This window comes from Mus musculus, chromosome 16 (assembly GCF_000001635.26).
Source record: "Mus musculus strain C57BL/6J chromosome 16, GRCm38.p6 C57BL/6J".
NCBI lineage: Eukaryota > Metazoa > Chordata > Mammalia > Rodentia > Muridae > Mus > Mus musculus.
Genome location: NC_000082.6, coordinates 32,799,227 through 32,909,415, shown reverse-complemented (window position 1 = coordinate 32,909,415; position 110,189 = coordinate 32,799,227). Strand labels below are relative to the sequence as shown.

Genomic DNA, 110,189 nt, shown 5'->3' with positions numbered 1-110,189 from the left:
ACATCTGACCTTCATGGGCACCAGCACACACAGTGACTATACATACATGCAGGTACACACACAAATATATAAACCAATCTTTGAAAAGTGATAAAACTAGGTATTGTGGCACATTCCTATAAACTCAGCAGTCTGAAAGCTGAAGCATAGCAATGTGACTCAGTCTGGAGAGGAAGGGGGACATCAGGGAGAGATGGAGAGAGAGGCAGGGGAGAGAGACTGATTGCACCACCACCACATGCCTGGCAGTGGTGGCACACGCCTTTAATCCCAAAGGCAGAGGCAGGCAGATTTCTGAGTTCGAGGCCAGCCTGGTCTACAGAGTGAGTTCCAGGACAGCCAGGGCTACACAGAGAAACCCTGTCTTGGGGGAGAAAAAAAAAAAAGGCACCACCAGCACCAGACCTGCCCCTAGCTCCAAAAAGAACCACCATCTTCATGGGAAGCTTAATCAATGTAAGAGGCCTTCTCTTCAGAAAGGAGGAAGCTCTTTTTTGCTTTAATATTGCTTGCATTTGGAATATATGGAATTCTTTGTATGACAAGTAAATTTTTTAATCTCTTCATACCCCCAAATTGCATATATTTTATGAATTACATTACAGGCAGTAACATTTAATATGCACCTCTAACAAAACTAAAATGTTGACAATTATACCCATGTTTCTTAAACATAAATGCTTTATAATTTGATTATAATTAATATAGTGAAAAGTGAGTGTATATTTAAAAATACACGACAGATTCGACCACCAGTCTTTCTCCTCTGTGTGTAAGTTTTTCGACATGGGGTCTGGAATTAGCAATCATCTTCCCGGTGTATACTGAAAACATTGGCCTTTTGTAATGAGTTTCAGTAACTTCCATATCAAAGTAATTAAATAGGAATTATTGGAAGAGTAGATTTACTGAGCACACCACAAATGCTGATATAGGGATATTACTAATTCTTAGACACCTGACACATTAAATACCACAAAACTACTGCCTATGTGTGAAGTCGTTTATTGTCCACTGAGAATTATAAGACATGAGGCTCAAAACATGACCCATGTTCCATGTACGTCTTAGAAAATGTCGGGTGTCACTTAACTACGATGTAAGAGGAGGGGCTGACGCAGATCATCTCTAAAGGCTCATCTACTTCTGTGCTCTGCGTTATAACAATGTGACTATCTTTAATTCGCCTTGGTGGCCTCATGTTGGAACCTCAGGTCACCCATGCATGAAATGGTCAAAAGTCAGAGGAACACCAAGAGTGGAGATTTAGCTGATCAGCAACTTCAAATCCCAGAAATCATATATAAAACCACTATAAGATGCTTTGTAACACACAACAATCTAAAAAACCACAACTCAATCTTTATAGCTCAGAATAACTCATGTGAAACCTGTTACATTTTATTTGTCAAAAATGAACAGCTTCAGAACAAATCTAATGTAACTTTTCCAAAAAACACCAAAAAGTACAGTGTAAAGCACCTCCTCGTTAAATACAAACGCTCACGTCGTGATGCACTGCATCAATGTTCTGCATACACCTTGATGCAAAGGAAATTTTACGTTGCACCCTGTTTAAATAAAATTAAAAAAAAAGGGGGGGGGGGCTTCAAGAACTGAACAAGGATGACTACAATCACATTCCAAGAGAGGGAATTTTTCTCCAACAAAGCAGATTGTTTTGTGTATATACAACAGGTCAGCACTCAAGAGTTTTAACTTAGTTGTATCAAAGGCAAAATTTGAACAAATATTAAGTTACAGATGAATGAAGAACAAACATTTACTATACCAAAGACACTGTTTTTCAATGTACTTAGTGTCAACATTTGGGCGATTTTTAAGATTTTCCAAAAATGGAATTACTAATACCTCTGTATAGTAATATTTAAAACAACAAGAAACAAAAACTTTTATATCATATTTTAAAAATTGTTCCAAAGATAGTGTTCATGCTCAATTGTTTTTCCTTTGCTTTAAAATAAGCTACCAGCAAACCACTCTAAAATGTTTTGTTTCTGAACCAAATATAAATATTCATATTGGCAAAAATGTTTTATGAGTCCTTGGCCTCAATGAAAAGCATTACAGCTAAGGAGAACTGGAGCTTACTTTCAAATTCTGTGATTAGCCTCTAAACCCCTCTCAAGTCCAAGTCCTGGCAGATTAACAGATGCTGAGGAAAGATTTAGATCTTTGGTATAAGCATGACATTGTTGCTGTTTTTCCCACAACTAGCACAAGCCAGTAAGAACTTGAAGAACATCAAAGACAATGAAGTCTAGGACACAATGAAGGCGGGCAGGAGTATAATGCTCTGTCTTTACAGGAGAAATCAACAGCAGAGACTTAAACACCCACTCAAACTTGAAATCACAGCAAAACAAAAGGTCAGGTTTCAAAATGACCACACTTGGTAATCTGTAGCTGGGACACGCCGCTGCATTTTGGCATCTCACTGTAATTTATGACCTATGACCATGTGAGCACTCTCAGCACTGATAATCTGTAGCTGGGACACGCCGCTGCATTTTGGCATCTCATTGTAATTTATGACCTATGACTGAGCAATCTCAGCACTATCTCGGCACAGCAGACCGTCCTCCAGTGTAAGAAAAAACAAAACAAAACAAAAAAACCCTTTTTCCTATAATGCCTGAACTTTGAGCAATAGAAGAAACGGAGTGAGTGTGTATAGTTAAATGTAACTTCATTATAATTTACTTTTTTTTCTCTCCTTTGTGACATATATAAGTAGATTTTTGTTTGGGGAGTTATAAATTATTGAACTTACTGAGTTTAAGAGCTTTACAAAAAAAACTTTTGAATATGAAACATAGGACTTTATATATCTAGTAAGTATATTGTCAAAATACCCAAGATTCAACTCATTTTAAAAATTGTAATTCTTGTAAGCATCATTTATAGAAGAATCTACAGACACTAGACTCAGGACAGAAGTCAACCCAGATGGCAGAGCTATGACTCAGGCTTTATTGTTCCCATGTCCAATCTGTCCGTTGGCCAATGCCTTTCATGTCTTCTCCATTTATACTGAACACAGACCATCAGGTTCCACACCAGGCGTCTCCTCCAAGGACCTAGCAGATAACTTTGTAAATAAGCATTTACAGCCCTAACACATTTTGGCCTGAGACTAATCCTGAGAGCCACATTTTTTTTTTTATTAAAAGTTTAATACTAAGTTCTTAGAACTTAGGGAGTTTAAGCTAACAATAACTGAAAAATGAACCAAGTTCTAAATATTTCCATAAGCCTCAAAAGTCAAAACCAAAATTCTCCTACAGTTTAGAAAACACCAGTAATGACAGAAAGGCAGCTGTCCTTGTCACGCCAACACATACATAAATGGGTAAGTGACAACACAGAGGTGTACTCTTATTTCTCAAGTTTAAGATTTACCATGGCAAATCCTAAAAACTGGATAAAAGTGATGAGATCCTAAATCCCACGCTCATAAAAATAATCAATGTCTGTCTTTCTGTCTTCCTTCTGCTTCAGGAGGAGTCAAAGAAGTCAACAGAGAATTGCTTTGTATGGGCCAACCATGAAATCTTTAAGAACAGATAGGTATATTCCCTGCTATTCTTTCAGGGCATTATTTATACATTAAAAAAACCAAACCAAAACAAAATAACCTTCAAAAATAAAGTTATTTAGGCTTGTGAATATTCTGAAGGAAAGTTTCTTGAACTTCTCCGATGAACTCTTCAAGCAAATCAACTTTTCAAACAGTCAACACTTAAAGTTCCTTGGACACGGATCTATCCCACAGTCACAAAGCGGCTTCCTCCTTTGCTGAACGTGAGGTTGGCTCTTTGCTCTTTCAGTATCCCAAATCGTTCATTCAAAGTCATCCCTGTCTATAGAAAAGGAGAAAAACATTAACTTAACTGAAAAAAAATTCCTTTATATGTGATTTTAAAAAGAAAAAAAAGATTTATTTATTTTATTTCATTTATGCGACTACACTGTTGCTGTCTTCAGACACACCAGAAGAGGGCATCGGATCCCATTACGGATGGTTGTGAGCCACCATGTGGTTGCTGGGAATTGAACTCAGGACCTCCGGAAGAGCAGTCAGTGCTCATAACCACTGAGCCATCTCTCCAGACCATGAACTTAAAATTAATAGTAATTAGTAGTAACAGTAAGCAACATCTTAAATTTGTGTATAATTTCAATTGACTCTAACAAAAAGAAGCTATACATGAAGTTGCCTATCAGGTTTAGAACTTAAAAGTAGGTATCCAAGAATCCTAGTCCTCTAATCATTAGATATCTATACTGCATTATACAAGCATATACACACTACTACTACTGTCTATATAAAATATATCCAAAATACCTCAATCTGAATTAATTTGAAGCTCTGCAAACACTGTTAAAAATTCCAGTGATACCTTTGGCAAAAAGTGTTATTTCAACTGATGTTGGCACACACAGTTGATGACATCACTCAGGAAGCAAAGGCAGGTGAATCTATGAATTTAATTCCAGAATGACCTACAGGGTTTCAGGCTTACTAAGAATATACTGTAAGACTCTGTCTCCAAAAAAAAAAAAAAAAAAAAAAAAAAAAAAGAAGAAGAGGGAAAGAAAAATACCAAACAACAAAAAAAGCAAAAAGCTATTTTATAGAAAAATGGTGGCCTACTCCTACTATCTATCCCAAGAGTTGGAGGAAGAAAAATCATGTGTTAAACCAACCTCAGCTACAGTATGAGACTATGACTTAAAAAAAAAATAGAAGCACAGTTATTTCAACTTCTGAGTATTTTTAAAACAAAGCTCTAAACTGAGTGCCCCATAAAAATTTAAGTAAAACTCTGGCCTCTGATTAACAAATAACAAAGTGTTTCCAAACAGAAAAGAAATTAAGAATAGGATCAAAATAAAATAGAACAAAATTCTCTCCCCTCCTCCCTGTTTTTTTTTTTTTCCTATTTTGAATGGAAAATTATACCAAGAACTTTGTCTATGCTAAACATGTACTCTCTAACTAAACAAAACCAAGTTTTCGCCCCATACTTCTAATCTTAAATTCCAGGACCTTATTTCTACCAAACTGTTTCCCAAAGAAGTATATGATAATATTCAACATAAATTCATAGTAAAAAAATCTCAGCAAATTAGAAAGACAGGAACTCCCTTAACCTGACAATCTACAGTAAACGTAAAGCCAGCAGTCTGTCTGTCTGTCTGTCTAGTTATCTATCTAATTTTTTTTTCTGTTTTTTTTTTTTTTTTGGTTTTTCAAGACAGGGTGTCTCTGTGTAGCCCTGGCTGTCCTGGAACTCACTCTGTAGACCAGGCTGGCCTCGAACTCAGAAATCCGCCTGCCTCTGCCACCCAAGTGCTGGGATCAAAGGCGTGCAACACCACTGCCTGGCTTCTAATTTTTTTTTTTTTAACTCAAAAACTGTTTCTTAGCTGGGTGGTGGTGGCACATGCCTTTAATCCCAGTACTCAGGCGGCTGGTGGATCTCTGTGAGTCTGAGGCCAGCCTGGCCTACGTAGTGAGTTGCAGGATAGCCAGGGCTGTTACACAAAGAATCTGTCTGGAAAAACAACAACAAAAAGAACTATTTCTTAGAGTTTGAGAGGAAAAACTGCAGGGTAGACAAGCTGTAACTCTCAGCATGTGACAAAGAAGGGAAATGGAAAACAGCTATAGAATAGGGGTGGGCTGTTCTCAGAGCAGAGTGAGCGGGCCCAGAGTATCAGGGCAAGCATGATTGGGACTGGGCAGTACCGGAAGAAATAGAAAGGGCAGAAAGCAAGTTTTACTTCAAGTTCAAACTCAGAAAAGTGGGCAAGTTTAGCTATAAAACATGGTCAAACTTCTAATACTTTATGTCAGGCAGAACACAGCAAGCACACTAGTTTTATTAATTCTATCAAACCCTTTAGTGGATGTGCTAGCCCTTAGAGCAAAACAAGAAAAAGTGTTTAAACACTGGAAAAGAAGTCAGAAAATGAAGAAGTATTTATATAGAAAAAAACCTAAACAATTTAGATTTGCTATAAAATTAAGCAATTAAATAAATTAGTTGACCAAGGTGTTTTACTTTTCTCTTTGTATTTTATGTATGTGGCCACTTTGCATGTACATCTACACACTAGAAGAGGGCATCAGATCCTATTGTAGATGGTTGTAAGCTGCCATGTTGATGCTGGGATTTGAACTCAGGACCTCTGGGAGAGCAGCCAGTGCTCTTAACCACTGAGCCAGCTCTCCAGCCTAAAGTTAAGTAAATTTAACAAGATCAACTAGTACAACAATACACGAACTGTCAAAATCATAGTGAAATGTTACTTTACACTAACTTGTCAGCATACAGATAAAGTGACAGATAATAACAAATGTTGACAAAAATGTGGAGAAGTTTAGAAACCCCATATATGTTGTAGGAATATAAAAGAATATAATCATCTTTTTGGGAAATAGCTTGATAGTTTCTAAAAAGGTTAAATGTTAAGTTAACATACAGTCTACCAAAATCTATCAAATATATCCATTGGCATTGACTTCCTCCCCCAAAAGAAAATATGCTAACAGCCAAAGAACACAAAAACTTTCAGCAGAATATATAATGTGATATATACATGTGATGAATATCATTCAAGTAATACAAAGAAAATACCAATACGGATGAAACTTTAAATAAATCATGGTAAATATAATAAGATCTGATTTAAATAAAATGTCAAACAGGTAATCTATGAGAGTGCCTGGGGAGTGGGGAAGGAGCTAGACCACACTGTTTAATGTGATTACAATATTTTTGGTTATCACAAGACTGTCAGTGAATGATCCAAAGAAACACGGGAAAATTTTTTTTTTACCTGTTTTCCCACACTATTTATGTCAAACTGTAGAGGGACGCCTTTAGGAACTTTCTTAACATCAGACTGTTCTCTTTTTGTCAAGAATGAGGGCACAGCAGTACGAGTTAATCGTGGTTTCTGAGTTCTAGCAAAGAAAAAAAGTTTAAATTAGCTTACCAGATAAAGTACTCAAAATTTCCTCACACGTTTTAAATGAATTGGGGCCATTACAATGTTCTCTCAAAAAATAAAAACAACAGTACCAGCTCCTGATGCACTGCTCTCAGCTACCAAATGTACAGCTGCTCTCGGTTCCTTTTCCAGGGTAAGCACATCTTTCTACCCCCACCCCCACCCCCAGGCTGGAGAGAGGGCTCAGAGCTTAAGAGCACTGGCTGCTTGTCCTTCCAGAGGTCCTAAGTTCAATTCCAAAATTCACGTGGTGGCTCACAACCATCTGTAATGGGATCTGATGCCCTCTTCTGGTGTGTCTGAAGACAGCTACAGTGTGCTCACATACATGAAATCTTTAAAAAAAAAAAGATTTTTTTGTATTTCATGTGTATGAGTGTCTGCCTCCATGTGTACATGTTCAGCACACATATGCAGAGACCATGAAGCTGAAGATAGGGGCTGGAGCCCTTGGGAGTCAAGTTACAGATGATTGTGATCTGCCTTATGGGTGCTGGGACTGAAACTCAGATACTACACAGGAATAGTAAGTTCCCTCTCATGCCCCACATGTAAAACATTTTAACAAGTCAAATAACTGGTGATTTCTAAATCATGATCTTTAAATTAAAGTAACCTGGATTTTTATTACAATACATACAGTGAAATAGTTAACTATATAAATTCACCTTGATAAGATTACACTATAAAACCTTTAAAGAGAAAGTAGCTCTGTCCGATCTCAAGGTAATGACATTCAAATTACCCAGTGGGAGGAGGGAGAGCAGTAAGCACAGGTGTCACCTCCCTCACTGTCACACACATCTACAAGGACACATCTGTCCTACAGACACAAAGCTGTGTGTTTTCTCAGGTGTTTCCCTATCCCTCGCCACCTTATTTACTTGTGTACTTTTTGATAGACTCTCTCACCAAGCCTGATGCTCAGTACCTGGCTAGACTGGCTTGCCAGTGAGCTCCAAGGATCCACCAGTACAACCTGTCTCTGCTCCTGCCCCTCCACCCCCATGCTGGGATTACAGGTTCATGCTGCCACACCTGGTTTTATATGTGAGGCCTGGGGATACAAACCCAGTTCAATGTGCTTGTAGCAAGCACTTTACTACTAAGCCATCTCCCCAACTCCAAGAACAGAATTTTTGAAAGCAAAAATACACAATAATGCATGGTGGCACGTATTTGTTTCCTCAGCACCCAGGAGCTTGAGACAAGATGTTCAAAAGTTCAAGGCTGATCTGGGCTACATAGAAGGATTGTCTGACACAAAATTGGTACCATTTGTATTACATATACAGATACATACGAGTGGGTGTTCTTTTAGGGGATGTAGAACCAGGACTCAAGGGAGCTTTTTCTCACTTGATCCTCTATGATTTCCATTTTCGTTTGAGACATGGCCTCAGTCTATACTTGAGCTAACCCTGAACTCACTATATATCTAAACCTGGTCTTAGAATTCATAGCAATCCTCCTGCCTTAGCTTCCCCAAGTACTGGGAATATAGGCCTGGTTAATGTTAACAATTCTTTACCCTTGCATCTCATTTTATCCTGACTTATACAGTATACTCTGAGCACAAGTCCAATACTTTTTACTTTCCTATCATATATCAAGAGGTTACAATTTTTCAAGAAAGGGGAGAAAAAGGGAAGGAAAAAACTTACACCGGACACTGTACAGCTCCAGGATTGTCAATGGATACAGTCAAAATTCCTCCATTTGTGGTGGAAGTACGCCATCTAGGTTTGAAATTTTTTTCTTAAAAGCTTATAAATCTTACAGTTTATCCCACTGAAAGATATTTATTCTGTCTCTCTGCCCATCTATCTATCTTAGTTCACCAACCAAGTGTTCCACTACCAAGATAAAATCTCAGCCCTGAACTATACATTTCAAAGTAGCCATTCATTTTTCAGTTTAAAACACACACAGAGATGCTGGATCGCAACAGGATCTTAGGTATAAGAACTGAAAATATGAATTTGTTAGGTGTTTATCAAAGTAATGACTATAAAGACATTTTTAAAAGCCTAAATGCAGAGGAGCATCTAATGAAACCAGACAGTTTTCTTTTCTCATCTACAGGCAGCATTTCTGAGCTTTCCTATTTTCAGTGATAGTTGGTGACTTTTAAACAGGGTGTCTACATAGAAAGTTCTTCCTGGGATGAAACAAGGCCTTCAGCTTTCCTACCTATTGCCTATCTCTATTTTCACGGTTGTTGTTATTATTTTCCTTTTCATTGTAACTTAAAACTACAGTCCTTCCGATGGTGTCTGAATTCTGTCTGCTCTGTAGGAAAGTCTAGTAGCCTCTGTAATCCTTTCTACTTTTCCCCACTTGTTATTTTCCACTCCTCCCCTTCTTCCTCCTCACTGGTTTCCCTGTGTAGTGTAGGACTTGTCTTTCTGTGTCAGCTGTCTAAACACTGAAATTACAGGTGAATACCACCATTACTATCAGCTCTACCTTATATTTATGTTACCTAAAATCTGGCACTTCCATTATAATTTCCCAAATTAACTGTCCTTTTCTTTACCTATGTTTTACTCTCAAAGCCCAAAACAAACAAATATTGGCAGGCATGCTGGCATACCATGTAACCCCAGCACTTGAGAGGTGGAGGCAAGAAAAGAAGGAGTTTATGGCTAAGCTCGGATGCATGTTGAATCTGAGGTATGAGACCTTCCCCCAGGATAAATAAACAGTGTGTGTGTGTATATACATATATATAAACATCATTATGATGTTAATGTTTGTTGGAGAAGCAAACAGACTTATTATTATTTTCTTCTTATAGTTTTTGTCTCCTGTGCTAAAGGTCACTGCCAGCATCAGGTTCAGATAATTTCCTACACTCCTCAAAATTACACTTAACTATACTTATCATTGTATCTAGACTGTGACCTTTTTTTTTTTTACATTTTATTTTACAAAAAGTAACAGCTATTTTAAAGAAATTACAAATTCTGATCCCTTTGTTAGAAACAAAGCACTATACAATTCATACTTGGGAAGAACAATGGACAAAAACTTACTTTTGAAAAACTCTATGGACTTTATTCTAGTCATTCCCTAAACAGGTTCACTTACATAAAAGAAGGAGCAGAGGAAGAAAAAAGAAAGGAAGGGAGGCGCAGGAGAGAAGGTAGGTGAAGAAGGCAACTCTTCCATTCAAATGGAATAAGTAATGGAGAGGCAGTTCAGTAACTCAGTAGAGACTAAACTGACACCTGAAGCCTGGGTCACTTGGGAACTACAGATGTGGCTCAGTGGTTATCTAGCATCTGAGGGCTAAGGTTCCATTTACCTACTGCAGAAAGAATTTCATTTTGGGTTTTATTTCTTTCACACTGGGACAGGTGGCAATTCAAGTAGCTAGTATCTTGTAAATTCAGAAGCAACATCTTAAAGAAACAAATTGAAACTTACTGACGCGTTCTCTTTGCTACCACATCATCTATCAGTTGTTCTGTGTTCAACTGGGTCTGAACCTAAAAGGAAAAGAAAAACAACGAAAACCCCAGCAGATCTCACAGAAAGCAGAATATTTAAGTCTATTATTTAAGGGCTATCATGCAGTGAAGACCTACAACCCAGGGTGAGCATGAGTATGAACTTGGGAAGGGCGTTGCCATGCTGGCAATGCTCTCTGCTAGGGATCACTGGATTACAAGAAGCACCAACACAAGCTTATTAGTAAATAACCAAGCTAAATTATGATAAGATACCAGCAAGAAAAGACAAGAAATAGAAAAAGAACATGTATTAACAGAAAGAATTCATCTAGTGTCTTGTTTTTCACACTAACCCTAACCTCCCTCCCTCACCAACAGACCCAGCCTATGATTACTAAGGGACCCATGTGAGTGGAAACAGCACAACCAGGGCTTTCTAATACCTTCAGGCCTCTTCGGAAAAGAAAGGTTGCCTGACGAGTGTCTTTCTGATGACTTAATTTATTTCCATTCCTGGTAAAATTAGCTGGAATGTTATTTCTGCAACAAAAAAGCATGTCTGAGTGATCTCAGCCACTTTGTTTTTAAATACCTTGAGGAAAAATAAGCAAAAACAGTTAAACTCATAAGCTTAAAATGATAAGCATGTAATATGGACTCCAATTTGCTTTCTTATTTATACAAAGCTGTCAAATTATATTTACAAAATTCCCTCTATAGTATACCATCTAACAACTTGGTTTTGAACTAGTGTAGTTCCCAACTATTCTACTCTCTAATATTTCATATCTTATGAAGACATTTACAAAATTAATTTTAGTTCTATTATTTCCTATATTTGTTTTAAAAATTATAATTTAGTAAATGGAAATCATACCTAGATGCATTCAGAGCCAGAGTGAAAACCATAAATAAAGAGTTGTGGCTGGAGAGAGGTATCAGAAGATAAAAACACTGGCTGCTCTTTCTAGGGGACCTGGATTCAATTTCCAGCACCCACATAGTGGCTCACAACAATCTGTAATTCTAGGGGGATCTGATATCCGTTCCTGACCTCTATGCACTGCAAGCATGTGATGCACAGACATACATGAAGGCATAACACTCATACACACCAAACAAAAATAAATAAATCTTTTTAAAGGGGGGGGGGCTGAAAAGCAATTTCTAGTGCTCTTGCTTTGTCTCCATTCATAAACTATGTGGTAAGGGACAGAATTAAACGGTAGAGCACTGCTGAGTGCATGTGAGGCCTTGGGGTCAATCATAAGTATGGCAAGGGGAAGACCCCACCACACACGAATATATAAAACCCAGAGGTGCACACGTATATGGATGTATAATAGCTATGTTCGTTAACCCAGCAGGAAAATGCACTTGCTGTGCCCCACTGAGAACACGAGTTCCACCCTAAAACTCACAGAGGTGAAGGCAAACCCCACTTGTCAAAGTTGTCTTCTGACCTCCACACACACTGTGACAATTGTAACGAATAAATAATAACTGAAGTTACACTCTACTTTTTAATCCTTTCATACATGAAACAGCACATACTTATAAATTATAATTACTATTACATAATAAAGTACTTAAAACCCTACCTAAATCTCATTTCCAACCTTCAGAGGTTCATTAGCTAACACAATTAATACAGAAATCTCATGCAATAAGTAACATTTTTATTTGCAAAGTATCCCTTTTCACAAAAGATACAACCAAATGATTTCCAAAATAATCATTAGGTAAAACTGCAATTTGATACTACATGTCTATACAGCAACGAAAAGACCTCAATCCAAGTTGTATTAATCTTGTCATTTTCTGTAAGAGATAAATAATAGCACTTGAAATAATAATAATTAATTCAAATAATAATATTAATAATAGTAATAATGTAACTTCACAAATTATCAGAAGGAATGTCCTAACAATTCATAAATTTTAGGGTTTTTTTTTTTTTTTTCCCCGAGACAGGGTTTCTCTGTGTAGCCCTGGTAGCCCTGGCTGTCCTGGAATTCACTTTGTAGACCAGGCTGGCCTTGAACTCAGATATCTGCCTGCCTTTGCCTCCCAAGTGCTGGGATTAAAGGCGTACGCCACCACTGCCCAGCAATTTTAGGGGTTTTTATTCTCTTAAATTTAGTCTAAAAGCAGTTTCAAGTTAAGAAACATCCACGTAGCCCACGCTGATGGCACTGCCTAAAGCCTAGCACTTGAATGTCAAGGCAGGAGGGATCCCTACACATTTGAGGACAGTTTGGTCTACAGAGATAAAGAGTAACACAATATTATCAAGGAGGGGTGGAACAAAACAACAAAACCCAGAAACATTTATATAGCTTTGTAGCTTTCCTGTCCCCAAAATAATCTATATTATGCCTCGGTATTTTAGTAAGAGTCAAGGCTCAAAGGAAAAAAAATCAATTCAGCTTTCAGAATTGACTGAAAGACTCTGACCCAAGTGCTATGATTGTCACCACAATGATCACTTTTACAACTTTATTTCTATGCTAAAAGAGGTAAAGAAGCAGTTAAAGTTCACTTGGCCCCAAGCCAGATGACCCAATCTAGATCCCAGCAGCCATAGGGTAGAAAAAAACCTAGTTCCCTCAAGTTGTCCTTTGACCACCACATAGACATCATGGTATACACACACACACACACACACACACACACACACTTAAAAAGTAATACTTTTTTTTAAGTTTACATTAATGAAATTCCTTAATATTACTGTGTTTAAGAAATAAGACAGTTATTACTGATTGCTTCCCATGTTACCTTTTGGAGAGATATTTCAAATAGCTCTCTTTTCTTTATTCCCCACAGTGTTAGGGATAAAACTCTGGGCCACATGCTAGCTAAGTGCACTGAGTCACACCTCCAGCAAGGAAGAAACTGTACTGTAATGACCAGATAACTTTAAGAATCATTGTAAATCCACTCTTCTGAACATGTCAAAGAAAGTATTTTGTACACTGTGATGGTTAATCTCAAATGGCAAATTGGTAGGATTTATAATCATTATGGAAAGAAATCTCTGGACATGTCTGGGAAGGATTATTTAGGTTAAATTAAAGTGAAGTAGGAAATGCATCCACCACAGGGAGAGGAACCCTTCTAGAGCAGTGTGATTATGAATGGTCCCCAAAGGCTCCCGTATTTGAATCCTTGGTTTCCAGTTGGTGAAGCTGTTTGAGAAGTATTAGGGGGCATGGAGGCACTCCCCCTTGTTGGAGGGACATGCCATTATTGGTGGGCTTTGAGGTCTCAAAGACTCATGCAACCCCCAGTGCTTGCTCGCTCTCTCTGCCTCCTACTATTGTTCAAGATGAAAGCTTTCAGCCACTGCTCCAGAGCCACATCTGCCCACTGCCATGCTCCCTGCCACGGTGGGCATGGACTCTGAAATCATAAGCCCCAAATAAAGTTGCTTTAATCATGGTGTATTATCATAGCAATAGACAAGTAAGTCGGTCGCAGTCTGAATAGAGAGAGTGAGCTGAGCACAAGTCTCACCATTTGTCTCATGCCTGTGGACACTGTAACCAGCCTGTTCTTGCTGCCATACTTCCCCTGCCATGATCAACTACAACCTAAAATAAGCTCTTCCTTCCTTAAGTTGTTTTTGTCAGATACTCTGGCACAGCAACAAGTCAAGTGGCTACCACAGGTACGTTCCAACAGTACATCCTTCTCTCCGCTTGGGTACTTACTTTCTGTTTAACTGATTAGGTCTTTTGAGAACAGCAACTTGTTTCCTTTGTACTTCATTCTGTCTCAGAAGGCTTGTCTTCCTTTTCAATGCTGGAAAATATCGTTCTATATTCTTTTAAAAGGGAAGACAACTATGTTAATCAGACTGACATTTGTTATATACCTTACTACAATAAAACCCTTTTTTGGTTGCTTTTGTTTTTGGTTTTTTTTTTGAGGCAGGGTCTCTTTCTAAAGCCCTGGCTGCCCTGGAACTCATTATGTAGACAGGCTGGCCTTGAACTCACAGAGATCCACATGCTTCTGTCTCGTGAGTGTTGAGGATAAGATGTGTGCCAACATGCCTAACATGTCTTAATGCATGATGGCAGAGCCCCAAAACTGCTCCAACACAGTAAGGAAGATGGAGAAAATAAAATTATTTGAAATTTTCATAAATGACTGAAAAGATGACAATCATACTACATGTAAAATACAGATATAGTGGTGTGGGAAGGTGAGCTGGTGACAGGGAATTGTTACTCGTCACTCAAGAAAAGAATCACAGGCACACTGAAGTTGGGTGACTGGGGAGGAGAAATGCCTTGAAGGGAACTCTGCCCTTCTCTCCACTTTCTGGCCCTGAGATGAGCATTTTACTCCAGTAGTCTCCTGCCAGGACCTATTTCATGGAGCCCAAAGCTATGTGCTCGGCTGCTCCTCCACTCAGCAGTACAACCCTAAAAGTATGGTGAAAACAAGCCCTGCTCCTTAATTATTTCAAGTGTTTTATTACAACAATAAACAGTTGACTAACACATTATGTAAAAAGATAAAGGCCAATTTCCAAAACAAGTACATAAAAAGGAGGTTTTAATAACCAAGATATTAAAGTCTAATTGATTGGGGTGGATTTTAATAAAAATCAAACATGTGAAATGTCTTTTCATTCCTTCACATATATAAGCTATATCAATCATAAAAACCTAATTCAAGCTTCTACATTTTCTACAAAGATATCTCCAAACTGTATACATTATTTATACATTATCTGCATTTTCCTATTGCTTTAATCATGAGCAGTATTTAATAAACTTGACAATGATTTACAAATCACAGTACTTAAATATTTTCTTGCATATTTAACTTGGATTGATTTGCTGTTTTTCCTCCCCTGCCCCTCTTCTTTTTGACAGGGTCCCTTTACACTTTCCTGGCTATCCTGGTACCCACTATGTAACTCACAGATCCCTGCCTCTGCCTCCTGACTGCTGAGTTTAAAGGCATGCACTAGAACACCTAGACTATATATTTGTTTTCTTGAGACAGGATTATACTATGGAGCCCAAGCTACTCTGACGGCCTCACATTTACAATCTTCCAACTTCCAAAGTCTTTAAGTGTAGGATTATGATGGGACTCATAACTGACTCCATTTCTGTTTTAAACAGATCTTTACTCATTCACTTATGTGTGTGGTATGCACATGTGCGGATGCACATATGTGTGTATGTGTGTGTGTGTGTGTGTGTGTGTGTGTGTGTGTGTGTAACAGAGGCCAGTGTCAGGTATGAGCTTCTTCAACAGCTCTCGACTTCTCCATTTCTCAGATTACAGGCTGCTTTATGTGGAATGAACAAAGGCCTACATGCTTGCATACCAAGTGCCACCTTGAACCGTCTCCTTAGCACTGCCCCACTGATTTTTAGAGATTATTTAGAAAAGAAGGAAATATAGAAACAAGGAAAACGGTTATCAAAAACATAACCCTCCACAAAATTAGACTAATATCCCAATCCAAGCATTTTACTTATTTATGACTATTGTGTCTGGTGTGAATATGTGCATATGCATACATGTGCTTCCAGAGAGCACAGAGGCTGTCAGAGTCCTGGAGCTGAAGTTACAGGACATCATAAATCCGATGTAGGTGCTGGGAACTGAACTCAGGTCCTCTGCAAGAGCAGTGTGTTCTCTCAACCCAGGAGCAATCTCTCCGGCTCCTATTCCAAGCTTCTTTATTTGATCTTAAGCGATAACACCAAGGATTATTTTATAGATAAATGTGAAGTGCTCCTCTATGAAACCTAAGTTTTCCTTTAAAGTACTTGGCATGCTATAATTACTTGTTATAAACTAATTTTTAAATTTACTTATGCCAAGTATGATGGTGAAGTCCTATAATCCAAGCTTCCCTTGGTAAGTAAAGGCAGGAGAGATCAGGACACAGTGGCGACACAGTGAACAATCCCCCTCTCAGAGACAGGAGAAACTACATTTACTAAATGTGTATAGATTTTTCTTGCCATTGTTTCTTAAACACAGTAAAACAATTACTTATACAGTATTTATACTGTAATTGAAATTATAGGTAATTGAAAGTGACTTAAAGTACATAGGAGAATGGGCATATTTTATATGCAACTACTATACTACGTAAAAGACTTTGAGTTACATGTATTGAGTCTCTTAGTATTAGAGAAGTGTCCTGGAACCAATTCCCATAGATATGGAAGAACTGTATTTGAGAATGAGGTATATTTATGAATGGCAAAATTTTTTACTTAGCTATTAAAATGTTTATGTAAGTCCCAAGGTACTTCATCTATAAAATAAAAATCAATCTGGGCATGGTGTCATACACCTTTAACCTCAACACTTGGGAGGAAGAGGCAGGCCAGTCTTTGTGAGTTTGAAGTTAGCCTGATCTACATATTGAGTTCCAATACAAGCAGGGCTACATAACAGAGACCCTGTCTTAAACAAACAAACAAACAAACAAATAAATAAATAAATAATTTTAAATATAAAAATCAGGAGAGCATGAACATGAAGAAGCTTGCCTGTAATTACAGCATTTGGGAGGCAGAGGCAGGAGTCTAATGCTAACCTTGGCTACATGAGATGCTGATTCAAAAAGATAAATTAAAAAAAAAATCAAGGCTGGGGATATATTTCAATAATATAATGGCTGGGGATATATTTCAATAATATAATGGCTGTCTAGTTCTAAGTTTATTCTCCATCATCCAAAAGGATAAATACATAAATAAGAATCAAAACTCACCAGGCAGTGGTGGCGCACGCCTTTAAATCCCAGCACTCGGGAGGCAGAGGCAGGCAGATTTCTGAGTTCGAGGCCAGCCTGGTCTACAGAGTGAGTTTCAGGACTGCCAGGGCTATACAGAGAAACCCTGTCTCAAAAAACAAAAAACAAAAAATTTCAAAATTCCCTGAAACTGGCAAGATGGCCCTGTGAGTAAAAGAACCCGGAGAGTACAGACTCCCAGACTTGTCCTCTGACCACACACACACACACACACACACACACACACGCACACACACACACACACACACACGCACACACACACACTAGGTGCTATGTGCCTGCACACAGAGTATTAATTTCTAATATATTAAAGGGGGTAAGAGGCTAGAGACAACTCCGCAAATAACAGGACTAGATGTTCTTGCAGAGGTAGCGGGAATCTGACAGCCAAGGCCACCTGCACTCACGCAAGTGTGGACGCACACTTACAAATAAAACCCTACATCTATCAAAATACGCTCTAAAGCTTATTCATAAAAACCTTAGGATAGCCAGGTGTGGTGGTACATGTCTTTAATTCCAACATTTAAAAGGCACAGACCTCTGTGAATTCAAGGCCAGCATGGTCTATACAATAAGTTCTGTAGGCCAGAAAGGACTGTCTATCTTAAAATTCAGTAATAAACGTGTGACAGACACAGTATAAATGGAAAATGGTATCAGGGTCAGGACTAAGTCATCATATGACATCCTACCTTGTCACTTAGAGGTGGACGATTCATAGGACTTATTCCTTTTCGAATCCCAGTTGCTTTCCTGGCTGCAAGGCCGGTGATAACTCCATAAGGACGTCTTTTTCCAGGCAATACTCTTCCTCTACGGCTCAAACTAGTTTTACCAAAACCTACAGAAGGAAAGGATATTAAAAATTTAGAAATGCCAAGATACTTTCCTTTTTAACTAAGGTGGTGCATATGGTGATGATTAAACTCAGGGTCTTACCGTGCTACATAAACACTCTACTACTGAAATGTATCTCAAACCCCTAACATTAATTTCTCAACAGGACAATCTAAACTGTACTTGTGCAATACAGTAGCCACTATTTTATTTGTTTTTGAAACGGGTCTCACTACATAGTCCTGTATGGTCTTGAAAATACTGTGAAGATGGGTGCTAGCCTTGATTTCACAGAAATCTTCCTGCTTTCCTCCCAAATGCTATGATTATAGGTGTGTTCCATTATGTTCAGCAGTGGCCAGTAATTATGTGTGGCTAGTGAATATCGAAGTCTGACTAGTCTGAACTGAGATAATGCATGTAAAGTGTTCCATGATGAAATGGTAACATACTGCATATGCTTGGCGAAAGTGATTCCTTGAGCATGGTCACACTTCTGTTAGTGTAGAGCCACACTGCAGTCATTAGCTCATCTTCCATTCACTTACGAATTACAACTTGGCTTCTCTCTTGCAGCCCTACTTTACTCAAATTGCTTTGCTGAGATCTTCACTGCACCTTATTTTACACTCTACGCCATATAACAATCCTGAGTTTGCTTTTCTGTTATATGGTGCTCCAATTTAAATACTTTTTCTAAATATTAAAAAAATGTCCATTCTATACATATGATATCAAAGAACAAAATCAATTTTAAAAGCCTAAAAAAAGTGTAATGCAGATATTCCAAAAACCTAATTTGAGCTTTAACTATATTAAGTTATAAATATTACAGTTAAGCATTATCACAGGGCACTTGCTAAATACAGAAAAAGCGAGCTGAATTAATGTTTTACATCAGCTAAATTCATACTCTTGTATACTATTTTATAGGCTACATTAATAATATTTGGTGAATATTATTTCATGTTTTTGGGTTTTTTTACTATATTACTTTTAAATATGCTACAGTCAATCTAACCAACTTAGCAATCATCTCAGTTATGTTTTGTTTTTGACACAGGGTTTCTCTAAGGTAGTTCAGGCCGACTTCTAGCTTATTAAGTAACAAGATAACCTTTGGGCTGGAGAGATGGCTCAGCAGTTAAGAGCACTGACTGCTCTTCCAGAGGTCCCAAGTTCAATTCTCAGCAGCCACATGGTGGCTCACAGCCATCACTGTACTGGGATCTGATGCCCTCCTCTGACGTGTCTGAAGACAGCTGCAGTGCATTATGCTTTGTTTGTAATTTGATTACCAATGAGAATAAACCTGTATCTCTTGGGGTTTTTTTTTTTTTTTTAGCTATTTATATTTTCATTATCAATGTTCATGAAACAGATTTTGTTGTTTTAATAAAATAAAGTGCCATAAACTTGATTTACTAAAGGAAAACTCCGAATCCAAACACGGTTGTGAAAGCCTGCTAGCTCAGCAAGGCAGAGCTGACCTTCCTACGCCACAGACATCCCAGGAGCAAACAACTCTTTCCTTCTCCTTCTCCAACTGTCTTAAACACCCTTCAACTCAAAGACCCTCCTTCTCTTTCCTGGGTTTCCTTATGTTCACTCCCTGTCAACTGGCTGCTTCATCTGCCTCTTGTCCTACAGTTGCTTTTATTTAGCTCTTGCTTACAGAAAAGCTCTTGGGTTAAAGGTGTGTGCTAGAGCAGAACCACACCACAACAAGAAACAGGTTTTTCCAGTGCACAGTCTCAGGGTTCACAATGTGATCAACTATCCTACAAACAAGATTTCTGTGACTAAGTTATGTCTTTCAGGGCTTTAAAAGGGAAACTGGCAGGTATCACACACCATTAATCCCAGCACAAGAAAACAGAGGCAAGTGGATCTCTGTAAGTTCTAGGCTGGCCTGGTCTACATAATGAGTTCCAGTACAGCCAGAGTTATGTTGAAAGACCCTGTCTCAAGAAAAATAACTATAAACAAATAAACAAACAAGCAAATGGGGAATTACATTTATTTATAATTAACTTTAAGCATTGTCACATCACTTTACTATCCAGGAATCTGGTATATTATTTCATCATACAAATATTTTTGTGTCACTAGCTAAATGGTAGCTAAGTGACATTTTGTTTTACCCATTTCTTTATCATACTTATCACTAGATATACTATATACTTTTTTACCACTCACATAAAAAATTCATTTCTCCTAATAATTGTTAAGCTGTCACTCATAGCATCATAGAAAGGTATTATGGTCTTAATAACTTCTCCTCCTCTGGTTGTGCTGAGGGTTAAACCTGGAGTGGCCTGCATGCCAGGCCAGAGCTCTATCAGGAAGCGACACTCACAGTCCCTAATTACTACTTTCTTTTTCTGGTGCTGGGGATTCAATTCAGTGTCTTACAGATGCTAGACAGATGCTGAGCTACACCCCAAAAGTCTTCTTCCTTCACTTAAATAGTCCTCCACTGCTTTCATGTTATATGCACATGAACATACATGTTGTACCTACATGAACATACATAAGATTCTGCATATGAGAGAAAACATGCAGTGTTTATCTTCCTTTTTAATAAACTATTACATGGAACTCAGTTATATAACCTTTTGCATTATTTTTCTGGAGACTTTTGTTTTCCCCTTGGTACTAGAGATTGAATTCAAAATCTTATAAATATTATGCACCAACTCTACCACTGAGCTTTACCTGCAGCAGCAAATTCTGGGATTTTTGTTTTTGTTTTTTTGGTTTTTCGAGACAGGGTTTCTCTGTGTAGCCCTGGCTGTCCTGGAACTCACTCTGTAGACCAGGCTGGCCTCGAACTCAGAAATCCGCCTGCTCTGCTTCCCGAGTGCTGAGATTAAAGGCGTGCGCCACCACGCCCGACAGAAATTCTGTATTCTTTAACCTTAGGATTTCTAGGTGACAATTATGTCATTTCCAAATGACATCATATTCTTACTTTCTCAACTTTTTAAAATTTATTTTTATTTTTTAAATACTTAAAAAAAAAAGATGTAGGAGTACCCTGTGTGCTTGTACACCTGCACGCCAGAAGAGGGCATCGGATTCCATCACAGGTGGCTGTGAGTCACCATGTAGCTGCTGGGAATTGAACTCAAGATCTCTGCAAGAGTAAGTCAGGTGCTTAACCACTAAGCCATGTCACCAGCCCTTAAAATTTCTTAATGCAACAGTCGGAATTTTAGAGAATTAGCTAAAAAACTATGGTAATGGTGGGAAGTCTCATCTTAACTCTGATTTTGGGGAGAATGTATGTGATAATGAGAAGTCTGAATTTCATTCTGATTTTCAATGGGGAAAGTCTTTAGGATGACATCTGCAACATATAACAGATTTTACAACAAAAATCTCATTGCAAAAACTAAGATTAAAATTAAAATAATTTTCTTTACTGTAGAATTTCTCAGGACTAATATGTACTGTGGATCTCAAAGAGAGAATAGCATATGTCATTCCCAAGTTTATTTAACTCTTGAACCTTTTTGTGTGATGCCCCTTACCAGTAATTTTTAGACCGGAGTATGATAGGAAAGCCTGTTATGCTATGAAGGTGTATTAATCACTACTAATTTATTATCTCTCGGCCCCCACAGTGCATCCTTTACTACCTGCCTCTTAAGAGAACAGTACTATTCTATCAGTGAACATGACACTTTGTCAGTAAAGGGTGCTTGGAGATTCTAGAAAATGGAAGAGCTTTCCTCCCAGGTGCCAGTAGGCTCCTCATGGTTGTTCCTGTGGCAGAGGACACTGAAGGACACTCACCAGCCAGACTTCTTAAGCCCAGGCTGATACTATTTGGCTATGAAGGCTGATGATACAAAATTTGTGAGTGATATCTAACCTTTTGTATGCTTAATAATTATGAAGGTTGTCTCTGTATATTCAACTGTTGATTACCAAGCCAGCAGAGAGCTGAGTGCTGGCTAGATCTTAGTTTTGTTATTCCTACTGTCCTCGCTGGCCTCATACTCTTTAAACATTCCTTCTTATTTGTTCATTGGCTTTAATATAAAGACCTGATGGCCAATAGCTGAACAGGAAATGGAAAGCAGAGCTGTGCAGAGAAAGGGATGCTGGAAGATAATTTAGAGGAGGGAAATTTGCCAACAGGCATGGAAGCAACAGGATAAACTACAAAGGAGCAGAGAGGTACAGACATGCACATGCTGGATGTAGGCAAGAAGATGAACTAGCTGGGAGAAAGCCCAAGTCAAAGCTTCTCAATACAAGTCAAGCCTTAAAAATATATGCGTCTCTGTGTCTTTATCTATATAGCTGGCTCAGAAAGCATCTATGTTCCAGAATGACAATGCCTTGCCATAAACGCACTTTTTATCTCACAGACCCCTTCAGTCTTTAGGATTCTCAAAATGGTGCCCAGACAACATTTTGGCCACCTCTATTATTTGGTCTGGTTGTCTACCACAAGACATTAAAGTTGTTGTTGTTACTTTAAAAAAACAAAACAAGACAAGTGTTTATTGAGTTTCTAATTTTTCTAAGTTAATATTTCAGGCAAAGGGTTAAGAAGATTCAATTTACTTATTTCTTTCAGCCATCATCATCATACTGAGTATTTGCCAGTAGTTATCTGCTTTGTTAGTTAATTATTCTCGTCCCCCAAATTAACATCACTGATATCACAAGGTGGAAATGTAAGCCCTTCCCAGATAGTAACAATAATCCTCCCTCCCTGTTTCTCTCTGCTTTCTTTTCTCCTGTCTGTCTGTCTGCCTGCCTGCCTGTCTTTCTGTGTGTGTGTGTGTGTGTGTGTGTGTGTGTGTGTGTGTGTATTCAATAGTAGCATTTGCTGTTCTACTTTACCCTGGCACATCAGTAGAAAGCCAAACCAAGTGCAACCTTAACCTCAGGAATTGCTCAGCTTCTAGATATCACTGACCTCAGACTCAGATCAGAACCCCATAAAAGGACAACTTTTCTGATACCTCATAAAGCAAAGCAAATCTAATTTTATTCATTATATTAGGCTTGCTGTTGGCACAAAATCCTTATGTGGAGTCTATAAACCTGTAAATTCAAAGCTTTATGTTGTGTATGAGTGCTTTGCCCTGAATGTGTGTATGTGTGTGCACTGAAGGAGTAGCGCCTGTGCTCTTGACAGCTGAGCCAGACATACTGTATATTTCTTCCTCTCCTCCCTTTTCTTCCTTTCCTTTATCTTGCCTCAAATTTGATTGTTGAATTTGGGTTTTTTTGTTTTTTTTTTTGTTGTTTGTTTGTTTGTCTGAGTCTCACTAATCGAGACCACGCTGGACTCCTATCTCTGCCTCCCAATGCTGAGCTTACAGGCATGCATTACCAGGCCTACCTCTGACATTTTTTAAACACCATCTTCTCTCTCTAAGTTATTAGAAATTAGCTCTTTAAAGTAAAAGATTGTATTCTTATGCATTCTCCAAATCAGGCAGTTCAAAACCACTTACCAAATATGTAAAATATTAATAAATACTATTTCTGGCTATTCTGAACTCTAAACAATTACTTCAAGACAAAATATACAAACATTTACAATGATACATTAAGTATAGTGTGTTGAATAACAATTGTAAAGATATCTTTAATATAAATCAATAGAATTACACATTTATTTCTAACAGCTAAATACCTGTCACAAAATGTATTAACTAGATCCAGCTATTTAAAAAATTCTTAGAGGCTGAAGGTATGGTTCAGCTGTTAAGAGCACCTGCCACTCTTCCAGATTACCAAGTTTAGTTTCCAGAAGCCACGGCTCACAGCCACGTGAGCCACATGGACCTCCAGGTCTCTAATGCTTACTCCCTTCAGCAACTACACTCCCATGCATGCATCCTACATACAGGTAAGAGGAAAATCATTCTTTAGAGAACACTGAGTCTCTTGTAAGATCCAGTCTCAGTAATGTATTTTTAAGAACATGCTGGTATATTACTGTTAAAACATGTAAGTTATACTAGAGATTAATTTTTGCTTTTCAAAATACAGAATAAAAATTTAAGTTGGTTAATTTGGCAAAGTTATTTTTATTCATGTGAAAAAAATATTTATTTGAACAAAGGTTTACTCTAAGATGCTGGCATAGTTGCTAAAAAGTTCACTTATAATATATGTGTTGAATTATTTATTGTTCCCAATCTATCTTAAGAACAAAATGATTATAGGTAAAGCAACTATCAGAGTATCAGAAAATAACTATATATATATATATATATATGTATATATGTATATATGTATATATATAAAATATCTAATTACACCTACAACAGTCAATTTAGAGTGCCACCTTTAGAAAATTTACAAATAAAGTTCTTGGATGGTAAGACAGAGTTTGGAGGAAAGCTGGGCAAGGTTGTATATGCCTTTACGCTCAGTACTTGGGAGGCAGAGGCAGCCAGACCTCTTTTGAGTTTGAGACCAGCCTAGTCTACATAGCTAGTTATGGCTATACAGTGAGACGCTGCCTACAAATAAATAAATAAATAAATAAATCTGCCTATAGTAATTTTCTTTGCAGAACAGCAGTCTTCACATAGTAAAGGATTCTTGTTTAAGAAGTGAGTTTGCTTTCTGTAATACTCAGACATGCTTTTATTCAAATAGAGAATTTTCTGGTAAATAGAGCAGTTGGACAATAGAGTAAATTATCTCATGGTGCAGTATGCTCTTCCACAGAACACATTCAAGCTGGAGTCAGTTATCATCAGACTATCACTGGGGAAGGAAAACAGGACCACAGGCTACATAAGACCTTTGGCAAATCTAAACTCTAAAAATAATTTAAACTATTTATAAACTGGGATTCTTAAACAACTTAGAATCTTAAGGAACAATCAATTAACAGCTATTTTAGAAAATAATGTCTTTCCAGGTTTTCAGAATTAAACAAAAGTCTGAAAGTACTGGTGCATTCCCTCCAGGTGTTAAGTCTATGGCTGAACATATTACGAGTCCATAAACAACGGCATTTTAGACCTTACCAGAATTCTGCTGGATTCCCCACCGTACTCTCATCCTGAATTGCCGGGTACCACTTTGCTGGAGTCTTCTATTTAGTCTTGGAAAGTTTTGCTTCTTTCCCTCCTTTCTATTCAGTTTGATAATATCATCTACAAAAAAAGTAATGTCATAATTATTTTCATTTTAACACAATGAATAAAATTGCTTAGTTTCAATGTATAGTCAATAGATTTCTCCTAGGCCCCTAACTTAGTCCCCATTATTATTATCGTAGCTGTCTCAGACACTGTGTAGCCAAGGCTGGTTAAGAACCTTCTGTAGAGCTTAGCTACCTGGATTCCCAGGACTCCCACGCCCTTTCCCTCATCCTAAGCGTCAATCGGCCATTTTGCCTGATGAAATGCTTAGGGAAAAAAAGGTTCTCTAGTAAAAGTTCCAACCAATAGACAAAACTAGATCTACCAACTGATCAATTCTACCAGGGAGAGGACAGTAGGCAGACTCAGCTCAGCAGTAGTGCTTACCTACAACATACAAGGTCTTGGGTTCAAACCCAGGACTGCAAACAACAACAAGATGTCTATCTACTCTTGCTGTTGTGCATAATGGCACATGGCTGTAGTTGCAGCAAAAGGAGGCAGAGGTAGGAGAGTCAGAAGTTCAAAGCCAGCTTTGACTGCAGATTGAGTTTGAAGTGAGCGCAACAAAACTCAACCAAGCAACAATAACAATAAAAACCTCAAAAGCCCAATGCTCTAAAGTCACCTGAATTTAGAAACATTTATTGGATGTACAGTTTACGCAATTAATTCATGTGTTTAAGGGAACAAGTGTAAGACAGTCCCCATTTCAGTAAGTTTACGTTTATGAAAACAGGCATGCAAATAGAAAGCAAATGAGCAAGTATCAAAATAAAGGAACATGGTTCTGTTCTTCTCTAGCAAAGTCACTGATAATCCTTTCTGACCTCTCCAACTCTGTAAGCTTCATTATTTCCAAAACCACCTTCAAACAGCCTCAAATTAATTCATAAAGATCATACTGTGTTAACACCACAATGAACAATGTAAGTATGAGAAAACTAAACATATATCAAATTCTTATTAAGTGTCAAAGGTTACTAGAAACCAATACTATACTCATTCAAAAAATATCTGGCACCAGGGAGATGGATACACAAATAAAAGTACCTGCCACCAGGCCAGATGGCCCAAGTGTATTACCAGGACCCATATGGTAAAAGAAGAGGACTGATTCTCCACAAGCTTTCCTGACTTCCACCCCCATACTGTGGACACACACACAAAGAAGTGTTTTTAAAAAGAAGTATCTAAACTCAGCTGGGTGTAGTGGCATACACTTGTAATCCCAGCTTGACAGAAAAAGGCAGGAGGGCTGCTGTAACTTTAAGGCCAGCCTTGGCTACATAATGCCACTCTATCTCAAGAAAGACAGAGGATGAAAGGAGGGAAGGAAAGTTCTCTAGTTCCCAATATCCAGTGTTAATTGTGGTGACTGACAAAGCAAACAAGCAAAGAGACTGCACTGTTAACAACTTCCTACTAAAGCTAATTCCAATCATTTCACCAAATCACTTTAACCATAACTCTATCAATATAATTAGTTTTTCCGAAATCAGTGAAGGAAATACGAGAGATTATTAAGGTTGGTTAGTTGGTTTCTTTCTTTCTTTCTTTTTGTTTTTTTGTTTTTTTTCCAAGATGTGGTTTCTCTGTGTAGCACTGGCTGTCCTGGAACTCTGAAGACCAAGCTGCCCTTGAAATCACAGAGATCCAACTGCCTCTGCTACCCACGTGCTGGAATGAAAGGCCTGTGCTAGCACGCATGGCTTAAGGGTCATTTTTTACATGATTTGTATTATTTCTCCCATAAGTTGTCCTCTGGCCTAAATGCACAAAGCAACATGCATCCACACATATACAAAACCAAATATATGTAATTTAAAGTACTTCAAAGTACTGTTTTCCTCTTGAGACTCATCTCCAACTGCAAACTAGCTCACTAAATATAAAAGCACAAAGGCTTTGGGTGGAGCTCTCTCATGGTAGAGCGCTCCCTAGCATTCATAAGACCCTAGGTTTGATTCTCAATACCAATTAATAAGATAAAAGACACTAAAAATTGTTTGTGTTAGTCATGCTCCCTCAGTGAAGAAAAATACCAACACCCCCCTCCCCCCCGAAAAAATACCATTAGAAAGGTTTTGGGGAGAGGAAGAGGGGGGGAGCTCACCCTCTCAGAGGTTTCGTGCAGCCTGTGGCCATCTGACCCCACTGTTCCTAAGTCTGTACTGACAAATGGCATCCTGATGAAAGGGCGTTGCGGGAAAGCCGACTGCCTCCTGACATCCAGGCAAAGAAGTGCGTGCTACCCTTTAAAGGCGCACCTTTAGTAACTGTGTCCTCCAACGAGGCCCCACCTCACCTAAATAGCCTATTCAGTTATGAATTTATCAATGGCTAACCCAGTGATGGCATTATTGCCTTCATGATTCAATCACTTCTCAACAGCTCCACCAGCTGGCAAAACCACACCTTCAATATAGGAGCCTTTTGGGAGACATTATATTTAAACCATCATACTAGGATTAAAACAAAAGGTTTCATAAATATCAGACATATAAACTTACTACTAAGTTCTCATTGAGAACAAAATGAGAAAAATATCGTTTTCCCTTAACCTACTTTCCAGCAGATATTTACAACCTCAAAACTTTGAGAATATAATCAATGAATTTGGTCAAAAGATTTGGGGCAAAAGAGGCGTTGATTTTTGACTACTGGGGTAATTTCATTGTTGTTTCTGAAAACAGGTTCCACTCACTATGTATCCCTGGCTGGCCCAGAACTCAGAGTAGTCTGGCTTGAGACTCAGAGTTCTACCTCCCTCTACCTTGAAACTGCTGGGATCAAAAGCATATGCTACAATGTCCAACATACCAAAGTAACTTTTACACACAGTAATTTTTAATATAGCTGAAATTAATTTAAGATGAAGTCTCACTACTCTGAAACTCATGATTCTCCTACCTTATCTTCTAGAGTGTTGATTACTAGTATATAATACAATTCTTGCCACAACTAAAAATAAAAATAGGAAGACATCTTATTATCTAAGTCCTCCAAGTTTTTTTAATATGAAAGGAGAACATGGCCACTCTCACCCATTGAGTAGATAGGGTAAACATTAGAAGAAAAAAAGATCCATTACAACGAACTACATTATAATGATCTACATTATATTCTCTGTCGCTAGAGGATGGATCAGCAGTTAAGAGCACTTGCTGCAACCAGTGGTGGTAATGCAAGCCTTTAATCCAAGCACTCCAGTGGCAGAGGCAGGTGGATATCTGAGTTCAAGGCCTACCTGGTCTACAGAGCAAGCTCCAGGATAGCCAGGGCTACACAGGAACCCTGTCTCAAAAAAACAAAACAAAACAAAACAAAAACAACAAAAAAAGAGCACTTGCTGCTCTTCCAGAAGACACAGGGTTAATTCCCTGTGGTCACAACTCAGTTCCAGGGGATCTGACACCCTCTTCTGCTTTCTACAGGCCTTTAATTCCAGCACTCAGGAGGCAGTGTTAGGTGATTCTCTTATGAGTTTGAGGTCACCCTGGTCTACAGGACATCCTGGTTTCAGGCCAGCCAGGGGTACATAGTGAGACCCTGTCTCAATAAGTAGATACATAGCATTTGTTGTCCACCAAATATTGTTCCAAGCAGTTTTCATTTGCCTACTGACCCATTTAATATAGCAATTCCATGAGATAGCTGTTATCACCTTTTTTAGGCTTTTATTTTAATTATGTGTGTATGGTTGTGAATCTGTGCATGTAAGCACAGGATCTCTGGAACTGGAGTTACGTTCTGGGCCAAGCTGCCTAAAGTAGGCACTGGGAACTAAACTTTGGGTCTCTGCAAGAACAGAATATGTTCTCAGCCACTAAGCAATCTCTCTAGCCCCTACTGTCATCACCTTTTTAGACAATTTGTCCATAGTCACAGGGCTAGTAAATGTCAGAAGCAGGGTGCTCATGAAATAGTATGGCTCTACATACTTATCACTAGGAGTACAACCCTTGTGAGGTTATTAGGACATTAAATTATATTAAATGTTTAGTTTATAGCCTAGCATCCAATAAACATGTTATACAAATTCATGGCTTTCAATCAAAAGCTGTCTTTTTTTTTTTTTATTTTTTGGAGTTCATTACTGATCAGCCAATGTGGTCAGACTAAACAAAGGCCAAACATATTCCTGTTAATTTACTAGTTCAAATATTAGGTTTTGACTTAAGGCAACCCCAGAAACCAAGGAAGAGTTCTTAACTGCTGATCAAAAGCTTTCCAAGTAACAGAAGAGATAACACGAATGTAAAGAAATATCATGAGTGTTTCCAGGCCCAGGATTACCCTAAACAACATCCTCAGAATAGGTTACATCTAAGTTCTGTAGTCCCTAAGCAGCCAGTTCCTCCTTCCTACCTCAGCCTAGGGCCATTTTAAGATGTCCCCACAGGAGCAGACAAAATGGAGGCATCTTGTCACCTCCTCAGCCTAGAACTGTCACAGGAGTCATCGCTGTGGTGCATCTCCTTTTCCACCTCAGCCTAAAGCCTAGAGGTGGAAAAGGAAACGTGCCACCCCGAAATACTGCTGCAGAAGCTGTCCCACCGTGGCAGTCCACAGCTCCTTTCCAGCCTCTCCGTGATGGCATCTCAGCCAAAGGGGCCTGTGGTCGATTGGTCGGTCGGAAAGGACTTCCTATCCTAACCCATGGGCCCCAAGGCAGAGAAAAAGGTTGAAAATCTACCAATCCCTGAGCAGGAAAAACCCACCAATCGCTGAGCTTCCCACAAAACCTAACCAATCCCTGAGTAGGAAAACTCACCAATACTTATTCTGGAAATCTGTCCGGAAAAGCTCTATCCCCCTAAGAAACCCTATATAAGCCCTTGCCTTTTGTCCAATTCCCTGTTGTCCTATAGTGGGAGCAGAGGGCAGCCATTACTGGATTCGTCCCTCTTCTCTCTGGATCTACCAATAAATCTCTTTTATGCGATTTGCTGCCTGGTGTGACTGATAAGAAGCCAAGAAGCAATGAAGAGAAGCAAACAAGTGGAGTAGGTCTGAGACTCTTGAGCTCCTCAGCTCAGCTGGGAATACCCTCCCCTGGGAGCTGCGAAGGTTTCCTTTCAGAGCTGTGTGGTTCCTGGGCACCAGTGTCTCAGGATGCCCTTCCACTGGGACACCTGCTCCCCTCTTCAGCTGTATGGTCCCTGGGCTTCTGAGGCCCAGGATAGCCTTCCATTAGAAAAGAAACACAAGTTCAGTATTCAGGTATTTTAAAATATCCAAGAGGGGCAGTGTGGTGAGAAGAGACCCGGAAAGAGGAAAAAGAAAGAGAGCACTGATTCTATCCAGTACCATACATAACTTGACTCTACAAAAGAAAAAAAAAGAAAAGAAAAGAAGGAATTACTTTTGGATTTGCTAAGCCAAACCAAACAGAAGCCCTCATACTGTTGGATTGGAATTATTTTTTTTTTCGAAAATAAAAAACAATCCTCATGCTTTTCTTACATAATCATCAGCAAACCACGGCATCCTTTTTATGTACACGGGACCCCATGTTCTACCTGACATTTTATCAATCTGCGTACATCTCTCCCTCCCCACCCCCAACTGGCTAACTTTGAAACCGTGCTAGAGAACACGCTTCAGTAAACACCTAATCAAACTCAGTAATACGGTTCACGCTTAACGACCCCTCCGAGCGGCCGTTCAGGGACCGCGTCCGGGACCCCCGGCGTTCCCAGGGGAGGCGCCGGTTGGAAATCGCCCGTGCCCAGCGCACTTCTGGGCATTCACACCAGACAAGCTATTCTCGCGGTTGCTGGCTTTAGTCAGTTGCAGCCCCAGGCTGGTTCTAAGACCCTTTAAAAGGAAAAGCCCCGGGTGGGTGAGCACACGCCGGCCCGGGTAGCCCAAGAGACTCCGTCCTGCGGGGAAAGAAGACAGCAGCTACGGACCCTGCGGACCGCCGGGCCCGGCCAGTCCTTGTTACGACCCCTCCCTACCCCCGGGGGTGGGACACACCGGGGTCGCTCCCGTCCCATCGGGGGGGGGGGGTCCTCGCCGGTTCCGCCCACGCGCGACCAAACCGGACAGGCAACCGCGGTCAACCGCCCCTTCCCCCACCGTGCCTCCCGCCCCCTCCCCCCACCACGACGCGGCCACCCTGGTCTCTCACCCAGGGACATATCGATTTTGTCCAGGTTCTCATTGCTTCGTGCTTTCGGTGGCGGCGGCGGGGTCGCCGTGGCTCCTACCAACCGGGTGCCAAACCGGTTCATGACTGGGGTTGCGGCGTCGGAGCAGTCAGCCGGGAAGGCCAGAGTCGCAGGCCCGCCGCCTCCCACTCACGCACGCAGACTAGCTGCAGCGCAGAGCGCGCACGCGCGCCGGCGGCGTCCTCGCCCTCCCACCTCCCAGCAGCGGGCGGGGGAGAGGGACTACCGAGACGAGCTGCGGGCGGCTAGAGCGGCCCACGCGAAACTGGCGCCTAGCGGCCCTTACCGGTGCGGGGCGCCGTCCTGGAGCCTCAGCCCAGGGCGCCGGGAATAGCGGCTGTCCTAGCGCCTCGACGGTCCACACCATTGGCAGCGCCTCCGAAACCGAGTCTGAACGACTAGCCTGGCCCTGCTGTTCCGGCCCGTCCTGCTGCGGAAAGGCCCGGCACGCCCCTCTGCAGTGCAGCCTACGGAGGCTGGACAGACCCCTGCGAGCCGAGATTGCAGCGATGGGTCCCAGCTCCCCTGTCCCTGAGTTGCCACGTCTGATAGCAAAGGCTGCAGTGACAGTTCTTGAGTCACCTTAACAATAAAAGTAAATGCTAATGTATCTGTGCCTTGTCTCAGTTGGCACTCTATAAACATTTGGCACGGTACTAGCTACCTTAGTAAGACCTCATCTTCCCTTGGGAGGGTAAGTACTTCTGTTTATTTGGTTGCGTTTTTCTATTACTCAATTGAGTGGCGAAATATATATATTTTCCTTAATCGTCTTTATAGAAAAACTTAATGTTTCCATTCCAGCTTAATAATTCGTTTCCCCTTTACGAAATGTTATTCCCCCCCCCCCTTTTTTTTTTACTTTATTTTCTACAACGCACCTGCGTGGAAGCATGCCTGTTATTCCATCCCCCACATAACAGCTCAAAACCATCTCAGGCATTTTCATCTAAGGAAAAAAAAACAGCGTCAAGTGTTCTGTTCGTGTAGAAATCTCTGCCACCGTTTTCTTCACTTCCTAAAATTTCTTTAGTAGAGACCTGAGCTAGCTTTGTAGTGACCCAAGAAATCTGAAAACCACACTATCCTATATTTAATTTAGTAATGTCACAATCCATGTGATTTGCAAATTCAACAGCCGTGACACATTTTACTATTTTTTGCTTGGAGCTTCCATACTTTAAAACACTTCATATCATGTACAATTGCATCTATTAATAACATATTTTCTAACTTTTACCAGCTGAGACCTGGTTATATTGTATCTACCCTTTTTAGTAAAGATTGTGACAGCTATTGATCCATCTTAAAACTACATACTAATGCTTCTTACGATATGGTTAAAAGAAAAGGCCACTCTTAATTCGTGATTCCATCCAAAAGCATGATGTTTTGGGGTGTTTGATGAATCATAGTAGTCTTATCTTGAGGAAATGTATAATTTTCTATTGAGAATTTGAGAAATACAATCCCTTATTCTCAAAAGTCAAGTTGGGCCAGGTGTGTTTTGCAGTGCCTTTAATTGCAATACTCGGGAGGCAAAGAATAGTGAGTGAATTTCTGTAAGCTGTAAACAAGCCAGGTCATAGTTCCAGGACAATCAGGGCTATGTAAAGATTACCTGTCTCAAAACAACAGCAAAAGTCAAGTTGGTTTTCTTTCCCATGGCAAAACTGTAACTGTATATAGTCAGTTAACATAGCACACACCTATGAGGGCATACAAGAAACTAATGGTAAAAAGTTTGAATTCAGCAAGATTCAACAGTAAAATCTGGCACGTAGAATAGTAGAATAGCTGATGCTTTTGCCACAAGGTCCTTGGGTTTGCTATTTTACTCTCCAACCCCAACCCCTTGAACTGCTAGCAACTGGGGAAGCTAGATTGTAAAGAAGAGTGTGGATGAGGCCAGGCACCTTTGGACTTAGTACTGAGAGGCAGGCAGATCTCAGAGCTCCAGACCAGCCAGAGCTCCACAGTGAGGCTGTCTCAAAACAACCAAACCAAAACCAAACCACCCAACAAGAAAGCTTCTACCGTTCCTGGGTTTATTGAGTACAGCATTTATCATTCTCTTCCGTCACTTGTTATATTACCTTATGGAATGCTATAGGCCTTAGTCTGCATAAGTTATCCTAAGAGTCTTTACAACCCTGAGTTGGGTGGTGGTGGTGGTGCACAACTTTAATCCCAGCAGAGGCAGGCAGATCTCTGAGTTTGAGGCCAGAAACCCTATCTTTACATTTCTGAGATGCTCTAAGCACAAGATGTTTCTCCCTGCATTAGCCCTCTGCCATTAGTTATAACTTCTGCACTCTCTGCTCATTTGTAGAAGTAAACTACAGAAAAGAATTGTAGATTGGTTCTTTTTTTTTTTTTTAAGATTTATTTATTTATTTATTTATTTAATGTAAGTACACTGTAGCTGTTTTCAGGCACACCAGAAGAGGGCATCCGATCTCATTGCAGATGGATCTCATTACAGAGCTACCATATGGTTGCTGGGATTTGAATTCAGGACCTTTGGAAGAACAGTCAGTGCTCTTAATTGCTGAGCCAACTCTCCAGCCCAGCTTTTTTTTTTTTTTTTTTTTTTTGGTTTTTTGAGACAGGGTTTCTCTGTACAGCCCTGGCTGTCCTGGAACTCACTCTGTAGACCAGGCTGGCCTTGGACTCAGAAATCTGCCTGCCTCTGCCTCCCGAGTGCTGGGATTAAAGGCGTGCGTCACACGCCCAGCTCACCTCTGCCTTCTTAGTGCCAATTGTACACTACCATACCCAGCTTGGAAAGTCTGTTTACATTTATTATTGATTGATTGATTGACTGTATATGTGTGTGTGGTGTGCATGTATGTGAGCACATGTAACATGGCACGTGTGGAATCAGAGGACCACTTGTGGGAGTCCATTCTCTCTTTCTACCATGTAGGGATCACACTCTTATTGTCAGACTTAGCAGCAAGCACCCTCACTCACTGAGCCATCTTACCAGCCCATCTTGTTTCTAATCTTCTTTCTAATCTACATGAAAAAGTTAAGGCATTTAGATTTTGAAAGCATGCATTTGATATAACAAAACAGGTGTGTTTAGATTTTGAAATTTTGTTTGTTTTTTTTAACTTTAGGTCTGTATAGAACAAATAACAAATATTCCAATATATAAAAACTTTTTTGTACCAATATAATAAGTACTACCTTTTGTCCCTGTCTCTTCTCAAAACTGAAGCCTGATTCCAAATCTTTTAGTTTTGTAGAATGTTCCTTGGTATCTCATCCTTCTTGTTTTATCTGGAATTTCACGTTCCCAAGGGCTAAGGCCTCAGAGATTCATAGACTCTCTGGATTTCAAAAGATACAAGAATAAAGCACTGTGGTAATACTATACCAGCATATAGGTCACACACAAAGCAAAACAAACATAGCAACCATACCTCTCCTGTCTGTCTCTGTAGATTGCTCATTCTGGACATTTCGTACAAACAGGATCATACAGTATACAATCTGTTGTGTCTAGCTTCTTTCACTAAACAAGGTCTTCTAGGATTGCTCATATTTTAACACTAAGTCCAACCTTCACTCCTGTTGATACTTGAATAGTATTCCATTGCATGGATGTAGTGTTTTCTTTATCAGTTAATAGACAGTTGTCTGTTTTCACTTTTTGGTTATTATAAATAGTGTGCTATGAACTTTCATATATGAGTTTGGTGTGGATATAAGTCCTCACTTCTTAGAAACATACTGGATATAGATTGCTGGACCATATGACAGTGCTTTTTTAACTTTGTAAGGAACTGGCAGATTGATTTTCACAAGCCCACACTATATTGTCATCAACAACATATGAGGGCACCAGTATTTGCACATGTTCTATCACTCATTAATTATCACTAGTATTTTTGTGAAGAGATTTGACTTTGTACTAGTGCATCAATTAAAGTTTAAATACAAACTTGTGATCAGAGCTGTGGTCTCAGTACAAACATTACCATAAACACTAGACTTGGAAGTAATCAATGTAAATTAATTAGATGGTATAGTCAAACTGACTTTGGAGTTACAGATCTGAATTTGATTCTCAGAAGCTCTGTCACTCGAGGTAAATGGTTAGTCTATGAATTTCAATTATCTCTCCCTCATATCTTATTAATAAATTGTAATTCCAGGATCATAGCCAGGACTTAACTAGGTTTACATTGAGAGAAAAGAATAAAAAGTTATGACTACAATACCTATATTAGTAATGTCTCAGTCAGCTCTGGCTATGTGAGAGTTAATATTAATTTTCAACTTAGCAGGACCTAGAATCTCCTAGGAGACACCCCTTCAAGCGTGGTTATGAGGAAGTTTCTAGGCTGAGTTGCCTGAGGTAGAAGGCTCACACTACATGTGGGCAACACCAGTCTACGAGCTGAACTTGCCCTTTCATCTCTCTGCCTCCTGGCTGTGGATGTGACCAGCTGCTTCATTGCTTCTGCCTCTGTGCCTTCCCTGTACACACACACACACACACACACACACACACACACACACTTTCAAGCACAGAGTCACCACTCACAACGGACTGAAATGTTGATCAGCCATGTTAACAAAAGCTGGAGTTAAAGACTGACTCTGCATTTTCTAGGTGCGTGAGCAATTGCTCTTCAGTTAATCATATAGTCACTGTGCACCAGGTGTGGTAATAGGCCTTCGGGGATAAGCAGCAAACAATATGGTTACCGTGCTTCACAACTTCACACAACTTGCAGAGTAAAAGGCACTTTCTGAGCACCTACATCATCAATGGGGCGCTGTGCTGGGTGGAGCACATACCTTTGCCTGGCGTGGAGCAGTTCAGAATCCTCATCTAATTCAAAAGAAACAGAATTCAAGCAGCCCCCACCCTTTGTAGAGGTTTGATTTCATACAGTATAAATAAGACAACATCTAGTATAGTCAGAGGAAATTGAGAGCCAATTAATATGGATTCCAGGTAAGCAAGGGCATGATATGTCACATGTTGCATGTAAACAGCAATTTTTACTATTTTTATCTGATGTAGTATTTAAGATTATATATTACATGTGGGTGGATGTTTAGTGTGGTGTGCTTGTGTGCACACACATGTTCAGGTAGGAGTTGAGAGCCAGGCATTGTACTAGGCTCAGAGGATCAGCAGTAAACAATATGGAAATGGTATCTCTTACCTTTGCTCAGCTTAAAGAGTAATGGTATTTTTTTTTCAGCACCTTAGAGGCTTTCTACAGTTCATTGCACACAGGTGTGTAAAGGCCAGAGATCAACTTCTGGTCTACCAGAAGTTCAACCTCTTGAGCTGTCCAACTTGGTTTTATATTATTATTGATTTGAGAATCTCATCCATGGGTATCCACGTCTGTCTGTAGCATTCCCATGCCCCTTTCTTCCTCCTTGAAATGTAGGCTCTCTCCTGGGACCCTGAACTCACCTGGCTCTTTAGGCAAGCGCTGAAGATGGAACTTGGGTTTTCTAAGGGCCTCATTGATGCTGTTGCTTTGCCAACTGAGCTTTGATTCCATGCCCCACCCTTGGGCCAGAGTCTTACTATAGCTCAGGCACAATCCTCACAGCTTTCTTACACTTAGCCCCTTTACTACGTTTGTTTAATGTACCTTGTAGGTTTTCTTTCCCCCTCCATTTTATTGAGATATAATTGATAGGCAATAAAAGATGTTCATTTAAAGTCTACAGTTTATATAGGTACACAGAACAGATACCTGTGACAATACCACCATATCCTGAATAATACATATATCAATGTCTTGTAAAGATTGTCTTGTGCTCTTTTGTGATTCTTCCCCCCACCTAGTGCCTAGAAGGCACTGATATGTTTTCTTCCACTGTTGATAAGTGTGCAGGTTTTAGCTTTTATAGGAATGGGCTCAGACAGTATGTTAAGACTGGATGGTTTCACTTAGTGTAATTGTTTCAAATCCGTGTGTCTTTTACCTGTTGTCCATACTGTACCAGGGACCCCAGGGACTCTAGGGACTCCAGGGACCCCAGGGCCATGCTTTGATTAGTAGGGCAACATCTTTACCTTGTTCTCAACCCCAGAGGGAAAACATTTTGATTTTGGAGGGCCTTTTGTCTTTCCTCTTCCCTTCCCTTCTTTCTTCTTAAACTGACTGTTAGGTCAGTTGATGTTACATGTGGAGGGGAGAGTAAGTCGCAGGAGCTGATTCTCTCTTTCCACCATGGAGGTCCCGGAGAGCAAACCTAGGTCAGGCTTGGTAGCAAGCATCTACATTTGCTAAGTCATCTCACTGTCCCAAGCGTTCTGTTTTTAGCCGTTAGGCAAAACAGATAGATTTTTTAAAAATGCTTTTTATTAATTATCACAATTTTAAAAGATGTTCTTTATTAGAATGAGGAAGTTCCCATCCTGGTTTGTTGAATTTTAATTATGAACGTTAAACTCTATTTAATGTTTTTTGCTGTATCAAGTGAGATAATCAAGTGGTTATTTAAAATTTTATTAACATGGTAGATAGACTTTCATATCCTTTTTGTTTTGTTTTTCTTTTTATTTGATGTACATTGGTGTTTTGCCTGCATTTGTCTGTGTACAGGTGTCAGATCCCCTGGAACTGGATTACAGAAAGTTGTGAACTACTATGTGGTGCTGGAAATTGAACCACAGTCTTTGGAAGAGCAGTCAGTGCTCTTAACCACTGAGCCATCTCTCCAGCCCCTTTATTTTTATTTTCTGATGCTCAATAAAATGCATTTTTATTTTTAATTATGTGTACATACACGTGTGTCTCTGTGTGTGAATGTAGTGCCTAACAAGGCCAGAAGACTGTGTTAGATGTGTTGGTGCTGGAGTTGGACGGAGTTTGTGAGTCATCTATGTGGGTGTTAGGAACCAAACTCATGTCCTCTGAACCATCTCTCCATCCCTGGATATTGCATTTCTTAGATAAATGTATATGACCATGTTGTATCATCTTTCTGTCGTTTGTTTTGTTGTGACAGGGTTTCTCTGTGTAGCTCTGGCTGTCTTGGAACTCTCTTTGTAAACTAGGCTAGCCTAGAACTCACAGAGATCCACCTGCCTCTGCCTCCTGAGTGCTGGGATTAAAGGTGTGCGCCACCACTGCCCAGCTTCATCTTTTTAGAATATGTTATTGTATTTAATTTGAAATGTTTTGTAAAGGATTTTCTTTTCTTTTCTCTTCTTTTCTTTTCTTTTCTTTTCTTTTCTTTTCTTTTCTTTTTGGAGACAAGGTCTTACTCCTGTGGAGCTCAGCTCACAATCCTTCTGCTTCAGCCCTTGGCTGATAGAATTATAGGCATCTGATACCACACCTGGCTTGGACTTTGTCTTTTCTTGAATGAAACTAGTGTTTGTTTGTTTGTTTGTTTGTTTGTTTGTTTTTGACACAGTGTCTCACATAGCCCAGGCCAGCCTTGAACTCAGCATGGGGTCAGGGATTCGCTTGAGCTTCTGACCTCTGCCTCTCCAGTCCAGAGGTCACAGATGTGCGCCACAGTGTCCAGCCCAGAGGTCACAGACGTGCACCACTGTGTCCAGCCCAGAGGTCACAGATGTGCGACTGTGTCCAGCCCAGAGGTCACAGACATCCACCACTATGTCCCCTTTACCTAGTGCTGAAGATTGAACTTAGGGGCTCCCAACCTGGAGCTACAGCCCAGCCCAGATAGAAAACCTTTAGAAGCCGAGACCTTTTTAACATTCATTAGTTTTAATGGAGTTATTTTCACCCTCTTCCTCCCTCTCACTTGCTGTATCCAGCCCTTCACAAAATAATGCTGATTCTCATGCCTTCATATTGTTGTAATCAACCTTGTTCTTCCAGCCCCTGCTCTAGCTTAGGCCTGGGCTTGCAAATTAGCAACCACAGGGCCACCTTCAGCCTAGAGTCAAGCTTTCCTTGGTCTGAACAATAGTCTGGCAGAATTTAGAAGTGTAGTTAATTATACCTTTAGGGGCAGATTCTAGCTTTTTTTGGGAAACAAAGCAATACTGTATTAGCTGGCAACCAAAAGTCCCAGTGTTCATTTGACAACACTCAGTTACAGCTAAGGTGAGACTCCCTTCTTGGAAAAAGACTGAAACAGTCCAGCTCAGAATTTCTGCCATTCTCTCCTTTCTTTCTTTTCTTTTCTTTTTTCAAATAAAGATTTAATGTATGAGTACACTGTTGCTGTCTTCAAACACACCAGAAAAGGGCATCTGATCCCATTACAGATGGTTGTGAGCCACCCATGTGGTTGCTGGGAATTGAACTCAGGACTTTCAGAAGAGCAGTCAGTGCTCTTAACCACTGAGCCATCTCTCCAGCCCCATTCTCTCTTGTTTCTTGCAGCTGATTTGTCTTACTCTTGACTATCATGCACAGACTAGTCTAGGGATCACCAGTCTATCTACTTCGCTCTTACCTCTAATGAGATACCTACTCTATCTCCTTTCCACATTGTAAACTTAGCTTTGTAAGCACATTTGCCATACCCTCTCATTTGATAAAACTCACTGTTCTATGGCTGATTCCAACTCCTTAACATGTCATTTCATAACCTGGTCTTGCTTGCATGAGAATGCCCACATCATTGTGTCCCACTCCTTTGCTTTAAAAAAACTTTATATATGTGTATATATACTGGGTGTGTATACACATTTAGTGCATGCATGCATGTACATTCATGGGGAGAGAATAACTCTCAGGAGTTGGTTCTCTCCTTCCACCATGGAGGTCTGGGGTTTGACCTCTGGTGGTTAGTTTCGGTAGCAAGCTTCTTTACTTACTGAACCATCTTGCCCTTTCTCAGTTTTGATTACTAAGAAGCAACGATTTTCAAAACTGCTATTTTCTTAATACCTGTGAGAGCTGTTTTGTCCATCTTCCTGCCTCTCCTCCCCTCCTTGTTAAACTCTTATCCTAGAAACTGCTCTGCATGGCTTTGGTGGTGTATGCTTATAATCTCAGCATTCTGGAGGCTGAGGGTCTTGACTTTGAGCCCAACCTGTGCTACAGTACCAAAACAGGGTGGAGAATTGACTCAAGGGTTAACTATCTGTTCTTGTAGAGGGTCCCTGTTCCGGTGCCTTCACGGGCACCTTACAAGCATGTGATGCACATACACTCAGGCACACGCATATACATTTAAGAATATTTAGAAAAAGAAAACAGTAACCTGTACCCCGACATCACTCCTGCAAGAGACCTTCCCTCAAAGTCTTCCTAGCCTTTCTACTGCCCTTTTCTGGTTCAGTTTGTGATCTCTTGGTGTAAATGCTTGGAGTCTTCCAACACCAAGAAGTATTAAATCAGGAATGGACTGAAGTGAAGTTAATCGAGTTAGGATTATATCAGTTTTATTGTCTATTTTAACCTCCGACAGAGTCTGATTTCCTGAGTAAAGTGTGACAGGAGTTCGCCCTCGAATTCCTGACTGTCGTTAGTTACATGGAGCTTTTAATCAAGGTTCCCTGCCCAGGGAAACTCGCCTAGCACATCACGTGTACCCAGGTTAGGGGAGCCTGGGATTGGATGGGGCAGTGCATGCCGGGAGAAGGATGGCCTTCGAAGGGCTTTTTGGGAATTGTAGTTCTTGGAGCCGGAAGTGGGGGTGGCAGGGGTAGAGCGGCAGCTGAGGCAGCAGTCCTTGACTCTGTCGCTGTCAGGGTGTAGTGCATGGTTCTAAGCTCACCAGCCATGGTGCCTCCCCTCTCTTGAGGGTGCTCCGGGTACCCTGGCGGTCGAAGCGGCCTGGAGCCTCTCTCTGGCCCCGAGACGGCCTTATAGTCCGGATGCGTCCGGAGGGCGCGGGAATGGATCTTGGCGGCGGCGATGGGGAGCGTCTGCTAGAGAAGAGCAGGTGGGCTGGGAGCGGCTGGCAGTCGGGGCTGCTTGCGTGCGCGGGAGCACAGGGAGACTTGGCTGGCATGACACGCAGTGCGGGGCGCGGCATCCTGTAGAGCTACTGTTCAAGTGACTTGTTTGGGAAGAATTTCCAAGAGGAGGGACTGGTGGGGCGTGTATAAGGACAAGGGAGGAGATGAATTTAGGGACGGTGAGCAACTGTGGGTATGATTCTTTGAGGGCCAGGGAAGACAGTGAAGAAACTAAGATACAAGACTGCCAGAGGAGAGGTGGACATTGAGAGTCTGGGAGAAAGGACTGAGGTGCTGTAGTGAGATTTTTATAGGCCAAAGTCTATAGATAAGAGCAGAAACAAGATTGGTGCCCTGCGTTAAAACTTGTGATAACCCAGACCGATTTTAAAAGGGTGCTAAGATATTCTGGGAGCTACGGTTTTAGATTACAATGGCTCAGCAAGGTTAGGAAGAGATGAATGTGGGTGAGGAGGAGAGGTAGGCCCGTGGGTTAAAAGAAACTGATTGCACTGGGTGTGGGCTCGCTGAAGGGACAGAAATCATGTGCATGTCCTTTGTCAGTGAGATGCTGCTGCCCTGAGAGGACCTCTGTTTCTTTTTTCTTCAGCCCCTTTGCTGCTTCTCCACAATGCAAACTAAATAAGCTCAAGTTTTTGTGGAATTATTGTCAGAAAACCTTAGCTTCTAGAAATAGGGGGATTATTTTCTTTTTAAATTTAAACAACTACACTTATGTGTGTGTGTGTGTGTGTGTGTCCTACTTAGGATTGCTTCATTAACAACTGGTCTTAGGTTGGGAGTGTAATTCAGGGTAGAGTGCTTGCCTAGCATGCAGGCAGCCCTGGGCTCCATCCTCAGCACCACAAGAACAACAGAAGCAGGGTCTCAACATCTTAAGAGGATGCAGGAGCAGAGGCACAGTAGAAATATGGCGTGAGGGAGTTTTTCTTGACACTTAAAATAGGTTTAGTACAATGATGGTCTCCAGAGCAGGTGAAGTCCCACGACTAGAAGCAAAATAATTTACCTTAAAATATTCCTAGGGGAGAGCTGAAAAGTGTCTGGGTGAAAATATTTCTGCTATGATATAGCCTGTGGCCTACTGAATTAGTAGAGCTTGGCGTTCTTGACCGAGGTCTATGAATGGTGCATACTAAATGAAACTAGATGTCTTACTTCTCCTTTCAACATTTTAGTTTCTGCTTTTTTATACTTGGCTATTTATTTTTCTCCAGATGTCTGTGAAGCGTTTTATGTAAATGGTACCCTGCAGCTGGTAAGCAAGCTTTAGGGCTATTTGGATTTTCCTGTACTGTTTCATGTGGAGCGGACTGGGTCAGATATTTAAGTTTGCTTGGTTTGTTTTTTCTCATTTAACTGGACCTGCATTAGTTAGTTAATTATCCATTACTTCTTTATTATACACCAGATGCTGTCTTGACAGCATTGTGAAGGTTAACTTATTGAACATCTTAACAGTTGTGTGAGGTAGCTACTATACCTATGACCACTGCCCAGGTGCGGAAGCAGAGACATTGACAGGATAAGTAACTTGCCATCGTCACGCAGTGAATCTCTGGTAGAACTGAGACTCACACCTTTAACCTCTACACTCTGCTGCTGCCCCACATGATAATAGTGACAAATGTACACAGTAATGCTAAATTCTTACTGTGCTGGGCTGGTCATTTAGGTGTGCACGACAACTCCTTTGCAGGTATAGTTTCCTATCAGTTCCCCCTGCTTCTTAACTAGAGTGCTTTAAACAACTCTAGCACACCACACACACACACACACACACACACACACCACACACACACACACACACACACACACACTCACACACACACACACACTCACATACACACCACACACACACCACACACACACACACACACACCACACACACACACACACACCACCCACACACACACACACACACACACACCACACACACACACACACACACCACACACACACCACACACACACGCACACACACACATACACACACCACACACACACACACACACACACCACACACACACACACACACACACACACGGTCACTCGCTCAAACTGTTGTTGTAAAGCTACTGTCTGTTAGTGACTAATTAGTTCAGAGTGTGTGTTTAATGGTACTGATGGCCCCCTTAACTCCTTAGATAGACATTGGTAAAGACACGCCTTATGTTTGAGAATTAAGGCATTGTGGCCAGGCCACTGCAAACATAATCTTTTCATGGTCACTACAACACACAATTCAAAATGTCATCTTAGTGAGCTGACAGCACTTGTTAAGCGTAAAGGATAGACAGTTTTCCAAGCACTTGATAAAGAAATGTGCATAATTAAGCCTACCACAAGCCTCTCTTCTGTTTTGATCTCAGTTCATAGCACTTTGCACTCAGTCAACCAAGCCAGAGCCTCGCAGTGAAAGTTCAGACTTCTCTTTTCATTTCTTATATGCAAAGCTACGGTGGAATCCAGCTTGTGTGCTCGATTTGCTCATTTTACTGAGTCCTGCCTCTGTGGCCCAGTGTTCTTCCCTGCTGGGAGATCTTAAGAATTAAATAAAATAATGAGCTCAAGTTCCTCTCAGTATGCCTGGTATGTACTAAAGTACAAAGGGTTGTGTACTGTGTCCAGTCTGCAGTTTCCATGAGCTAGGTGTGTTGTCCACATGCAGTGGGGCAGCTCTTTCTTCCTAATTCCATGGCTGCTCTGGCTAAGTCGGGTTCGTGGGAGACTGGGGTGTTGACCTAGATACCTACTTCACCCTAGAAGTGCACTTACAATCATAGGCTCCTCTACTGTTTTCCGTGTAGTTAACTATCTGACTGATACTTCTCTTTCCCTGGAGTCTCCTTAAATGCCAGCTGTCTGCCGGAAGGAACTGTCATCCAAAGCAAGAGTCCTTCATTATTGCTCTGCAGCCTGGACTTTATTGAGCGATGCAGTCTACTTGAGAACTAGGAGTTCAGCTCCACCCAGTGCTCAGTTTTCCTGGTGCAGAGGCCCACAGAGTCAGAATTAAATAGCCAGGTGTACTTTAGTGACTCTGAGCACTCAGTGGACCAGACCCTCCCCTCCTGTGTCCTCAGCCCATCTGTGGCATTTTCCACTCAGTCAGCTAAGCCCGAACCTCACTGTCATACTTCTCTCTTCCCCATGTCCCCTATCCAAGCAAGCACTCGTTTCTGTGAATTCTTCCCTAATTGTTCCTTGAATTCCTTTTATCCATTCACAGATATAATGGTCATTGTTTCTTTTTAAAATCCGGGCCATAGTATTGCTTTTAGGCACAGCCAAACATTGGTGCTCAAAAGCCAGGTGTTGTCCATATCTCCGATGGGCCCTGGTTTGTTGATTTCCTTCTCAGTGAGACTTTCTACAGGGAAACCTCAGCAACTCCAAGTCTGGAGTTCTCAACAGCAGGAACAGAAAGGATGCAGCCCAGCAGGCGTTCCCCAGGCTGGCTGACTGATGTTCCTACAGCCAGGATGTAGAACATGCTGCTTAATTGGGTCTGGATTGTGTTGGACTTAAATGATGGATCCTAAGGTGGGATAAACCCTTCCTAGAACTACATTGACCAGAATAACCGATAAAGGAAAGAAGCTCTGTTTTCCAAAGGCCACAGATCCAGGCAGGAGCAGGTGCACACTCACTTGCCGGCACACTCTCACAGTGGAGAGTTTTCTAGCAACTACTTACCTAATTTTCCTCTCCAAATGTCACTTCTCAGGCCAGGTCTACATTCCAGTCACTTATTTAACTTTTCAGAAACAAAGTTACTACATGTTTCTTCAGAGATCTTTGGCAAATTTTCCCATTGTGATTTGTATATAACACTGGAATTTTCTCAGCCATAGTGAACGATGAGGTTCTGTTGTCTGTAGGAAAATGGCTGCCCCTGAAGGCAGTCATATAAAGTCAGTCTCAGGTACTCGTCTCTCATTCCTATAGTTTATAGCTACACGAGGCCATAGACATGCTGACGACCTGGGCACAGAAGAACACAGGGCCAGCGGGAAGGATGAGCAGGGGCTGCCTGCAGTGTGAGGTAGCATGCTCAGAGTACATTATGTACTTGCTTGGAAGCAGTCTCCTGTAAAACAAAGGGCATCGAGTAGGAATAGCTAGGATCCAGCATTTAAAGGGATGGAAGTAAACTAGTGTTCAGTTTGTGTTTTCATCCCTGGCTCATGGCGTTCAGTCACCTGGACTGTTTTCAGCCTTCTCTGCACTCTCACAGTCTCTCCCTGTCTGCTTGAAGAGCTTAGTCATCCTTCAGCAGGCCTTCCAGACCTGCTCCTTCCTGCCTCTCCCTCACAGCCTACCCTTTCTCTCCTTCCATCTTCATCGCTCATCTCCTTTTCCTTTCACCTTGATGCCAGGGATTGACAGTGCATCAGGACGGGCGGTAAAGACTAATCGCAGGATTCTTGAGCATTCTGCATTGTGTAGCTCCATTACTTGTATCAAATACTTCCCCCTCCAGCCCCCTCCCCTACCCCCACTGCCTGCAGATACATCCTGGAAGCTTTCAGGGAAAGTGTGTTAGAGGGCATGGAGGGGAGGTGTGTCAGCCGATGGCAGTCACTTTGCCTCAAGCGCTTCTTTCTGTTTATGACAAGTTTTCAGTTCTATGGGATCGATTTTTTTTCTCTTTCTTCTTCCTTTGCCATACCCTTCTCTTTAATTTAATTATTTATTTTGGTTTTTCAAGGTTGTGTGTGTGTGTGTGTGTTTGTGTGTTTGTAGCCCCGGCTGTCCTAGAACTAGGTCTGTAGACCAGGCTGGCCTCATAAACTTAGAGATCAGCCTGCCTCTGCCTCCCAAGTGCTGGGTCAGAAAGTGTGCACCACCGCCATCATCACCACCACTACCACCACCACCCCCAGCCTCACCCTTCTCTTGTAAAGTCATTCCTTACATGTGTTTCATCAACTTGTTGGGTTGACCATAGACAGCATAATTGGCACAAGCTGCATGTAGTAATTAAAATAACGATTTTAAAGTGTTACCAAGAATGGTCTATTGATAGCACAGGATCTACGGATCCTAACAAAGCAATCATAGTGAAGCAGATTACTTAATATCTCTGAGAAGAAGTTGAGCTAGAGCTGAGCCTGAATCCCTGTGTGAGGTGACAAGATGTTCTAAGTAGGAGGATCTGGTAAATAAAACACCAGAAGTCAGAGTAGGGTCAACATGCCGGTGATAGACTACACTAGGTAGACTTTGTTGTATTAGAGTGAGGGATTCTAGTAGGAAAGTATTTAAATTGAGACCAAGTGAGTGTATGAACTCCGTACTAAGGGGCTTGCATGTCAGCCATGGTTATAGTCCCTAGAGGAAGGAATTCTGCCTTTTGTTAAATATTCTCATTGTTGAAATTCAGTAATCCCAGTATCATTCAAGTTTGGTATGATTGGTGAGGTGTTTGTTGAAAAGGTCTGAGTTATAAAGTTGTGTAGAGATACTGCCTATTTCTTCCTGGATATGAAGATGCTATCATTAAAGAACAGGGCTGGCCAATGGCTAGGGTCTCCTGCTACCTCAGAGTTGAGAGACTGTACAATAGAGTCAAATATGATTTTCCATTAGCAAGTATTTAAGAAGAAGCATAAGGACTTAATCCTGAAATCTAAAAATTAAATATTATGTAATTAAAAACAAATTATATATCCAGGTTTGAAGAAATGTTAAACTCAAATTAAATATGGGAGTCTCTTGCTACCTCAGTGTTATCAATAATTATTCCTCTTTTATTTTGTGTATTGCTGTACATAGAGGAGTAACCAATTCTTTCTAGAAAGTGCTTTCTGACCTTGAAAGTCCCAGGGGACTGCCTAGTCAGTCTGTCCGCATGAGAAACCTTTTGACATTTGAGTATTTAAAAAACCTTTAAGGTACTTTCCAGTCTTTTTTTTTTTTTTTTTTTGTAACTTGTTTGTGATTGTTTACTTGCATGTGTATATGTGCACCCTCAGAGACCAGAAGAGGGAATTAGATCCCCTGGATTGGAGTGACAGGCAGTTGTGAGCCACCACGTGCATGGTGGGAACTGAGTCCAAGAGCTTTGCAAATGCCCGTAACTCCTGAGCCATTGCCCAGCCCCTGTGGGTCTCTTATAATTGCTAATCTCAGAAAAGTCTATAAACAGCTCTTGTCCTTTTTAGTTTCCTCATACCACCAAGGTAACCCTGTTAACATGTTTTATGTTTTAGTAATTTTACATTGAGATCAGTCCTGTCTTGTCTCCCCATCTCCCCCCAGCCTCCAATGCTATCATAGCTTTGGAAAGTATTTCTGGTCAAAATTCTAATTCTTTTATAGCATTCTGTCATGTTGATATCATGTTCTACCCTCCATTTCAGGAATCAAATCAATACTTTACTTGGTACAACCTGACCTCTAACTATGATCTCGGTAATTATATCCATCCTAGATAGATGACATACTGTGAAGGGGATATGCTAGAGCACTTCCTTCTGCTTCTAAAAAGAACATTGGAGGCCCTGGGGAGGTAATTCAGAAGATGAAGAGATTGTTCTGCAAGTATGAGGCCCTGAATGCTATCCCTCGAACCCATGGTAAAAGCAAACAGGCAAGCAAAAAGCAAAACTAGTTGTGGTAGCATATAATTGTAATCCCAGCTCCTGGATACTAAGACAAACAGTTCCCTGGGGCTTGGTGGTCAGCCAGCCTAACCTAAGCAGCAGGCCTCAGGTCCCAGTGAGTCAAAAACCAAGATGGCGGCTCCTAAGGAATAACAGCTGAGGGTCACCTCTGGTTGCCATACACACACACACACACACACACACACACACACACAAGAACACTTCTGAGGATGACACACTCTGAGGTTGTCCTCTGGCCTCTATGTGTACCGGTACAAATACTTAGAGAGTCAGACAGAGGCAGATACACACAGATACACAAAAATGGGGCGGGAGAAGCACATGAACATTGGGGATTGCTAACCTGCCAATATACTTACACGGAATCTCGTTTTATGGTTGTATAGCGTCACCAGGTGTAGTTCTGCATGCATTTAATCCCAGGATGTGGGAAGCAGAGCCAGATGGGTGGGTCTCTGTGAATTTGGGACCAACCTGGTCTACAAAGCAGGTTCTAAAACAGCCAGGGCTGTTACACAGAGAAACCCTGTCACAAACAAACGCCCATAACAACTGTGTAGTGTCTTCACTTATTTATCATCTATCATGTGTTTTTTTTTCCAGTGGTTATATTTTCATATTACATATACGGGTATATGGCTTTTAGAAACATTTGTAACAAGTTGTAACTTTTCTTGTTTTAATTTTTTAAGTTGATGTGTGGGTATTTTTCCTGTATATGTATCTATGCTCTACCTGTGTACCTGGTGCGTGTGGAGGCCAGAGGAGAGTTGGAGCCCTGTGACTGGAGTTCATGGCTAGTTGTAAATTGCTGTGTGGGTGCTGGGAATCAAACCTGGGTCCCCTGGAAGGACAGACATCTCTCCAGCCCCATTATTTCAGTCTTGAGTGTCATTTCTTACTATAACTTGGCAGGCTTAAGACTGAGTTAGTAGTTAGGGACCTATTTCTGCCCCAGATAGTTGAGTCACTTAGCTAGCTTCTAATTCTCTTTAAAGGAGGATTGTGGTTAGAATCCTCTCACAAGAAAATAGAGGATTACATCCTGGGACTGGCTTTACTGTGAGCAGGTGAAAAGACTCAGGCGGAGATGGGTTATGCATCTTGTTTGTGTCTATGACAGCTTTATCAATTCTGTAACTAAGAGGTTCTCTCAGCCTAACACATTTCAAAGGCTTTGATTTGCCCAGGTAAAGGTTACATGTGAAGATGATATCCATCCAAACAATTACAGTCGAACAGGCTAGCAAAAATGTATCTTGCCTGTTGAAATGCTTTTCAGATAGCGCTGGGTTAGGGAGACAGCTCAATCAGAACCATGCTTGCCTTATAAGTGGCAGGACCCGAGCACCCAAGCAAACGTGCTAGACATGATGGCACACACTGGGAATCCTACTGCAGAGAGTGAGGCTTGGCAGCCGATGGGAGAGGAGAAGGATACTTGGGGCTTACTAGGCAACCAGCCCAGCACCTCAAAAGAGAGAGACAACATTTCTGAGGATGACACTTTGAGGTTGTCCTCGGGCCTCCATGTGTCCCTGTATAAATACTCCTCCTCACCCCAAACATGCATGCACACACTCTTGGGAACAGGGACTTGTCCTCCATGGTGAACATACATCTAAGGTCCAGGCACGAATGGATTAACCTAATACCACTGTGTGAACTTCAAGTTAATTCAGTGTCTCAACTCTGAAAATATTTAATCACTGAGAATACTAAAAGACATAGTAAACTCTGTAAATACAACTTTTAGAGGCTTATGTTTCTTCCAAATGAGCGTCTACCAAGTATAGAGTGCGTGGGATACCGTAGAAGAGCTGTCTTTGTAGCTTCAGCCTCTTGGAGGCACTTTCTTGTGGGAAAGGAAGGTTCTTTAGCTTTGTCCAGAGGAAGCTGTTCAGAGTGCTCAGAGGTTCTAGGACCTGAGAGTTCCAGCCGAGAATGATGTCTGCTTCGTGGTGTTCTTTAAGAAGTTACTGTGGGCTCAGCCCAGGATGAGTCAGAACACGGGTATGCAGCCACTTGCTGAGCCACACTGGCTGCTAGGCCTGTAAGGCTTGATTGTAGTTTGCTGGAATGTGAAAACCGAGTCACTCAAAATAGACCAGAGGTTTATTAGCCCTGTTGAAGCATAGGATATATAGTCCGTGAGGAACAGTTGGTAGTCAGTTGGCCTCTGGAATGGCAGTTTCTCATAATATAAAAATAAATGGCACTTTAAGTGATTACCTTAGTTCTGGGGGCATTTTAGGAATGGTATAGAAATACAAGAAAAGTTTGGTGAGTCAGTATATCTGTTTTTAAGACAGAGTCACTCTGTTGCTCATGTTGGCCTGGAACCCTCTTTGTAATACAGGCTGGCCTTCAGTTTGTGGCAGTCTTTCTGTTGAAGCCTTCTGAGTGCTGGGATTATGGGAGTGAACCACCAGCTGGTGATTCAGATGTTTAATCAGGAAAAGAAAGCCCGACTGTCTCCCTGTTCAAACAAACTCTTGTTCACAGGGCCTTCAGAGCGAATCCCAATCTGCCCACCCCTCGTGTATGGACGAGTCTCCTACCCTACACCTGTCACTTCCTTATCTCAGGATTTTACTGCCTGCCTTTACTCCGCCACTTTTCTAAAAGAACCCAGAGAAGGCACAAAAGTCAGTTTTGTATCGATGGAAGGAATTAGAATTCAGAATCCTTCCCTTGCTGGTGTGTGCGATTTAAAGTACTCAGGATTACCTTTCCTGAAGACCTTTTCTGTTTCCTGTACCACCATGAAAAGAGGAAAGAGCAACAGTCTACTAATGAAAAAGAAGATGATGTAATGTGTGCAGTTAATAGTCGGAGCTAAGAGGCCAAGAGCGACACATCATCCCCTCCTGCTCTCCTCGTCCTGTGGGTCAGCACAGCCAGCTCCTGCCTTCAACTGCACTTGGCTTTGAGTTTTTACAGTTTAAAAGCTGTGGTGAGAAAATGCTAGGGATTAAAAGGAACCAGTTTGATTAAGGGCAGCAATTTTCTGACTTTTCCAATGGAATCTAGTAGAAGGTGACAACTGCCTGGTTTGAGGACATGTCTCAAAGTGACTTCAGTGCAAACTTGAAACCTTTTTGTTTTAATATCCACTTAAAAATCACAGGAAAAAAAATGGGTGACCTGGGAATGCAGCTCAGTAGTTAAGAGTGTTTGTCTGGCACAAGAAAGCCCTGGGTTTGATTGATCTCTAGCACTGTGTAAAACCAGAGCTGGTAGCAGGCACCTGTCATCTCAGCACTTGGGATGTAGTAACAAGAAGATCACAAATTTTTTGTTTGTTTGTTTTTTCGAGACAGGGTTTCCCTGTGTAGCCCTGGCTGTTCTGGAACTCACTCTGTAGATCAGGCTGGCCTCAAACTCAGAAATCCGCCTGCCTCTGCCTCCCAAGTGCTGGGATTAAAGGCGTTCGTCACCACTGCCTGGCTAAGATCACAAATTTAAAGTTACCCTCAGCTACTCGGTGAGGTCAAGGGCAGCCTAGAATACACGAGACTGTCTCAAAAAAAAAGTTACAAGTCTGTGTTCTTATCTGTAATTGTGTGTGTGTGGGGGGGGGGGAAGGTACCCTCTGCCCTTTACTATGCTCCACTTACTGCTTGGGAATATAGTGAGTAAGAAGCAGGGCTGATGGCTTGGGCTTGGTTTCTAACATAAAAGGCTTCTGACTTTGGGCTGGAGAAGTCAGTCAGTGGTAAAGAGCACTTTCTGCTTTTCCAGAGTACAGGTTCAATTCGTAGCACCTACATGACAGCTCACAGCCACCTGTCATTCTAGTCTAAGAGGACCCGATGCCCCCTTCTGCTTCCACCATCACCATGCATGCACATGGTTACAGGCAGATAGGTAGGCAAAAACATCCGTACACAAGAGAATTAAAAAATATATTTGTGATTGTAGACGGGTGTTTTCATCTTTTGCCTATGTATTATCATTATTCAGAAATGGATCTTTTGTTGCTTTTTTGAGACAGAGTTTCTCTGTGTAGCCTGTGCTGTCCTGACACTCACTGTATAGACCAAGCTGGCCTCAAACTCAGAGACCCACCTGCCTTAGCCTCCCTAGTGCTGGGATTAAAGGTGTGTAGCACCACTGCCTGGCTCAGAAATGAATCTTAATGTAATGCCCTCCTAAAACCACAAATATACATAATATGCCATGTAAGTGAGTCTTTATAACAGTAATGCTCTAGGGTGGGCCCTAATGTTGAAGTGAAAAATTAGTAGGGGAGAGAAGGTTAGGATGTAGGGCAGGAGATCCTTTTTTCTCTTCCTCTTATTTATTTATCTTTTGATCTATATGATGAGGATCAGGCACAACAGACCTAGCTAACCATTCATTGGGTATGATTTCAGGAGGGAGCACTGGCAGCTGCTGGGTAATTTGAAGACGACTGTGGAAGGTTTGGTGTCAGCCAACTGCCCCAATGTCTGGTCCAAGTATGGTGGCCTGGAGCGGCTGTGCAGGGACATGCAGAACATCCTGTATCATGGGCTCATCCATGACCAGGTATGTAGAGCTCATCCCCTCCCCCTCTCTGTGCCCAGAACATCTCCCTTGGCGCCTGATGTGCCACAGGTGTCAGAGCAGTGAGAAAACTGCAGGGGTCAGGGGGCCACATCAGCAAGAGGGGACATCAGTCTGTTTCCTGTCGATTCTAAAACACAGGTGAAACTGTTGGCTACTTATAGACTTATTATCTTTCCGCTCCTGAGGTCAGAATTCTCAAGTTCATTAGGCTCAAACCGTGCTGTACTGTGCTAGGAAATTCTAAACAGTTCTTCCTTAATTTCTTCTCCTCCTCCTCCACCACCTCCTCCTCCTGTCCTCTTCCTCCTCCCCGTCCCCCGTCCCCGTCCCCGTCCCCCCCCCGTCCCGTCCCGTCCCGTCCCCCCCCCGCCCCCCCCCCCCCCGGTTCTTCTGATGTTGTTTTGTTTATTTCTTTGTTTCAAGACAGGGTTTCTCTGCATAGCCCTGGCTGTCCTGGAACTCACTGGACCAGGCTGACCTTGAACTGCAGAGGTCTGCCCGCCTCTGCCTCCTCCTGAGTGCTAGGACTAAAGGCCTGGGCCACCATCACCAGACTAAAAATTTCTTCTTTCTTGTCTTTTCAGCTTCCAAGCTGTGTCCCTTGTATTCTTTGGCTCTTGGCCCCTACTTTTTAGAGCCAGTAGCATAATGTCTCGAAATGTATTCCTGCCTTTATATCACCTTTGCTTTCTGTGAGCTCTTCCTTTTTTTTTTTTTTTTTTTCCAGACAGGGTTTTTCTGTGTAGCCCTGGCTGTCCTGGAACTCACTCTGTAGATCAGGCTGCCCTAAAACTCAGAGATCCGCTTGCCTCTGCCTCCCAAGTGCTGGGACTAAAGGTGTGCGCCACCACCGCCGCCTTCTTTTTGCTCTTTTGAGACAGGATCTCATTGTGTACCCCTGGCAGCCCTGGAACTCACTATGTAAACCAAGCTGGTACCTGGGAGGCAGAAGCAGGCTGGTCTGGAACTCACAGAGATCCACCTGCCTTTCCCTCCCAGGGCATGTGTCACAGTGCCTAGCATCTATCTATCTATCTATCTATCTATCTATCTATCTTCCTTCCTTCCTTTCTTTCCTTCTTTCTTTTTTTCAAGTGACTATTTTTACATTATTTACTTATTTATATTTATGGTAATTTGCCTGAAGGCTTATCTGTATGCTGCCTGATGCCTGGTGCCGCAGAGACCAGAGGAGGGTATCAGATCCCCAGGACTAGTTAACAGATGCTTGTAACTGGGTGCTAGAATTAAACCCATGTCCACTGGAAGAGAGCCAGTACTCTTAACAACTGAACCATCTCTCTGGCCACTAGGAACCATTTTTATCAGCCAAGTCATAGTCTCATCTGTATAAATAAGGGTAGTAGTTATAAAGAAGAGCTATAGAACAGTAAATAAGGCAGAGTATAAATTTGTCTTACATAGCTTGTGACATGTAACCAGTGAGGTGCTCGGCAGGTAAAGGCATGTGTCTCCACACCTAACAACCTGAGTCCATTTTCCTCAGACACACTTGACAGAAGAAGAGAACTAACTGCTAATTGTCTCTGACTGCCACATAGACACCATAGCATGTATGTGTGCACAAACGTACAAAATTAATTAATAAAAATTTAAAGTGATTAATAAATTGTTTCCCTGTTGCATATTGTCCTGTGATATATATAATTAAGAACATTGAAATTTTGAAGATAACTTGATTCAGTGAAATCTTATTATCTTCCTTACCACTGGAGATCTTGCAATGCTTTTTAAGAAAATGCCATCCCTTTAATCCCAACACTCGGGAGGCAGAGGCAGTATGATCTCTGTGAGTTCCTGGCCAGCCTGGTCTACAGAGTGAGTTCCAGGACAGCCAGAGCTGCACAGAGAGACTTATCTCAAAAAAACAAAGAAGAAAATGGCATCCATGTTATCTAATTGAAGACCCATTTCTCCCTTGGTTAATAAATGCAGTGCTGTTGACCACCGTCGCTTCTTGATTTGCATGGTATTATCTTATGATGCCACAGGAAGCATTGTCCTGAGTCTGCGACCATTCTTTCAGTTTCTGTACCTGAATTTCTTCTTGGATTAAACATTTTTTAAAAAATGATATTTATTTATTTATGTACATGTATGTGAAGATCAGTGGGCAACTTTCAGGACTCAGATCTGTCCTTCCACCATGTGGGTCCTAGGGATGGAACTCAGATCATTAGATGTAGCCAGTACCCTCACCTGCTGAGCCATGTCCCTTGCCCATTACAGGGTTCTAAAGATAGAGTCATTGTGTGTACTCTTGTGCCCCCCACCCCACCCCCATTTCCTTGAAGCAGTCTCTTGTCACCCATGCACCTTGACACTCAGCTCAGCCCTCGGCGCTGAGCTCCAGCTCTGAACCTGCTGTCTCCCTCACACTATCCTGTGCCTGGCTGCCCCACCCAACAAGCAGGGTGCAGCTAAATATATTATCTCTCAGGAGACTGCATCCCATCTTGGTGTTCTTTATGTTCATTTGTAGCACTGAACTACCCAGTGTTCCATTCACAAGTTTGGGATTCATGCCAGAATGTTTTGTTAAAAACAAAGTGCAAGTTTCCCAGGCTGGTGACCAAAATAGCTACCAGATTAGTGGTGCTGTCATTCAGTGGTTAAACTGCTTGTGCCTTGATAACAAAGGTTCTTTTCTTGGCCCTGTTACTAATTTTACATTGTCACATAGTAACATAACCAGATTACATGATGGTTTCACCATCTGTACCACAAAGGGAGAAATGTTGATGAGACTCTCAAATAAAACAAGCTTACAGATGCAGAATGGTGTTAGCTTATCTTTCTAGAATTTTTTCCAAGTGCTGGGACTAAAGGCGTGCGCCACCAACGCCCAGCTCTTTTTAGAATTCTTAAAAAAAAAAAAAAAAACTAGCACGAAAGCTATCCTATAGAAGCCCCCCCCCTTCAGAAGGAAGCAATTTAAGAATGTATGCGAGCACTTACAACACTAGCATCAGTAAGTGGGAGCAGACACACGTGCAGCATGGACAGGCGCTTAGTCCACAGAGGCTCCAAGAGGAAAGGGCCCGAAACAGAAGCTGCACGTCAGTTTTATTGTGGCCCTGTGCCTTGTTAAGGTCTAAGAGTTAAAGACAGCATCAGACTTGTTTTTCCCCTGTTGTTTCCTTCCAGAAAATTTAGTGCTTTCAAAGGTTTCAGCCTGCTGTGTCATCAGGAAGCTATTCTGGGTGCTGTGCCCTTGGAAAGAGGAAGGGACACATGATTCCCGTTGGTCATTTCTCCTCTTTGTTTTCAAAAGGATGTGCTATGGACGTGAGCTGTGGTTTGTTTTAATCACTTGGGGACCCCGGGAAGCTGTAATGGCATGACTGTAGTCTTAGCGGGATCTCGTCGTTGCCAGCTGCATCTGGGCCACCTTTACTGAGGCCAGGTGTATTGATAACATCTCTGTTCTGCTGCTTATGAATGTGGAGACAGTTCCTGAGATGGCTCAGCTAAGGTGAAAGGGCCCCTCCCCTACCACAAGAAGAAACTGCTTTAGCAGTGTAGATGGCCCAATTAAAATGATTTACTTTTTATGTGTATATTGTCTACATGTATGTATACCATGTGTGTGCCTGGTGCCCATGGAAGCCAGAAGAGGGCATTGGATGCCCTGGAACTGAAGTTACAGGTAGTTGTGGGCCACATGTGAATGCTGGTATCTGTCCTGTGCAAGAGCAGTCTGTACTCTTAACCTCAGAGCCATATCTCTCTAGCCTAAGGTAGCTTGATTTTGTTGAAGCCACCCCTCCACAAAAATACCCAATAGGGTTTCTCTGTATATAGCCCTGGTTGTCCTGGAACTCAGTCTGTAGACCAGGCTGGCCTCTGCTTTCCAAGTACTAGGATTAAAGTTGTGTGCCCCTGTGCCCAGCTCATAATACATTCCTTACTTGTTCACACTTTAACATATACCATAAAGACTCAGAAAAATAAACTCACCCATAAACTTAATAACAAGTAATAATATCACTTTTATCATTCTTTTGGATGTTCTTTATTTTATTTTATTTTATTTTTCTGTATATTTAAATTCTTATATTTAAAAGATAATTTTATGCCTTTTAAAATAGTTAAGATTGTACCATGTGTGTCACTTGGTAACCTACTTTAAAATGTTTAATTTTTGACTATATAATACACTTTACATGGTTACATGGCTAAAAAAGAATTTTTTAAGGTTCATTTATTATTATATCTAATAACACTGTAGCTGTCTTTAGATGCACCAGAAGAGGGAGTCAGATCTCATTACAGATGGTTGTGAGCCACCATGTGGTTGCTGGGATTTGAACTCAGGACCTTCAGAGGAGCAGTCAGTACTCTTAACCACTGAGCCATTCCTCTAGCCCTAAAAAACTTAAGAGTATAAAAAAATATAGTGAAGCCGGGCATAGTGGCGCACGCCTTTAATCCCAGCACTCGGGAGGCAGAGGCAGGCGGATTTCTGAGTTCGAGGCCAGCTTGGTCTATAAAGTGAGTTCCAGGTCAGCCAGGGCTACACAGAGAAACCCTGTCTCGAAAAACAAACAAACAAACAAATAGTAAAAAGTCTCTCATTATCTTCTGATCCTGTAAGTTACTACTTTTTACTAGCTTCCTTCCAGAGTGTGTGTACTTACAAAAGTAATACAAATAACTTCTTTTTGTGTGTCCTTATTGTTTGCTTTTGTTTTGTATTTTTGAGATAGGGTCTTGCTATGTAGCCCAGGCTAACCTTCTACTTGAGATCCTCCTGCTCTGTCTCCTGTATGCATTTACAGACATGGGGTACCATGCTCAGCTCCTGGTTTTTATATTAAATATGTATACATACATATATTTTAAAATATATCTACACATACGAATTATAGAAACAATCTAATGGGCTAACAAGATGTCTCAGTGAGTGCTTGCTGCCAAGTCTAACCACTTGAGGGACCAACTTGGTAGAAGTAGGGAACCAACTCCTACCAGTTTCCCTCAGATCCTCTGTACACTGTGACATAAATTTGAGGCAGGCGTATGCACACACACTATGTTAAAGCTGTGATTTGAGGTCAGTTAGAAGGTGTGTTAAGTGAAAAGGACAAGGTGTAAAATAGTGATGAGAATATGCTAACAACATAGAAATCTCTGGAGAAGACTGATTTGTCGTCTTTAAGCAGCTATTGATTATCTGTAGCTCTCCCATCTAGGGGTGAGGCCCTTGGAAATATTCCCCTCCACTCTGGCATTTCAACCGATGTTGTCACTGTGCCGGTCTTACTTAGGCAATCATATTGTTAAGACTTCATGGTGCGGCTTCCCTGTCACATACAGCAGTCGCTGCCCCCCAGCAGGCACCTTAACCTCTGGCTCTTACAGTTGTGTCCCCTGAGCCTTAGGTGTAAGGATTGCATTGTAGATCATGTAATCTTTTTTAAAACATTTCTACATTTACTTATTTATTGTGGGCGGCATGCACTCAGAGTTGGTTCTCTCTCCTCACCATATTGGTTCTGGGAATCTAACTCAGGTTGGCAGGCCTGGTCGCAGGCGTGTTTACCCGCTGACCCATCTTGTTGGCTGGCGTACAGTCTCTTTAATGTGCTTGTAGATTCAGGTTGTTAGTGCTTATTGGCAAGCTTTGTATTTATGTTCATTGGGGATTTTGGCCAACAGTTTTTGTTTGTTTGTTTATTTGTTTTGTTCTGTTTTTGTCTGGCTTTATATCACAGCTTTTTAGAGGTTGGTAATTTGTCTCGGAGCCATCTGGTTGTGAGCTCTGTTGTATTGGGACATATTTTGCCAATGATTTAAAAAGTATCATTCGAAATTACCCAAGGAGCTAAAGGGAACTGCAACTCTATAGGTGGAACAACAATATGAACTAACCAGTACCCGAGAGCTCTTGTCTTTAGCTGCATATGTATCAAAAGATGGCCTAGTCGGCCATCACTGCAAAGAGAGGCCCATTGGACTTGCAAACTTTATATGCCCCAGTACAGGGGAACGCCAGGGCCAAAAAGGGGGAGTGGGTGGGTAGGGGGTTGGGGGGGTGGGTATGGGGGACCTTTGGGATAGCATTGAAAATGTAAACAAGGAAAATACCTAATTTAAAAAAAGTATCATTCATTGCTCCGTTGAGGTTTTCTGTGTACTCTTAGTTCAGGTTTGGTAGATGAAATGAATCCCAGCTGCCTGTCTCACTGGGTTACAGTGAGCGCTACATCACCTGAGTTCTGGAGATTGAACCCAGCACTCTACTGGCTGAAATTTAACTATCGTTACGTGTTTTCCAATGAATGTGCATATAATTCTTTATAGTCGTCCCTACCATTGACCTGATATGACCCTACTCCCACCCCCACCCCCAGTCCTTGGACTAGAACCCAGAGCCTTAGTGTTTGTTTGTTTGTTTGTTTGTTTGTTTTTAACAACTAGTTGGATTAGTTTTAAGAACTACCTTGTGGGGAACTGAACAGTGCAGAGAAAACGATCAGAAGGCAGGTAACACTCACTGTACGCCTTCCAGGAGAATGAAGGTTTAGGGCTCAGCCAGTAGAGTGCTCCCATGCAAGGAACTGGGTTCAATCTCAGGAACCCAGGAGAGGTGGTGCTCACTGTAATCTAGTGATGCTGAGGCAGAGACAGGAGGCTCCTTGGCATTTACAGACCAGCCAGCCAGGCCAGCCCACCATGGAGCTCTACTGAGAGACGTCTCAAAAACAGGAAAAGTACTCCTGAGGCTCCTCACCCAAGCTTGATCTCTAACTTCTGTGAACATGGGGACACATCACCCATATACACAAAACGGGCAGCCTTGTGGAAGCAGACTATGCTCATCCTCTCCCTCCTCCCCTCCCCTCCTCCTTCCCGCCCTTCTGTTCTGTTTTCTTGTTTTGGAAATAAGGTCTCCTCCTTGCACTCAAGATCTTCTGCCTCCACATCGCAAGAGTTGATATTACAGACCCGTGCTGCTGGGTCCAGCCTTTGTTTCTCTCTGTCTATCTCTGTGTCTGTCTGTCTGTCCCCCTCTCTCTCACTATCAACAGCTGCCTGAAACTTTGGGTGAGTGGCATCTGCTCACGCTGGTGTTTGTTTGGCAGGTGTGTTGCCGCCAGGCTGATTACTGGCAGTTTGTGAAAGACATTCGGTGGCTCAGCCCGCACTCAGCCCTTCACGTGGAGAAGGTAAGAGTGAAAGGGGAGCTGGCTCACTGGGGTGTGGCTGCAAGTCTTCAAGGGTATTCTGTTGAAAGAGTCTTTGCTCCCTGAGATAGCAGTCACCCACTCAGCGGGGAGGCTTAACCAACCAAGCAGCCTTACAGGTTCAGGGTGCTTTCTCATCTCCTGGGAAAGAGCTTAATGAAACTCTTAAATATCACATCTTTAATCCAGAGCTTGATAGGCAGAGGCAGGTGGATCTCTGTGAGTTCAAGAACAGCCTGGTCTACAGAGCAAGTTGAGACAGTCAAACCTACACAGAGAGACCCTGCCTCAAAACAACAACGACAATCACACAGACAAAAATGTCTAGGCCCAGTGGCAAGAGTTTGAGTGCAGAAAGGTGCAGCAGGCAGAGAGAAGCGCAGTTTCTGGCCAGAGTCCAGAGTCCAGTGCTCTGAGGGCCTCCTTAAGAGCTTTGCCTTGTTCTGGATTCTCAAGTCTCCGGCTCCACACAGCACTCCGTGTGTCCAGCTAGGGAAACAGTCCAACAAAGTTACATAGCTGGTTCTAGAATAATCACTGACCATTTTATGTGTGCTCTTAACTTTTTATTATAGAGAAATTTAAATGCATCTAAATTAGATTAAGGAAAGAACTCGAACCCCCTATCCATTACCCCTCGTCATTTCTCTTTGTGTGGCCTGCTTTGTTTCCTACTCATCCCCGCTGTTGGATTCATTGCTCAGATGAGGTCGGGAAGTATACTGTTTTCTAAACATCCAGAGAACAAAGCCACAGGGCCTCAAACCGGCCTTCTCTGTATGAGAAAGGCCAGGACCGTCTTTCCTTCCTTCCCTCCCTCCCTTCCTTGCATTTATTTGTTCATTCTGTTCTGTCTACTGAGGTAGAGTTTCAGTAGGTAGCCCAGGCTGCTCTTGAGTTAACAGGCACGTGCAGCCACGCCTAAGAGTCTGTACTGTAGCCACTGCTACTGATACACTCTGTGGTGCCCATCCTGGCTGTGAGACCTTGTCCTTAGAAACACTGAAGGAGGAAGAGGTTCCAGGCAGAGGTGGTTATAACTAGAACTTTTAAGAGAACCTTGAGGCTGGATGGCTTACTGGTTAAGAGCCTTGGCTTTTATTTCAGAGGACCTGGATTCAATTCCCAATGCGTACAGCCAACTGTAACTGCAGTCCCCAGGAATGTAATGCCTTCTTCTGAACTCTTCAGGCGACACATCCACGTGATGCACAAACATATATTCAGGCCAAACACTCATATGCATAAAAGAAGCAAACACTGGAAAAAATTTGTTTTCAAGTAAATCTTTGGTGACTTTTTTTTTTTCTTCCCCTAGACCCACCATCTACATACACACATAGCACATTTCTCTCTGTAGACTTTCTAAAATAGAGCAGTCAGAGAGGTCAAGAGGTCACAGCCCTTTGAGTCCTTCCCATGCCTATCCTAGAGTAGGTACCTCTTTGGAGATAGAACTCAAAGAGCCAAATATAACAACCTTGCTTCTCCTGGGATCACCTCCTGGGGCTCACCTCCTGGGGCCTGATAGAGTAGAAAATCCATCCATTCCTTTATTCTCCTCCTGCTATACCTTCTGGAAGCTAGCTGGAGAGGATACCTCTTGGTAGCCTGCCCTTTACTGTGTCTGCCAGGATCTGTGTTTGATTTGGGCCTCTTTGCCTCCCCAGTTCATCAGTTTGCATGAGAGCGACCAGAGCGACACTGACAGCGTGAGTGAGCGTGCTGTTGCAGAGCTGTGGCTGCAGCATAGCCTGCAGTGCCACTGCCTCTCAGCCCAGCTCCGGCCTCTGCTCGGGGACAGACAGTACATCAGAAAATTCTACACAGGTAAGTAGAGGCCACACGGGGCTTTGCATGTACTTCTGTGTTGTCTTCCATTGCTCATGTTCTCTGTGTAGTACTTTTGAAGCCAGCGTCTCCTAATTCTCACTTGACACCATAGACTCTACTGAGAAACACGCAGCCAGCCTTCCTCTCACCTCCTACAAAGCACACCTATGCTAAGGTATTCCTGTGTTGCTCCACGCAGACTGAGAGGAGAGGCCATGAGCAGAGGGTTTTATGCGCTGCACTTGACAGTAGGACTGATATCTTCTAAGCAGAGAGCCTCGCGGATTTGGCCAGAGGCAGCCAGGGCCAGGATCCAATTCTGGGCCTTTCTGGTTTTGAGACTTCTTACGTTAGACTGCACACGGCTTGGCTTTCCTAGACTTTACTTGTCCCCAAGTCCCTTCTCTACACAGAGGCCTGCTTTCCCCCAGTTCTGCTTTCTTTATTCTGTCTCTTTCTCTGAGCCTCTCTCTTCAGCACTGTGGTACCTCTTTTCTTCCTAGAAACTGCCTTCCTGCTGAGTGACGCCCACGTCACAGCCATGCTCCAGTGCCTGGAAGCAGTGGAACAGAACAACCCCCGTCTTCTGGCTCAGATCGATGCATCCATGGTAAAAGGGGCGAAGGATTGCCCGTGTCTGTCCTGGCCTCTCCACTTCACCGTGATGTGCATGCCACGGGAGCCCATGACTTCCTCACTGAGGCAGCTGTGCGCTGACAGACTTAGTTTTTACAATGCTTGTGAAGAGTTGGGTGTGGTGGGATGTGCCTGTTGTCTTCATCTGCTCTCTATTGCTGTAACAAAACATCTTGACCTAGAGCAGATGTTGGGGAGGGAAGAGTTTATTTGGTTTATACACCCTGAGTGACAGTCCACTGAGACAGGAACTCAAGGCAGGAGCTGATGCTGAGGCCATGGAAGGATGCTGCTTCCTCGCTTGCCTCCTCCCATAGCTTGCTCAACTTGTTTTTTTTGTTGTTTTGTTTTGTTTTGTTTTCTATTCTTTTCTCATATATTCCATTCCATCTGCAGTTTCCCCTCCGCCTTCCCTCTCCCCCAGATCCGCCTCACCTTAGAAAGGAGCAGGCCTCCCGGGGATATCAATCAAACCAGTACAACCAGCTACAAAAGCAGACAAAGACTCAGACACAGCACCCTGTCCCACTGTAGCAATCCTAGAAGAACACTTAGCTGCACAAAAACAACCAGAACATGTACACTTGCCTGTTGGCCAACCTGATGGAGGTATTTTTCTCAGCTGAGGTTCCCTCTTGATCAAGTAGCTGTGTCAAGGTGGCCAACACCTATAATCCCCAGCACTCGGGAGGTTGAGACCGAAGGGTCAGAGTTTGAGTCCAGCCTGCACTATTGTAAGTTTCAAGCTATGAGGTCCGATCTTAAAAAGGAAAAAGGAAAGAGGAGGGGAGAAGGAGGGTGAGGGGCCGAGAAGAGGAGGGGAGGGAAGGGAAGGGAAGGGAAGAACAAAACTCCCTACCCCATTGTTAGCATTTCAATCCAAACACCTTGTAGAATAGAGTTCTCCTGTCTCTCCTAGTTGTTTGATGTTGACTGTGGTCACCATCCACAGAACTTTCCCCTGTGCCAGGCATGCTGCAGTACTAAAAAGCACGTGCTGTCTGTTTAATCCCCGTGACTCTGGGAGGAAGGCATTATCTCTTTATAAAGAAAGTCACCCAAGGGTTGGGGAGATGGCTCAGTGGGTGAAGTGCTTGTTACAAAAGCAGGAGGACCTCAGTTCAGATTCCCGGAAGCCATGCGCAGCCACGCATGGAGATGTGCATGTCTGGCTGCAGCACTGCGGATTGCTGGCCAGTTAGTCTAGGCAGTGATTCTCAACCTTCCAATGCCAAGACCATTTAATACAGTTCCTCGTGTTGTGGTGAACCCAACCAAAAAATTATTTTCGTTGCTACTTCATAACTGTAATTTTGCTGCTGTTATGAATCATGTAAGTATCTCTGTTTTCCAGTGGTCTTAGGTGACCCCTACAAAAGGGTCACTTGACCCCCAAAAGACCTGTGGGTTGAGAACCACTGGTCTAGCCTAACTGGAAACCTCAGGTTCAGTGAGAGACCCTGTCTCCAAAAGGTGGCGGTGGATGATATAGGAGGACACCCGGTAGTGACCTCTGACTTCCACACATTTGTGCACAGGTGCACTCATGCACACATAAGGATGTACGACCTACCACAAAAGAAGAAAATAAGAAAAGTTGAGTTACTAGGAGCCAGGACCAGGCATGGTGGCTCACTGTCGTAACCCCAGCTCCTAGCAGGCTAAGAGGCAGGGGTATTGACACAAGCTTGAGGGCAGGATAGTTTGTACTGCATCTTGAGTATCAGGCCAGCGACATAGCAAGGCCCTGTCTAAAAAGTAAAAAGAAAAAAAGTCACTGAAGTACATACTTGCCTTCTCACCCAGAGCCTAGGTCAGATGCTTGTAAGTGACATGCATGGCTTAGACCACCAGTCTCTCTGACTTTCGATTCCACGTGCATAATTTTTGATATGTATTTATGTGTGGTGTACATACATGTTTGTATGCCTGTTCCCATGTGTGTGGGTATACTAGTACATGCAGACACACATGCATTTGTGTATCTGTATCTGCATATGGAGACCAGAGACTGGTGTTGGGTGTGTCTTCCTTGATTGCTCTCTATCTTATATACTGAGGCAGGGTCTCTAGATGAACCTGGAGTTTGTTGCTAACAGCTGGTAATGTAAGTAGCCAGCTTGCCCCTGAGGTCCTCTCCTTCCCATGCAGGCTGCCACACCCACCTGGGTTTTACACTGGTGTTGGGGATATGAACCCCCGTCCTCACGCTTGCAGAGCAAGTGACCTGTGCTCCTGCACCACCTTCCTGGGCTTAGGTTCATTACTGCACTGCTTACAGGGGAAGATACACTAGGATTTCAGGGCAGAGCTGTGGGTACAGCAGCACTTCACAGTGTCAGTGTCGTATTAGCCATGGTCCAGGTGCACCGCCAAAAACTAGTTCTGTCAGGTCTCTGCGGTGATGAATGCCTGTCCTCCGAGGCCTTTGTGCTCCACTCTGAAACGGTTTGTTTTGCTTTGTTTTGTTTTGTTTTGTTTTAGTTTGCCAGAAAGCAGGAGAGCCCGCTGCTGGTCACAAAGAGCCAGAGTCTGACCGCTCTGCCTGGTTCCACATACACCCCTCCAGCTAGCTATGCTCAGCATTCCTACTTTGGGTCCTCCTCCAGCCTTCAGTCTATGCCACAGTCCAGCCACAGCTCAGGTATGGGTGATGTATGATTGCTGTGTGTATTTTAGGCCTGGAAAGTAGAGGACTCTGGGAGTGCTCACAGGCCAGACCCTACTGCCTTTTGTTTTTTAGTCCCATCCATCCATCCATCCATCCTTTCTTTCTTCTTTCCTTCCTTCCTTCTTTCCTTCTCCTTTCCCTCTTTCCCTCCCTCCCTCCCTCCCTCCCTCCCTCCCTCCCTCTCTCCCTCCCTTCCATTTTTCTTTCATTCATGTATTGGTTCTGTTCTGTTAATGAGGCAGTTTTACTAGGTAGCCCAGGCTGGCCTTGAAAGTGTAGCTAGATGTAGGGGTGGGAATGGGCAGTCCTTATATGTATCTTCATGTGTCTGGAAAGCAGAGAGCTTTTGAGAGAGACTATGGGCTGGGAATCTAGGCTTGGGCTGGTATATGTTGTCAGACTCCACATCTTTGTAATAGGCACCATAAAAACATGTATAGCAGCAGTTGCTTAATGTGGTACATGGCTGTACAGCACTTAGAAGGCATAAAGGAGAAGATGGCTACAAGTTCAAGGGTATCCAGGGCTACAGAGTGAGACCCTGCCATACAGAACCAAATGGAAAGTTATCTGTCAGCTAGCATAAATAATTTTGTAGCATTATTGGAGTAACAGAGCATCATTAGAGGTTTCTGAGCTTCTGCTCGATGTTTCAGATCAGGTCTTTAGTTGCTAGCATTTTTTAGAGTACCTGCACCATGCTGGGTTCTCTTAGAATCAAATAGTATGTATTACTTCACTTGATCTTTAAAACAGTCATGTGAGATAGCTGTTCTCATGATTTCTCTCACTTTCAGTTGAATGATTTGTGCTGAGAAGCAGGAAAGTCACTAGGTCAAGTACCCGTGTCCTCACCATACTAAACCATCTACGTTAGGCTGATCTCTCCTGTGTGACAAGTATCCTGAGCGCCCTTGCCTGTGGGCCTGTGTGCGTACCATAGAACTTCAGATCTCCTTTCTCCCCCCTTATCCTTTTTGTACTCCAGAGAGAAGATCTACTTCCTTTTCACTCTCTGGCCCTTCCTGGCAACCTCAAGAAGACAGAGAATGCCTCTCACCAGCAGAGACTCAAACCACCCCAGCTCCGCTGCCTTCAGACTCTACTCTAGCCCAGGATTCCCCACTGACAGCACAGGAGATGAGCGACAGCACTCTGACTAGCCCCCTAGAGGCATCCTGGGTCAGCAGCCAGAATGACTCCCCAAGTGATGTCAGTGAGGGGCCCGAGTACCTGGCCATTGGCAACCCAGCCCCTCATGGCCGGACTGCCAGTTGTGAGAGTCACAGCAGCAACGGCGAGAGCAGCAGCTCTCACTTGTTCTCCTCCAGCAGCTCTCAAAAGCTGGAGTCTGCTGCCTCTTCTCTAGGGGACCAAGAGGAAGGCAGGCAGAGTCAGGCAGGCAGCGTCCTTCGCAGGTCCAGCTTCTCAGAAGGGCAGACAGCCCCTGTCGCCAGCGGGACAAAGAAGAGCCATATTCGCTCCCACTCGGACACCAACATTGCCTCCAGAGGAGCCGCAGGTAAAGATGAGCATCAGCTACTGGGTAGCAGGGTCCCCCTGAACTCAGGAGGGAGGGAGGACTTGCTCTTGAGGCCTTCAGACGGCAGAGGGAGAAGAAATGTTCCTGCATGACATGATGCTCTGTTCTGTCATGAAAGACATTGATCGTGTAGAACTGAGGAAGCCCCAGTATGTTCTGTGCTTTCCTTTTCATGATGCTAAGTACTAAATGCTTCCCTGATCCTCCCATAGTTCCTTGCATTGGGATAGTATGAGGATCGAAGTTTTAAATTTGACTGAATCTCTGACTTCGGCAGAGTCTTAAGGAGGTTTATAGATAATCCTATTAAATTCCTTCTGTTGTGATCCCTTAGAGGTTTGAGGAGGCTATAATAGTGAAGCGGAGGACTGTTGGTTTCCTGACTCTATTAACAGGGCTAATAGTGAGCTTGGGTGGGCAGTGTGACCTTGGACCAAGTAGATGGGGTGACTACTGTCACTAACCCAGACGGAGGCGGTCAGAGAAGGGCCATTTGCCCCACACACTCCCCATGACAGCTACTAGCTGGGTAGGAGCAAGCCTAGGTGGGGAAGGTAGGTGCCCTGCTTCCCGGGGTAACTGGGGTCTGTAGGCTTTGCTTGGGCATCACTTGTGGCAGGACATCTTTACAGTAAGTATAACACTAATTTTTGTGCTCAAAGCCATTATGGGTCAGCAAAGCTCCAGATACAAAATTAGTAAAAATAAAATAGGAAGTATTTAATGAGACAAAATAAAGGAGATTTCCTTTGCCAACTGGAGTTGCCCTTCTCTCTCTGTAATATCTAGAAAGATGAAAACTCAATACCTCAACTAAAATCTGAATAACGAATGTTCATCTCTGCTTTCCTTCAAGAATTTAACATGATTGGTTGAACTCCTTAGGAGAAAAAAATCTCCAAATCAAAGCTTCTTTCTGTAAATATTTTCACTTGTAGAGTGTTGGGGTTGATCCGCAAGCCGCATCTGCTGGAGCCCTGGTGTCTGCTCCACATGAGAGCAGTGGTCTTTGAGCATACAGAACTTCCCTGCTCCCGCATCCCAATGTTTTGCTTTTTAATAGAACCCAAGGCCTTATTCCTGCTAGGCAAGAGCTCTACAGAGCGACATTCCCAGCCAGCCTCCCTGGCTCCATTCTTGAATCTGTGTGGATTCCAGAAACCATGGTAACCTGCATGGGAAAAGGGAGCTGGAAAAAACCTGTGCAGAAGGGTCCGAGCATGGGTCTTGTAGCTGCTTGTCCGAGTTACCCCTCCTTCAGCCCCAGTGTTCCCCTCTGGGAGTTAATGTCACCTCTTCTGCCAGGTAAAAGTCACTGGTTGGTTTGGTTTTTTTCCCCTCTCTCTAATCCTGTTTGTTCTGTCTGGATTCTCCTCTGCACCTCTTTACCTGCAGGAGGCCCCAGGAATATCACCATTATAGTTGAAGATCCCATTGCAGGTTTGGGAGCCAGTCCCCCACCTCCTCGTCCTTCTGTTCCTCTGTGACCACCTCCCTTAGTTCAAAACCTTTTCCTTTTCCAGTCTGGTGTCAAATCAAGTCTGGCTAGTTTGATCCTGCTATGGTGCTGTGACCTATCTGTAAGAGGATACTGGTATTTCACATGATACGTGTTGTGCCCTAAACATGCTTCCAAATGCCCTAGTCGTTCTACCAATAGCTTCTGGAAGCCATAGTCAAGATAAAGCAATTCCACTTTGCCCGAGGGTGAAACAGGCCTGCTGTTTGACTAAGGCCTCATGATGGGTCAGTGGCAGGGCGCATTTTAACTGAAGATTGACATGTGGATTATTTCCCTTGACTTAACACCAGAATGTGTTTTATTCCTCGCATCTTTGCATGGGTCTTGCCTGATCAAGAGTCCCTGTGTCCTCTTCCTTTCCGGTCTCCATTCCCTTGTGTGCCTTCATACCCCATGCGACTCATGGACCATTTCCTAGCAATTCTGTCTGTCTCCTCTTCCCTTCTCATGGTTGTTTAAAATGAGATTTGTATTCTATTCTGAGTACTGTAATGATGGCATTATTAATGTCTGGGTGTGTTAGTAAAATAGTGGGGAGGAACCAAAACCTGCTAGTAGTGGAGAAGTCACTGGTGTGTTATCTTGGATAAGAGAAAATTAAAGAAGAGAGTCCACAGGACCTTAAGGAAAAGAAACAGAGAAAACATTGTGAGTGAGCAAAAGGAAGTGCTGAGTCAGTTGAATGGGTGCAGTTGAATGGGTGCCCTTAGGAGGTGGGGACTCAGGACAGAGACCCAGTGGCTTACAGAGCCAAAGACACAGGAATGGTGTTGCAGGTTATATGGTGTGCCACATGACTGGGCAACAGACCATCTCTTCCCTTGTTTCTTATCAAGGTACCTTGGTGATTGCTGGCTTTTCCTTAGTTCAGTAGACAGAAGCAGAGCCTACTGCCAGACCCACAAGAAGATACAAAATTACTCTGTGTGTGTGTGTGTGTGTGTGTGTGTGTGTGTGTGTATGTGTGTGTGTGTATGTGTGTGTGTATGTGTGTGTATGTGTGTGTGTATGTGTGTGTTTATGTGTGTGTGTGTGTGTTTGTGTGTGTAGCAGCTGACAACCTGGCATTATTTATCAGTGGAAACAGATGACATGGTTTAATCATCTGCTCTTCCAGAGCGTACTGCTCATGTCTCAGGCATCCACTGCTTTTCCTACTGTGCATTTTGTTTGTTTGTTTGTTTGTTTGTTTGTTTTTGAGACAGGGTTTTTCTATGTAGTCCTGGATGTCCTAGAATTCACTTTGTATACCAGGCTGGCCTCAACCTCAAAGATTCTCCACCTGCCTCTGCCTCCAGAGTATTGGGATTAAAGGCATGCGCCACCATCACCTACCTGGCTGACAATTTTTAATTTACTTTTGAATATCAGATTTTCATATCTTATGAGCCCTTTGCCAACCTCTTCGTTTGTGAGACAAGACTTTGCTACGTAGTCCACGTTGGACTTGAATTCACTATGTGACCCGACCTGGCCCAGAACACATTGTGCTAGGACGGCAGCCATGTGTCAAGCTTGCTCAGCACCTGCCTTCTCTTGAAGCTCCTCCTTCTCTCTGCTGCTAAATCCTCTGCTTCGGAAGCCATCCTCCTTGGCCTCCCCAGAATTGACGTGATGTTACTTTTACTCTCCTGAGTTTCGTTTTTATTAGGGAAGGTAATTTTTCTGATACTGTTTTAAAACATAGTGTCAAGGTATTGGGAAATTTTCAGTACACCTATTTTTGATTTTACCGTCCCGTCTGAAAACTGTCTTTTAAACTAGTTTGTCAAGAAGTTAGTGATTGGCCGGGCAGTGGTGGCTCACGCCTTTAACCCCAGCACTTGGAAGGCAGAGGCAGGCGGATTTCTGAGTTCGAGGCCAGCCTGGTCTACAGAGTGAGTTCCAGGACAGCCAGAGATACACAGAGAAACCCTGTCTCGAAAAGAAAGGAAAAAAAAGAAGTTAGTGATTAGTGGTTAGTGGTGCTTTTGTAACATTGGTTTAAAAGGAAAGGAAAGTGGAAGACATTCTGATTTGTTTTTCACCTTGGCGTTGCCTTGTCCTTTCCCCTTAGACACACTGGCATCCCAGCTCCTCCACGTGTTTGCATTCTTGGACTGTTGTGAAGACTTTGGGAATGAGAGAGTTAAATGTTGTTCCTATTGCTCACTTGTATGTGTGTCTTATTTCCTGCTGTGGTCACTGACACTAGACTCCTGCAATGATGGCTTGAATCTGAGAGACCCCTTCCCTCCTCTGGCCACAGCAGTGCAGTCAGCGCCCCAACTCTTTGTGCATAGAGAACAGTGACTGAGCGCTCGGAAGGCAAGGGCGGAAACTGCCCTGCTCTGCTCTCTCCCCGAGCCTGCTGAGTCCTGCGTTGTGGAACCCATCTCAGCCTGTGGACTGCTTTCGCCTGTCCTTCTGCCATCTTCAACACTGAGATTCTACTCCCCGTGGTCCTCACTGATGTAGGGTTCCCACCCTCTCTTATGCTCCGAATGCCACCACGAGTGTCCGTAGTACCACAGGCGATGGCAGCCTGAGTGAGCGAGAGCCTTGACGGTGGGTCTTTTTGTAATTCCCAGGAGATGAGTTCCACGTGGGAATCACTCAGTCCTTTCCCTCCGCTCAGCACCGTGTTAGTTCTCATTCCCTTTTCCGTAGAGTAGGAAGGACAGTGTATTACAGATGAGTTTAGATAGGAAAAGGGTGATCTCTAGGGTCTCACATTTATTCCACCATTCTCCTTCCAAGAGGTTTGGTGCTCTGTGACTCTTAAAGAGTCTAAATAATGTCATTAGAAGATAGATGTCAGCTGGGCGTGGTGGCGCATGCTTTTAATCCCAGCACTTGGGAGGCAGAGGCAGGTGGATCTCTGAGTTTGAGGCCAGGCTGGTCTACAGAGTGAGTTCCAGGACAGCCAGGGCTACACAGAGAAACCCTGTCTCGAAAAAAACCAAAAAAAGGAAGATAGATGTCTTCATCCAATTCTCCCTCACCTGGGAAGAGTTGAGAGCGCCTTTAATAGAAGACCATCAGACTTCTGGAAGAAGCTTGGTTGTTACAAGTTTTTGTTTCAAGACTGAAATTTTATATCTACACTCCAATTCCCACAGAGGGTGGTCAGTACCTCTGCTCAGGAGAAGGCATGTTTAGAAGACCATCAGAAGGACAGTCCCTCATCAGTTACCTCTCTGAGCAAGACTTTGGCAGCTGTGCAGACCTGGAAAAGGTGAGGCGCTCAGAGGGGCAGATTAGGAGCTTGTGCAGTGTGGGGTCTGGCCTATGGGAGCTCGTGCAGTGTGGGGTCTCTGCTGCCACAGTTCTAATGAGATTCTGAGTACTCGGGAGTAGCTATGAGCTGCAGGAAAGCTCAGTGAACTCGTCTGGGGACTCTTCAGGGAGCGTATGCTCAGCTTGTTCTTTGACCCCATGGCCTCACACAAATACTTCTCCCAGAATCAAGTTCTATTTTTTTGTTTGCTTTGCTTTGTTTTTCAAGACAGGGTTTCTCTGTGTAGCCCTGGCTGTTCTGGAACTCACTTTGTAGACCATCCTGGCCTCAAACTCAGAGATCCACCTGCCTCTGCCTCCTGAGTGCTGGAATCAAAGGCATGCGCCACCTGGCCAAGTTCTGTATTTATTCCTGGGATCTCATATGTGTACTTTATATCTGTGCACTAATCTTTTATATTGGGACATGATATTTATCTTACTCCTTTGTGTATGAATGTATGACTTTAGGAAAAGAGCCTGTTTGGAATTTCTGCCATGTTCTCTCTTTCATTAGCCTTTGTTTCAAGGATGATGGCCTGGCTTGATCAGCTTAATTAGTAGCGAAGAGTCAATTGTCTTATCAGAAACATCTGGAAAGAACTGCAGTGTCCAATAGGCAGGGTCCAAAAGCATTAGACATGGATTCAATATAACTATAAGCAACATTTTGCTGTTGGTTTTGAGTCAGGGTTTTACTATGCAGCCCAGACTAGCTTCAAACTTTAGATTCCTCCTGATTACAGGTGTGTGATACCTTTGAGTAATTTTTTAAAGCAGTCATAAGAGAAAACAGCAGCTGATAGAACTTCAAGTTTTATCTTCCTCAGGAGTTGACTCAGTTCAAAGTGTTCATTCTTAGAAGCCATGTTATCAGACTTCTCTAGAAGATCTGGGAGTGTCTCATCTTCTCCAGAGCAAGCGGTGTTTCCCATCATAGTCTGGGCAGAGCTTCAGCTAGCCAGACCATGTGAGGCTGGTCTGCATGCCACAGCAGCGCTGTCCATTGCATTTTCTCAGTGCCCTAGAGTGGTGGGAAAGTTTGCTGCCAGACACCTGAGTTAGCATTAGGGCCGTGGAGGTGGTTCCTCCATGTGTAGATAGATAATCGCATCAGCTTCAGGGATACTGTTTTGTGTCGACCCTCTTTAAGGAACTACCATTTTCTTCATGTGCTGTGGCTGCTCTGTGAGCTACATCTTCCTTCAAGCACTTCCTCTCCCACCAATGTGCCCGGTGCTTGCAGTTTGGTGACTTTTTTTAAACCATAGTTTGTTTCATTGTGTTGAGCGGAGCACCAGGGAGTAAGACTGGCACTGAAGTCTTCGGCTGAGAGCTGAGATTCTCTTCTCATTTTTATACAGAACATGGAGCAGATGAGACAGTCATGGCCAGAGACTCTAGAGCAGGTTGTCTGCCCGCCTGCTGTCCTTACAGCAGACAGGTGCTTTTCCCCTGGTATTTCTGAGGAAAGCACACGTCTGTGAAGCTCTGCTTCCCCACAGCGAACTCAGCAAGGTGTTCCATACTTTTAGTCCCCTGACAAGCAGCATCTTTGGGGTCCTCCTTCCTCCAGGAAAACGCCCACTTCAGCATCTCCGAGTCCTTGATTGCCGCCATTGAGCTGATGAAGTGCAACATGATGAGCCAGTGTCTAGAAGAGGAGGAAGTAGAGGAGGAAGATAGTGACCGAGAGATCCAGGAACTGAAGCAGAAGATCCGCCTTCGGCGCCAGCAGATCCGCACCAAAAACCTGCTCCCTGCGTACCGGGAGACTGAGAATGGAAGTGAGTAGGCCTGTGGCCGCCGAGTACTCGCCTCTTTATGGCTTCACAAGCTTGGGCCATGTGGCCGCTCTCCTCTGCTCTGTGTGACGTGTTATACCTCAGCTCAGGGTTCCGCTGCTGTCAGAAGACAGTACTGTGGTGGTCTGTGTTGTTGGTGATGGTGTTATTTTTCCCTTGATAGACTAGGAATATCCCTAGAACTCATGTTTCCTACATCAGAAACAGCTTTATCTCAGAATGGGCTTCCAAGGTGAGAACTAAGGCCAGGAGTCACAGATGGGCTTCTCCAAAGTTGAGTGGAGCAGCAGCAAGTGTCAGTTCGGTGTATAGCTTCAGTCCCAGCCAGGTCCTGTCCTTGATCCTGTCTGTGACTGTGACGATCTCAATATCACAGGCTTCCGGGTCACCTCCAGCAGCTCCCAGTTCAGTTCACGGGATTCGACGCAGCTCTCTGAGTCCGGCTCTGCTGAGGATGCTGACGACTTGGAAATCCAAGGTGAGGAATGACAGCTTGTTACAGGGGTGTTTATTACTTGTTTCTTCTCATTTGAAATGCTGGGCTGAGTGACCCCTGAAGAAGATCTTCACTATGACCCATTACAGAGCACCGTTATTGTAAGGGATGGCTACTAATGCTAAAAATGCCGTTAACATGCATGAAGGTGACAGCCTTGATCATAAGGGGGCCAGCTGTTGGTGTCACTCTGACTCTGTCCTCACGTCTGTACCTCTCTTTTGGGTCCTCCTCCTAGCTGAGCCAAACCATATGATTTAGACTGTTTCCCTGGGCTCCATAACACCAGGAAATTGCTCCAAAATCTGTTAAAATTTAAAAAAAAAGAGCTTTATTGTAATTAAAAAACAAGACAGGAGTCATTAAGGGAGAAGCAAAAAAAAAAAGAAAAGAAAAAAGAAAAGAAGAAATAAAGGAAAACCTATCAGTTTACATAGCTTTAATTCCTTCTCAGCAGACTTCGGGCACTGTCCAGCCTTGGTGCAGTCATCAGTCAGTGGAGGAGGTGGGGCTGCGATGGGGAAAACATGCGTAGGAAAGCAGGTCACTGAATGTGCCTTTGGCATCACCGGCCTCCCTGAGTCCTGATAGCAGGACCAAAGAAACAAGTCGAACCTGGTGACTCAGGGAGTTACTGGTTTACTTACAGGCTACATCACTAATAATAATAATTATAATGGTAATAATAGTAATTGTAAAAATCACACCAGCATGAGCGACAGACTCCTAAGAGCTCCATAGACAGAGTCCAGCCTTTGGCTAACAGCCTCCTATACATTGTAGCACCTCCTAAGACCACATGCAGCCGGTATAGCAACTACTCAGAGCCGGGGGCATAAGAGTAACTGAGCAGCGGGGCAGTGTGGCACAACGCCTTTAACCCCAGCACTTGGAAGGCAGAGGCAGGCGAATTTCTGAGTTCAAGGCCAGCCTGGGCTCCAGAGTGAGTTCCAGCACAGCCAGGGGAACACAGAGAAACCCTCTCTCGAAAAGAAAAAAAGAAAATAAAAGTAACTGAGCAGATGAACTCTCAGGCAACGGTCTGATGGTCTTCCACCCCAGTCTGCGTGAAGGAGAGTGGCAGTAGATTCCATCTTGAGAGGGTCTCGTGGAGCCTAGCCAGGGATCAGCTGTCCTGCTTCCAGCCTGGCAGAAGCCACATCGTACTTGAAGACCATGCCTCACAACAGCCCTATTTCTGCAAGCCATAGATTTCTTCAGGTCCCAACAAAAAGACAGACTAGCAGCAAATAAACTCTCCTCCATGGACAAACTAAGTGTGACCTCCTTACAGAGCTGAACTGCCAGCACTCCATTATAACACTGTAAAATGACACTGAATATATTATTACTGATATATTATTCTCTTAGTCTTCAGAGCCCTCCCAAGTAACCAGTGTTCCCCCTCTGAAATCCAGATCTTGCACAATTGTAGAGGCCTCTAAGATATTTTTTCTGTGTTCTTCTTAATGTATCAGATGGCCACTTAAAACTCCTTTTCCTACTTCATTTTTTTGTTTTTGTTTGTTTGTTTGTTTTTTCAAGACAGGGTTTCTCTGTGTAGCCCTGGCTGTCCTGGAACTCATTCTGTAGACCAGGCTAGCCTCGAACTCAGAAATCCACCTGCCTCTGACTCCTAAGTTTTGGGATTAAAGGTGTGCGCCACCACTGTTCGGCTCCCACTTCATTTGTCAGTGGGTTCTTTTTAACCATAATTCTCACAAAGTGCAAACCATATTGTGACTGGGAGGGTGTCAAAATTTAGAAAAGACTGATCAAAACTCCTATTGGAAACTGTTGCTTCCTTTGTGGGCTTCCAGGGTGTGTGTGATTAGTCTGTTGGTTCTGACAGAAGTCCTTAAAGGAAACAGCCATAGGGCAGGATTTCTCAGTTCTAGGCCGCTGCCGTTCTCTGTGCTGAGGGACTGCCTTGAAGCTTGAGGTGTTTGCCTCTACACTCTGCCCTCCTCAGTGCTCAGAAACATGGCCAGCTGTTCCTAACATCACCCTTAGCTTGGGGGAGGCGCTTGAGGCTGGACTGGTTTTGGGAAGTAGCAGCATGTCTTTTCCAAGCCTTTCCTCACGTACGGATATGAGCTACACAAAAGTCACAGCCTGACCCCAAGGATTGTCGGGCTCAGAACTTTCTTTCTGTCTTTATCCTCGTTATCACACAGATGGTAGCGAAGGCTCTAACCTGACTCCCATGTTACAGAATGGACTCTCAGTGTCAGTGGCCTCACTGTTCTCAGGTAGCCATGTTGGAGGTGTGGAGGCGCTTCTGCATGCATGCGTGGGGCTGTTTGCACCAGCTTGTGTACATACGTGATCTTGTGACACTCATCAAGGTTAGGAGAACTACGTGCTCTGGAGAACACTAGACTTAATGCAGGAGCAATTTGGATATTCCTATGCCCTTTTCCATATGCCTAAAGTCCTTGCCATCTCCCCTCACAGTGATAATTTTAGATTAGGTAGTCATGTGACTGGGAGGGTGTCACAATTTAGAAAAGACTGATCAAAACTAGAAAAACAGTTATGTCTTGGATTTTTCTTTTTTGGTATTAGTGGTGCATAAAGGCATATTATTGCACAGCAGTTTGAATAGGGAACACTGAGTGTTAAGAGTTTTTTATATGTAATAGGGAGGTGAAGCCACAGGAGAGAAGTGTCTAAGGAGTAAAGAAAACCATAGAGAACACAGATGGCCGCCTCTCCCAAGGGCTAGCACCAGGCTGTGTCCCCAGGGCAGCGCCAGGCTGTGTCCCCAAGTCTGAGATGGAGGCGCCTGCAGAGAAGCATCTGAAGTCTCAGAGCTGCCTTGAGTCACCTTGTGGGTGCTGTCCAGAGGGAGAAGCCCAGCTGTGACAGCTCCACTGGGAAGCTCTTCTCAGTGCCTTACCTCAGCTCAGGCAGGACTAGGAGGAGCAGCCAGCGGAGAAGGGCTGCCCCGGCACTTACCATAAAGCCCTCCAAGATGCACTGTGGGAAATCGCCGTGAGAGGAACCCCTCATTGCTCTGCGCTCCTTGGGCAGTATCAGTGTGCTGAGCTGTTAGCTGAGGTAGGAGCGCAGCTGACTGCAACAGGACAAAGGCCTTCCTCCTCAGTGTCCTCCCAGCGCCCTCTACACACAAGGTTTTACCTATGCCAGCTGCCCCGGGAGACATGTTTGAAGCACAGATCTACAGTTCAAAGGCAATAAATTGAAACCTAATATAATATACAGAAAAGGGTACTCGTGAACTGGTTTTTTTTTCCTGATAAGAAAATCAGGTTTTGCTAAATAGTTTTCTGTCAACTTGATACAAGCTGGAGTTCTCTGAAAGAAGGGAACCTCAATTGAGAAAACACCCCCATAAGTTTCAGCTGTCAGTCCTCTGTGGGCGGGGCATCCCTGGGCTGGTGGTCCTAGGCTCTTTCTATAAGAAAGCAGCCTGAGCAAGCCAGTAAACGGTACCTCTCTATGGCATCTGCATCAGCTCGCCTCTAGGTTCCTGCCCTACTTGAGTTTCTGTCCTGACTTCCCTTGGTGATGGACTGTCACCTGAAAGTGTAGGCTGAAATCAACCCTTTCTTCCCCAAGTCGCTTTGGTCATGGGGTTTTGTCACAGCAATCCCCTAGCTAGGATGAAGTCCAAGGCCATCAATTGTCTCTCCTCTCACTGTTAAATAAAAGTTTAACAGTAATAATAGTTCTCCATTTTACAGTTTTTCTCTTTGAATTAACAATTACAGAGAATTCACTGGCATTGCATCTCCAGCATGCATGTGGATGTCTGAGGGCAACCATGTGGATCCTGGGGTTTCAACTCAAGACCCTGTGGCTGGCAGCGGTCACCTTTACCTCTGGAGCCATGTTGCCAACCCCTGTTTTTTTTTTGTTTTTTTTGTTTTTTTTTTTTGTATTTTATAAATTTTCCCAGTCAGTAATAATTGCCTTATTCTATGAAAAGCATCAAAATGCTTCAAATAAATTCTCCTCGAAAAACATATTTGCTTTGAAAATACGTTTGTTTTTGTTCAAAAGATTAATAAGAATGTTTATAATTGTTTTAAACTTACTAGGAAGGTGCAGACTTCTTTCTGTTCTCTCCAGAACACTTTCCTCCTTGTCTGTTTTAGACTTGGTATTGTTTTATCATTGTGCTCAATTAGTGGTCCACCCACATCAACTTAGTCATCTGCTTGAACTAACTTGAGTCATCGGGTGCCTCTCGGGCTCAGTAAAGTCAGCATGTTAGATGGGTGTCAGGCCCCTACCCCCTGGGCTATCAGGACTGCCTCCACTCTGCTCTGGGGTAGGGTTCTTATGCCAAAGCAGTTGCAGTATTTATGATTAGCTGAAAGATCCCTGTCGCATACCTCCTCCCTACCTTTTTATGTATCTTGTGAAAAAGGACAATGAACAGATTAAAGCTAGCTTTATTATAGGCTCTAAAGAAAAGAAAATAAAGAGAAGAAAAGAGACTTCCTTACTTGGAGATGAAATGCTTTGCTTAAAAAACAGTATATTCTGAGAAATGTATCCATAGGTAATTTTGTGTAACTATCACAGACCATAGAATTTAGTTACAGAGGCTACTGTTGCACTATGATAGAATCTCAAGGGGACCACTGTCATATGCATTGGCCTTCATTGACAGAAACACCATTGTGTGGCATGGTTGTAATTTTATGGAGACAATGGTTTCCTTAGCGACAGTTATCAAATGCCTCTCTGTAGTGTGTAGCACTTTTTTTTTTAATAGCCCAGGCCTATGGTATGAAAATCAGTTAGCCCCTTATCCAAGGATGTCTAAGATTTTCTTTCTTTTTTCCTCTCTCCCGAGTGGGATGAAATTTGCAAAAATTTTAATTGCTTTTAGCCATTTATTCATTCAGGAAATACTCTCTGAAAGTCTTTTATATAGAATGTATTATGAATGCTATTTGACAAGACAAGATTCATGTTCAACCCAAGTGGTGTTGATGATCCCCAAACCGACAGTGCAGAACCAGCAGTTGTGTGAGGGTCTGATGCTGTCGCCAGACTCTTGCATCCTCCTCCCCATGACACAGTGACGGTAGACCAGACAACGGGCAGTGCTTCGGAATGTGCACAATTTAGGTGACTCAAATTCAGACAGAAAATATGACATAGATGAGCAACATTTTGTCAAATAAAATGTTCTTTTTGTAATTACCAGTCCCCAAGATGGTTGATGTCTGGTTTTTATATGCTTTGAAGCAGATGAGGGTTGGGATAGAGTTCGGTAGTACAGGTCTCGCCTGTCACCATCAGGCCCAAGTTTGATTTCCAGCCCTACCCCCAAACAAACAGCAAATTGGAAGCTGCCGCACGTGGCTTTGAGACCAGCAGTTTGTGAACCATAATATTTGTGTTATACTTGTATCTAAAACTATGTACAAGATGTTATACATTTCACTGAGTTAGACATAATCTCGTTTCCTCAGAGATATTCTGTAATCCAGTTGCACACACAAAAGAATCTATGAGCAGTTGAAGCATGGGGCACAGCTGAGCTACTTGTGGCCAAGTGCAGATGATATCATGGAAGCCTAGTGCTCTGCTGGGGGCGTCAGACGCAGGAGATGGGTCATTGTGCAGAACTAATTAAGGAAAAAAAGGGTCCTCTCATTGGGCATCAAAGGAAGTAAGAAATGAGATTACCAACAAAATAGCCTTTCCATTGACTTGGTTAGGGGCTGACTAGCTTTCTAGAACATGACTCTGTAGCATTTGGCTAGATGAGGTCTCTGGGGGCTCAGGCCTCCCTTTAGAAATACATTTTGGGAAGTCTAATTTTTCTATAGTTACATATGAGATTTCTATAGTAATGGTCATGTTGACAGTCTATAGTAAGCTGGTTACAAGGGTTTTCCAGGGGTCCTCAAGCTATGGGGAAGGTCTTTCCTTCTCTGAGCCATCAGACAGGAGTAAAACCAACCCGTGAAACTATTCTAAAGCTAGAAAAAACACCTGACATTCAGGGGTGGTGGCGAGCAGTTAGACACGACTGTCCAGCTCCCAGGCGTTGAATAAGTAGCCTCTAGGATCTCAATTTTGTGTGGGTGATAATTCTGTCATTAAAAAAGCCAGACGGAACCCTTCCCTTTAGGTGCTCTAACACACGATCCTCCGGCCTCAGCCTCTCCGGCGCTGGAATTCCCGGCATGAGCTTCGTGCCACACTGGCTTTGGGAGCATGTCACTTAATAGTGCCTGGAGGGGAGGCTTGGGTGTCCTGGTTTGTGCCTGCACCAAGCGTGCCCCCATGTGCCTGCAGGTCTCTTTCTCTCACTGTCTTACGCCAAACGTGCGTGCGCGTTCCCCTCAATCTGTACATGTTGGCCTTCTCAGTGCTCCGCACCGTGTCACTAATTCAGCCTGGTTGTGACACGAATGGAAATGGACTCTTAAGTAGCGTGTAGCGCTTCACCTGTTTTGTACCCTGCATGGAATGTAGCACCTAGCGGCCACCCCATCACTTAGCCGCAGCACCCTGTGATGGGTTCCTTGGCTTCTCTTCCTTTGCCATTTCCTGCTCTCCTTACCTCTGGTTTCCATGTAGACGCTGACATCCGGAGGAGTGCAGTCTCAAACGGCAAATCATCCTTCTCCCAGAATCTGTGAGTATCTTTCCATCTGTGCAATGACTTTGTGCTGCGTGGAAAAACAAACTCAGATTGTGGCCTGTGGGTGAGAAAGGTCACAGCAAAAGCCATCCCGTCTCTAGAAGAGGCAGGGTTCAAGTGATGGCCCTGTCCCATGGTGGCTGCTCGAGGGGAGAAAGACCACATCTGAGAGAGGTACAATGGCAGTTTCACCAACTTTATTTTATAAACAGGCCGAGTGCCCATCTTAAGTAAAGAAGCTGCACTTTAGAGAAAGGAAAATATAGAACTCTTAACTGCAGTACCACGTACTGCAGGGATATGAGATTCGTGCTTGTGTATAGTCACTTCAGAACAGCGCATGAGAGTAAAGAAAGTGAGCCGCTGAGGTGGTCGGCTGTGTGGTCCTGGGTCCTGGCGGCTGCGGGAAGCCACAGTCGTCCTGACCCAGTGCACTCAGTCCCCCTCTCCCTTCCAGCTCGCACTGCTTCCTGCACTCCACATCGGCTGAGGCAGTGGCCATGGGGCTTCTGAAGCAGTTTGAGGGGATGCAGCTTCCAGCTGCCTCGGAGCTCGAGTGGCTAGTCCCAGAGCATGATGCTCCACAGAAGGTAGGCCGGCCTTTCCCGTCCTTCCCTGCCCAGGAGCCTGTGAACCTGCTGCTCTTGTTCTCCTGGCTCACATGGCCCAGTCTGGAGTGAACCTAGGTCTCTTCCCTTATTCAGGAGCAGACATTGTTTACAAGTGTGTTGAGTGCCTGAGTGAGTGAGTGAGTGAGTGAGTGAGTGAGTGAGTGAGTGAGTGAGTGCCTGAGTGCCTGGGTGAATGGGTGAATGGGTGAATGCTTGCCTGCCTAGGTTTCCCTGGCTGTTGTTTCTTCGCCATCCTCTTCCACAGGAAAAGCTCATGTTTGTGTCTAACGTTTAGGCCCCATGAGAGTGAATTGTTCAGACTCCTTTCTGCTCTGTAGTTGAATCCTTTGAGGTGTAAGGCATGCTGGCATAGTAAAGGCCTCAGGAAGTGTAGCGGCAGTGCCAGCAATAGGTACCAGCATTCTAGAATGCTATCTCTGCTTCTTGGAACTCAAGATCCTGGCTTCTTGTAGCCTGGTACCTACTTGTTCGTTTTAAAATCAGTGTTTGTTAAAGCCTCAACCTATGATAATTCTGGAATATGTCTCATCATCTCTGCTTCTGTTGCGGCCAGAAGGGCTAAGCATACGTGTCCCCATCCATCAATTGTCTAGACCAGCTCACATGCGCTTTCCTCCTCCAGCTCCTACCCATCCCCGACTCCCTGCCCATCTCACCAGATGACGGGCAGCACGCGGACATCTACAAGCTGCGAATCCGCGTCCGTGGCAACCTGGAGTGGGCTCCGCCCCGGCCGCAGATCATTTTTAATGTTCATCCAGCCCCCACGTGAGTAGCCAGTGTTGGAGGAGATGCGTTCTCTTTGCTCTATAGGAGCTGTCTTCTTTCTTACCTGTGTGTCTCTGCCTCTGGCTGTGCCTTCCACACATTGCCGTGTATTTAAAAGCATGGAGAGATGACCCTCCATTTTACTTTTGCTCTTAAATTCTTCTAGCCATTGAATTCTCTCCCACACTTAACTGGACCCCACACCCCTTTGAGTCCGCATTCCCAGACCATTGCCTTCCTCCCAGCACTGTGAGCTCACTGGGTTTTCTTCTCCTTTTAAGATAAGTCTTTTCTCTCCCTTTGTTCTGTCCTCATCCCTTGCATTTGTACAGACAGACGATCCCTTACTCACTGCCGTGGGCTGACCCAGTAAACCCTAACCTCAGAAACCCTCACTCTGCACGCGTGCTCCCATCCTTACGAGAGTCTTCTCGCCCTCACCCTTTAAACCCCCCCCCCCCCGTGTAGCTGCCGTCTGCTAACCCCCTCTCCTTTACCTTCTGTAGGAGGAAGATTGCCGTGGCCAAGCAGAATTACCGCTGTGCGGGATGTGGCATCCGGACGGACCCCGGTAAGTCCCATCATAATGACCCAAGAACTTTGTCCTCCCCCACGCCTGTCCTAGGTGATGGAAGGGGAGAGGGGACAGGTGGGGGGGGGGGAGAAGTCCTGAAGCAGGAGGGGAGGGCATTACCTCAGGGAGCAGCACTACCAGAACCATATCCTGGAGAAACTGGCTCACTGCAGCTAGGCTCTTAGAGACTGGATTTGGATTCTTCAGTAGCCTCAAGGGTGGGGTGCAGGAACCATAGGTCCCACTGTGCGAGTTTTTCCAGCTTTGGTTAGAAATCAGTTGACTCTCCCTGCCTGCTGTTTGAAGGGTCACCAGCTTCTGAGTACGAAGTCACACTAGCCTTTGCTTCCTGGGCTTCTAGACTATATCAAGCGGCTGCGGTACTGTGAGTACCTAGGCAAGTACTTCTGCCAGTGCTGCCACGAGAACGCCCAGATGGTCGTCCCCAGCCGCATTCTGCGCAAATGGGACTTCAGCAAGTACTATGTCAGCAACTTCTCCAAGGACCTGCTCCTGAAGATCTGGAATGATCCTCTCTTCAATGTGCAGGACATCAATAGCGCACTCTACAGGAAGGTCAAGCTGCTTAACCAAGTCCGGGTGAGATAGCTGAACAAGCCGGGCCTTGGATGCCTGTTTCTGTCCTAGCTCCTGTTCCTGTTGGTGCAGTTGCCTTAGGTCACCACACTTCTTGTCACAGTCACCGTTCATGTTCTGAGGACTTTTCTTGTTTGTTCTCAGTGCTGGGGAGCACTGGCCCAGCACTGATGCCCATAGTGCTAGCAAGGCCTCTGTCCCAGAGCCACACTCACACAGTTCCTGTGTGCTTGTCCTGCCAGACTCGCAAACCCCGAAGCAGCTGAGACTCGATAAAACTGGGAAGCAAAGGCCATTTCTGCCCTCACGGAGAACAGGGCTGGGCATTTGAATCCCAGAGTTCTCAGCGGCTGCCATTGTGTCTGATGAGCACACTGAAGTGAGGTGTGGAAGGTTTGACTGAGAGGTGCTGTGTGAAGAGTGGAGGACTAGCTGCCCCTCTAACAGGTCCTTCTCTCTCTCCTCTCCTCCACCCAACGTCTTGTCTGCAGCTGCTGCGGGTTCAGCTGTACCACATGAAGAACATGTTTAAGACATGCCGACTGGCCAAAGAGTAAGTCTCCCGTGGAGGCCAGGGTCCTCTGGCTGCCCGTTGTCTCTTAAAGGCCTATATCCCAACTGCCCGTTGTCTCTTAAAGGCCTATGTCCCAGCTGTTGCCTACTTTACATGAGAAAGAGTTTGCAGAAATGTCTGAAACTAGTGGGAAGCCATGACAGTAATTGAATTGTGTCTCTTTTAAAAAGGACTATCTGTCCAAGGTGAGACACCATTTTCCAAGCTCACTCTACAGAATTTATAAATAAAATACTTTCGGTATGGAGAGCTGGGGTAGCCTAGAATACCTGGGCTGGCTGAACGTCTTTGTCCCCTCCCCTCACCCCCTTAGCTTCTCTCCTTCTGAGTTTGGTACGGTCATGCACCATGGGAAATGTTTATTTCCTCTCCTCCCTCTGCCTCTCATTTCTGTAGGCTCCTGGATTCCTTTGACGTGGTTCCAGGCCACCTGACAGAGGACCTCCATCTGTACTCGCTGAGTGACCTGACTGCAACCAAGAAGGGAGAACTGGGGCCCCGGCTGGCGGAGCTCACTAGAGCGGGAGCCGCCCACGTGGAGAGATGCATGGTGAGGCGACCTTGCTCTGCCCTGCAGCCGAGGCTTTGCTCTGGGCTTAGGTGGGGCTTAGGTGGGGCTTAGGTGGGGCTTAGGTGGGGCTTAGGTGGGCAGGGTTCCTGTCATTTAGCTCCTCATGCGGCCAGTTGACACTGAGAGAAACCAGAAGGGCTTGCAGTTCTCTAAGTCCGTGAGCAATAGGTTCTTCTTATGTGAAGAACCCGGAGTTAGAGGAGGGAGCGCTGCTGGGCTGGGGCAGGAGGATCTGAGTAGAGTCAGCCTGGGCTATTCATCAAGACCCTGTCTTGAGAAAACAAAAATACAAAAGCAATTAGGACAAGAGTTGATGCAGGTGTTGGCCCAGGCTAGACTGAGCAGCCTCCAGTGAAGAAGGCCACACTCAGTAGGACCTTGACCACAATCTAGAGGCTGCTGTTTTCAGTCACAGTCTCCAGCAGTTTGCTCTCTCTGTAACACCGTTTTCTTCTTTCTGGAATGAAGGTGACCCTTAGATGAACTGTCCTTCCCTCTTGAGCTTTTGAGGACTGATGAAGTAGCTTACAGTATCTCTGTAAATTCCACGTACAAGGGTCAACATGCTAGAAACCTGGAAATGATACTTTTAGGTCTGCCCATGTCAGCTGCCTGGTTTGTGGCCTGTGGCAGGGTGAGGTGTGTGTGCGGTGGGGTTGGGATGGACACAGTGCAGTATAGCCTGACTAGAGGGTGTTGTTTCTGGGAAACACCCTTACTTTAGCTTTTATCTTAATGAGTTGTGCTATATGTTTCAAAGTAAAAAATCTATACTGGAGTACAGCTTTGAGGACCATCTTCTTCGTACCCCCTCTTCGCCCGTTCCTCATCACTGAGGGCTGCTCCAGTGGCAAGGAATGCTCAAGCCTGTGTCTCTTGTCCATCCCTGAAGCTTTGTGTGTGGTGTCCAGCCCTGCTGTGGCTCTCATACTCACAAGTCCAGCCCGAGGCTGTATGTCACAGACAATAGACCCTTCACCTGCTCAAAGGTTTATTTATGACTTGCTTCCCCTCGCTGGAGTTCACCCTCTGGAGCCAGCCCTTCACTTTTCCTGTCACTCTCTCCACAGCTGTGTCAGGCCAAGGGCTTCATCTGTGAATTCTGTCAGAATGAGGAGGATGTCATCTTTCCTTTTGAGCTGCATAAGTGCCGGACTTGTGAAGGTGAGGGCCATTGCTAGATGGGAAGCCGCTGTACTCCCCGTGAGTCCTCTGTTAGCAGGAGTGTGGTGTGAGTGACTCCATGCTCCAGCCCGGAGCACAAGCTGTGGGGAGGAGCGGCTGTGGTGGGTTGGAGCAGCTGTGGTGAGGAGGAGCAGCTGTAGTAGGGAGTTGCTTCCAGCCCAGGATAATACGAATCATTTTCTTCTCTCTCCTTTTCAACCGGAATGAACAGAGTGTAAAGCGTGTTACCATAAAACTTGCTTCAAGTCTGGACGCTGCCCCCGGTGTGAGCGGCTGCAGGCCCGACGGGAGCTGCTGGCCAAGCAGAGCCTGGAGTCCTACCTGTCTGACTATGAGGAGGAGCCCACAGAAGCCTTGGCTCTAGAGGCCACCGTCCTAGAGACCACCTGAGGAATGCACTAAGCCCTTTGTGTAAGGGTCTGGCGAGGGTCAGATATAGACTGAGCCACACCTTCAAGGAAGGTGGGGCCTTTTAAATATATATATATTGTCATTTTTTATGACTTGTCTGCTGTCCAAGTGTAGGCAACCTTTCTTGGTTGATGGATCCAGTCTCTTGTGACAGCTGTCTGTGGGCACTGGGTATTTTTGTCAGGGGAATGGACATCGAGACCCAGTTCTGACCCGCTCGGCCTCTTCTACTAGGACCAGATCTGGTTACAGCTGCAGCTAACGATCATACCCACTGTTGACTTAGTTCCTCAGAGTCTGAGCCAGGCCTCTCTCAGCCAGCGACCTTCTCCTTTGCTGCTGAAGCAGGAGAATGGTCTTTTCTTAGGCCTAGTCCTAACAGAGACTAAGACTGTGCCCTGAGTCACGGGAGAGAAGGGGGGTATACAACGGGCATTCTGTCTGGCCACTTAGGTATACGGGGGGGCAGGGCAGGTAGGAACAGAACCATCCTTGTTCTAGCATCTTCGGGATCTCAAAGGGCAACCATGACTTCCCTGTTTCAAATATTCCTGGCATAGGTGGGCACAAGCTGGTTTGTGTACTCTGGTGGGCTTGGATCAAAGACCAGATCCGAGTCTTAGGTCAGGCCACAAGCCTATAAGTGCGGCTACAGCTGGTGCTTAAGGGGCGGCTTTTTCAGATAGGCATCTCCTCCGGGGTGGTCAGTCTCTCAGTTAACTATCGTGAGTGCAGGTGTGCTTCATGCTCAGGCAAGTCCCTGATGCTACCTAAGGCGAGGATAGAAACCCCTCCCACCATCTGAATAGTGGGTTCCTTACTGCTCTGTACGACTATGTGGTCATTGTGGTTCCAGTACTGATATGACCCAACTCCATTCTCTGTCCCCTTCCTCCAGAGAGCTGCAGCCCTTCCTCTTGGCTGATCTCTTGCCTTAGTTTCTTTTCTCAGAGTTGGGGGAAGCCAGCCAACTAGTAGCACTAAGTAAAGCACTTGGCAGTTTGTGAATGTGTCTGTTTGCTCAGAGTAACAGGACCTTTATGCAGTTAACTAACTCTTCAGCTTTGTAATCTATGTCAAACCATCCATTTCATGGTACTAATTTTAATAGACTCTTCCCCTATCACCTAATGTGCATTTTTTGTGGGAATTGCCCTGGACTAGGCTGCACATGATGGTGGTGGTGTTTGAGTTGCTGCAGCACCGACCTCGGTAAACACTGGTCAGGGCTGCCTCTCAGAGCCTGGCAGTTCTGTGAACTTAATCCACAGCCCTCTTGTTCTGGAGCTGGCCTGTGGCTTCCTGTACTTGACCGCTAGTAAAATCATTGGTCCAGGCAGTGTCGCAAGCCGTCAAATGGAGTTGCATGTTGTTGATGGAAGCTGACAGGTAGCTGTGCTTAGAGGGAACGAGGGATCTCCCAGAGAGGCAGAAGGGGCATGACATAACAGCCAAGCTGAGCTCCAGCAGAGCAAGAGGGAGCATGCCAGGCTAGTTCCAAGGTGTGGCTCCTCTGCCTCACACTTGGGATCTGACAACTACATGGACTGGGACTGCTCTCAGTAGTCGATGAGGCAGAAAGCCGAGGCCAGAGCCAGTTCTGCAGAGCTGGTTAGAAATCCCTCCCAATTCACTTATCACTGAGTCAGACCTCAGAGACAGACTCTGACTCCAGGTCCAGTTCCTGGCTGACTTCCGTCCAGCTGCTCAGTGAAGTCACCACACTGGAGGAGACTCCACCCATGCTCCCAGTCTACAAAGGCTCAAGCAGCCTCACTGACGTCCCTGTTCCTTTCCACCTCCCCACCCCACCCCATCCCTCTAGGTCACATACCTTCTAGAGCTCCTGAGTCCGCTGTCATTACTCACCAAATACCCATGTCTGTTTATTTGAGGAGCCGGAGCAGGGGGTGTGGTGAAAGCACTTTGTCACTTACAGTATCTGAGGATCCCCTGCTACACTGATGGGAGGTGGGGATGGAGCTTAGGGAGGGGAGCAGCACTCTGTACAGAGGGGACAGCTCCAAGTGCTCTGCACTTAAGGGGCCCTTCGTCCTCTGCTGAGGGCTGGAGAGCTTTTGCCGAAGAGAAAAGGAGCAAGAGTCTAAATGAAAACGCTGTTTGTGTACAACCTGTGTTTAGAACTGGATTCTCACCTGCTGTAATTTACGCACATCCTGACAGTCCATGGTCATCTTTAATAAACTAAGGAAAATAAATCTTGCCTTTTATTTACCTGCCTTGACGACTGTGGAATGGTTTTGTGTGTTTACTGAAAAGCGACTGCATCTGAAAATTCCTGTGATTTTTGTGGACTCTCCTCCACGTGACTCTTTTGTTAGTTGTTCTATTAAGGTTATTGTTGTTGGGTTTTAAACACAGGGTCTCACCATGTATCCCAGACTGGCCTCAAACGTGGAATCCTCCTGCCTCTGCTGGGATGATAGGTCACACACCATCACACACTATACACGTGGCTCTTTAGATGTCTCTCTGTCATCTCCCACCGTGGTCTAAAACCAACATTTATCTCTGCAAACCTTACCGTTGGTGACTCGGCTCTGAAAGCTGACTTCCTGGCATAGGAAGGGGTCAGTTCACACTTCTGACATCAAGTTTGTTGATTGTCCTTTTCTTTGGCTGTATCGAATTCCATTCCTCCCACTCCTGCACAAATGCTGACTGTTCTCTCAGTTGTCTGGGGTCTCACCAGCTTCTTCCTGTTCATTCACTTTCAACAAATATTCCATTACCCACTACACACCAATGTCTGTGGTAGTCTGCGGGGCTAGAGCAGAGAGCAAAGTGGAGACAGGCCCTCCCATAAGGAAGTAAAACACCTGTGTGGCCCACAGATGTTGCACGAAATCACCAAAGTGAATGGATAGTCAGCCATCTGTGCCTGCAGGTCTTGGTTAAAAAGCTGAACATGGTGACATATAATCCTAGCACTTGGGAGGCTCAAAAAGCCAAGATATTTAGAAAAAATACAGTAAAAGCTACCACAAATTTAAGAACACACTGTAGTAGCTATTTACATTCTATTAGCTATTATGAGTTATATAGACATTTAAAATATATATGATAGAGATAAATATATGATAGGAATAAGATGTGATACGAGTAGATTCCCTACAAATATTAAGCTATTTTATATGAAAGATTTTGAGCATTGACGGGTCTCGGGAACCGTAGAACCAGCTGCCTGTAAGGGACAGCTGGCGATAATCTCCACTGATGGCTACAAAGAAAAGATAAAATGCTATTTCAAACAAATCCAGGACCAGAGAAAGGTGACATTCCTAAGAGTGGTTATGCAAGTCCTTCCCCCAGATCGGGGCTCAGGCCAAAATCTCTAAACAGGAGCTGGCCTGTGTGAGGACCGGACAAGACAAGAACAGAAAAGGACTTACAGATTCGGATTTGTTTATAGGTTTTTGTTTGTTTTTGGGGTTTTTTTTTTTTTTTTTTTGAGACTATGTTTCTCTGTGTAGCCCTGGCTGGCCTTGAATTCGGAAATCCACCTGCCTCTGCCTCCCAAGTGCTGGGATTAAAGGTGTGCGCCCCAATGCCTGGCTCTGTTTATGTCTTGTAACCCACACTGGCCTCAAAATTCTCCTGCCACAGCCCCCAGATGCTGGGATTACAAATGTGCACCCGTCACAGCTAATTACAGTTTTACATTTAAAACAGTGTTTGTGAATGCAGGCGCCTGTATAGGTCACGTGATAATTTTGGGGAATGAACCCTCCTCCTTTTTTGAGTGGGAGGTCTCTGATGTGTCTGTTGTGCTGCATACCCCAGACTAGATGGCCCTCAGGCTTCTGGGTAATTTTCCTATCATCTCAGTGTTGGAGCGCTGGGTTACAGATGATGCACACCACCACATCCAACTTTTTACATAGATTCTAGGGATCAAATGGGTTTGAAAGGTAGTTTCAGACCCAAGGACTGAACTTGGGTCATCAGTCTTTCGTAGCCATTGCTATTACCTGCTGTGTAATTTTCCCATACCTACCACCCCTTTTTAAAAGAGGTCTCACACCACTCAGGCTAATTAATATTAAACTTGCTGTATAGCTGAGAACAACTGTACTGGTCCATTTGCCTCTGCGTCTCCCAAGTGCTGGGATTACTGGAGTATGCCTCTATTTCCAGCACTTTTAGGCTTTATATTCAGAATTGGTGCGATAGACAAAACGTTTGTGTTACCCTAGATTTTATATTGAAGGCTTTATCCCAGTGAGGTCTTCAGATAAGACCTTTTGGAAGGCAAATGAGTGTCATTAGAGTCAAGCCCCATGGTGCAGCTTATAAAGGACTGCAGGAAGCCAGACAGCTCTTTCCATCCTTAGAGGGCGAAGCACAGACAACTACAAACCAGGAAGAGTGTTTATAGTCACCAAGATCCCTCAAGTTCGCCAGTGGGAAAGCCGATGAAGAGTTTTATTCAAAGTGAGTGGCTGGTCAAAATGCCAGCATCCTTTGCAGAGAAAGGGCAGAGCAGAGGGTTGAGACTCTGATAAAGCTCTGAAGAGGTTACAAGGAACTGGTCTAGTGGATTGTCACTGTCACCACCTAAGAACGTGTAAGAAAGAAGAGAGAGCCCGTCTGCTCTGCTCAGCTCTGTCTCAACGTTCTTAAGCAGAGAACAGAAGGTTGGGAACAGCATATTGAAAAGACGGGGTCACGTACAGAATCTCAGGGAAAAATCGGGCTGGTCAGGAAGGGCAGGGACTAAGGAAGCCCAGGACTCCTGATTCATAGACTTTCCCTTGAGCCTGCGGCCAGCAAGGCAGGCCACACAGTAACAGCTGAGCTGAACCCTCAACCCTGAATAACAGGAACACCCCAAAGAAAGGGAACTAATCTGAACAGTCACTCACTGTGACACTGACCATGCTACCTGTGTACTCCCGTGGCCTCCACTGTGTGCAGGTGTACTGTATCGAGTCATGGCAGAGGAGGTGGGCAACCTTTGTGGCCTCCTGGCTAGGAGCCTGTGGGACCATAAAGGCCCAGGATTACGGAGGAAGGGTTAAAGAGGCTTCCCCCAGATACCTCAAACATGAGGACAACAGGAGTTGGCTACCTCCCTCTTCCCAACCTGGAGCTATAAAGCTGCCTCCCCTACCATCAACCCTAGTAAGAATGTATTACCCTGACAGTGATCGGGCATCAATCCTTGTTTGACCTTAAAAGCCAGATGACCTCAGTTCAGGGCAGAGAGCCTGGCACTGACTGGGAGAGGTCAGAGACGACCCCTGGCACTCACCGGAATAGATGAGAGAGCCTGGCACTCACTGGGAGAGGGCAAAAATCAAAGGCAGTATCTGAAATCAGCCACAAATTATGAAAATATTGACTTTACTTGTTTGACTTAAAGTGATTCAAGCCATGGGTGTGCGATCCTTTTCATAGTTTGTAACAGAGCGCTTGGCTGCAATTCCTGCCTTTTAGGGATCTACTATCTAGTTATTAAGACAGGAGCACATAAGTAAAAGTATTAGACATGGAGTGCCTTCTTTGTCCTGGGCACTACTCTAAATTATTTATATATGGCTGACTTGTTAACCCTCCCGAATACCCACTGAGATAGACTGCATCATCATTTCCACTCTAAACATGTAACTAAGGCAAAGAGAGTTTAAGCAATGTACTCAACACATTCCAGCTAGTGTAGTGGAGCCCAGATCCACATATGGGTGGCCTGGCTCCAAAACTCCACCTTCAACCACTGTGTTATGCCAAGATAAATGAGAAGACTGAGTTCTAAGAGGCCGGAGAAACCAGTAGCGAGTGTGGCCATGACACTGGGAAGTCCAGTGCTAGAGCTGATTCCTAAAACTTTGGAGGCATGTTAGGATTCTCTAGAAGAATCGAATAGGAAGGATGAATAGATACTAGAGGGGGTTCAGTGGACTGTCTTACATGATTTGGGCTGACATGTACACAAGGCTGGCTACCCCAGGAGTTCCAATCAGGTACTAGAGGCCTGGAGGGTTCCTGGAGACCATTGGTCTTCAGTCCATAATGGCAGTCTGTGTTCTAATAATGAGTGAAGGAGTGTAGCAATATCAGTAGCCGTGACATGGCAACAGAGTGGCTGACCTCAGCAGTGAGATGCAAACTTGAAGCTTTTTCCTTGGTCCCCACTTTGCTGGGTACTCCTAGGAGATGCTGCCCTCCTAACATGGACATTCCCACTTCAGATACCCTGATCAGGAAAAGCCCTTGCAAGTGGGCAGGGCAGCTTAGCTCTAAGTTTCCTTCAATTCTAGTCAAGTTGACAACCACATAAGTCCACCCCTTGCCAGCTTGATGCCCAATAACATCTCCTTATGTTATGCTTAATTTCCAAAGAAAAACAGCAACAAGTCACAATCCCCTCCCCCACGTGATATAACTATCCCACATACAATCATAATTTGTATGTTTCCCCCTTCAGAATGGGTGGTAAAGTCCTTTAAGAAATGCTAAATCCAGGCTGGAGAGATGGCTCAGTGGTTAAGGACGCTGACTGTTCTTCCAGGGATCCTGAGTTCAATTCCCAGCAACCACATGGAGGCTCACAACCATTTGTAATGGGGTCTGATGCTCTCTTCTGGTGTGTCTGAAATGAGCAATGGTGCACTCATACATAAAATAAATAAACCCTTTTTAAAGAAATGCTAAATCCTTTAGGGTCCCAGAACTTAAGTATAACATAGGTTTATAATACTTAACTCCTGATATTGTCTTAGTTGTTATATTCCATGATAAATACAGGAAAGAAAATGCAAGTATCTGCTTAATGTGTGTGTGTGTGTGTGTGTGTGTGTGTGTGTGTGTGTGTGTACACAAACACATTCTTAACCAAATAAGACAGAAATGCTAATGTCAATTACAACCCTCATTTTTGGAACTGGTGTGATGGCTATTCCCAGTTGTCAACTTGACTATATGGGAATGAACTACAATCCAGAAATGGAGGGCACACCTGTGATCCAGATCTTGTGGCTGGAAGACATGGGCTTTTGATCTGAATCTTGAGGCAGAGTGGCCATGAAAAGCCCAGGGAAGGTGGTACAGGACTTTAATCTCTGGAGACAGAGGCAAGCAGATCTCTGAGTTCAAGGTCAGCCTGGGATAGAGCAAGTTCTAAGTAAAGAATAGCTTAGATCCAGGCATGATGGTACACAGCTTTAATTCGGGCCACACCTTCTGCTGGAGGCTTACATAAGGACAATGGAAGACGGGTCACTCTTCTTCACCTGCTTACTTTCTTGCCAGCATCTGTTAGAACCGCTTCAGGATTCCAGCTTAGTCAGAAGACCAGCTGTGACACCTGGAGGGGTGACCCATACTTTCATTTGTAAAGGGCCTGGGTCATTATTCATCCAGTTCCCCATTAGTAGTCTGGATCGTCACTCCTCCTAAACTGTAACTTATTTGTGAGCCTAAACTGTAACTCTTTTGTTATTCTAACTCAAAAGCATCATGAGCGCAAAGTGGTAAGGAAGAAGTCTTCATTTTTGTTAACATTATTTATTTATTCATGTATATTAGTATTCTAGTTGCATGACAGAAGAGGACATCAGATCCTATTATAGATGGTTGTGAGCCACCATGTGGTAACTGAGAATTATACTCAAGACCTTTGGAAGGGCCAACAGCACTCTTAACCGTTGAGCCATCTCTCCAGCCCTAGGAGGAAGCCTTGACTTTTCAACTCAATGGAATGTTTGCTTTGCCTCCTGGAAGAAGCACACCTTCTTCTGGAACCTAAGCCTCTAGGTCAATAGATCATAAGGCTGTGAAAACAGGAAGCAGACATTTGCTAGTGGGTCACCAGGGTGATGGTGAATGAAACTACTCCTACCTTTGCCTTTTGAGTCCTGGACCTGTGAGTCCTAGCTATGGGAGAAACAGTACGACTTACCCCAATGCTGTTTCAGATCATGTACTGCCTTCTGGAGAACACTGCCCCACCCCCCGAGGCTACTGCTGCCTAGCCGGTTCTGTAACTGTCCTTAAAAGACCATTCCGTTGTTTTATCAGGCCAGCTGCTTCAAGATGGTGGGGTACATGGCAAGACCAGTGAAGTTCCGTGAGCATGGGGTCCACTGTTGCTCCTCTTTGGCTGGGAAGTGAGTTCTTTGGTCAGAAGCAATGCTGTGTGGAATACCATGAGAGTGGACAAGGCATCCCATAAGTCCATGGACAGTGGCTCATATAGAAGTGTTACACGCAGGGAAGGAAAATTGGTAATCATAACAGGCAACTAATTCCAGTAAGGATAATGTATTGGCCTTTCCATGACAGAAGCAGTCAACGTTGTCAGCCTGGTGTCTGGTCTATATAGAGAGTTCCAGGACAAAGAGACTCTGTCTCAAAAAAAAAAAAAAAAAAAAAAAAGTGGGGGTGGGGAGTGGGGCTATAATACACGGAGCCAGTGAGTTTTGGAGTGCCTGCCCCTCACAGTTGCCCCCTCCTTATAAGTCTGAGAGATGGCTGCTATGTAGACTTGAGCCCTAGGGTCACATTCCTCACCTGCAGCTGGACTGAACTGGCAAACATGCCTTTCCCCTCCCCCACGACTCAACCCTGTCCTTTCTCCCCAGCCCCCTCCCGCCTGCTATGTCTCTTGAGGCTTAGCTGCTCAGCGGAGTCTCCTTTTTATAGACCAAGCTCAAGTTATCCAGGAATGCACAGGTCCTCCGTCCCAGGCACTCCCTCTGCTCACGTTACCAGAAGGTCACAGTTATGAGAGGCCACAGTGCTTTCCCCAAACTCTGACCATGTAAGTCACTTTTAAGAGACACAGGTCCTTTGCTGTTTTCTTCAGCTATAAAGAGCCCACACTCTAGAACCTCCACTTTCCGAGGCAATGGAAACGTGTCCCTTGTTGCAAAGGGTCAGCTGGTCGTTAAAACAAAACGAAATGAAACGCAAGCCTCTCACTTCCACCCGCCAGCTTGGTTTTACATTTTTTAATTATCTTTTTCATTGGGGGGGGGAGGGGGGAGGGCTGTGCCACTGTGCATATGTGAAGCTCAGAGGACAACTTGCAGGAGTTGGTTCTCTGCTTCCACCGTATGGGGGTCCCGGCTCGTTTGATAAAGCTCTGTCTCTCTGGAAGTCCTCAGTGCTGTAAGATCAGGGAGCTGGTACTGTTCCCTCGCTGCAGTGATTTCCACGCATGCGCGAGCCTCCTTCACCTGCCGCTGCCAAGGGGCGCCCAGCCACACCCAGCGTTCAAGGCGGTGAAGGTGGCCACTCTGAAAAGATCTTTCACCTCAATCCCTGTGACCTGAAGTCCAGCTCCTTGCACACCGCCCAGTCAGTTCCTGCCATTCCATCCCACTTCCCCATGTCTACGCTATCCCTGGTGACATCTTCTGGAACTTCCCAATTTCACTTTCCGTGCTGCGGAAGGACGCTCACAGATGTGGAATAATCTCTTTTTAAATCATGGTCTCTCACATTAGGTTTCAGGCCAAAGCTACTGTCTACTGTCTCTAGAAGGTTCACTTTTCTGTTCTTTTAAAAAGATTCCTTTTTATTATTTTAAAGTATGTGTGCACTCTGTGAGGGGTGGGAAGCAATATGCACGCGTGTGTGCCAGTGGCAGAGGCATAGCATCCTTTAAAGCTACAGTTACTAGTAGTTTGAGTACCATTGTGGGCACTGGGACCAAACAGGAGCCAAATGCAATTTTAAATGCTGAGCTGTCTCTCCAGTCCCCCACTTTTCCATTCTTAACAGGGACCACCCCAAACCTTTCCTAACTGCCACTCCACGGATCCTTTCATTTACCCCACATCACAAAGAAATGGTGGCATCCAGAACAGATGCCCTCCTCACTCTGCCAGAGCTCCTCTGTGCCAGGCCACATCTCTATTCTTCTACCTTGTCGCTAAATTGCAGGGGCTAGGATGCAGAAGCCTCTGTGGATTGTGCTAAAAAGCCAAATAGACTGGAAGGCGACCCCACCCAGCCAGCTGGGTGTGGTGGTGCAATTTGTAATCCCAGCACCCCAGAGGCTGAGACTAGATTCTGAGTTCCAGGCCAGCACAAACTACATAGCCAGACCCTATTTTATAAACAAACAAATAAACCAAACAAAAATATTCCATAGACCAATGTGCACAGAAAATGAAGTGCTCTCCTGGGAGAATTTGGCTTCATCTCTTGTGGCCATTTCTTGTGTGTTTAACTTCTCACCGAGAGTAGAGGCACTAATAATAAAGTGTTGACACGTTTTTTTTTTCCATTTTAAAAATCCAGACTGGGGCTAGAGAGATGGTTCCACAGTTAAGAGCGTTCACTGTTCTTGAAGAGGACCTGAGGTCAGTTCCCAACACACACGTGGCAGCTCAAAATTACTCTAACTCCAGTTCGGGGAATCTATCGCCCTCTTCCGGCCCCTACAGGCCCTGCATATGTGGGATGCACATACATTCAGCCACCAAACATTTATTAATTAAAAGTCGGAATAAATAAATATTTTAAAAATATTTATCTCTTAAGTTTACTTTCCTCCAAGTTATTTCCTCTTTAATGGCCAAACACCTCCAAAACAATGACTGCACGTTCTGCCAACTTCTGAACATCTGCTACCCTCAATTAAGCCAAATACTACTTCCTTCCTATTCCCACTTCCTTAGAAATACGTAGGCCCGAGGGTCCCTGTGCCATCTGGAGGGGTAACCCGAGTGGACTCTTCGCAGTGTGGCCCTTCTGGATGCCTGAGAAATATTTGAAGTAGCGATGCAGCAAGCAGTTTCTCTTAGAGAGGAAGGACACTGTCCTGTGCTGGTGGCGCCATCTGCTGGTATTGCAGATGTTATACCCAACTTGTTTTCTCTCTCTTCCTCCCCTTGGGCTCTCAAGGGAGGCATCCCCGCAAGATGGGTGAAGAGATAGTCAAATCATCTAGACAAGCCACACCTAAGTCTTTGCTTCTACTACATGGAAACACCCCCCCCTCCCCGTTGAAGTCATCAGGGCGACACCCATAGACCTCTGAGAGAAGAAAAAAAAAATCCCCTTCTAGGGCTGGAAAGATGGCTCAGGGGTTAAGAGCACTGACTGCTCTTTCAGAGGTCCAGAGTTCAAATCCCAGCAACCACATGGTGGCTCACAACCACCTGTAATGGGATCTGATGCCTTCTTCTGGTGTGTCTGAAGACAGCTACAGTGCACTTATATACATAAAATAAAATAAATCTTTAAAAAAATTTCCCTTCTAGCCAGGCAGTGGTGGTGCACACCTTTAATCCCAGAACTAGTGGAGGCAAGACACCAGAGGCAGCCAGATCTCTGTGAGTTCAAAGCTAGCCTGGTCTACAGAGTGAGTTCTAGGACAGCCAGGGCTACATACACAGAGAAACCTCGTCTTTAAAAGGAAAAAAAGTGTCTCTTCATGTAACCCAACCCAAGGCCCTGAGAAGTCGATGAGCTCACTGGAATATGAGTATTATGCCTGCAGCTCCCATTATACTTAAGCCGCATGCTTTCTCCCCAATAGTAGGACTAAAGGAAAGCTGTCCACTCTCAACACTTTAACTCATCACAGTGAAACAAGTTCTAGCCACTCTAAAAAGGTGGGAAAAGGAAATGAGATAGATCTGTGTTTGCAGATGTCACGGTTATGTAGAAAGTCCCAAGGAATTTGTTTCTAAAAACAAATCTAGAATAATGGAGTGAGCCCTGCTGACACATGGTGTATGACTTTGACCTCTGGGGCTGTGAGAAGACAGATCTCTTCTATTTTATTAGCTAGTTTAGAGAGCGGGTCTCGCTAAATCATAGCCTTCTTGGCCACTGGCTCCCTGAGAGCCAGTTTTCCATCCCAGCTTCTGCACTTTTAAAGATTATTATTATACCATTATGCTTCCAGCTACACATTGCAGGAACCCTACCAAGACACCAGACAAAAGACAGTTTGTTTTCCTAACATTTCAAGAGCCCCAGGGGAAGCACACCAATTGATGCCTCTGGTTTGCTTACATAGTGATTCCTTTGCGGCCCAGGCTCCTTCCATCCTTCTGTCCTGTCAGGCTCAGCATACCGCCATTTGCTTTATCTGCATGTCTTTACCTGGTGATTGTTGTTGCCACATAAACAAACAAAAAAATCTAATAAAGGTAGGAAGGGGCAGGTGAGGACACTCAGAGGATAAAGTGCTCACTTTGTGAGCCTAACAACCTGAGTTTGAGCCTCAGAACCCATGATGGAAGGAGCGAGCTGATTCTCAAAACTAGTCTTTTGGCATCCAAATGCGTGTGTGTATGCGTGCCCCCTCCCCTATGATAGCTAAAATATAAATTTAAAAAGCATAAGTAAAAATGCCAGAGAGAAATGGGGTGTTATATCAGAGTTCTCTAGAGAAACAGAACTGGTAGAATTTATGTATATTAAAATGGGATCTATTAAAATGGCACACAGGCTCTGGTCTGGCTAGTCCAGCATTGGCTGTTGCCTGATGGAAAGGCCAAGAATCCGGCAGTTGTTCCATCCATGAGGCTGGCTGTCTCAGCTGGTCTTCACCCTGTGATGGGGTCCCAAAGAAGTGGGCTCTAATAGAGAAAGAATGTCTCAGCAGCAGGATAGATGAACTTGCCAGCAAGAATGAGGGTAGGCAGGCAAAAAACCAAACCAAACCAAAAACCCCAAACCCCTGCTTTGTCCGTGATCTTTTCCGAGGGCTGCTGCCAGGTGTGGCCCAGATTTAGGGTGAGTGTTTTCACCAGCTTCCAGTGGAAGGTCACAGGGTGGGGTTAGGAGTGGCTATTCTCTGTCTTAGGCACCCACCATCCCTTCAAAAGCAGAGCCTCTGATGCATTCAGGGATTGATTAGAACCTGTTTGGGCCAAAGACGTAACCAATTTCAAATCATAGTCATTTCTGAATGCCCAACAGAGTCGATTCTTTGCATTTTTAAATAGGAGCTAAGGGAAAATTTCTTTATCCCTTAACCTTGAGATGACTTTGCCTCAACCTTCAGCTTTATGTCAGAACTGTAACAGTTCTGCCAGGCGCAGGGTCTCTGCAAGGGAACTGAGGTGCCCCGCTCATTGCTGTAGCTGATGGGACCACTCTTACTATATCTCTCATTTTGATTGGGACAGCACTGGACAGGGAGCTGGGGGACCAGCGCTGTCACCTCAGCTCTCCATATTAAACTGTGTGAGTCCAAAGTATCCTTTGTCTTCCCAGGCCTCAGTGTCCTTGTCTATAAAATGGGAAGGTCAGATACGCACGGAGGCCCTCTGCCACTTTGGCATTTCAGATTCTTCCCAGAGCGTGGGTATAAAAAGATATAAAAATTACCTCTGTTTGGCTAAGTCAATCCCAGCAGCTGAAACACCTGTGCCACACAGCCACGGTGCCACCCCCTTGCCAATCACCAGGTGTCACCTGGCTCCTCCTCTGTGTGGAGACACTGGACAAGTGCTCTCCAGTGAGTAGCTATTGGAGCTGGACCTTGATCCCTGAAGCACTTCTGCATCTATTGAGCCTGAAGCCATGTGGTTTGCCTTTCTCCTCCTGCTGTGGCTGGGCCCTGTGATTCCAAACCAGAAGGCAGGTGAGGAGAACTGAGCTGACCCCTATTTGAGAGGTCAAAGAGACCCTGTGTTTGTTCTCATTTCATTTAGTCAATCAATATTATTTATTTCTGGTCAGATACGCCACCTTCTGATGGCTAGAACCCACTCACTGATCTGATCAGGTAACCCACTTACTCAGACATCACTTGTATCCTAAATGTGCTTGGTGTGGCTTCTGGGTGTGTCCACACAGCTGTCTCTGCAGCAAGCTTGGAGCCTGCTTGGGAAGGCTGTGGAGTCTTCAGAGGTGGTTCTGGTGTGTACACTTTTGGAGGAGGCATGAGGGATTAGGAGGGATGGTGAGCGTAAAAAGCCCAGGTCCAGATGAACAGCAGCCTGGTCCATCAGCCGCCACCCACTAGTTGATCAGGATGGCTAAAAATATACCTGGAAGTACAGCAGGAAATCCATGACTCTTATTGTTGTTATTGTTTTGCGTGTGGGGGGAGGTGTTGTTTGTATGTATGTATGTATGTATGTATGTATGTATGTATGTATGAATGAATGTATGTGCACTATGTGTGTTCCTGGTGCTCCCAGAAGCCAGAAGATTCTTGGAACTGGAGTTAGAGATGGTTGTGAGCTGCCACATGGGTGCTGGGAATTGAACCCGGGTCCCCTGGAAGATCATCCAACGCTCTTAACTGCTGAGCCATCATTCCAGCCCAGGAAATTCAATAAAGGTTTCTCTTCCCAAGCCTTTCTGCTGCCCTGCACCCCCTTCCCACACTCCACACCCCCTTCCATACCCCACACCACTCTCACCTTCTCTAGAAACTTGCCAAAGCCTTGCTCTAGAGGGAGCCAACCTGGCTACCCTGGGTTCTTCACATTTTTACCTTGCTTTAAAGTTTGAGACAGGGTCTCACTAAGTTACCCAGGCTGGCTTGAGCTCACTCTGTAGTCCAAGCAGCCAATGGATTTGAGGTTCTCTTTCCTCAGGCTCCCACAGTCTGTGGGAGTGCCTGGTGATATGTTTCTTTATTTGTTTGTTTGTTTGTTTGTTTGCTTGTTTGTTTGTTTTGAAACAGGGTCTCACTATGTAGCTCCGGCTGTCCTAGAACTCACTATGTAGACCAGGCTAGCCTAGTACAAATCTGCCTGCCTCTGCCTAACTCTGCCCCCTGAGTGCTGGAACTAAAGGCGGGCACCACCACGCTTGGCTACGATGTTTGATTTTTATTTGTTTGTTTGGTTGGTTTTAGGTTTTGGGTTTTTTTTTTGAGACAGGGTTTCTCTGTGTAGCCCTGGCTGTCCTGGAACTCACTCTGTAGACCAGGTTGGCCTTAGACTCAGAAATCTGCCTGCCTCTGCCTCCCAAGTGCTGAGTCATTAGGACATTTTCAGACAAATTTAACATTCCTTAATCTCCTTCTATTTCCCTCCTCCAGATCCCTGTCCCTCCTCCCTGTCCTTCCTGCTTTCATGTCACATATATTCGATTATCCCACTCACTATTCTCTTTCCTTCCCTCCCCAACCCTTCCTGAAGACTTCTTCTCCCCCTGTCATGGTGCCCTTTCTAGTTTCATAACTGACACCCACGCCCACATACATGCACATATGCAGTCACTAAAATCTAGGCTCAACTCGTAGAGGAAAAGATGTGTTTGTCTTCACTTAGCACAGATATTCTCCAGTCTCACCCACTTTTCCGAGAATGTCGTGACTGTATTTTCCTTTATAGCTGAAGGAAGGCTGGGTTCAAGTGTGACCTTGATATGTAAGAACCATTTCTGCTAATGGATTTGGACAGGCCTCCCAAGCTGATGACACAGCATACACCAAGGCTCAGAAGCAGGTGCAGGCAAGGTGTGACACTCTTGGGAGCGGGGTGATAGGAAAGCCAGAAAGATGCTGCTTCTCCAGGTTTGCAGCCAGCTCAAGCATGGCTTTGGGTACCATCCTCCATCTATAGAATGAGAGCCTCTCTCTAGACTTTCAGGCTTTTCTGGCTCCGATCCATTTTTACAAGCATTAATTGTTCTGTGACCTAGTTCACTCATCCATGGAGCTAAGGCAACTTTTAAAGCAACTTATTCTTGTATTTAATGCATGCAGGTCTATTTGGTTCAATTTAATTCTGCCTGGCTCCATTCCATCCTGTGTCACACTGCCCATCAGTCACAGTAAAGTAAACACCATCGGATTGATCTCTGATTCACAAACAAGGCCACCCTTCATTTGGACGCTTCTCCCACCCTTGCTCTTTAGTTGATTCTTGGTCTTAGATGCTTGAGAAGAGGGATGGCTTAGGGATGGAGTAAGCCACCAGTAGGAGGCCCCTGAACTGAGTGTGAACTGGAGCCTGAGGCTCAGCCAGAGCCCCAGCCCTGCCCACTCTTACTTTGAGAGGTCCCGGACCTCTGCTCTCTGCACTTCAGACTCCTGTTTTCACAACACTTTGGCTTGGCCACACCCAGCCTTGCTTCCTTTCAAAGGCCAGCTTCTGTTGACCCTGTCAACTCTGAAAGTCCTCAAGTTTATCCTTAAACAAGGCCCCTGGCAGGTGCTAAGCTAACAGGAATCAATTGAAAAGAAAGCAAGCAGCATTAAAATTAAAATTAAGCTATCTGGGCCCAGTCCCATGAACCAGACTCTCCAGGAACATACCTCACCCCCGCCTGCCCAGTTTCATTTTTTCCTATCTCTTAAAAGAGGTGCACCTGCTTATTTGTGGTTTAATAAACAGATAACCACTGAGTTGAGCAACTTAGGGAAATGGTTAGGGAAGCAGAGCTGACGAAACTTACACGGATGGTGCCTAGCTTCCACTCTACAGAGATTCGCTCTTCCTTTTGTGCCCGTTCCCCTCAAAGCACCACAGTTAAGTCTTACTTACAGTCAGGCCTGGGAGCTGGCTCAGATGCCTTTCCGTCAGTGGTTTGAGGTAGGTGTTTGGTTTCAGACAAGGGATAGAGGAACAACCAAGGCACACCTGGCCTCCAGGTTCTCCCAGCATCCTTCAGTCTACCTGGCATACCCTGCCCCCATCCTTGAACTTTCCAGCAAAGGGACTGGGCTGCTCTTCCCCCAGAGGCTCTTCCCTATATAATTCAGTCATTTTGCACTTTCCCTCCCCCCTCTCCCTCCCTCCCTCCCTCCCCTCTCTTTCTCCCTTCTCCCCCTCCCCCTCTCTTCCTCTCTCTCTCTCTCTCTCTCTCTCTCTCTCTCTCTCTCTCGCCTCTCTTCCCTTTCTTCCTTTTCCTCTTCTCTTCTAATATGCCCTTTCTCCCTTTCTCTCTCCCCACCCTCTTCCCCATGGAGATTCTCCTGACCTCAATCCTTTGGGTCAGCAAACTTGCCCAAGAGCAGCTTCCCAATAAACCTGCCTTTAATATAACCTAATCTGGCTTGAATTGGCTCATTTCACTGGCAGTGAAGAAATAACCTCTCAGTAGGAATCCAAAGACACTCTTTGGCATATGCATGCACGTTCATTTGTGCCTGCACCGTTTGTAAAACCTCTGTCTTTTTAAATGTCTCCTCTCCTCCAGGCAGTTGTTCCCAGCCCCAGCCTCTCTGCTGCCCCGGAGAGGATTATGGCTGCAAGAGAGGAAACTGCTATTGTGATAAATTCTGCCGTGTGCTATCAGACTGCTGCCCAGACCACGAGACCCTCTGCAACTCCAGTGACCTGCATGCAGGCTCTCTTCCACCCGTGGCTCAGCTGGATGCTGTAACCCACAGAGGCAAGCCTGGACTTTAGATGGTGGCCGCTATGGAGTGGGTGGCACCACATCCTGATGGTCCTGCAGTTCTTATAGTCTATGCATTTCACGCTCAAAACTTCTTCACGTTCCTCTCGACTCCCTTCACCTGCTGCTCTCCCCCAAGCCTCTCTTTAGGTCCCACAGGGAGAGGCTGAGCTATCAGTGGTGAAAACCAGGCTAGGAAAGGTGGTGGGCCCAACCTTTTCTTGCTCTATGTATGCCGCTTGGCCTTGCTTGGAGATGTCAGAGCAGAAGAGTCCTCAGAGAGGTGTTGGGGATGTTGACCAGAAGTGGGCTGGGGGAGAGGAGCACGGATGAAGACAAGGCCTTCACCCTGTGTTCCAGCCTTTCACACTCCCAAGATGGTGCTACAGATGGTGCTGAGGACCGAGAGGCCACTCGACTCAGCCAGGAACAATCAAGATTTGGTACAAAACATGGTGAGTGCCCTGAGCGGGGGTGGGGGGGTGGGGGGTGGGTGTGTGTGTGTGGGGGGAATTCCTGCCTCTCTTCTAGGACTCAAGGGAGGGGGGGATTTATAAAAAAAGGAGAACCAGGGATATGTTTTTGTAGAGCGAAGTATGGTGAGATGGGAGGGGGTGCCTCAGTAGGCCCATGTTGAGGCATCCCTTCCCCCGAAGTACTAACCATATGACATAGTATGGAATAGAGTTTATTTAGGGCGTGGGCAGGGGAGTTGGGGAGAGAGTAGACAGAGATGAGGGTGTGGGTAGAGGAAGGGACTGAGGGAGGGACTGAGGGAGGGATGGAGGGAGGGAGGGAGGGAGGGAGGAAGGGAGGGAGGGAGAGAGGGGAGGAGGAGGGGAGAGGAGGGGAGAGGAGAGGAGAGGAGAGGAGAGGAGAGGAGAGGAGAGGAGAGGAGAGGAGAGGAGAGGAGAGGCCAGCTAGGAACACAGAGGGGGAGAGAGGGAGAAGGGAAGGGGAGAGAAGGGACAGACAGTAAGAGGCTAAGAGAGTGAGAAGGGGGCAAATGACCCTATTTTATAGTGAGTCTAACATACCTGGATGTTGCCAGGTGACTGTGGGGTAAAGCTTAGAAGGAATGCTAAGGAGTGGGGTAGGGAAGGAAGGGAGAGAGGAAGGGAGGAGAGGGGGAAGAGGGAAGGGCTCCTTTGAGCTGGGGCAGAGCTTTCTATTTGAATTGCATCTCATTTTCACGTATCATAAACTTTTCTTTTTTTCCTCCACCACCATTTATAAATACACAAAATATTCTAAACTTGTGAGTCGTACAGAAAGTGGCATCGTGCCAAACTCGGTAGCTTGTGTTCTAAATCCTCCTCTGTCCAACTCTTTCCTTCTGTGCCCTGGCCCTAAAGTACTCAACCCAGCATAGAGAGATACCCTTCACTGCTATTACACAAGAGGAAGGAGTGTGAGGGCCCCCCCGACTCCGAGCACTTGCTCCCTGGGAACTGGACTTGACTCCTCTAGCTGCTGAGCCCGCCTGCTTGGGTGGCAGGGACAACTCATTGAAAGCAAGCATGGAGACCATTGCTCTTGCTGGCCCAAGAGATGCTTAGAGTATGAGACCACAGATGTCAGCAACTTGGATGAGGTTTGTTGCTTGTCAGGTTCTGCAGCTCCTCCACAGCCTCTCCAGAAGGCCACTCTCGGTGACTATGAAGGGAATCAGGAAGAGAGCCTGAGTCTTTCTCCAGCCCTGGCCAGCAGGACCCATGGAACAGAGGTCACCTTTGGTTTGTTGGGGCCAACATGGCTGGCCCAGCCCAGGGGTATCTGTCTCTCAGCTGCCATCCTATTAGCCCCCACATTGGCTTGGCCTGGGGAAAACTGAAACCTGGGATTGTTGTAAACACATTTAAAAGTGCACAGAATTAGCCATAAAAATTACAAAAATACACTTGGCTCGTAATATTGCTCATTGTGTTGTGACGATTACATGTATATACAATTATGATATATTTATTATAATATAACAATGACTTGAACATAGAAAATTAGGGAGATGGGGGCGTAGCTTAGTTGATGGCGTGTTTGCCAAGCATGTCAAACCCTGTAGTCAATGCTAAGCACCCCAGAAATCAGGTATGGTGGCACCTGCTCATTATCCTAGTACTAGGGAGATGGAGGAGGTGGAAGCAGGTAGATCAGACCTTCAAGGTCATCTTGGCTGTATAGTTAGTTCAAGGCCAGCCTGTGCAATATGAGACCCTGGAATTTTCTGTTGTTGTATAAGACCCTGGCGAGCCTTAACTTACAGGAGACACCCGAGTGAACAACTCGGAGACAGGAATAGATGCAAAAGCAAGAGGAATTTTATTGATCCAGCATGCTGGGGTCGCCCTGAACATGGAGAGAGAGAATGACCCCTCACAGCCCATCCAGCGAGCCTTTATATATACAGTTCTCAAAGCAGTGATTGGCAGAACAGTGTGACTTTTAAACTGATTGATCTATAAGGAATGAGGTAGGTGGCTAATGGTCAAGGAAAATGTCTGCGAGCTCTGTGGTCGTGGTGGTTGGTCCCTCCTCCCTGTGGTCTGAGGAATGTAACTAGCCCCTCCCTTCCGGAGAGGAGGGGTGCCTGTGTTCTTTATGACCTTTCACTTCCAGGAGGGGAGGGGTCTGGTGGAATTTTTCTGTAACCGAGCTGACCTCTTCATTTTGTTTTCTTTTGTTTTAAAAAAAGCAGAAAGTAAGAACCCCAAGCAATAACCTTTAATTAAGTAATTCACCTTCTCCCCCCCCCCCCCCCGCCCTGTTCTGCATTGGACGTCCTGGATCTTAGCCACCAGGTCATCTTTTACTCCCCTCTGCCAATGACTTTCTTCTAATGCTATGGCCACATGGTCCCACCCTTCTTACGATAGTTCGGTGACTACAGTCTTGGGTCAGTGGCTCTTTCCTGTTTGCTGGTCTCTGACTGGCTTCTGGCCAGATTGCATCACGGAAGCTCTGGTGGGCAGCCAGCTCCCTGTTGAGAGGCCATCAATGGCTTCCCATTCTCGACAGACTAGATGTGAAAGTACTGGGTCTGGCCTGCCACCACCAAGCTCTGCAGACCTCCAGCTTTATCCCTGCTAATCCCCCTCACCCACTCTTGGGTGCAGCTGAACAGGATCCCCCATTCTCCTCACCCAAGCCTTGGTCTGGGCCTTTGCTAATCTGAACCCTTGTTTCTGGGCAACTGATTGCAGCAAGGATCCCTGTTGGCCCAGAGCCCAGCTCTTGGCTAATGGTTTTGTGTTGGCTTAATTTCTCTAAGGAATTTATTTAGGAACATAACTCCAATGGGATTAGAGTAAGGCAAATAAAACAGGGATGGAGGGAGGGCCAGCACAAAGACCTACCCTCCAGTCGGCTCTAGCTGTGGCTGGCTAGTTGCTTCGCCTGTGGGATCTTCTAAGAGACCTTGGGGAATGTGTCTGAAAGGCATCTATCTGGTAACAGATCAGTGTGCCTGTCTCCTTTCCCATGGACTACAAGTTGGCCTACAGAGTCTTGGAAATATATATTAAAAACATATGTAATAGAGTGATTAACAACTTTAAGAAGACGGGGCGAGGGGTGGGGGTGGGGGACTGGAATTAATCCAAACCCAAACATCCATCAATAAGAAAATGGCCACAGAAGTTGTGGTTGATAATTCCAAAGGAAAACCACCCGCCATCTAAGGATAAAGCATTATTATTATACGTAAGAGCTCTGGTGAACCTCACAGACAGAATGTTACATGTAAGAAGCCAAATACTGAAAAGCGCACGCACAATCCTATTCACATAGTCCTGAATGTGTCCATGGTGGCAGAGTGAGGGGACACACGGGGCCTGTTTATTATCATTCTCTGTGAACTTGGTGACGGAACCTAAGGCCTCTCACACAGGCAAACTCTCTACCACTGAGTTGTAACCTCCAATTCTGTTGTCAACTTTTTCTTCAAGACAGGGTCTCTCAGGCAGGCATTTAAGTAGCCCAGAACAATCTTGAATTTGTAATCCTCATATGTCAGCTTCCAAGACGTTTCCGGCACACTGTCTGTGCTCACACAACATGCAGAACTTGTGGAATCCTCTCAGAACCCTGTCAGCTGGCATGAAGAGTTTCTTTTTTAATGTATGTGTGTGTGTGCGTGTGTGTGTGCATGTGTGTGTGTGTGCATGTGTGTGTGTGTGAGTGCGTGTGCATGTGCGTGTGTGTGTGTGTGTGTGTGTGTGTGTGTGTGAAAGAGGGGGGAGGAATAGGTGCATGTGCACATGTATGCACATTCATTTGGAGGCCAGAGGACAGTCTCAGATGACTGCTTCAGGGACACTGTCTACTTCCTTTGAGACAGGATCTCTCCTAGGCCTGGAGCTCACTAGTTTGGCTAGGCTATCTGGCCAGCAAGTCCCGGGGATCCTTCTGTCTTTACCTCCTCAGCTCTGGGATAGCAAGCACGCACCACCACACTTAACATTTTTTTATGGTTTGGGGGGGATTAGACTCAAGCCCTCACTCAGAGGCAACTGAGCCATCTCTCTAGCCCTACATGAAGTTTTGTTTTGTTTTGTTTTGTTTTGTTTTGTTTTGTTTTGTATGAAACTATTGGGGCCAGGCAATATATCCTAATTTATCTGGTTAACACAGAGCCCCTTCAAGGTGCAGGGTTAGCACAATTTCCTGCTACTCTGTCTGTGTTGGAGACAGACTGTCCATCCTGTGAGCATAACAAAGCCTGTCGCCACTTTTCTCATTGCTGCCGAAAGCCCCACAGCCGTTGGTAAGTTTGGCATGTAAACATTTCGATTCAGCTATCCCGGGCGCTATTTATACCGAGCACACACATACACGTGCACCTGTAGATAAAGTTTGTCCCCTGTCCCCTCCTCTGGTGATACACAAGACCCCAGCTCCTGGACCCAAGATGGTGAAAGGAGATAAGAAACCCAAAATGAGTCAAAAGTGCAACTAGCCTCAGCTCCTTGTCTAGCACACAGATGACTTTGTATTTCCAGGACATTTTTGCTAAATCAATTAGGCCTTGTCCCAAGTCAGAGTCACCGCTACCATATATGTTGGTTTTGTGGGGGACAGAGAATAGGAGCTCTGAGCCTAACAGGTGAGGCTGACTCCAGGATCTTTACTGATGCTCTGGCTGAGAGCCTGTGCCCATCCATGGCTTTACGCTGACACCCCACGTGGGTCAAGCTGAAGTGATCTCCGTGTCTACTTTCAAAACATATCACTAATTAGAGAGTGTTCGTAGGCCTTTCCTCCCCCACCATCCCTTGTCATGCTAACTCCTAGGCTCTATGTCGTTCTCAACAGAGCTGCCAGGGTTCCTGCTGCCTGGCCTTCTAGACCCCGAGTTAGGGCCTACCGCCCTCCTCAGAGCTCTGCAGGGACACTTCAAGCTCACTTGTTCATCAAGTTAAAAATCAGAGGGCACCATTGTCTTCTACAAGGTTCCCGATCTAGGCTGACAAGCCCCAGATGGGGGCAGTTGCTTTAGTCTCATGTCCTTGAAACTAAGTTATCTGAACGTAGAAGTCAGAAGAGAGTAAATTGCTGGATTTTGAGAACAGGTAATGGGAAAGTCCCTTCTGTTTAGCTCTTGAAATAAATAAATAAATAAATAAATAAATAAATAAATAAATAAGGACCTGATAGTAACCAGTCGGTAACTCATTGTCTATTTCCTGTTCCCACTTCACCAGGAGAGTAGACTTGAAGCCACCTAGCGCTATTTAGTTTTGCTTTTACTTTTTCTTGCTGTGCTAGGGGTGAGCCCCACCCAGGCTCTGTCCTGGGGGTGAACTCCACCCATGCCCTCACCTGGGGGTGAACCCCACCCAGGCTCTGTCTTGCTCTTGCCATGTTCTGCACTCTGCTTTGTCAGCTAAGCCCACAGAACGGTTGCTCGTTCTGTTTTATAGAATGAAGCCAGACTCTACGAGCATAGATACAGCCACTGAAGACACACAACTCTATTGTAATTTATACTTTGATAGAGTAAAGCCTCGGATGCCCACGGAATCCTCGTTACCCTCCCCTGCCATTCTGCTGCCCCCTCCCCCACTCCCATCTCTTATACTCCTGTGACTCCAGCCCTGGCTGTTCCTTGGTATTCCTAACCTGTAGCCATCTTTGGCTGCTTTGTGGGTTCTTTTTTCTTCTACCCTTCTCTACCATTTTTCTCTACCCTTTTAACCTCCTAATACTAAATAAGAGAGAAAGAAGGATAGAGAGGAAATGAAAGAGATCCTTGAATAAAGTCAGGGGTGAGAAAGGGGCCAACGTTATCCTCAGATGACTTTTTGCTGATTGGGGCTGCTGAGTTCTTCGGGGCAAGTTTGATCTTCACTGTCAGGATACCCACTTTCTTCTTGTTTCTTCTTTGTGCACCACTACTTAACAAACTGCAAACAACAGCCTACCATGCCCCTCAGGACCCTAGCATTTATAGACCCTCTGAAAAGTCCCCAGCATTCCAAATGTTACACAATTGCAGAAATTATCTGCAGCTGGCAAAATCACGCCCCTGACAGAGCATGAGGCAAATCATAGTCAGCTGCTGTGGACAGTCTGAAGCGGTCCCTTATCCCACACCTGGGATTAAAACAAAAACATTTCTGAGTGTTTAAAAGGAAACCAAACTTCCAGAATTCTCACTACATAAACCTTTCTGCTTTAAGCTTCTGACATCTCTCTAGATGCTCCTACAATCTCCTCCCTTGTTATTCAGTACCGCAACCTGAACCGCCATGCCGCCCATGCACACATACACCCACATACCCCAGCTCTTCAATGTCTCTTTCTTTCTCGGTCACTTACAAATTTCTATTCCCTTGTTCACTGCCCACCCAGTCTTCAGGACTTAGCTCCTGAGGGCCATCCCTGTCTGTTTTCCTCTGTGATGTATTACCTCAAGAGCTGAGACCAATGTCTGACATTGCTTGTTAATGTGCTTGTTAATGTAGTGAGACTTGTGCCTTGTGCTAACTCGTGGTGAGAGCTGAGCTGGGCTGTGAAGAAATGGTCCAAGAACTTTCCAGTGAAGTTTGTGATGGCCCTCAGGGCTGCTGGCCATCAGCCAGGCTTGGAAGTAACCCTGGATAAAGAAGAAACTTGTAGTGGTTTGGTCTGATGCTGCTTGTATTCGAATGTTAAATGCTGGCTTCTCAAGATGTGGTTGATTCTTACGTATACCAAGTGATGCTATGTGAAACTTCTCCCCAATATAACTGGTCAACGAGAGGGTAGAGCCTGTGATTGGGCAGTGGAGGGAGAAAGGTGGGGCATGGGTTCTAGGAAGAGGAAGAAGAAGAAAGAAGATGGTGGTGGAGGTGGAGGACTTTGCCATACGAGGAGATGGACCATGACCACTAAGCAGTCAGGAGAAACAGTAAGTGACAAGACACTTTATAGCTAGGGGATAAGTTAGTATAA

General features: G+C 44.3%; 3 protein-coding genes across 15 annotated transcripts, besides 1 other annotated feature; 2 read left to right on the top strand and 1 right to left on the bottom strand.

Moving 5' to 3' along the window:
* Window positions 1-452: 452 nt before the first annotated feature.
* Fyttd1 (forty-two-three domain containing 1) lies at window positions 453-31,835 on the bottom strand. Of its 5 annotated transcripts, none has more exons than NM_027226.4 (9): window positions 31,420-31,632; window positions 25,164-25,292; window positions 18,003-18,151; window positions 14,219-14,331; window positions 10,946-11,042; window positions 10,477-10,538; window positions 8,709-8,783; window positions 6,871-6,997; window positions 453-3,884 (listed from the first exon to the last, which is right to left on the bottom strand). In NM_027226.4, exons 1-9 carry the CDS (start codon window positions 31,520-31,522, stop codon window positions 3,786-3,788), a joined length of 954 nt encoding a protein of 317 aa, NP_081502.2. In that variant the 5' UTR covers window positions 31,523-31,632; the 3' UTR covers window positions 453-3,785. The 5 variants fall into 5 exon arrangements, with proteins under 5 accessions (NP_081502.2, NP_001343316.1, NP_001152821.1 ...); XM_006522522.3 differs by lacking the exon at window positions 31,420-31,632 and adding an exon at window positions 31,746-31,835 and having other exon boundaries at window positions 1,371-3,884; NM_001356387.1 differs by lacking the exon at window positions 8,709-8,783.
* On the top strand, window positions 31,687-87,714 carry Rubcn (RUN domain and cysteine-rich domain containing, Beclin 1-interacting protein). 9 transcript variants are annotated; one of them, XM_006521655.4, is made up of 21 exons: window positions 31,919-32,153; window positions 52,371-52,524; window positions 59,655-59,738; window positions 61,427-61,586; window positions 62,093-62,199; window positions 64,710-64,869; window positions 65,885-66,418; window positions 67,835-67,879; window positions 71,063-71,178; window positions 72,796-73,006; window positions 73,401-73,502; window positions 75,698-75,772; window positions 80,094-80,151; window positions 80,615-80,747; window positions 81,412-81,557; window positions 82,064-82,128; window positions 82,493-82,731; window positions 83,220-83,281; window positions 83,699-83,852; window positions 84,944-85,037; window positions 85,270-87,714. In XM_006521655.4, the coding sequence occupies exons 2-21, from the start codon at window positions 52,486-52,488 to the stop codon at window positions 85,446-85,448; spliced, it is 2,763 nt and encodes a 920-aa protein (XP_006521718.1). In that variant the 5' UTR covers window positions 31,919-32,153; window positions 52,371-52,485; the 3' UTR covers window positions 85,449-87,714. The 9 variants fall into 9 exon arrangements, with proteins under 9 accessions (NP_001361705.1, XP_030104757.1, XP_006521718.1 ...); XM_006521652.4 differs by lacking the exon at window positions 31,919-32,153 and adding an exon at window positions 41,044-41,323; XM_030248897.1 differs by lacking the exon at window positions 75,698-75,772 and having other exon boundaries at window positions 31,753-32,153.
* Window positions 53,547-57,332: an enhancer, noted in NCBI's record as "VISTA enhancer mm1352". NCBI's record gives its function as "enhancer in: heart[9/9]" and the evidence as "EXISTENCE:transgenic organism evidence [ECO:0001131][PMID:17130149]".
* Window positions 87,715-98,969: 11,255 nt separating the features above from the next.
* Smbd1 (somatomedin B domain containing 1) lies at window positions 98,970-104,528 on the top strand. Its single transcript, NM_001256309.1, has 4 exons — window positions 98,970-99,042; window positions 102,561-102,755; window positions 103,122-103,216; window positions 104,372-104,528. The coding sequence occupies exons 1-4, from the start codon at window positions 98,982-98,984 to the stop codon at window positions 104,444-104,446; spliced, it is 426 nt and encodes a 141-aa protein (NP_001243238.1). The 5' UTR covers window positions 98,970-98,981; the 3' UTR covers window positions 104,447-104,528.
* Window positions 104,529-110,189: the final 5,661 nt, after the last annotated feature.

What these genes read in the sequence shown, in the direction of transcription:
- Fyttd1 (NM_027226.4), bottom strand. Translation starts at nt 31,522, where the DNA reads ATGAACCGGTTTGGCACCCGGTTGGTAGGAGCCACGGCGACCCCGCCG. An exon ending in GGGAATCCAGCAGAATTCTG is followed by an intron (nt 18,152 to 25,163) that starts GTAAGGTCTAAA and finishes TTCCTTCTGTAG; the next exon opens with GTTTTGGTAAAACTAGTTTG. An exon ending in GTAGCAAAGAGAACGCGTCA is followed by an intron (nt 8,784 to 10,476) that starts GTAAGTTTCAAT and finishes TTTCAAACCTAG; the next exon opens with ATGGCGTACTTCCACCACAA.
- Rubcn (XM_006521652.4), top strand. Translation starts at nt 41,256, where the DNA reads ATGCGTCCGGAGGGCGCGGGAATGGATCTTGGCGGCGGCGATGGGGAG. An exon ending in CGTCTGCTAGAGAAGAGCAG is followed by an intron (nt 41,324 to 52,370) that starts GTGGGCTGGGAG and finishes GTATGATTTCAG; the next exon opens with GAGGGAGCACTGGCAGCTGC. An exon ending in CATCAGAAAATTCTACACAG is followed by an intron (nt 61,587 to 62,092) that starts GTAAGTAGAGGC and finishes TTTTCTTCCTAG; the next exon opens with AAACTGCCTTCCTGCTGAGT.
- Smbd1 (NM_001256309.1), top strand. Translation starts at nt 98,982, where the DNA reads ATGTGGTTTGCCTTTCTCCTCCTGCTGTGGCTGGGCCCTGTGATTCCA. An exon ending in GATTCCAAACCAGAAGGCAG is followed by an intron (nt 99,043 to 102,560) that starts GTGAGGAGAACT and finishes CCTCTCCTCCAG; the next exon opens with GCAGTTGTTCCCAGCCCCAG. An exon ending in AAGATTTGGTACAAAACATG is followed by an intron (nt 103,217 to 104,371) that starts GTGAGTGCCCTG and finishes GTTGCTTGTCAG; the next exon opens with GTTCTGCAGCTCCTCCACAG.